Source organism: Melozone crissalis, unplaced genomic scaffold, assembly GCF_028551555.1.
Source record: "Melozone crissalis strain CALT ecotype California unplaced genomic scaffold, PUWL_Pcris_2 ptg000016l_1, whole genome shotgun sequence".
Lineage (NCBI taxonomy): Eukaryota > Metazoa > Chordata > Aves > Passeriformes > Passerellidae > Melozone > Melozone crissalis.
This window is the reverse complement of record NW_026535794.1, coordinates 33,278,121-33,411,163: the sequence shown is the minus strand read 5'-3', so window position 1 is coordinate 33,411,163 and position 133,043 is coordinate 33,278,121. Positions and strand designations below refer to the sequence as shown.

Below are 133,043 nucleotides of genomic sequence, written 5' to 3'. Positions count from 1 at the left end.
GTTAATGACTAGAAAAAAGGTGAAATCCAAAAGCATGACTTTTCATAGTGTGACTTCCAAATGAGTAGGATACTTACAAAGCTACAAAACTTATTAGTTGTATATCCAATTGAAATATAGTGATACAGAGGCTGCTTTGTTTATTTAGAGTCTTAACAATTCAAGTGTAACCACTCTAAAACCAGCTCGAGAAAGTTCCATTTGTTGCTGCCTGTACGATTGTAAATAATTGCTTCAGATAAAGATCTTCCTTTTGATAGATTTAGTCTTGTATTGGATTATGTAATGCTTTCCTTCTTTTGGTATAAAATATAGCATCAATTTCTAAAAGGAATGTGGTACACTATCCTCCTCCTGTTCACAGGGGAGAACAAAACTAGCTAATAGGTAATAATTAGATATTCTAGTCCGTCATATATCAAAGCGCATTGAAGTGTACATGTTTACATCTATAGTAAGCCTTGTCATTGGCCTTTATCCAAAACACACCCTGAAATCTCATCTAGGGCTAAAGGCAGCAGAAATCTGTTTTACTACATACAGGATGAGTTGCACCCTTTCAAGCTGATGTCCTGAAAACCAGGTTGTTCTGGGAGGTGAGCAGCCCAGAGCTAGCAGTAGGACATGCTAACCCTGGGAAGGAGTATGAAATCCTGCCCCTTCCCCGTGCTGCAATTGCTGAGTCAGGACTCCAGGTAGATGTCCCTCTGCTCATGATTTAGAGCTTGCATATGAGTACTTGCATGCTTTTCTCCAGGATTGTTCTTGTGATCTGAAATACAGTAAGTGTGATGGTCACATTTTGAATGATTGTTTTCAGCTTAGAGGTCAATGTCACAGGATGTGAAAGAAGTGGGTGGTGTTTGCTTCTGTAACACCATTCAGATCCACTTCCTCAGTTTCCAGAAAGCTGCAATAACCGACAAACTGAACCTGTGTTCAGGGAAGAAGATGCTCTATGCCTCTGTTGAAGCTGTCATTATGAAAAAGGAAAGCCAAAAAAAAATCAGCAAAAGAGGAACTAACTATAGCACGGTGTTCAAAGTACATACCTGGGAGCAGGGGAGGTGTGTTCTCTCCAGGTTATTTATGCATTTAATTAATTAATTTTAAACAGCCTTGGATAAAAATAAACCTGTCAGTGGAGATCAGAAGTCATTACTCTGCTGGTTTTACATCTCGTTAAAGCTGTTCAATGCAGCTTGCTTATGCAATGTGAGCCACTGCTTTTTTCCTTTCAGAATCACCCACTCTCCAGATCCATCTTCCCTTTCCTCTATGTGTTAAAGCATATTTTTGTGTGGAAGTCTGTGCTGTCCCTGCCTTACCCCACCACCAGTCTTCTGGTCATAAGCACTCAAATGAAAAGCTGTTAGCAGAAATACCAAGCTGTATTCTCACCCTTACAGTAACTCACAGAAATTGACTTTTGATGACCCCGTTCAGTTGTGAGTGTCTGGTGACAATTTCCTTTAAAGATACCTCATGGTTCTTAAGATATGGGACATTGCCTTTTATTGGTGTTTTTTAATTCTAAATTTTTAAGAGCTAACTAAAGCAGGTGGTTTTATGTGGCTTTTACCTGCACTATGCCTCAGGGGTTTTTTTAGTATGAGATACAGCATGATTATATGAGCATTCCCTGATGTCTAGTCCTTTCAGATAAAAAAGATGCACACACACTGCATTTTAAAAATGTCATGGTTGTCACCTATATGGCACCAGTACCCTCAATGATCTAGTGCTCTTACCCACCCAGATTTTGTTGCAGGAGTGTTCCTACATTGACTGTAACCAGCCTTTTCCTTGGAAGTGTGTCTCATATTTCTACTTCCACTGTTGATTTTTTTGGTTTGGAGAACAGAGAGGAAAGGAAATCAAACTTCTCCCTACCTTGCCATTTTTCCTATAAGAGTGGCATTTTATTTCCAGTTATTTAATCAGTTTATTTGCTATTGATCACAGGATCACTGAATCATTTCAGTTGAAAAAGGCCTCCAAGATCAAGTCCAACCTGTGACTGACCACCGCCTTGCCAGCTGGACCGTGGCACTAAGTGCAAACAATGTTCACTTGTTCTCAAACAGCTCCAGGAATGATGACCACCACCTCCCTGAGCAGTCCATTCCAATGCTTAACCCTTTCCATGTAGAAATTCATCCTGATGTTCAACCTGAAACTCCCCTGGAACAGCTTGAGGCTGTGTCCTCCTGTTGCAGGTTGTGTGGGAGAAGAGGCTGACCCTCTCTTGGCTACAACCTCCTTTCAGGCAGAGTAGAGAGTGGTAAGGTGAGAGTGATAAGGTCTCTACAGAGAATTGTAGAGAGTGATAAGATCTCTCCTGAGCTTTCTTTTCTACAGGTTGAACACTCCCAACCCCAGGTCCCTCAGATTTCCTTGCATGACTTGTTCTCCAGACCCTTCAATAGCTTTGTTGTCCTTCTCTGGACTTGCTCCAGCACCTCAAGGTTTTTTCCTGTAGTGAGGGGCCCAGAAGTAGACACAGGACTTGTGGTGCAGCTTCACCAGTGCCAAGTAGGGGGACAATCATTTATCTGAATATCAGATATTAGGTCTGTATTCCTTCCAGTGGTATTTTTACAGGAAAGGTACCACATTTTTCATTCCACAGATTTTTTGCCATAGTGAATAATTTGAGTTCTAATTCTCGTGTAGAAATTGTTGCTGGTTAGCTTGCCCTTCTGGTCTTACTTTTCTTCATTTCACATATTACTGTTACAATATATACTTTTCATGTCTGAACTGCATACAGCTTCTTGTACTTTATTATTCAAATGTAGTCTTTATTTATACATCTCTTAACTCTGCAGTGGACTCTAAAATGCACATCTCTAACTCTAATGTGGACTCTAAAGGTAAAGACTTTACTTGAAGAATCCTTCTACGTTGTTTCAATTTTTTTTTTTTTTTTGCTTTAAATTCACTGAAAGAGGTTCCGTTTCAACTGGATACCTAAGAAAATCCTTGCTTGTGATCCTCAGAAACACAAATAAGGATGGAAGTGCTGAGAAATGTCTTTAACTGGCTGCACTTGATCAGTTTCTTGCTTGCGCTCAATGAACAGGAGAGGGAGCCAATGTACAAAAAAGCTGCAGAGGTGTTGTATCATGCTCTTGAATGTAATTTTAAAAAAACTTCAGTTTGAAAGACAAATTTCATTTGTACACAAAGCAGTTTGAATGCAAGTGCTCAGCAAAAAACGCTGGAGGTGATTATCCAGCTGAATATAGTGATATGTCTGCAATAAGTCTGTGGAATTCTGAAGTCTTAAACCAATTCATGTTTTATATTTCATCAGGCATGCTCAAGTTTGAAATAATCTGTATTAAATTTCAGCTATTCAAATGGTAAAAGATTCAGCTAGGAAGCAAAATGTTTCTTTCTAACTTCTCAAAAGAATCTTAAATCAAAAGTGGCAATCTCTAATGTGTATTCTGGCTTTGTTCCTGCTCTGGAGCTCACTTTGATGTCATCAGTTGAAGTATTAAGCGTGAAATGGATATACAGGTAATATAGTTTCTCCACTAGCTGTTAGGCAGAAACATTGTGACTTTTGTTAGCAAAAAATGCACTTTTAAGTCTGTTTTTAATACTGCTGTATAGGTGGTGTTTGGTGATAGTCTCAAATTGCCCTGAAAACCATGATGTTTTACAATACATGTGTATCTAAATACTTGCATTGATTCTATATAAGATCCTAGGAAAACTAAGATTTCTAACATTTAGTTAGAATTTTACTTAGCAGAGATATTTCTTATGAGGATGTCAATGTTATTTTAACTATCAGCATGGATTTTCTGGCACATGCCTGATCATGAAGCCTTTGCAACTCTTCAAAAGACCATGCTGCCTTTTGTCCTGTCAGTTCATGGTCAATGTTTATGTTTCAAGTTAAGCTTGTTTTGCAGCGCCTAACTCTACCAGGAGCAGTCTGATCAGACATTAAAAATTTAGCTCATATATGTGTTTGCTGTCACTCTGAATTCTCAGAAAGATGACATCTCTCTCTGTACCAGCATCCAGTGACACATCAGAAAAAACTCCTCAAAGAGACATGCAATCAAAGACAGAGCTTTGCAGATAAAAGATACTTCCACATCAGAAAATCTATCAAAAACATAGGGTAGTCTTCTACAAATGAACTGGATCATAGGATGGAAATCAAGATGACACAAATGAAGCAAAGAAAGGGGAAGCAAAGTGGAAATTAAACAAGGTTAGTGCAGGGTGACATGTTATATGTTCAACAGGGACAAAGAATGCACCTGTAATTTTACCTATTGCAGAACAAAGAGAAAAGCAGTGGAAACCCAGAAGCAACAAAACCCAAACTTGTGTATCTTCAGTTGAAGTTTTAGAGGGAGTGGGTGTGTGTGTTCAGTGAGTATCTCTTTGGTTGGATGCATTTAATTTTGCTTCAGCTAATTGAAGTCATCCAGTTGAGGCCACCTGGCTCCAGCAGTCTGCACTTCACTTCCACTGGTTTTACTGATATATGTCCCACGTTAGCAAATCAGCCAGCTGAGAAATGGTGTGATGTTTACTCAGTGCACACATCAAATGATGTTTTGTGGGGCTGTCAGCTCTGATTCTTCAGAAACACCAAAGCCTAATGTCCCCACTCACACAATATGCTTGAGTTACACTGCAGTTGGTCACATAGCTTTAAATTTTGCTCCAGCTTCAGATCTTACCTGAAAAGTACAGGTCAGTAATCTTTAGTAGATGCAGTGAACATTTTGTAGATAAAAAGGTAACAAGATGGGCTCTAGCAGAGGAGAGAGTAGTCATACAGTAGAATCAGCATGAAAAAGAGCCTTTGTTCCTTAGCCAGAATATATAAAAGGTATTGATGGGGAGCTTGGCTTAAATTACATTTACATTGCTGATATATTTTATTTTAAATTTAAGGATGATAGTTCTCTGAGCTGCTCTGTGCCAATCCAGAATGCAGTTGAAAGTCAAGTCATCATGAAAGTCTCCAGAAGTGAAGATAAAAAGCCCAGTGAATCCACATCTACTGCAGTGCCATCTGTCTGGCTCTTTGCCTGTCTGGCTCTTTAACAGCAGTTTTCAGTTTCTAGGTAGTGCAGGCTGATGCTCTGACTGATCAGGTTAGCCAAATTTATATTTTTCTCTTAGAAAATGGTTTCCAATAAACTTTTTATATCATCTTAAGATTTCAAGTAAACTATTCCTTTGCTAAAGCAGTTGGTTTGATTTTTTCTCATACAATCAAATCAGTGCTGTGCATACAACTGGTGCTATTGCCAGGAAAGCAGGAGAGGGAAAGGTCCCCATGAAGGCTTCCCCTGCTGCCTGAGTGAGCTGGGATAATTCCCTGCCAGGGCTTCACATTCTGACCCAAGGACAGCACTGTCCCAAATTTTGCACCTGTGACATTTTGGTGTCTGGCAGCTGGAGGGTTTTTGCCACAGCTCTAGAAAGCCTTTCTGGGTGCCATGCCCTCTGCTACTGTGGCTAAAAGGGTGAGGGATGGAGGGAGAGATGGAAACTGTTGTCAGTCTCTGCACTGTGGTTGCAGTTTGGGATGGTGTGCCAAGAGATGCTTTTCCACCCAGATATATCTTAAATCTTGATCTTCCCACTGCCCATTACCAATGATGTCTGCTACCTCTCACATCCTCTCAGTGCAGCTTCTCTTCCTGCATGGCTGCAGCAGGAACTTCCAGTAACCAGGTCACAGACACTGGTTTGACTCCTTCAAAAAGGGGAGAAGTCTCCACTGGTCTTCCAGGTGTGGGGAATTTTCTTTTTACTGTGTTAAAATTTCCGAACATCCTTTCTTTCTCATTTTAGAGTTACAGATTTTGGTTCTTACTTTAAAGAAGAGCACAGGTTCTCAGGATCACTAAGAACAGAAATCTTTACATTTCTCCATGCCTTTGGAGCATTCCAGTCACTCATCTGCTTTAAATGAAAGTGTTGGGATCCTCACTTTCTGTAAGGTCTTCTAAGATTCGGGGAGTGTTTTTAATTTCTTTTTCCTGGGTGGATTGTTTGTTTCTTTGTTGTTTGCTTGTTCATTTGTTTTGCAAGAGCTACTAATAGGTTTTAATTAAGAGAGTCTTTGAAAGGCCCAGCCAGTCCCGTCCACATGGGAGAAGAATATAATACCATAAACAGGAAGGCTTTTCTTTTATTTTCCTATTTTTCTATGTGCTTGAATTTGACCCTGAGGGACTTCAAATACAGGGTAATTATTGAGTGAGTATTTCTTACTACTTCATCTGCACATATTCACTTTTTTGGTGCACATCCTGTGCTCAATTTCTCTTTTTTTATGGACCTAATGTGACACAAGAGCTTGTAACTTTACTGAAAGTAATAGTAAATATAAAGTGTACATTTTATGACAGCACTTGACATGAAAATGTTTCAGAGGCAGATTCCTTAACTTTCAGTAGAACAGGTGCTTACTTCTAAGCAAAAGCTTTATAGTGGCACAATGAGAATCTTTAACTTGGATTTTCATATAAAAACAAGCAAATATTAATGAAATTCTGAAATGTTTGATCCTCTGGTGACCCATCCTGTTTTCTTTTGCTGCTACAGCTATTACAGCTACATTTTTCCAGAGAATCAAGTATATGGTTGTAGTGACTGCTAAAACATTCAGCTAGAAAATGCTTTGTTTAAGCTGTTTTTAGGAGACATTCTACATAAACACAATAACTTGTTCATTTTTATTTTATTTTTATTTAATTGAAGGCCTTGGCTCTCTCTCACATGCATGGAGGGTAGAAGAGGAAAGAGGGGCTCATGAGCTCTGACTGCTGTATAGAGCTTTTTCCCATAGCTGTGGATGTAATCCATATGGGTGAGACTTTCTTTTTGTCCTGTGACTTGTTCATGCCTGCAGTTTCTTTCCAATCACAGAGAAGGAGACCTTCTCCTCCTTCATGAAGCCACCTTTTAAAGCAAGGCCTGTTATTTTGTTACCTAAGCCCATCTTTTCCAGTAAATATAGGTACATGCAGTCTTGAGTTTGCACAGTCTTGTGACTTTCTCTGTTTCTGTTGCAAGTTTTAAGTGGTGCAGGGGTTTTATTTTATAAATGGAAGAGTTTTCACTATTCTCAGGAGTGGTATCCACTTACAATTGTAAAATTATATGCTTTGAACTTTCTAGCTGTGGGAAAATATCCATTTGTCTAAATTTTGCAAGTAGGTGGAATTTTTCTGTCTTGCCAAGCTTTGAAGGAATTACATAGCACTATAAGCATTTTCTAAGTATTTAATAGACTTTGGTGAGTTCAGAAATGCTGGGGCATTTTTCTTGTGCTTTAATGCATATATGAGACTGGAAACCTGCCAATAAATAACTAATTCCAGAAAATGCAAGTGCCAGGAAGTCTACACAGCATGTATAAAGCATCCAGACATATGAACTTGACTTTCATTTCTTGTCAGTCTCAGGGAACCCAAGGTCTTAAAACATTGCAGGTGTTGACTATATATCAGTGTGGATGTATGTCCCATGTCTGCCTAAAATTTGGCTCCTACACCCAGACTTCATTGGATAGGATTTACTCTCCATATCTGCCTTGGTTTTATTTCCCTGCCACCATAACCAAAATTAAAACCTCAGATGGGGTAATTTCACATGTAAACACCACTTATTAAGGCATCTCAATAGGGTCTTGCAAGGCTAGTGTTCATGTATATTTATTTGTTTGTTTGTCTGTTTATAGGTTTGGGCTTCTGTCTTTCAGCTTTGATTGCTTCTGTGATTCTGTGTCTTTTACTGAATTGTTTTTCTGTACCTTAAAAGTCCGTGTCAGAAAGGCTTAGAGGCCAATAGTTGTATTTCTTGCTTAAATTCAGTGTTATGCAAGACATAGAGGGGGCAGCCCAATAATTACACAGAAGTGAATATTTTGCTGCTTTTGCATGGAGTGTCATATAGCAAGAAAATCTAATTTAATGACTGAAGCAAAAACTTTGGTTAAAAAGACTTCCTATATGTGGAATCCTGGATTTAGATCCTTTATATCCCTGGAGGGATCAACTCTTCATCCTTAATTTATTCAGCATTAAATAGTCCATTCAGGATGAGCTTGTCTACCATGAATGGATGCTGAACTTTCCACTATCCCCAGCCCAGATCCTTCTGAAAAAGTTGTGGTTTCTCCATTCTCTTTGAATGAAGTCTTGTTTTTGTTTTGCTCTACTGTTTGACTGCAGAACACACACACACACACACTATATATATATATTTGAGATAGTAGTCAATCTACTCATTGATTACTGTCTCAAATATACATATAGTGTGTGTGTGTGTGTTCTGTAGTCTCTTGCTGCTTCACAGTTTATAGAAGATAAAGATATAGATGATAATTTTTAGATAATAAGACATTTAATGTCTGCAGCATATAAATTATTTCACTAATGATTACATTAGTGCATCAGATTGGATGCAGTGATGGATTTTTTTTTTTTTTAAGTAATGATCCCTAGTAATTCAGAACTCACAAATAGGATGTGGGATAAAGATATGTAGCTCAGGACAATGTTTTCAGCAATCCTGTTTTTGCAGCTCCTTTCCTCCTATTCAGATGCATTTTCTTGATTTTTGTCTGAAGCTCAGGAGGAAAATAATCAGCTTTTGTGGGATTTAGGCATTACAGTGCATCTCTGTTTCTAAGCACTCAAGTAATAAAGGCTTTGTGAATTATCTCCAGCATACAATATTACTATCTTCCAAAACTGTCATTGCAGTAGAGTTTAATGGCTACTCTACAACTTAGAAGTAGCTATAAAAATAAAAAAGGATGGCACAACAGCTACAGACTGAAATGCAGAAAGCTCTAGTTCTCACTCCAAGAAAAATATCAAATGCATTAGCAGAACATGACTTCATTAGCAGCATTAAAAGTTTTCATTTACGGGAAGGCAAGCTCTACTTTGGCAAGTATTTCAGTGAATGACAACAGCGTCTTCAATATTTCAAATAAAATGCATTGACGGCTGGTTTAGGGCAGCAGGTCTAAAAGCATTTAAAATTACAGGAGAGTTCCTTAGTATAAAGAATTGTCACTGCACTAATTTTTTTCATTCTAAAAATACATTTTCTCGAGTGTTAGTGTATACTAATGTTCATAAGTAAGTAAAGGCACAGATGTGTCTCCTAGCTGATTATGTAACCCAGTATGTTCTAAAATATAGTTTTTGGGTGGGGGGGCGGGGGCTGGGGAAGTGTTTTGGTTTGGAGTTTTTTTGTTGGTTTGTGGGGTTTTGGATGGGGGGGTTGAGTTTTTTGGGTCACTGTAGAAAAGGAAACCTATTCTACATTTTGCTACTTTGTGACTTAAAGTTTTTCTTACAGTTGACTCAATTTTGGGACTCTGGAGAGTTGTATTTTTTCCTTCTGCTTCTCCTCCATCTTCACCTCTGTACATGAAACCTAAAAATGCTTATAATTCCTTCCTTCAGCTCTGGCAGGATTTGTTGATGATCTCTTGTTTCTGTGTAGCCTGCAGTGAGTCCTGCCCTAGGCTGCTGCCACTGCCGCTGCCATGCTGAGGTTTAGCTTTTGTGACACTATCCTTCTGGGAAGAGTAGGATAGATTTCTTGGATTGCTGCAAGCCACCTATCTGAATAAGAATCTACCACTCTGCAGTTCAAAGACTGGTATTGTTTCACTGAGCCAGCAAACCAATATTGATAATATTTCTTAGCTGTTTTGACAGTTATTTTCTTTCTCTTCAATCTCATGATTGTTAAAAAGATAGCTGCTATAATTTTGATTTAGGGCAGCATCATTCAATGTTTCAGAAAATCAAGATCAATTTTAATTAGGCTTTTTAAATTATCTTTTACTTACAAGAAAAGAAAATTAAAGTGGGTAGAGATGCTATTGTGTCTTTGAGGATTTCGTGTTTACACAGGTAAGGCTTGATTCTCTTCTGTTTTGTAGTGACACAAATGAGGCATAAATGTTAGGCACAATGTAAATGTAGACTGGTGCAAAGCAGGGGGGGAGGAGAAAGAATTTGGGCTTAAGATGGGCAAAACAGAGAATATTTAGATGCAGGTGGAGTGCATGATCTTCAAAGAAGAGAAGGCAAAGACAGAAAGTCCATGAATCTGAAGTGAACAGGAATCTGAACTCAAATCTTGCAGGGAAGTACAGGGGGTAGCTGGTTTGATGCCCCATCCCAGTCCTGCAGCAATTATTTGTTTCCAAATAGGCCTCTTCAGACAGCAAGATGTACAGATAAGACATTTGACAGACAGAAGGGGAACATACCCATATCATGCAAGCCTTCCCTGCAGCTCCAGGGGCTGGGACAGGAGAGGAAAGGCAGACACGCTGTTCCCATGTCCTGTTTGGTTCTACCTGGCTGCAGAGACCAAATGCACTTTGCCATACCCAAGAGTGCCCAGGGGGTTTCTGGAAAACAGGAGAACCTTGCCATACCTGAGAGTGCCCAGGGGGCTTCTGGAAAACAGGAGAACCTTGCCATATCTGAGAGTACGCAGGGGGTTTCTGGAAAACAGGAGAGCCTCTCAGCAGCTGCCATGGCTGAGGTGCTGCAGACCCACCAGGACCTGCCTTTGCTGGGACCAGGCCTGGGAGCAACTGGCATAAAGGAAATTCCTCTCCCAAGCAGTCAGAGGAGTCATGCAAGCCTCATTTGCTGTCACCTCATCTCAACAGAGCCACGAGCCTTTTCTGTAGTGGAGCTGGACACTCTTGCTGTCATATGAAAGGGGATAAAAAAATGAAGTTTTAAGAAATTTGAGAAGAAAGAAGGAAAGTAAGCAAAGTCAAGGTAAAATCAAGCCTGCTCCTCAGTGCATTACAGAGAGAAGGGTGGGGACAAGAAATCAACAAGTTCTGGAGGGAAGGCAGAGGGCACTATGCCAGTTAACAGTGGGAACTGGAAGTGCATGGAATATTCACTTGTTTGCTCACATCTAAATTTCTACTAATATTTTCAGGGAAAATGGCCATTAAGCAGCAACACACACAACACACAAAAGCTGCATTGTGGAAATGGTCACTACAGACCACCCTGTGGCACTAAAGAACTGCCTGAGCAATACAAGGAGCTGCTTCCTCTGGCCACCTACTGGCACTGGATGTTGTGCCTGTCCTGGCTCCCACTTACTAACAGGAGCTTTGGCATCCCTGACCCAGCTGCAATGTCACCAAAACAAGAAAAGTTCCCTCGAGTCACTGAAAAATTGACTACATAATTCTCATTTGGCAAGTGTGTGGAGAGGAAAGAACAACTCATGCAAGTGTTTTTGATGTGCTCCATATCCAGCATCTAGATGGAGAAATGCATGGGCACTTACATAAATGCATGAAAATTCAGTTGCAGGAAGGAGTAAGGGAAATGCGGAAGGGGCTGAGGAGATGGTGAAGAGGCTTTGTGGTAGGAAGAAAGCCCCCAGGGTTCCCATTCTTTGGGAAGAAGGGAACAAAATACTGTAGATAATCAAGGGAAAGGAAAGCTGGTGAAGTGCTCCCACAAAAATTAGGGAGGCAGTCATGATTACCTACATCAGGGAGACAGCGCTGAAGGGAGGACAGTCATAGGAAAAGCAGGCAGCTTTTAGAAGGAGCAAAGCAAACACCATTTAAAAGAATGAAAGAATTTCCATGGAAAGAGTGAGACATGAAGGAAACTACAGAAACCTTATCCAGACATAAAAGGATGGTGGTGGAGAAAAAGAAGGTAAGAATCGGAGCAGAATGAGGATGTTATTGACTCTGTTTTATTGAGTGCTTGGCCCATCAAGCATTCTGCCCTGTAAGTGACTAATAGCTTGCTTCCCTCCCTAGATTCTACATTCAATACAGCCTACACCATCCTCTTTTTGCTTCCTTCTGAAAAGCTGCCTGATCTTGCACTCATACAGCTGAAAGTCCATAAAAATTCAAAAAAAGTAATCTTACAGCAAAAAGCAATATTACAATAGCGAATCACTGTGCCTCCACAGGCAGCAGCTGCAGGAATGGGGTCTAATTTTCACTCTGATCAGCTCTTCAGCTGAGCATTTTCATATGCCTATGGTCTCATTCTGTGCAATAACTGAGAGGTAACAACTGAAAACTGTGGAGAAGCTTCATGTTATTAATTATTAGTTACTTCATTAGTAAGTAGAATATACATAACAGGAGTACATATGCACTGAAGCAATTATAAATTATTCAGTTGAAACCATACTTACCAAAATGCCTAGGAAAACTGTGTTCTATTTCATATGGTTTTAAACTTTGTATCTTATTTGTCCATAAAGATATGAATCCCCTAATTTCTTTAATTTGTTCTTATACAGAAGAAAAAGAACACCCATTATTCCCCTTTCTTTGGAGGAATTTCAGAGCATAGAATAGCACTGGTAGCACTAAATAGCTCATTTAGCTAACACTTATTTTCAAACTGATAAAATAATAGTAATTTGTGGAAGCATCTTTCATTGATGAAATTGATAATCCTGAAGTGTGATCTTCTGGTTAAAGTTGTTTTGGAAATAAAGAGTAGAGAAAAATACTACCCAAGTTCTGTTGGTGTTCCTTTTAATGATACTGGCCTACAGTTCAGTATTAAGCAAAATATTGATTATATGTAAATACATAGAAAGTTTCTATCCTCTGATAATAAATAAAAGTCTTGGACCATCTGAAGCATAGGTTTAATTTCAACTGAAAATGAAGTTTTAAAGTGGTTTTTGTGCCTGACAGACCAGGAACATTACTGAGTCTCTGACTAGAGTTTTTTCATTTCTGATCAGCTTCCTCTCTTCTTCTTAAATGTGTGCTTAGGAAATGGCCTGGTTAAAAGGATGTTTAGCAGTCAAGTAAAAGCTCCTTTAGGAAGCAACATTTCTGTACTCCCAGGTGGCAGCAGAAATGGGGGCTTCTGCAATTCTCTTCCATTCTAAGCCTGCTCATCTTTTCACTCTCAGAGGTAGGTGCACCTGTGCTGTACAATGCAGCACAGTGTACAGATTTCCAGGCTAATTTTTACAGAGCTATCATTGGCAGCAAAAAGAGAAGAGCTGCATTAGCAGAGCACTGCATCAGAGCCAAGTCCTCCAGCTGAGAAACAACCCTGGCTGCCTCCACTCGTTTAGCACTGAGCATCACAGGCAGGCACTGTGTGCAGGCATGGAAACACAGGCAGTGTTTCTGAGGGGGAGAGCACTGACCGCTTCCCCTAGTGATTCACCAGCTCAGCCTGCTTCTTAACAATCTGTGCTTGGAGTCCTGTGGCCTTCCAAAGGACCTGTTCAGTCATGGGTGACACACACAGGCCAAGAGACCTTTGCATCTTTGGCCCCCGACCAACTCTTCCAAGGGAGAAGAGGCAGCGGCTGCCTGGGAACATCGATCTGGCTATTGACTGCTTTCTCCCTCTCTCTAGCCTAAGCAGAGCAGGATCCCTCCTTTCTAAGGGAACCGGCTGTGAGAGGTCCTGAGGCAGCAGCATGCGTGAAGTGCCCCTGGGAATGCCTGGGGAGGCTCTGAAGTCATTACAGGCAGTGTTTCATCCAGCACCGGGAACAGTGCTATTGATTTTGCTCTGTTCTCTTGTCTTCAAGCTGAGTCAAGGTTCTGTTCTTCTGAAAGCTGCATCAGAAAAGTGTCAGCAGAGGATCTGCTGCACCTCCACATACTCTTCAGGGAGCTCAGGGGTTTAGCTAGGCCTGGTGTGGTAGGACAGTTTATCATCTTTCTGATTGATTGCTGGAAATCTGTTGTTATGCCAGGCTCTGTCTGTCCTGAGAAAGAAGGACTATCGTACCAAGTTTCATACCGAGTGAGTGCAATTCTATAAATCAGCTTTAGTGCTTGGCTTATTAGAACCAGAGGCAAATGAGAGGCTAAATGAGCAATGCTGGTATTTAACTATGCATGAGATATGATTCAAGCAGCACAAGGCTTGCTTGTTGGATGCACTGTCAGTGGACTCAGTAATGAAGCTCTTTACTGGGGAACACTCACTTTCCTTTAGCCAAATGACAAGAAATGCTTTTTGGCATCATATGACTGTGATACTGCAAAACTTGCAGTGCAGAAATAAACTCAAGCATCTAATTTAACACTGATCTGATGACTTGCTGATCACAGGCTGTTAGATTTATCTTTAGGTAAATTACCTTCCTCTGGACAACAGCAATTGATGTTTAGACATAGTGGTATAACGGGCAGTTCAAAAAGAAGAGTAATGTCTTCATCACCATGTCTCCTAAACTCATTGTCCAAAATACATGTAGCTCTACTTAACCTTCACCAATGTCCTCTGTGGGACTTACTGCAAGTGTTCCAGGCATTTACTGCTTAAAGAATGATCAAAAATATGAGATAAAAATGGTTGTGATTTATTCTTGAAGCTGTTTGTTGCAAGACGTGGACCCAGATTCAGCCCTCCTTTGGGCAGTTTTGTGCTGCACCCTGGGCAGAGTGCCCTTGAAAAGGGCAGAGCTAGCATTGTGTTTATGGACTACACTCCAAGGTGTACTAAGCAGCAAAGGTCAAATTCTGCTTGTTCTGTGAACTTTTTTTCAAAAGTCAGAAAAAGCTAAAGGCAAAAAAAGAAAAGTACTTAGTCTGTAAAGAATATGCTGTCTAAAACCTGTGTTGAGATCATGTTTGGGAAACAGTGCATTAACAAGAAATCAATGTAATTCCTCCAGTAAATCTGAAATCAGACCTTATTGTTGAGAAAAAAAAAAACCAAACAAACAAAAGAGGCAATAAACCATTCAAGCAATGTTTGCACTTTGGTACTGATGCCAGAAGTGCCAAGCTGTCACTCAGAGTCCAGCTTTACAAGCATAACTCTACCTTTTACCTTTTACTGAAGTGCTCTGTTACATAATAGCATTCTCTTTTTTTTTTTTTTTTTTTTTTTTTCTGAGATGAAATTTTGTCATCCTAGTTCTGCTAAGAAAAAGAAGGACTCATAGGAAACACCATTATGTCCACTGGCTTTATCTCATACCTGAAATTCATTTTTCTTCTGCCAGTCTGTCCTGTCTGCTTTCTCCTTCCTCCCATCCCATTCTCATTTGTCTTCTTCACCCTTCTCTGTCTCCTTGAGCAGGTATGACCAGACACCTCCATGACAGCTGGATTAGAAAGCTGTGCTTTAAAGAGGCTGAATGCTAATGCCAGCTCACCAGATTCCACAGGCTGTGGGTTTAACCTAGCTGCAAGGGTGCAAGGAGTGCTGCAGCAGCACAAGCCCCATCTGTATCTCCTGCATTTTCACATTGCTGTGTCTACATTATTTTGTTTATGCAGAAACACAGCTAATTTCTCAATGACTCTCTCTTGGTCAGTTCTTCTTTCCTAGACACTCTTTCCAGACATGCTTCAGCCACTGGGATGATCAGCTAAGGGCATCACTAAGGATTTCTGTCTCACTGATGTTAGACCAGACAAATTCACCTTGATACACAGCAAACAAAATTTCCTTTCCTTTCCTTTACACACACAGACATTAATACATGTATAGCCTCCTACCTCATGTTTCTCATCCCTTTGGTCTTGATTGTCACACCAGCAGGCTATATAGAATGATGGAATGAAGTCTCCATTCCCATATGATTACATTGGCCCAGTGACATCCCACCCCATGAAAAACAGACAAGAACCAGAGCAGCCCTCATAATCTGGAGTTTGTGGCTGAGGAACACCACTGTGCATTGGGACTGCCAGCAAATATTTTAATCCTCTGTCTGTAAAGAACCTGTACATCACTGTTTTGCCTGAATTGTCTCACTATCCATCTCAAGGACTGAGAGGACTGCAGTTGTTGAACTCAGCACTCCAAACTGTGTGTAACTGTTGCTATCATTCAGAGATATGAATATGCTAAATCTGCTCATTCACTTGGCCTCTTTTACCACCAAAGTTTGCCCAGCACTTTCCACACAAATATCTTTTACTTAGAAATCATTATATAGTTACATAAGAGCACTGATAGGACACTTTTGCATGTCTAATAGAGGAGGCCAGCACAGCTGATCTGCAGAGCCTGGGGCCTAATTCTTCAACATGAATGAAGCTGAGATGGAAATATCTTCCCACACTTCAGCTCATGCAGAAGTCAGAATGCAGAAAACCTTTGCAGTGACTGACAGCACAAGTAGACCATAGACAATCCCAAGCCGCAGGAAATGCATGCTACAAGATTAGGTAAGCATGTCAAAAGAGTCAAACACTGAGGCAATCTGTATGGTTTCTATCAGTGTCAGAGTTTTTGTTTTCCTCATTGGGAAATAAATGCTTTTGTATTTTCTTCAATGGAAGATTTTAAAACAAGAGTGAAGCAAGTGTGCACGTGTCAGGAATAATCCCCATGTTCTCCTTGCTGCCAGTGTCCTTGGAAGCTGAGATTGGATTGAGATTTTCCTCCCTTAATTATGTCAATTTTAATTTGCTGGCTGTTCATAAGAAGCTGCTTGCCTGGAACAGCTGCTGGGGCTGTGTAAAATTGACCTGAGCCATGTCCAGGGTCTAGCAGATGGATGCTGCTCTGCACAAGCTGACGCATTTGGTGCTGACATCCCATCCTATCTTGAAGCTGAATGCAGAAGGCTGAAAGCTGGATATGCCCTGGAGATCAGCATGTCCTGCCTTCCTCTGGCTTTATCTTCTTAGGCCTTGCAGAGATGGATTTGCAGGGGGAAGTCAGGAGGAATGTAATTCTCCTCATCTCTAAGTACTGCAGTGTGTTTTGTGTCAGATGGGGAAGTGCCCATGGCAGGGACTGCTTTCTCCCTCGAAGTGTCATCATGACTCTCTTACAACTAACCCTGAGTGGTGAAATACCTTTGGGAAACCCTAACTCCCTCCTTTCTTCCCTAAAGGACATGACAAACTTTCTTGAACTAAGGCAAACCTGCCCTGGCTGCTTCCTGCAGCTGAAACACAAGGTGATTCCTAGGGGGTAAGGGTGGTTTACCCTGGCATCAGTGTCTTGTGTGCTGCTGGCCCAGAGTGGCTACCTCTGGGCTTTTGCCTAGAAATTTTTATCTCATGGCAAGTCAGGTTAGTGTTTTGCCCTGGTTTTACCTGTTCTCTGAATTACATTATTCAGCCTCCAGTGCTCCCAATAGAGTCCTTGGCTGCAATTTTCCCAAGACTGGTTCTGTCCTGTCACTCTAAATGTTCATGTTTCAAATTAAGCTTGTGTTTCGTGGGGAAAATCAGCAACATCATGGTGAGTCAAGGAGAAGTATGAAGTCAGTTGACATGACTAGAAAAGGGAGAAACCTGCACATTGAGATTCTATTCTAGAAAATGCCTTTGAATCAATTCAGAGCACTCTTTCATCAAGGACTAAATCCCCAAGGACTGAGGGCCACTTTAGTCACATTAGGACCACTATAATCCTAAAGGAGGACAGCCATTTGGGGCTTAGTGCATGCTGATTTTCCACGGACAGATAAATTGGCTTAACTTGTTAAAGTGTGTTCCTTTGCTTACAAACCCAGATCTCCTTTGTTTTGCACTTGTGCCGTGTCCTACAGGAAAGGAGTGCTGCGTCACGCCCGCTGCCCCACGTGTGTACAATCCTCTTTCCTTCTCTAAGTCACTGACTCATCCCTTCCGGCAACTCCTGACTCTCTTTGCAGAGTTTTGTATGCTGCAAGCTATATAAGGAAACAAATTTTATTCAACTGCATTAGCAAGTAGCCTGGAGGAGTTTTTATTTTGGGAGGGGTGAGGGGGGCTCTGTACAGAAACCAATTTTCCCAAATCTCTAAACTTTCTGATAGACTTGACTCACATTCCTGAGTTGTCAGGACTACTTTGTGGTTGTATTTTACTTCTTCATTCACTGTGTTCTTTATTCAGAGCTGATATTTTTTCCAAAATTATTCAAATGATGCTACAATTACCATATTTCACATAAAAATAACAAGTCCATCTATTCTCTCACTGTAATTAGAGATAACATAATGCATTTGAAAATAAATAGCCCAGGCATGAGGTGGTTTTATGGAACAATGCAGAACAAGTGGGTGAACAGGAATGTGGAAATAAAGCCAGGATTTGAGTGGTAAAAATTGGCTCATCTCCATTAGCTTTCCAGAGCTACAATAGCTTGAACTCTTGCATTTGGCAATGAGTGGTAAAATTATAAAAATATGTAGTATCAGGAGAAACATGTCCTTTTAAGCTTTCTTTCAGTGAATTTCTGCTGGCAGCAGCACAGCTTCAGAACAAATGATCTAAAGTTAGATTTCTGTAGTTGCACTCTTGGCCATAACTCATGGAGTTACAGCAGAGATGCTGTGTAGAATGGGGGGGGGGGTGTCTCTGTTATAGTTGGAATGACTGATAATATAAGATCACTCCATATTGTAGTGAGCTGAATGACTAGGAAATACAACAGCACAGACCAACATTTTATGATTTGTAATTTTATGTCACTGAACAATGGAGAGTAAGGAACATTGAAAAATTTCTTTGATTTTCCCCTCTTCTTGCTAGCATAGCGGCTTCTTTTCCGCTGGAGGGCTGTTTTTGAACAAAAGACATAAAAGGCTATATACCTTTAATAAAAATCAGGATACAGGTTTCAAATCCAAGGTGCTCATGGATGTTGTATTCCCACCCTGCCAGTCATCCCTAAATTCATATCACGAGTCTCCTACACCACAGCTTCTGTTTATAGTTACTTACAGGCAGATTTCTGGTTTGTGTAGATTGGTTGGTCTCCCTTGGCATCTTTCAGGAGATCATAGCCAGTGCTCAAAAAAGAATGAAGCACCTAAAATCTGCTTCAGCCATCATTTTGTTAGCATTAGGAGGAGAAAAATCATATCTTTGTGGCCCAGCTTTCTGGTGCAGAATCTATGGATAGAAAAGTGCATTGAAATAAGACCTTATCTACTTGTTTGTTGCTGCTTAAGGAAGTCAGGTCATTAAATCCAGTTATTCATATCAATCTTTACTTGAGAATTTTGTCTGTTCTATTTTTTCTGTAAGTCAAAATATGACAGCTTAGAAACATCTGATCATAGCTGTGCTATATTTATTTGTTAGGAGTCTTGATAAGATGTGGCCTTTTGACTCTCCAAATATATTCTTTCACTCTTTTCAAATGCCTTAGCATAGCACATAAATACCATGAATTTGCAAAATATGGAGGATCAAAGGGAAGACTTACATCATACTCTGTCCTCCCTTATTTCTCAGGCTAATATAAAATGTCATATGCTTGTGTTATTGAACAGGAAACAAGTTGTTGCTTTTCTTAAAATTTAGGTTATGGTAAAAGGCTAAACTCCTACACACTTCCGTGGGAAATATCATATATATGAATAAACATCACTGCATTTTCCTCCTTCCTGATGCTAGCTGTAGGGTTTCTGATCTCTTCCAGCAATGAGATTGTGTTTGCTGTCCCATGCCTGGTAGGATGGCTGGGGTTGTGACCTGTATGTGGATTTCACAGTTTTTGGCTGTTTCACACTTACACTACTCCTATCCTGAAATTATCAAAAGTATTTGTGCAGAGCTCTAGTGAGCTGTTACATTGTTTTGTGTGGCTATCTCAGGTTCCCTACAATGACTGATCCAACACTCCTTTGTATTGCCACCCATCATGCTGAAGTAGACCACAGGAGTATTGGAGGGCCAAGATTTGGTCAGAATTATTAATACTGATAACAGTTGAGGTATCTGTGACCTTTTAGATGACATCTGCAGCTCTGGGAAGGCTGGGTAGGGAGAAGTCAGAATTGAGAACTTGCTCGGTGCCTCCCTTGTCAGACGATAGCTGCCAGGGCCTGCCATCATCACTTATGTGCAGACAGAAGGACATGAGTAATGCTTTGGATGTCACCCACACCTCCCTCGCTGCAGAGCAGTGCTCCTGCTGCTGCTGCAGAGCCACAATCACCCCCTGGAATGCAGGATGGCAGCAGGAATGCAGTCCCACTCTTATTTTACACCACTGGGCATAAATGACACTTTGGCCTTGGCTAGGAAGAAATACAGAGCTGATTCTGAGTTTTCTTCCCTAGATTTTTGGTAGTTTTTCCCTTACTTGGAGCAGCACACACCTCCTATCCTTCACCAGGTTCTCACTTCAGTAAGTTCCATTGAATAAGGATGCTAAGTGTGCACATTCTTCTTTGAGGGTTGTTTTTCTTAGAGAGAGAAAGAAAGAGCAAGTTGATTTGTATTTTTCACTGACACATCTTAAGGAAATAAAGTGTGTGTCAAAGAGGGGTGGCTGAGCAGCCATCTCTGAGATGTGAAGGTCTGACAGATGACTGGATGGAGCAGGAAAGAGGGAGCAGCAGGGGGAACTCAGATGAGATTTCTCTCTGATAGCAGCTGGTTAACCAGTGACTGAGGTCTTCATGTGCTCTTCATACCATGTGTTCATTTGTGCTCATTTGTGCTCAGCAGAAAGCCCAATTCTGTAAATTAGGGACATAAGTAGATCTTTGGATGCTATATAAATGGGACAAGGGACTGTAAGAGGAGTTTGAGGTGAGGAGAATTTAGGAGAGACAAAGACTGGGGACATGGTGATGGCAGTACTGCATGAAACGTGGTGAGGGATGGATTACTAACACATGTTAGGGCTCAGGACACACAACACATATTTGTAGCTTAGTAGACTTAGCTTGCTTTCCTGCTAGTGGAATAAGTTATTTCCCTCTTTAGTCCCAATTGCCATAGCTTTGTCATTGTATCAGCTCCCCATCAACAATGACTAGGAAGGCAGACACAAACTTCCACAGCAGCTTGAAATTCTTGTGTGGCAAAAAAAGAGTGTTTCCTAGCCAGGGAACATCTCCTGAATAACCACAGTTAGCAGATGGAAGAGCCACAGCTCTGAAGTGTGTGTGCGCTTGTGTCAGCACTGGTTCTCTCTTTTGGTGCAGCAATCTCTACAAATTAGAGGCAGAAGTCACTACAGAGCCAGCTCATGAAAGCAGAGCTTACCCAAAGTGTAGTGTTCAGCACCTTTTCCCACTCTTGGATTTCTGATGTGTTTAGTGTGGGTGTTCTGCAAACATGGATAGGACTTATCAAGCTGTGACCTTGAAAGAGCTGCTGCTGTGCAAGAAACCAGATTCTGCTGTACAATGCCTGTGGAAAAGTCACTAGCAGTCTACAACAGAGTAATCTGCCACTTCCTTGGTGACTGGAGTTTTTTCACCTGGCAGCATGCCTAGTTCAGAGTTAGTACCAAATAGAGACTGTGTCTTGATCTGTTACCTACTTCCAAGAATACCACTTGCAGTAGATCTTATCACTGTTCCCTTTGTCAAGGTCTGGTATCACCCTTTTGCAGTTCACTATTATGTTCTTATATGACTTGTGTTTTATGGAAGTCCTAAGGCAAAACACAACAGCAATAATATTTTTGTAAGCCTCCAAGGAAGTAGTGGGATACAAAAAAGTGAAAAGACTGAGGGTAATTACCCCAGATTTCCAGGATCTGAGTCACTCCTCACGTATGTGATTTGATGTAAAGCATTGGGGAATTTTGCAGGACCTGTTAAAAAAAGTATTGTGCCTTGTGAGGAAACCAATGGCCACTGGAAAGCCTGGTGTCAGAGAGTAAACCAGAGGCTTTGCATGGTATTTTTTTCACCAGGCTGAAAGATGCTGCAACAGTATTCTTTGTACACAGACAATGGGTCCAGTCTGCAAAAAAAAAAAGTCAAAAAGAGATCACAAGTTTACTCTGCAAAAAATAAGACAGCCAGCATTTTTTATTTTCCTAATCTAGGCCTGTGAAGATTTAGCAGTAAAAGTGAAATGGAAATTGCATGCCAAACTGATGACACCATCTTTTTCCTTCCAAGAGTCCTATCACAGTCAGAGTTCTCACTACTTTGTCTTGCTGCCCTTATTAGTAAGTTTCAGAAACTCTCTAAGAAGATAATTGTTTGCAGCTTTTATGATTGCATCACTGGAATGCTGTCAGAAGAAAATGCCTGCCCTGAGCAAGGTATTGAGCTGCCAAAGAATGTGGCTCTTTGTAATCAAGAAACTAGAGATCTCTGACTTTTCTCAGCTCTGCTTACAAGACTTGGTTGAAAACAATGAAAAAAACTGCTACATGTAGACATGGACAGCTTAACATGCCCTTAAAGCAAGTATCTGATCTTCAGAAAGTGTTGTCAAGACTTTGTTGTAGAGACAGAGGAGAGAAGAGAAGCAGATTGCTAATACAAGGCTAGTCCTTATTATCGAGATGGGCTTTAAACACAGGGAGACAGAGGATGTCATTGCAAATCTCCAGTGCTTCACTTCACGCCACAAAAAGGACTTGGGCTTAGTCACTCAAGAATATTCAGTTAGATGTGGGCAATTTCTTTGAAAAATAAATATTGCTATGACTCAGCTATACACCAGTCAATTTTATTGCATTGTAAATCAATTGTATTCCTGATAATTTAATTTTACTTGCACACATTTTAACAGTTTACAGACTTCTTAATATTGATGAGTTTCCATATTAGATTTTTTAAATTGCATCCAAAAAATGCCTTTCCATGCACACATACTTAAAATACCAGCTTTTTTTTTTTTTTTTAATCAGACCAGTGTCTACTTTTCATGCTGCATTACTTTGGTTCAGGTGCCTCCTTTCAAGGTTAAAAGTGTCAGTGTTCCTTTCCCACTGAGAGGTGTGCTTTGGAGTGCTTTTGTACCAGCTGAGAAATCTTTGGAGGAAAACAGTAATTATATGACAATGTTCTTTTTTTGTCTTTTGTATTACAATAGCAAAGAAATGCACAAAAGTCACAAGATCTGACATCATCACTAGCCCTGGAAATTCAGACTGCTTTAAATAAGGCAATGTCATGGACGAGACAGAGCAAATGACAACCCACCATTGATCCAGGAACTGAGCATTACTTAAAAACCAACAAGACTATAACTTTTACCCTTTTTAATTATTTCATCTACTCAGTCCTACTGATGGTGTTATGACCTCTAAGTCTCAACTTCACTTCCCAGCAGGATCATCACTATTCAACCAGCAAGGCCATCCCCTGGCATCCACCTACACACAGCACCAGGTCTCCAGGATCTTCCTCCACATTCAGGAACATCCCTCCAGCTCAGACCTCCACCTTTCTTTTTGCAGACCATCTTCTTTTTATTGAGACCACTTCTTATTGCGAACCTGTCATTTTATCACCAGCTCTTCTTTACAGAATTCAAGGACCCCATTTTCTCTGGTCTCAGTAGTCTGAAGCACAATGAATATGATCAGCCTTGTAAATGGTGAATCTGTCTCATGTCTCTTCATTAATTGTATGAATTCAGGATGTACCAGTTCTGTTTACTCCTGGTGTTACCAAAATTTGCTATTAGCCTGGACCAGTTGTAGTTAGTACCTGGTTTCCAGGCTGAGCTTGATGGTGGAGAAGTTCAGCTTTAGACATTCTCCCCCATTCACATACACCCAAATATCTCTCCCCTATAGGTTTTACAATTTAAGTCTTTTTTTCACCTAGGGCAGACAGGACAGAGACTTTCTACCTTCCTCACCCCGTGTTGGCTTGGACTAGGATTAAAGTTCTTGGGGCAAATGCTTGAGGACAAACAGACGCTGAAGAGTATTCTGGCTGGGAAAACACTGCTGAATCCTACCTGGGTTCTGCTGGAAGAAAGAGACTAGCTGGGAATAACTTGTACATTTCTATCATCTCTGGCAGTCTGTGAAGGTCATCCTCAGGTTGCCAAACCAGATTCAGCAGCACAATCCTGCAAAGTTAGTCAGCATAATCCTGCAAATTTAGTCATGAGGGAAGTGTTAGGATGAGTTAGACTAGACAATCCCAGAGTTAATAAAAACATTGGTAAAAGTTGACATCAGCACACACAAAGAGTAGGCAACTCTGCATTACAAGGCTTTTCAAACTAGCATAAACTCAGCGCAATAAGTCCTCGAGTGCATCCTCATGAGACCATGGCTGTATTGCCTCCAGATTCAACCCAGCTCACATGGAGCCTTTGGGGACAGACATCTCCACACTGAGCAGAGTTACCATGCCACCTAGTTAGTTCTCTCCCAGCTGACTAGGAGGAGACTGTCATTATTTTGGTTTTTATAAACTAAAGCCCACTTGCCTATATTTCATACAAGCTAAAAAAGACAAGAATTAATCTGCTGGATAGGATGATATTCTTTTACTGCAAATCTCCTCCATATTTGCAGTACTTCAAGGCAGATTTTATTAGAGACACTTCTGCCTTTTTCTTCTTCTGCATTTCCAGGAGCTAATTTCCATTTGCAAAGTTATTTCAGCTGGATCAGATAGCTAAGCTTCACTTCCTTTAAAATGGCTGAAAATTATTTAAGTCTGTTCATTGTGAAAAGAGGCCCCAGAGTGTTGGGCATTCACCACAGAAAACTATTTTTAGACTGTTTTCTTAAGGAAGCAGTGCCTGCTCAGCCAAGTTATTTGTTCACCCATCTATCAATTTAGCTCTAATAACTATGAACATCAGACTGATTTCAGGCAGGTTTGGCAAATTTGCAACATTCCTGCAAATTGTATTAAAACCCTGTAGTTAGGTAGGAAAAGCCTATTATTTCCTTCATGATGCAGGAAAAGGAGGCACACAGGCACTGATCTTTTGGGTGAGAGCAGGCTGACCTGTTCATCTTGTTACTGATTGACCAGGTGCTGAGCTTGAATTCAGCTGCAGCACATCTGGCCTCTTCCCTGCCTGGTAATTAGAAGACCTGGAGTGAGGTGAGAGTGAGGTGAAGCTATTGTAGGAGAGCTGAGGGACACGTAGGTGAACTTTGCAAGATGAAGGGAAATCCATGGCTATTGAATTGAGCTTCGTGAGAAGCATGTAGAGAAACAAATCTGTAAGACAGCAAACTTCTTTCATTCTGCTGCCCATTTCATACTGTCTTCTCTTTCCCTCTGAAGTTTCTTACTCTGAATTTTTTTCTTCCATTTACGTTCAGCAATCTCACCTGAGTGATTCAGATCTTTTCAGCTGCCGGTTTAAAGATGTCTGTCATTGCCACTGTGCCTACATTTGCTGAATAAAAAGACAGTCAGTCACCTTTCTGGGCAACTCCTTCCTGAGCTGCTTGAGCTTACAGAAGCTTGAGTAGCACATCCAATCTTTGCCAAACATTTTGTGCCACTTTCCTTCCTTTTATTTTTTGGGCAGTGGATACTGAATATACAACTCACATTGACACTAGGGACCTTTTATGGTGACAGTTATGATTTGTCATGCTGGATATGTCTGGATAATTTTCTTTTAGGTGGGAGATTTCAAGAATTGAAAGCATAGATATTTTTAGCAAAAAGGGCTTTTCACATTCGGCCTCAAATATGGAAGTGATAGGATGGCCACCTGAGGAAGTGAGAGGGGGGAAAAAAGGAAAAATCGTAGAAGAATTGTTTGGGTGTGCACTTAATTCATGTGTCAGTCTGGTGAAGGAACAAAAGAGAAAAGAGGGTGATGAAATGAGGAGTGGAAATGCAAAAAGCTACACAAAAAGCAATGTGGGATGTCTTTGAAAAATGCCTTTAAGTTTCAAGGGCTCTGATGCAGCCTGTTGTTAACCGGCAAAGTGAAGACCAAAGGAAGGCTGCATGGTATCATATTGTTTTGTCTATTACTTTTCATTTTCTTCTTAAAAATGTTAATACTTCACTCACTTCTTGACAATTGCTGAACACTCAGCAGATGTCTTCAATGAACTGACAGCATGCATTTGCATCCTGAGCACCACAAATTGATTTGACAGCTAAACTGGACAATTTAAACAAAAAATGGTTACAATCAAGACTACAGTCTATCTTCTTGTCAAAAGTCACCCTGGAAAACACTGCTTCATTTGATGCAAATATTCCATTCAGCCTCCGAGAAATACTTTGCTCAGAAGAAAAATAGAAGACAATTTAGTCTAACCCTCCAATTTTATTGTTCCTGCTCCTTCAGTGAGTAAGCTTGTAGTGGGAACCCTAACCTCCTGTCTAAAGCATTTTCTGAGAATCAAGCATTTCCTGACAGGAATCAAGGTTTTTTTGTGGGGGAATACCACTAACTAAACACACTGGATTGGCAGAGGCATTAAAGCACTGTATCTTCTTAGGAATAGTTTAATCACTGCCAAGGTCAGGGATTCATTATTTTCCTTTTTATTCTGCAAGGAAATGAAACAATTCAATCTGCACCCTCTGGCACAGCTTCTGCTGTGGTAGCCCTGTGGCATTCCCCCATGACATGGGGACTTCCCTTACAGGAAGGAAGGGGAACTGGTTCTCATGCATCTTTTCCACACTTTTTTGAATCTGGCCCTTGACATTTTTTGGGTCTTCTCTTGTTGAAACTCTTTGGCTAGTCAGTTCATATTTGCAAACAGTCTCGAGATGACTGCACACTGGCAGTTCTACTGGTGCTTTTTTAATGGTCTTCTTGCCACTTGTGCTCAGGGCTGTCCTTGGAGGTTGCAGTTCAACCAGAGCCCACTGCACACAAGTATGCTGCAACTTAAATTCCTTCCAACAAGCCTCACCTTGAACTTTCTTTCTTGGTGTCTGGATTTTGGCTGAGTCAGGGTTAATTTTCTTCCTAGTAGCTGGTGCAAGGCTGTGTTTTGGATTAAGGGTGAGCATAATGTTGACAAAACACTGGTGTTTAGTTGTTGCTAAGTAGTGCTTTCTCTAAACCAAGGACTTTGCAGTTTTCCATGCTTTGCCAGTGAGGAGGCACAAACAAGCTGTGAGGGAGCAGCACAGCCAGGGCAGCTGATCCAAAGTGACCAAAGGGATATTCCACACCACAGAACATCATCTTCAGTACATAAACTGGGGGGAGCTGGCTGGGAGATGCAATCTCTGGTCAGGGATGGGCTGGGCATCATTCAGTGGATGGTGAGTGACTGTAGTAGTGTGCATCACTGGGATTTTTTCCCTTGAGTTTTATTTCTCCCTCTCTCTTTGTTACCTCTCTTTTCATTACTATTATTAGTAGTAGTATTAGTATTATACTTGACTTTATTTCAATTATGAAACTGTTACTATTTCAAACCACAAGTTTCACCCCTTCTCAAGTCTCCTGCCTGTCCCACTGGGGTTGAGGAGAGTGAGAGGCAGTGTGGTACTTAGATTTCTTGCTAGGGTTAAACCATGACAGTTGGTATTTCATTTACAATTATATTGCTTCCAAACGTTTACAGTAGCTTTATTAGATCCATCTGGCATTCTTCATGATCCTCCCAAACTGTGCCAAACCCAAATAATCTGTATCAGAAACAAATTTTACTACCAGACCATTCATCCTGTCAGACTCTGAATAATGCACAGAACAGTGGCTCCACACAGGGTCCTTGGGGCCTCCTGCTATTAACCTTTCTCCACTTTAAGAGGCAGTAATTTACTCTAGCTCTTCATAGTCTCTCAGATAGTTTTTAACTCTTTATATGACTTTACCTTTCCCTCTGATTCTCAAGTTCCTTTACAACTTCCTGGAAAAAGACCTTATTGACAGTGTTTCAAGGCTCTCAATTAATTTCATCTCTTCATCCTTCACTAGCCAGTATTTTAATACTGAAATAATGTTTACATCTTAGAAAAGAAATGCTCTTCCTGACATTTGTAAGTGACTTGATTTTGGCTTATCAAAACCAGTGCATGGGAGGCATATTTGCTGTTTTTCTCCCCCTATTGTTATGACTGTTTGCTTCCAGTCTATAATAGTCCCCCAGCTGCCACAGAAATACACTTTAATTCTTTACCTCAACACTGATTAAAAGTCTATAACCTGTGTGATTCCTAAAATCAACACGAGTTCCATTTTAGAGAGTGAATATTGTGTTTTTTCATTTTCTCCTTGCAAAGTAAATGTTTGCCACAACATATTGTCTTAGCTTTTTGAGGTCAGTTAACCAGCCCATTTAATTCAAAGGGCATTTTTCATTTTGTGGGATGGATTTTTGAATTCAGATGCTTCTTATTTTAGTTCTTTCTAGACATTCTTATGTCACCTGCTCCCAGTTATGTAATATAATTTAATTCACCTTTTCAAAGATGTCTCCAGGAGTCTTTTGCCTATATTGCTGGTAAAAACCAAGAAACCCCTGAATTCCCTGCAGGCAGCTATTTCCTGCCCTTTGATTTTACTAATCACTGTGATAATCATAAAATCTTTAGGCTGGATAAGGCTTTTAAAATCAGCCATTAACCCAGCACTGCCAGTTTCACCTCTAAACCATGTCCCAAAGTGCCATATCTACATTTTTTTTGAAATACCTCCAGGAGTGGTGATTCCACCACACCCCTGGGCAGCCTGTTCCAATGCCTTACAACCCTTCTGGTGAAGAAATTTTTTCTAATGTCCTATCTAAACCTCCCCTGGTGCACTTTGAGGATGTTTCCTCTCATTCTATAGTTTGTTACTTTGGAGAAGGGGCTGACCCCTACCTGGCTACACCGTCCTTTCAGGCAGCTGTAGGGAGTGATAAGATCCCCTGGAGCCTCCTGTTCTCCAGATTAAACTCCCCCAGGTCCCTCAGACACTCCTCATAGGATTTTGCTCCAGCCCCTTCCCCAGCTCAGTTGCCCTTCTCTGGACACTCTCCAGCACCTCAATGTCTCTCTTGTAGAAAAAAGTCCAAAAGTGAGCATAGGCTTTGAGGTGTGATCTCACCAGTGCTGGGTACAGTGGGAAAATAAAATCACTGCCCTGGTCCTGCTGGCCACACCATTGCTGATCCAGGGCAGGATGCCACTGGTCTGGGCCACATGGGCACACACTGGCTCTTGTTCAGCTGCTGTCAAGGTACACTTGACACTTCCAGGTCTTTTTCCCCTAGGCATTTTCTGGCTACTCTGCCCCCAGCCTGCAGCACTGTCTGGGGCTGCTGTGACCCAAGTGCAGGACTCAGCACTTCACCCTGTTATGTCACAGCCTTGGCCTTGGCCCTTTGATCCAGCTTGTTCTGATCCCGCTGCAGAGACTTCCTAGCCTCCTGCAGGTCAAAACTCCCACCCAGCTTGGTGTTGTCTGCAAACTGACTGAGGGGGGAGCCCATGTCCTCACCCAGGTCATGGATAAATGTATGGAACAGGACTGGCCCCAACACTGAGCCCAGGGGGATGATGAGTGTGCATAAACAGGTCTGTGTCTCTGCCAAATGTTTTCCTTCTTCATTTATGAATGGAGGACTTGATGTTTTTAAAGATTGTAGTATACACTTCTTCTACCTCAGTTCCTTCAAATGTGTACAGACCAATCACCTCAACGTAAATATTCAGCAAATATTACTGAAATATTATTTCAGTAATATTTGCTGAACTTTTCAGCAGGTTTGTTTTTATTTGGTTTTGTTGTGGTTTTTTTTTTTTTAAATTCTATTTTAAGATAACAGTTTATTAAAATAAAAATCTTAACAGCTGGTGAATCTCTATCTATTTGTATTCAAAAATAAATTTTAGAGGTGGCTGACTTAAAAACCTTATACAGATACCTCTTTCCAACACCTCTTCTGGAGACAGAAAAGTGGAAAGGCAGCTGCACATCTCTGTCATGGCTGAGACTGAACTTGTGCTAAGGGACTGAGCAGCAACTGAGCTGGCTGAGATGACTGAAGAACTGGCTATACCTGGGCTGCAGCTGAGTAAACTTCCTTTCATACCTTTTGCTCATGACCTCTCTATTTGTATTTGCCCAAGGTGGACTGTGTGGGAGGTTTGCTTTTCCTCTATTTTACTTTGTCAGCCAGTTTGTCAAAGTGTGGCACTAGTGCCGTAAATGCTCTTGTTCTTCTCTTTCTCAGCAATCACCTTTGAGTTCAATTCTCATTGCTTTGTCATTGTCAAAACTTTCTTGACCACAGAGATCCATTCTCAGCAGTAAACCCTTAGAAGAACAGCATGGATGAAAGGATGGATGCATTGAGCAACAGCCTGTGTGGCCCATCTCAATTATCACAAGGCAATAGTGGGGGGGAGTACTTCTCTTCCCTGGATTCTCATCAATATCTTAAGATGCAAGGGGAAATCACAGCCACTCAACATTTTGATCCATTAGATGAGGCATCTGACACATTGAATTTACAGGATGATTTTTCCATTGATTTCAACAGCTCTAGATATTGTCTGATGCTGCTGTCTGGAATGGTAATGTTATTTCAAATAAAGCAGAAGATTTGATTTCTTGGATGTTCCTTCTCCCTGGAACCATTGTTGACCTCTGGCAAATAAAAAAAGAAAGTCTGCTTGGACTTATTGACTTGTTTTGTGTGCAGCCAGGGTTATGGTGTCTGGGAAGACATATTTTTCTTTCAAATAATGCCTACTAGGAGCAGTAAAAGTGGGAAGTAAGCTTACTAGTATGCATCTGAGCTGTTTTAAAACTCAGGCCATGGCACCAATGGCTGCAGTACAGAAAGAGGAGAGGCTGCTACTGTACCCCAGCAGAACTCAACCCACCTAGCTTAGTTTTTTTCCCTCAGCTACAGTAGCTTGGCAGTCAGACTGAACAGTTTTCCTGATGGAAATCTCTAAATGCAAATGAGCAGTTCATTCACAGCAGAAACAGGCATACTTTCTACAGTCATCTGGTGAAATTCTGACCCATGCACATGTGTCTAGCAGCTGTGACAGTGGATAGTTTTGCTACATTAAGTGTTGGTGAGGTGCAGGTCTGGGGGATTTTGCTTGTTGTAGCTGGGGCAGTGCTAATTTTCTTCACAGTAGCTAGACTTGGGCTGTCTTTTGAATTTGGGCTGAGCACAGTGGTGATAGAGGAGATAGTTTTTGTTATTGCTGAGCTGAGCTTGCACACAGCCACGGCCTTTTCTGCTTTTTATACTGTAATGGAGGTGAGGGGACTGGGGGTGCATGAGAGGTTGGGAGGAAACACAGACAGGTGACTCCAGCTGTCCAAAGGGATATTCCAGACCATGTGACAGCATGTATATAAAGTGGGGGGAAGAAGGAAGAAGAGGGGGACACTTGGAGTTTGTCTTCCCAAGCACGCGTCGGGCATGATGGGGCCCTGCTGAAGCTGGCTGAACACCTGTCTGCCTTGTGAAGCAGTGAATTCCTTGTTCTGCTTTGCTCGTGTGTGCAGCTTTTGCTTGCCTATTAAACTGTCTTTATCTCAACCCGTGAGCCTTCTGCCTTTTATCCTTCTGATTCTCTCCCTGATCTCACTGGTGGGGCAGTGAGGGAGTGACTGAGGGGTTAAACCACGATAGGGTGAGAGGTATCAACAGGCACAAACTGGGTGTAACTGTGCCCAGTCTGAGAGCCAGGAGACTGTCTGATCACTGGAGCAGGACGGCTCTGGAACAGCTCTTTGGTTGGAGGCCAGAAGCCTAAATCTCAAGTGAGTATGAGGAGAGTTGGTTCTCTGTTCTTCTGCTCTGATGCCAGCCAGGAATAACTGTTTGCTAAGTTTAATGTCTGTCAAGCTGGACTTGCACACATCGTCAAGGTCGTGCTTGTTACTGCCATTATTGACACTTGCTGAGTATCACGTGCACTCAAAGAAGTACTATCAATTTCAGGAGTTCACACAATGGAAAACATTGTTCATGCTGGCAGGAAATGTACCTTGTAGATCAAATTTACAAGGTTTGAGCAATATAATTTATCTTCCTTTGAAGCTAAATGCAAAGGTATCTGTCCCATGGTTTATCACTGGCCGGGGGTATAGGTACAAATCACAAGCGGGATGGGACTGCTGAGGAATGTGCCTTGAGCTGGTTTATTTTTCAGCATCAGTCTCATTACATGGTTATAACAATGGGAAGATGCCATCAGCTCACATCCCAGGCAGCAGATGAAGAACTTAATATTACAACTTACTTTATAAGTGTTTTGACCAATCACACAAAGCAAAAGCATATTGACAGTAGTTCTATCCAACCACTATAAGCACATGTACCCTTGGTTAAAACAATCCTTGCTTATTTCAAATACAATACCTACTTGTATGCCTTAAAACACAATGCATAGAACTCCATTATTGAGCTTCAAACTTCCTAATATCTTGCTAGATAAACTTTTCTGTAGCTTAGGGAGTTTTTCTACAGAAGTGTAAATACACAGACCATTGTTTCTACTTGTCCTTGCTTTTCTACTTTTTAAATAATTTTTCTGCTGAGCTATCTCATGGCTACTGCTTAGCTCTAATCACAGTTCTGCTGTCTCTGAGGCCTGCCTTTTGCAGCTTTCCCAAAACTCTCTGATTTTGTGGACTCCCACACCATGGTCTTCCAGATAATAACTGTGTCTTATCTTACCTTCTGTGTCTCAAAAGAATTAAATAACTTGACATCAGCACTTTTTGTGTACTAGTGTATCTGCATTTTTTTCCTCGTGTATATTCAAAGGAAAGGAACAGCAAAGCTAGTACTAATAAGAGAAACTGGGATCCTACTCTCAAAGCAGAAAGCATGACAGTCATCAAAGATTAAAGAATCTGTGTGCAGATCCTCTGAGAAAAGAACAGGGACCTAATCTCTGGATTTGAAGTGCTCCATGCTGTGTGCAATACTTGAAGGAGAAAGAAGAACACAAGAGGTATGCCTGGGCCTCACCCAGAGCCCAGAAAGTAAGGAGAAACAGACAATATTTGGTTGCAATAGACAATATATTAAGTCTTCCATCTGCATCTAGGTGAGACTCTAAAAAGCTGAAGGACCCATGGGCATGGAGTATTTTGCTAATCCTTTGTGCCCTACAGGAAGTTTCTGTCTCTCCTAGTTCAGACAGAACCCCTCAGCAGCAATCTGAATAACCAGGCCTGCATCAGCAGGGAGGGATAACCTGGCCTGCAGTGCACTGAATTCCAGAGTTGCCCAATGGCTTCATTGCCCTCTGCCAGCTGAACAGTGTCTGGCTGCCAGATTCTGCAGACCTGTATCACATCTCTGTAAACATGCTTTCTAAATATGGTAAACCTCCATGTACTCTGATGTTTTTTGCCTTAAGTAATAAAAAAAAAAAAATTAGGACTAATTTTTTTTTTCCTTCTGACTGCCTTTTAGATAAATACTAAAATCCCAGAACGCTGGGACAAATGAGTAATAGTCACCAATGAGGGGGAGGAGGACAAATGTTATAAAACAGCATCTGGTATGTATGAAACCAGCACAAGACTGAGAAATCCAGAATCTCCAATTGCCAGTTTGTTTAACTTCTCTTCTTAAGTACTACAAAAAAATCAGAATAACTTTCTCTTGAAAACCTTGGATTTTCCTCTCATTTCTGAGGCAGTATTAAGTTACTACTTGAAAAATGTCCTTGTCTGTGTAAAGAAGAAACTCAGTGATTCTTTATTGCCTGTTTCTCTAGAGGTCTTGATGTTAATTTTACTCATCCACCACACAGTGACCACTTGACATTCGAAATTGGCTCTCAAATGCAGTAAGCCCGGGAGCCAGACCAAATGCAAGTGAGCCCGCACAGTTTCCCTGCAGCTAAGTAAAACAGACAAATAAAACTCAAATCAACAGCGAGAAATGTACTTTTAATACTCATGATGAACATTACTATTTGGAATTCAGTGACTGCCAAGTCCACAGATCCTGCTGTGGCAGGTAATGCACAAAACCACCCACACTCAAAAGACGGGGTTCCTGGGAGTCTGCATTTTGGCTTTTGGGTCTTTTCTGAGCAATATATGTTGCCTGCCTTCTCTATTTCTTTGGTGTGCATTGGTGCCTTCTGGGACAGATCAGCAGTGTTGTGGAAAGAGGCTGTGAAGCCATGTTATGTTATCCTGCCATGTTATGTATGTCATGTTGTGTTGTGTATATCATGTCATGTTACACAGCTATACACTATGCATGGTCATTCCTGGCAGCCACAGTAAGTCTGTGCATCTTTTTAGTGTTTGCTGCCTGGCTCATCCTATCCAGATTTGTACATTTGTACAGGTCAAACTTCTTTTGACCATTTGGCACAGGAAATCTCTTCCTGAGAGCCCAGCTGGTGGATAGTAATTCCTTTTCAGTTTTTCATCTTCCCATTTTGACTTCCTTCTGCCCACCCACCTGCTTTGCCAACATGGAAAGACTACAAGCCTTCCTGCTCTCTCTCTGCCCTCATCTGAACAAGTAAAAAAAAAAAAATCAATATAGTAGTTTGTAAGAAGAAAAAGAGTAAAGGGTGTTGTGACAGCAGGTCTGCTTTCCCCCACAGCTGTAGAGCTTTTATCACCATACAAATGGTGAGGCACAGTCAAAATTTTTAAAAGTATTGCAAAAATTAATTAATTTTGCAACACATATGATATGCTTTTACCTCAGAGGTATCCAGAAGGACTCCCAAGGGAATCTGACAAGGCTAATTCTAGCTGGGAAGCCAGACAAGTCATGGAAGACCCAGTAACCATGGTCATGTAAAAAGAGGCCTGGGCAGCCCAGGGAGATAAGAATTTAGAAGTACCAGCAAGAAAGACACATGAAAGGTGGTGCCAAGAGCTTCCATAATACCAGCCAGTAAGTGCAACAGGACAACAGCCACGTTTGCCAAAGCACTGTCAGAGGGATAGAGGCTCCTCAGTGGTGACCAAGAATAACATAGAAGGGACTGGCATAAGGACAGAAATTACATCATGGGGAGGGCTGGTGGAAAGAAGAAAGCTCTCAAGGACAGATTTATTTTTGTGCATGAAGAAAGATGTTTCTGAATTTCGAGATAGATAACTCCTGTCCAGGACTGAAAATATATGTGCATAGTCATCAGAAGAGTTAGACAGATGAATGCAATAACTTTGCAATGTGCACAACTTGTGCTGCTCACATCTCAGCCACACAAATACTGATAAATATATCCATCTGCTGCAAATGTAGAAACTCTTTGCAAAACTTATTTGTCAGTTGTTCAGCTCAAACCGCAGGACAAAACTTGTGTCTCATAATGAGCCTTTCTCTTTGTGGTCCATATACATGGAATGGAAGCTGGCTCACTCACCAGACTAAGACTGCTTAAACATGAGACATCATTTCTTGTCTTTGACTTCAATAGGGATGCAATTATTATTTTTACCTAATAATTAAAGGAAAAAAATCAAGCTGGAAATCAAAAGACAATCCCTTTCATTGCACCACTGGAAACATTATTATGAACTGTCTTTACAAAACCACAGGAAAGAGCAAGCCGAAAGAACACACATTTTGGTAGAGTTTTAATTCAGACCATGTAATTTAATTCTGAATTACAATAGATCAAAGGGAAATTGAATTTAAAAAATACCTGTTGGATTATGCAGAATGGAGTTCCTCTTCTTAATAGCTCTGAAAAGATTACTGTGTCATGAGGCTCCATCAATCAGAAAACCCAAAGAGCAAGGATAAATCGAAGGTTAAGTGCATGTTGCTGAGGAACACCCTAACCACCTTCCTTTTATGATTATAAACCGGATGAGTTTGTGTTGATGGATCTATTAAGAACAAAAAAACAGCAATCTATATTCACACAGAGGCTTTCTGCCCATACATTTCCTCCAATGTGTACGACCACATTGTATCTTGCCATCTCAGATAATGAACTGCCACTATTTCTCTGTATGTTGCTTTTCTAACAGAAAGAACCTTGTTCTCAAAAGGCTGGTTATTACTTAATTTCAAAACTTTTCTTTAGCACAGGAAAACAGAGCACTCTGATATTTTTTCATTGTTTCTGTGTGACAGAAGGAAAGAACAAAAGGAAAGGAAACAAAGCCCTAAATCCATAAGAAGATCAAACTCCTTCCTGATGTAACTCCAGTGAAATAATGTAATACAGCCCATGGATGCACCCAGGACATATTTTTTACACAGGAACAATAGAAGTCCTAAATATTTCAGGAATCTCAAATAGGCCAACATCTACACAGCAGGACTCAAGATGAAGATTTTGGTCTGGAAGATAATTTTAGTTTTGCAGTTTGTGTCTTTTTTATTGCAGGGTCTAGAGTTTGTACATTTTCAGGTAGACACATGGTTACTTTCTAAATAAAGAGGTGGTCTGAGTTTGATTTCAGTGGAAATTGGAAGAGGCCACACATGCATAGGAAACATGCTGTTACCTAGCAAGGTGCATCATAGTGCATCCTAACATCATGGGAAAAATAGAAAGGTATATGATCAACATATTCCAGGTGTCTAATTTTTCCTTAACTGAATAGATGCTGCAGGCTGTTTGGTGCCTTTACTTCAAAAATTGTGCTCTTTAAAATGACAGGCACTGGTAATTTCGTCCGAAAACTGGGATTTATAAAATCAAACTTTTATAAAATCTGAAACCCAAGGAATTGCTAAATGTTATTGTTAAACTCTACTTGCTTGCAAACAGATATATACCCTCTGGCAATGCCTGAACTCCCATAGGAGTGACTTGGAGCTACAGTAAACAATACTATGAAAACTAAAATTACTTCTGTTGCTTTTCATTGAGTTTGATGCTAAAAAGTCGTTGCTTGAGCTTTCATTGTGTAGGCAGCATCTCCTTAAGCCACAGTCAGTCTGTACAGCTGCATTCATCAGCAGAGGCATCAGGAGCCCTCCCTGCTGTAGCATCACACAGGCCAGCTCTGAAAGCAGCTTTCAGGGTGTTAGGGTCACACTGCTGCTGATGGTTTGGGAAGCCTACTGTGGATGCTGTCCTTACTAAAAGTGATGTTCTGCAGCATCTCTCACGCCCTTACAAGACTTTGTTCAAGGTGCTATGTACTACTGCCCTGTTATGCTGCCAAAAGTTCCAATCTGTGAATACCATTCCTAACTTTCGGGATGTCACTTAGGCTTGCTCTTACAAATGCTTCTGCTCTTTTTTAATGCTGTATGAATGGTATTAATGAAGAAAAAGGTTTCTGTTTCACTCCAGTCGAGAAAAACACCAAATTCTGAATGGAATTGAGAAGCAGCTGATCAGTTTTGGGCATGTGAGTCTGAGTAAAGAAACCGGGGTGGTTCTTCCCGCCCCCCTCCATTTCCCCTAAGTGTGAATTAAATCGCACTTTGTAAGTAAAGACGGTAAAAATGGTGTGCCAGGTCACATCCCGTCTACCTCCTCGCAAGCAGTAACAATTTCTGAAAGATTTAGTGCACACATTAAGGGTTCATGGAAGCCGTCCAGCGCGCTTCCAACGGCTTGGATGTAATTAGTCATTCAAGATGTTTATTTTTAAATAAGGTACAGAGAAACACGATAATTTTAGGATGCCGGTTCAGGGAAGGAGTAGCGGGGGAAGGCGGGGAGGGGTGGTTCTCCCACAGAGGAGCCCTTCCCGAGGCGGATGGCGAGGTGGGGCGCGGGAAGCGCTCGCCGTGCGCGGGAAGTGATGCCCGCAGGCTGCCGTGGATGCGGCGATCCCCCGGCAAACCCTCTGCCTCGCACTTCGCCCCTGCGGCGCGGAGAGCGCTCCCTCGGGACCCGGCGGCTCCGGGAGCCATCGCTGCCGAGGCTCCCTCGGGTCGCTGCGGGATCAGCTCCGCGCCTGCCCTGCCCCGCCCCAGCCGCTTAGGGCGGGCTCGGGGGCTCAGCTGCGGCTTAGCCCGGGGCTCCTGTCCCCGGGGCTCCTGTCCCCGGGGCTCCCGTCCCCGCGTCCCCTCGGCTCCGCTCCCCACCTGTCCGCGGGCGCTGCCCCTGACGTCATGGAAACACCCCCTGCCCCCGCCCCGCCGCCCGGGAAGGCGGGCACGGCACCGGCAGCGGCCCCGGGCGGCGGCGGGGCGGGGGCAGCGCAGGCTCCTCCCGTTGGCCGGCGCGGCCGTCACTCGAGCGCGGCGGTCCCGCCGCCGGTCCCGCTCGTGGGTGTTCCCTGCCAGCCGAGCGAGCGCTCCGCCGGACCGGCTCTGTATGCTGGCTGTCGCTCCTGCCGGGCTCCTTCCTTCCTCGCTCCTGCCTGCGGGGCGCCGCTGCCCGGGGGCCATGGCGGGGGCGCCCGGCGGGCCGTAGGCGTGGGGCTCAGGTGGGTGTCCGCCGTAGGGATGAGATGCGATGGGACGGGACGGGCTGGCGGGGCGCAGCAGGAACGCTGCGGGGCGAGCCGGGGCTCCGCGGGACGGGGCGGGCCGGCAGCCGGCGAACTCGGCACACGGGAAAAGTGTCGCTTTGGCGCTCAGCAAGCGCCTTTCACGCCCGGCTGGCAGCGAGGGCGCCCGCGGCTGCCGGCCGGGGCGCGGGCGGGCGGGCGGACAGGCGGCGGCTGCTGCTGCCGGTGCCGCGCTCATCCCGCCAGCCTCCTCCCGCCGCCCGCGGGTCTCCGGCCGCGCCGTCACAGCCACACGAGGCTGTTCCGAGCGACAGCCAACTTAGACACCTCCCCTGCTCCGGGAGGTGCTGCTGAGGGGTTCATGTCTCTGCCGGGGCGCTCCATGCGGCACCAGCCGGAGCGAATTCCCGGTGAGCCGGGACGCACCGGGCAGCCGCTGCCCCGGGGATGGGCTGGAGCCGCTCTCCCCGCGGCTGCGGCTCCGGGACATCGCCCGGCAGCCGGCTGGCTGTAAAATCCCTGGAACTTCAGAAATCTTGGGCGTGTTTGCAAAGCCATCGATCTCTGCTCAATCTGTGGCTCTCTGTGCTCATGTAAAATAAAGAAGAAAACAAAGCCACCATTATTATCATTATTATTACTATTTCTTGTCTCTATCTTAAATAGGTTAATTAAATTCAGCTTGTTTCTAGGTTGATTTAATTTCCATTTGAGGACCAGTTAGACAATATGAGCTGCTATATACTCCATTATTTGAAAACTGTTTGGTGTACAGTACTTCACAGCTCAGTGACAGTGAAGTACTCTTCATTGAGCCTGTTTCGTTTTTACTAGGAGGATATCTAGGACAGCTAGGGAAATGGATATTTGATAAATGTGAGGTAATTTTCTGCCGTATGTTTTTCTCCTAGGCCGCTAATGATGGTAACCGTGTTTTTCTTTCTCTGTTTTCTTGAGAAGGCACAAAGGGAACAGTTGCTTCATGCCTTGACTTTCATCAATTAATCATAGAGTTCAGAGTGTTTCACTCATAGAGTTCAGAGTGTTTCACTATACTTAATTTCAACACAGCTTGTAAGTCCGGTTTGGGTATTTAAAGTGTGTGTTTTCATGGACATTTTCTGTAAAGCCCTGGGTAGCAACAACTTTAATTTCCATGAGCTTTGTTTTTTTTATTGTTTAAAATGGTTTTTAAAATATAGCTTTAAATAATGCTCCCCAGTCTGCACTCCCGATATATTCAAACTAGTTAACAGATTAATAGATTAAGTAGTTTCCCATTGTCCTGTCCTGTCCTGGCTCCTGTCCATTTTCAAAGCAACAGCATTCACAAGTCTTAATTCTCTTTCTCTTTCCTCTTATACTGCCTTCCCCACACATTGCATTAGGCCCACTTATGTCATCTCTTTTATGATTTTGTATGGTATCGGAGTTTGCATGCAGGAAAGGTGGGAGGGGACTTTTAGGTGTTGGAGATGTTCTTTGTGTGTGCACCGAAGAGTTGTGGTTGTGCTGAAATTATTGGTGTGTTCACCAAGGACAGGAAATGATGGTAAGGCTCTGCTGGAGTCTGCCTGTTGCAACACTCTGTGTGTGGCTAGCTCATTCACTGTTGCAAATGTAAGTATGCTGTATTTTATACAAAACCTTATTTGGGTTTTTAAGTAGATATGTGTACATTGTTGTAAAGAACTGGGTCTTGTTCAAACCACATCTATTATAAACAGATGCGTGTCAGCTTAATTCTCGCGTTTGTTGCATTCTCTAGATCTTGTTACATACTGAGGAGAAAATAGAGTCAAGCATGGCGTTTCCCGGACCTTATGGTTTCTAACTGTAAAGCTGAGTTTTCAGTTTCTACAAATGATGCTTTTAGCTACCAAATGAGAAAACTTTTCTATAGAAAAGTTAATTAATATCTAAAGTACTAATATGTTTTAGATTTAAATTGGATTTTCTGCAAAGTGCATTTCAAAACCATGCAGTGATGAACGAGGCAGCAGAATGAGTGTGTTACCATGCATGGGGCACTTTTCTATGTCAGAAGCAGTGTACTATCTGTGTCAGCATATTTTGATCTCATTAAATTTAATCTACTTTAGTGCAGGTAAGATTTGACCTACCGAATTAGCAAAGTCTTGCTGGTAAAAGGCTGTGGTATAGATACTGTGATGCATTGCTACTAAGGTAGCAAAGAAACTTCTAGGAGAATCTAATTGCTTTTTTTCTGTATCAAGTTTCAGATAATAGGATGCAGATACACTGAGATCTGACAAACAACTCTCTGGACCGGGACTAATATGTTTCCAAATTTACCCTGCTCTGCTCTTTGAGATGCTGGATTTGCATGTCTGTCTTCTGCATTAGTGATTATGTTCAAACATTATACTTTGGGGGGCAGACACTGTTTTTGGGCTCCTGCAGCTGTCGCTTGTGCAACGTGCTTTAATACTGTGCCTTGAAATGCATATTTGATTCCTTAAGATTGTCATTTATCTGAAGGACAAGGAGGTTTTGGGTATTGTAACATTCTGTCCTGTTGTGGGTGGATACGTGTCTTTATTCTACTAACACAAAATGTATCTCCTCCATGTTAATTTCTAATTACCTTAGAGGGAGGTTTTCTGTCTGCCTTCAAGGTTGAGTGATGTGGGTGTTGATGCTAATGACTATGATAGCCTAGGTGAAGCTGCAGGCGTGATAGCTAAGAAAAGCACAGCTCTGGGTCTGACCCTGGGAGGCAGGATATCTCTAACTCCTTCCTTAAATCTGTTTTAGCTTGTTACTCGTGCAGAGTTCTTGAAGATGCTTGTGGCTTTCACATAGGGTGTATGCTCAGAAATAGATTCTATTATATATGAAGTTATGACATGAATGAACAGCGTTGGGGTTTTGGAACTCTGTCAGCATGGAGCTCATGCACGTTGTTGCAAGTCACTTGAAACATTTAAAAATAAAGTTGAGGACTGCCTCAGCTGGGGAAGAAAACGGCAAACTTGAACAAATTCTTTCTGATTTTCTGTGTTCAGCTGTTGCAACTAAGATAATTTTTAAATGGTCAGAGCTGTTGTGGCTGCTGGGTTTGTTTGTTCAGGGAGTTTGGTTTTGTTTTGTTTTTGTCTAAATTACAAATTCAATGGCAAGTCTGGTACCTGCCTTGCTGCTAAAAGCAGTGAGGACTCTTGGAGTGCTAGCTGAAAGTGGGAAATGCACTTGGCCATTGCAGCTCAGCCTCCGCTGTCCTGCCTATCTGGTGTGCCTGACTCAGTGCAAGCTCCTTAGGGTACGAGTCACATGTTGGTGTGAGGCACTGAGCGCAGCAGGGCCTAATCCTATTGCAGTGTCTGGGCACTCCATGATGTTAACCACGAAAGTCAAGAAACAGAGTTGAGCTGCTTTCAATCTGGCAGGTGCTGAGCAGGTTTTGCAATGTCTGTTTGCTATTTGCTAATGATTCTCAGTCTTTGAATGCAGGCCATTCTAGACATGCCCCTTGAATTGTGGAAAATACGTACTGATAAGCAAGACTTGACAGGAATCCCTGTCATGTTCAACAGGAGGAACAAATAGAGAGAACTGACTTTCACTGACATCTAAGCCCTAAGCTTAGAGAGTACACTGAGAGCTGCTATGTGCATCTAGCTCTTAGAGATATCTCTAAACTAAATAATTGTACATCTGGCTGTGAGACAGACATCCTGACAAAAAGATAGTGGCTGTCTAATAGCATCTGGTAAGTCACAGCAGAAAGGCTGCAGATAGGATGTCTTATGTGTCTCTGTTGTTTGTCAATATTGTAACTGCTTAGACTGAATGTGAGAACTTGTCCTTTGAAGTCATTAAAAAGCGTACTAGACAAGCTCTGCATTCCTTGTGCAGCCATGAGTTGTGTGTATATATCTGTGGTTTTAGATTTGACATTTTAAAGTCCAGTTGTTAAACTACAAGTACCTGAACCAAACATTTCCTTTCTAGTCTTTAAGTTGTGGGGGTTTGATACATGAATCATATTTAGTTTGGCAAACACAGCTGCTGCCATGTCAACACTTAATTATTTCCTTCTGAACATTTTCTTTGGCAATTATATTAACAGGAGTGTGCAAACAAATCTCCCCTCCCTCTGCTTTCCGATGTAATGCATAGGCTGAGAATTAATGACATTTTTCTTTTGATTCATCCTTACATATTAGCAACTTTTTAATTGAATCTTCAACTCAGAATCTTCATATTCTGCCTCTATGCTAGTTGAACTTAATCCTGAAAAAAATCACAGCAAAACCATGGTAGTATGTGGTGCTACAGCTGTCATGCAGCAGTTGCATGTAAAAGACGGTAACAAGACAAAGCAGTAAAGGTGAGAAACTCATCCTTATTTGTGTTTCTGTGTTTACTGTAGTGGTATCTATTGAATTTCAGTAGTGACTTTCTATTATCATTAGGGGGAAAAAAAGTATTGGGCTTTCTGGCTATTCTGTGTATCTTCTGATGAATGTTTTCAGGGTAAAAATCTGAACTATTTCCCTTACTGAATGTAGTCATACTTTTCTCCCATCTTAGTTGCAGCCATTTTTTTTATTATTGCTAATGATGATACTGCAGAGTCTGTTATCACACTGTAATCTCCTATCTCTTGTGCCAGTCACTTAGGTCACTTTTAGGTCTCTTCTCTCTTATCTGGTGCCACTTACTCTTGCCATTCTGGAGGCTTTTCCTAGTCATAAAGTACACTTTTTTACTGCTCCAATTTTAGTCTGTTCCACTTTCATAGAGCTGTTGGTGAAAATGAATGAAGCTCCTGGTGTTCATGGTTCTGCTAAGGAGCAGCTGTGTGGATATACTCCATTTGCCTCCCATGTACACTCTGCCCAGAGAGTAGCTGAGACCCCTGGAGAGACAATTTCTGAACAGCCTGGCAATCAGGGAAAGAACCATGTGTGCTGGAGACTTTATCCTTCTCAGTGCACAAGCCCATCTGTGTCACTGTTAATTCTGCTTGTTACAGAAGGTCACGTCCTGCCCTTCAAGTTTTCATGTGAGCAGGGCAGGATGTAGGTCTCTGGTACTACTTTCTTCCATCTTGCCAGTCACACATGTTAAAAACATTTTGTTGCAACCTCTCCCTCTTCTCCAAGATAATTGCTTTGTCAGTGTGCCTAGAAAAATAGCCTTGAGGAGGGATGGAGTTACTTCATGCTCACAGTTGCTGAAGTGAAATATACAATTCTTATTTTAACAGGACTTTTTCCGTCCTGTCTGCAGTGACAACGTACGACTTTGAGACCAGTCTTGCTAAATGTGTCTGTCAAAAAGGTTCTGGTGCTACCTCAGGCTGTGAGGCATAACCCTGGCAGCTGCCCTGAATATGATGTGGAATGCATCCTGCTCATACTGGCAGCTGAGACTACTTTAACTGTAACTGTGCTGCCAGAAAAGAAGTTTGTTTAATAGTCTGATAAAATACAGTATTCTGAAGGAGGGTGAATGATTCTATCATTTTTCAATATTTCTTGCTTGTGACAAATATGAGTGCTGAGATGCCCTACAAAGCTTTGACAGCATAAAATCTGAATTCAGGTGCAATTTGTGATGGGAGGAAGGGAGGAAGTTTCACTATGAACGTGATTCAGTCACTGGCAGTCTCGTATACCTCAAAAAAGGAAACAGCAAGTGTCTGGTAATCTTCTGTGGTAGTGCTTGACTGATTTTAAAGAACAACGTGTAAATCATCAGCAGCAACAGCAGTCCTGAAGACAGGCAAGTGATTATGCTCTGTGTGTTTGGGGGCAGATGAAGTGAGCCCCAAAGGAAGTGGCTGCTGAGTTTCTGCTGGTTGCAGATGGCTGTGGTTAGGAGTTTGAGGTGGCTCTCTCAGGTTCACTCCCTGATGCCTTGCTGCTTGCCAGAGGAAGGCAGGCTGGCACTTGCTGAGAGATGCCTTTCCCAGTTTGGTAGCTGTGTGGGGTTTTCCCCCTTAATTGCATGTATCTGTGTCTGTGCAGCCATTTAGCTAGCAGGTCCATCGTTTTAGCAATGATTCATCACCTCCAAAGAAGGTAGGCCACCTAGAATGCATCAGGCTCTTTGGAGCTGACATCTTTGCTGAAAGATTGAAGGTATTTGCTTATTAAATAAGCAATATTGGAATAAAAAATAATAAAAAAGAAAAGGTGTTAAGACTATGCCTAAAAAGAAGGCTTCTCCCTAACTTTTTATTTTGCTAATGAGAGTAATTAACAGGACTCTGTGGTCTACCCTGGGAGCTTGTCAGAACTCCATCTTAGTTGCTGTTACTGTTAAGTAGGGTTAGCTGAATCATTCAGAACAGCCGTGTTCAGTTTCCTTAAAAGATAACATCCTGATAACAGCTTTGTCACTTCTTAAGATATGTGAGAGGACCAGAGACAGTGGGCATTGAAACAGGGGAGGTTCCATATGAACATCAGGAAGTTTTTCCTTCACTGGGAGGGTGAGTGAGCACTGGCACAGCTTACCCAGAGAAGATGGAGTCTCCCTCCTTGGAGATGCTCAAAAGTTTTCTGGATGTGATCCTGGATAACCCATTTCAGGTGATTCTGCTTGAGGGTGGGGGGATTGGACCAGATGCCCTCCAACTGAGGGGTTCTCTTCCACCTTGAACCATTCTGTGATAATTTTGCTAGGGTATTTTGAAGCTCAGTGTGGTTCAATTCTGCTTTTCAAAATCTTAGACAAACAAGTTAATTTTTAAAAGCCAGCCAGGGTCTTGGTCTTTTTTTCCAGTTTGGCTGTGCCTTAAAGTCAATAAGCAGCCTTGTGGTTGGGGTACAGGTCATCTCTTGTACAGCAGGGTGCATCCATTGTTGGAGTAGGCTTCCTGTGGAGGATTGGTAATATCTGTCTGAGACAATTTGAGTTTTAAAAAGAGCTAGAGCTACTGGGGTTTTCTAGTTGGCTTGATACTGAAGTCAAGTAACAGCATTTGTATATGAAGAGAGGAGAATCTCTGCTAGATCTTGCCTTGTTATGGAACTCTAACAACCCTGTTAGGAAAGAAGAGTTAATATTTCTTGTTTGCTTTCTGGTTAAGGTCAAACAATGGAAGGAAAAGAGTTTATGTGTTGGTCTGCAGGATTTTGTCATGTCTTGGCAAGAAAGATGCTTCTTTTTAATACGTGAATTCAGTAGATGTGCTCTTACTAGTGTCAACAAGTACTATTTAGTGAATAGAATGATGGACAACAAAGATGTGTCATGGACCCTCATTTGCCTACAGTTGTGGTATCTGTACCACTTCTAGGCTGAGAAAGCAGCCAGCTGGGTTTAGATTCCAGGAAAATTTCTGTGCCAAAAATATCGAGTCAAAGTATTATGATTGATTCTTGTCTTCCTTAACTGAATGGCACTGATATTGTTTTACTGAGTGACCTAAGTAGGAAGTTAACAATTCATAGTTCTTACGCTACTGCCACAGCTGCTGAAATTCAGGAAGTATAAAACAGATTCATTCTTTCCTGTTGTTTAAAAAGAAAAAAAAAAACCAAGGTATATCAGTGAGTTCACTTGCAGATTTCTTGCTCTCTTTCAAATCCACCAATTTCAACTGTAAGACATTAAACCAGAAGCACTCATAATTATAACTTTGTAAACCTTATAAAACTAAGGTTCACCTATTAAATATCTCCCAGTGCTTAGAGAGTGTCAAATTGTTGAGGAAGGAGAACTTGCTGGGGGAGGGAAGTGCTACTGTGGATAAAGTAAGTTCTTGCCTTTTAGCTGATAGCCAGATTGTTTTGTTGAAACAAGCTTTTCTAACATCCTATTTCTTAGAACAAGAATACAAATGCTTTGCTGAAATCATGTTTTTTCACTCACTGAATAAATATGGAACTTCAGATTCAGAGATAAGAGATTAGAATTTTCCACAGGATGGCTGAATCATAGCCTTCTCTCCACACATGGACACAATTTTACAGCTTATTTTCCTGTGTGTAATACTATATTGTACTTTACTACTTGAAGTTCAGCAGGATCAATGCTTGCACTTGAAAATCAACAGCAGAGCTATTGCCAGGATAGCACTTTCACAGATGACACTTGCTGTTTGTTCGCTTGTTTTTGAAAGAAGAAAAAGGAAGTAATGTCAGGCTTTGACAAAAGGGCATATTTTATAAGTGTGGTTTATAAATTTTTTTTCCTTTATTGCCAGAACACTTAAGTGCACAATATCACTTTCTTGTGCCATGTCACGTGTGTGCAATTGTTGGTGTACTGAAGATCCCTTACAGATAATATTACATTTTAAAAGATCAGGTTTCAAGTAATGGGACACCTTTGAGTATTTTTAAATGCATGCAAGTAATTGTTTTCACCAGAAAAGTTTTAATAATCTGCTTTTAGTCCTAGTTGATTACATTGATAAGCTGAGTAGGGAAAATGCAACTTCCCATTTATTTCTGGTTGTAGTATCAGCCACCTCTGTTTTTAAAGTGGATTTCTTAATCTCATAGTAATTTGGTGCTGGAACAGTGGCTGTACCTCAGTGACACCAAGTGACTGTTCTCACTTTGGGAGATAACAGCTTCCTTTTTGAAGAGGCTTGGGAATCTTGCTTTTGGGGCACATCTCAGCATTTGAAAATATTGGTGTTTTCCTAAGTGTGGATGCCATTTCAGTCCTGGCATTCCAGACATGGCAGGTCACATGGAACTACCTAACACTCCTTGTCAAGTGAGTTTGCATTATTTACTTTAATATGACTAGAATGTATGGTTAGCATAAACACACCCTTCTGTTCAGTGCAGGATGAGAGTTGTTTGCTCAGATTTAACTTGCAGTTCAGTCTCCAGAGCCCTTCTACAAAAGAATCATCTTTGCTTGCTGTTAAGTGAATTTTGTGTTCTAAGCTAAAAAGAAAAACAGTTTGTCTCTTGACCATTAGAAAGATGCAATGCCTTTCTCACCACGGCCTGTCTCCCAGCACTCACATCTTGCAGAACCAGAATTCTTCAGGGATTTTCTTTCTTAATATCATTACTCAACACTCTGCAAGTGCATTGCTTCTTGATCTGCCTTGTGATGGCTTACTTAAGAAGAGAGATGGTACAGGCTGTGCATTTGTTGTACAGTAATTTATTGATAAAATCATGTCTTATATTAGCCCAGCATAATGCACTTAAAACTGAGAGGAACAGTGGTACTCAGTAATGGAAGTAGGGATGAAGGGCAGGGAAACAGGATTTTCTATTTTTTCTTAAATATTAATGTCCAAAACTTAAATTCTTCTCTTTTGATTCTGATTTACCAACTTCTTTTTTATTTCCTTGTGGGTTTTTTTGGCCCTTGAAAATTATGAGGGTGTTTTGAGTAAACACAGCCAAGTCATCTTATGAAGCTGTTTTGCCCAGTCTTTGAATGCCACTGACACATTTGCATGCAAAAATGCTTTGTGAAATGTGGGAGGAGTGCAAAAAAATTGCAAGGCATAGATGGGTTAGATTTGTGCTGGGATTGACTTTGAAGAAGGGAATTATTCTATAATCTCCCACTTCCTCCTTGCATTGAGATTCTGAAGTGCTTGTTTCTCTGTGTCTGGGGAGTGTGGCTGTCTTTGGAAAGGCAAGGACATGCAAAGCATTGACATCAAATCAAGAAGAAAATATGCATAACTTTCATTGTCAGAATTTATGTCATTGAAGCCACCTATTACTGGTAGTCTAAACACAGATTATAAAACCTAAACATAGATTCTAAAACATACCATTTCTGTTATCTACCACTTAAAAAAATTATATTCCTTAAAAAATACCCATAAAGACACACAAAAACTTTGCACAGAAGAAATACATGTAAGTGAGTAAAGATGAAGTAATTTCTTTTTATTAATGGAAACCTAAGAGTATTAAGGCAAGGCCAGTTTTCAGCCCAGATTAAATCAGCGATAATAACATTGGCAAGTGATATATAAAGACTTCCTTGCTGAAGCTGGCTGTACTGGCACATAATACACCTGGAAGAGAGTTCCTGGATTCTTATGTTTAGTATTTGTTGCAGTCAATGCATTTGTATATTCCCTTTTGCAAAGTTCCCAAGCATCATCTTAAAGTAGTCAAAGCTTGTCTCATTAACAAATTATTTCAAAGCTTATGTGTTGGGACTAAAGCTTCATTCCAGGATTCTGGCTAAAAGTACTCACAACCAGCTTGTATGCCCAGTTGGATAAAACTGGTATTTTCTCTCGGTATTTATAGGAGCATTTCCACCCTTTGTAAAGTGGTTTTCTCTCTGTTTGTGTAGGGGTGACTCTCTTTTTCCCAGACAGTGAAGGAGACTTGCATTTAGATTTGAAGAGATGCAGGCAATCTTGTGATATGGCTGATTAGGTATGCTTATGGTACTCATTTCAGAACAATATTATGCTGTCAATCTTCCTTGCATAAACTTACATATATCTCACCTCTGTCTTAGGTGCTATTTTTAAATCTTCTGACCAGATTAGGTACTGGCAGTGTCTTTTTTTGATGTTTCCCTACACAGCTCTGAAGGAAATGCCTTGATTTATGTAATGGGTAGCTCTTTTCTCTTTTCATACCTTCATTAATTTGGTAGTGTTGATCAGACACGTATTCCATGCATGTGAGTGCCTTCCTCTCCTTGGTCACTTCCCAGAGTCTCAGCAGAACTTGTGCTTGGCTTACTCCTTGGACCCTGACTGTGAAAAACGCCAATCACTTGTTTTTAAAATTTTAAAATTTTAATAGTAATAAAATGGTTATAAAAATAGTAATACGATTAGAGTAATAATAATTTGGACAATTTGAATTGGGACAATATGAGACAACAGAAACAAAGAGTTACGGAAGTCTGGGTACATTTTTTTGGGTAGCATAAGCCTGAAAAAGGACACCTGTTAACAGAGGATTAACCCTTAAAAACAACAGCCTGTTGCATATTCATACATCTCATAGATGATGCATAAATTCCATTCAAACACAGGATTCTGTCTGGTCAGTGTCAGCTTCTTCCTCTTAATCCTGACGGCGTCGTCCTGGCTGTGTGAGTCTGGAAGAAGTTCGTTTCTCCTGATAAGGGAGCAATAAATTCTCTTTCTCTGAAAGATTTAGGTGTCCTGTGGCTGCTATCTCAGTGTGAGTCTTGCTTTAGGAAAAAAAATGCATCCTACATAGCATAGTTTCTATTTTAACATTTTGTTATAACCTAAAACTATATTTACCACACTACTTAAGAGAATTAATACAGCATTACTTTCTAACGCAACACATTTAATATTCATTTTAATATTTGCGAAAAGCCAATCATAAAATACGCATTTTTCACACTGACCTTGCCTCCAGGGCTGATAAACTGCATTCCCTGTCACTGCTTGTGTTCATGTGGCTCCTCTCACCTGGTGTCCTAGTTGTTCAGTGCATCAGATGTGCCTCTGTGCCTTTTGTCAGCAGCAACTTTTGGTAGACACCTCAATTCCCTTTTTAAATAAAACTAGCTCCCAGACAATTCTTGGCAACTTCTTCTGGTGATCCATGTCCAGCCTGATAATTTTTTATTGTCTGTGGCCAGTCAGTCACTTTGCAATTGTTCTACCAAATAAGATCCTTACTAACTTTTTTAGATTCAGCTATTGTCAAGTCCGGATGTGATCTAAGATTTCTCCTGTTTGTTTTTAACTGTTTGTAAAAAGTTACTCTGTTACTATGGACTGCATGGTACTGATTGTAGTAGGGCTGATGCCTTTTTACTTTTCTCCTCTCTGTTTCAACTCTAAAGACAGGTATTCTGTTTATTCTCGTGCCATCATCTCCAACTGTGGTTTTTTTTTGTGTGCTTTAGAAATACAGATTGTAGGTTTTAAATTATTTCATTGGCTCAATGTAAAGTAGACACAAAAGCTTGAGAATATATCAAAGTTTTATTTGCAACTCTATGCACAATCTGCCTTTTTTTTTTTTTTTTTCAGAAATCTGCAGTGGTTTCAACTGTTTTTCTTCACACATGCTCAAGAAGATCTTACTTTTAATTTCATGCTGGTTTTTGTAGTTTCCAGGTCTGTTTCATAGTAGACATCCTATATTTATTTCTTTACTAAGAAATTTTCACTTCCAGGTTACTACTTCACATAATTTCTATGAGGTATTGAAGAATTTAGTTTCTAATATCTTTTAAATGAAAATGTTTTTAAGCTGTAACTTTATTCCTGTACTTTAACATCTGAAGTGCAACTTCTTTAATCAACTTGTTCTCTGCCTTTTGGGAGCTGTGGTGAAGTGCTTATCTAGTTGGGGCTATTTCATCTTCCAAGTTATGTTCTGCATGCTGCATCCCATGAGGCGTTTCCAGATTTGTTTATGCACATTTAATGAAGCAGCAACTCAGAATTTTCAGTTTAGAGAGTCTGAACTCCTCAATCTACATGACTACTTTAAACTTCATGTGAGTCATAAGTTAATCTCTTCTAATGACCAACTCACTGGGATATTTTTCATTCTAATAAAATAAAGTCTGTAGCAATGCTGGTTTCTTTGAATCTACTGCAGACTCTGAGCAAGGCTGTCCTTTTTAAGTGTGCTTGGTTTTGGTTTGGTGGGGGTTTTTTTGGTTTTTTTTTTTTTTTACGCAGTTGTATTCTGTAAGTTCTCTTGCAATGGTGTGTTTGGGGTGTTTTTGTTTTTTTTTTAATCTATCACAATATTAAGTGGTGTATATTTGAACACCCCCTGCCTCTGTGGGCTTTTTTTGAATAGCATGTACATTTCATTATGTTTTAGCCACTAAGATGCTGTTGTCCCTATGATATTTAATCTTGTATTTAATTCAGGTGCATTAGTTTTGTAGAGGAGGCCTCTTTTTTTGTAACTACACAAATGCTTTAGAATGTTTTATCTTGCCATGCCTGTTTACCCGGGCAGACTGCTTGTCTGCCTGATCCCTGTTCTAATCTGTGCTAGGACTTTCAGCCCTTTATCAAGCCATCAGAGATAAGAGTCCTTCTTGGTCACATTCTCATTTTCCTTTACTTGTGCCTTGAGGTTGGATGTGAGGTTGTGTGGGTGCCCAACGACTCTCACTTCTCACTTTCATCTGTAATTCCCTCCCTGGGTGTGTCACCTTCATGGTCAGTGTCCTTGTGTCATAACTGAGAGTCCTTGAGCAGGAGAGTCCTGCTGAGTGACTCTGAAATACTGTCATGTTTCACCCATCTTTCTCTCTGCTCATTATTTTAATGCCTTTTTATCAAGTCACTTGAGATACAGCTGGATCAATTGTTTGAAGTCCTGCCATATAAATAATCTCTAGAGTCTGTCCCCCCTCCTTAAGTAACCTTGTACACCCAGATAGAATATAGCTTTGAATCAGCAGGGAAATACACAAAGAGCAAGAGAGGAGGGGAAAGCCAATCTATGTGAAACTGTTCACTTAAATGTGACTTTTTTATATTTTATAAACATAAAAAGTACCTCATGTTGCATTTAAGTGAGTATAAATAATTAACTGAAAATTATTATATGTCATTTTCTTTCAGTCACAAGTACAGTAGTGGCTGTTGCCCAGGTTTATTGCTATTGCTACAGCTAAGGCAAACTTGCAGGTCATCAGATGCAGAGGAAAACATCTGGTAAATAAATAGATTCCGGAATTTGTCGACATCTGGACTGGTCACATCTGTTTGATATTTTTTTTTTGATTTTTTTTTTTTTTTTTTTTTTTTTGTTCAAGAAAATGTCTCTGAATAAACTTACTGTGATTAGGTTGAAGCTTCTGCAGGATGGTATTTATTTATTCTGGTGGATGTCATATATTTACTCTGATGGGTCTTCTTGTTTTAACATAATTGCTTTTGAATTAATGCTTTCATGACAATTTTGTGAATATTTAGGCCGCAATTGTCCTGACCTGAAGCTGATAATGCCTTTTTTTTTTTTTGTGGCTTTTTTTATATCCATGTGACTCTTAGGAGGGGAAGGAGTTACACTGTACATGTTCCAATTTTGCAGAGGAGAGCAAAATCTCTTCAGTATTACGGATGATGAGAAAACAAATTACCTTTTTGTGGTATCTTTTCTCTCCTGCTAATCCCCAGATCCAGATTTAGAGGCACTGTGTGTCTGTGCACCGTCGCTGCGTGCTTCCTTTCCGCTCTGATGCTGCAGTTGCCTTGGCTGATCTCCTCTGTTCCTCCCTCCCTTCACTTGCGTGGGTTTGTCGCTTTTTTCTTCAAAGGCAGCATGTGGTGTGTCCCTGCTCTCTGCAGCTCACATGGTGGTTTCAGAGGTGGGGAGAGGCTGTTTGGTGCTCGGGACCTGTGCAGCCCTGGCTGTCAGGCTGCCTGCCCTGCCCCTGCCTGGGAGCGGAATGGCCCAGCTCGGACGGGCCCCATGGAGTTCTGGGGCACTGAGCTCTCATTCATGGCAGCTAACACAGAGCTGCTCTAGGACTATATTTATGTGTACAGGCATGATGTTTTGTACACTTGGGGATTTTTTAACTTTCATTTGTTCCAAATAGTCTGTTGTGATGGGCAGAGTTTTAAAATAAAAATATGTTCTGTAAGAGTAGCTAGATCTAGTATACAAAGTGCCACCAGTACTCATCCTTATTTTTGATGGTATTTATCCAAACCTTGATTTGTTACTTCAGAAGGAAGAATCTTAGTGGGAATGAGTGCCATGATTCTGTTGGTAAATGAAGTCAGTGCCTGCACTGACAGTAGGGAGCCTTTCTGTTCTGGGGCAGCTCAGCTAGCAGCAGAGCACACATTTCCCAGTGCAGAGCGGCAACATGTCAGGAGACTCGCTTTAAAACCTCTCCTAAACAGCAAACAGACATAGTTCCCTTAACCTGTTCTATTCAGCCTGGTCTGCACCTCACAAATGGTAGGTCAGAGGGCAGAAAATCAATGGCATTCTACCTTTGGTCTTGTTCAGTGTCGTAGATACTTCTTGGCAGCCCTCCAGGCAGTGTCTCTAAAGTGCTTGCACAGCTCTAACACAGCCAGTCCTGGAGTTTTACAGCTCAAGTGAAGGGCCAGGTAATGTGGCATTTGGTGATTCATATGGTCTGGTAAATACTTTATTTTCCATAAGTACCATTATTCTTCTTTTCCCCACTCAGTAAAGGAGAGAGGGATGGATGAAACCAGAGAGAAAATAGTAAGATAGTCAGATGACAGTTTGGGGGAGAGAACAAAGTTTGGAGTTCTGGCCTGAGGGAAAGTGGGAAGACTTGTCATTGCAGCAGTGGTTACTTTTAATTTAACTCCATGGATTGTAGAAAAACTGTGAGCACTTTAATTACATAATGACCTCTAAAATGAAGGTGAACAGAAATGCTGAATTCATAGAACACATTTCTAAGCTGTCAGCCAAATTTTCTGAGTGAAACCCGTTATCAGCACAGAGAGAGGAAAATGAAGCTTGCTGTATGGAACTTTTCGTTACATTTTTTGAGATCTTTATTGGGTATTAGAAGGCAGAGGAGAGAATTTGTCTCATGTCTTTATCAGAGTGCTGCAGTCTCAGCTGTTCCAGCAGATTCTCTCATGCAAGCTGTGCCAATCCAGTGGCTGCAGGGAAGGGGCAGGCTGTGGGCGAGTGTGTAGCCTTGCTCCTGTTCCTGCCCCATGGTGCCAGTGAGGTGGCACAGGAAGAAGTGTGTGGGCACCACAAAAGCTTGCTGGCAAAGACACATCTTTGACTGGAAGCACAGGGCAAGCCAGATTTACAGTCTGCTAATAAAGCAGCAAAATGGCTTAGTTTGAGAAGGTATGCATGCTTCCATCACCTGCTGTAAGTGGAAGCAGAGTGGTGGAACAGGGAAACATTTGGTCTCTGGAAAAGCAGGAGTTCTGAATGAGTGTTGGGGACTAATGTAATCATCCAAATGGTTTGCTTCCTGCCTCGCTGTGCTAACATGCCACTCTGCATGCCTGGCTGCTTTTTCTAACGAGAAGGTTTTTCCCTCCTTGAAAGACAGAAAAGCTGAGGGGGAGCTATTAAATTCTGAAAGCTATATTTAGCTGGGAGCAATTAAAGCTAGCACTGTATAATGACACTTGAGATTAGCTTATCCATCAGGCAAACAGTAAGATTTTAATGTTTGGTTTCAGTCAGACTTGGCATTACTGTTAACTTCTGCTTACATTCATGAAATTGCACATTTTAGAAGGTGTGTCTGGTGCAGGTTGTTCTGGAGAAGTTATTTGCTTGCTTACCGTTCCCACTTTGTTCCTACTTCCATTTTCAGTGTAAACCTTATAGTCCCATGTTGCTTTTGAAAGAGATAGTTCTGCTCTACCCTCCAGTCAGCAGATGCCTGGTTTGCTCTTTTCATCATCTTTATGCTTGCAGCATGTTGATGCAGTGAAATGACTCTGCAAACACTATGGCTAAAAATTTGGCTTTTTCCTTCTTCAGTTATTAATGGTATTAATTTTCTACTCTAATTCCTCTCTGTAGTGCTGTTGCTACTGGCTTTAGTAGAACATGCTGAGGGCATAAATGGCTAACTTTGAGAAGGGAGGGAACTGGCTGGTTCCTCCCCAAGAGCCCAGTTGTGCTTGATGCAGACTTACACCAAATTGCAGTCTATTGCCAGACTGAGTCTTTGTTACACTCCTGGTAGGCTCTTCTGGAAACAGTTAGAAATATTAGTCCTTCCTTAGGACTAATACAGTACAAACCAGCTTAATTAATTGCTGTAGATTTGTTAAAAGGTCACTTATTGCATGTTCATTCTTTTTTTTTTCTCTTGGGTACCAAATAATTAATTTTCTCCATTCTGCATTAAATGAACATCCCTCTGTGATGCTCACGTGATCTATGGCCATCCACTGCCAGATCTGTTTATTGCTCAGTTTGTTCTTCTATTCCAGTGCATCAGGCTCTAAAGTTTTTCTGGTTTAATGTTCTTGAGTATGTCTGTACAACTATGGGTTACTTTTTTGTTACACAGGCACAGAAAAAGTTAAAAATCAATCAACAGTGCATTAAGCTGACCTGGATTTCCCAGATGGTTTTAGAATTTGTGTACCTGTGTTGCAAAATATTCAGAAACAAAATCACAGGAGTGCTTCTTTATGCTCACTGCTCAGAAGAGATCTCTTGAGTGCAGTGGTTTGGGGACCAAGGGGGAACATGGAGCCTTTTTTGGACCAGCATCTGTTGGGGAAATTTCATTTTGGAAGGAGGAAAACTTGATGTCTATGCAAAAATGGGGAAGGACTGTGGAATGCCTTAGGCATCACTTGGCTTTATGGGGTGCCTAAGTGGTTGATACCTTGGCTTCCTGAGCTGCTGATGGCCTAAGGTGCCCAGTGAAGGGTGCTTGTAGGCTGCGTCTCCTTATATCTGTCACATCCTTTTAGGGTCCCTCTTACTTCAATATGATATGTCATATACTCCTAGTAACTAACATAGTTCTTTGTAACCTGTATCAGATAATTTTTTTCACTGTTTTTCTTAGTGTTCATGCAAACAGCACAGAGAATTCAAGGCACAAATTTTTCAGATCTAGCTTGTTGGGTTGGTTTTTTTTGAAGGCTTTTTGTAAGGTTATTCTGTTGCCTTAGCCATGAGAAGTTTTTAACATATGATTAGTTGGAAGTTTTGTATGTAGAACAGCTTAATTTTTGAGTTACTGGGAAAAATGCCAGCCATAGATTTGGGAAAGTCTGAGTAATAAAATCATAAAGCTGGTTCATCGCTCAAATATGTTGTTATTTCAGCTGCCTCTGCCCACTGCATGTTCCTACAGGCTAAAAATGTCAATAGGCTCTTATATTAATAGCTATTTTAAGACTCTAGTCTTAAAAAGCAGTACAATGAAAGAACCTTAGATTAATCAAAAATATCAAAGTTGACACATCAAGTGTTCTTTCTTACTCTAGTTTAAAAAACTTCCACCCTTAATACTTAGATGATTAAAAATACACAAGTTCATGTGTTGAATTATCCTAAAATTAAATCACAGATGTTTAAGCTACAAACCAGATGGGAACAGTGGCATTTTTAGGAATCTATATAGAAGAAGCAAGAAATTGAGTGTAAAATGTGAAATTAGGAGATATTAAATGTAGACAGATGATAGGAGAAGGCAAAAGTATAGCTCAACACTCTGAGTCGAAAATAGGGAAAAGAATTTCCTTTTTCCTTGGAAAAGATGCAAAGACTGTAAGAATAATATTAAATAAGGGCAGTAATGTCAATTCAAGAAATGCAGAAGAATTTAATTTCATTACTGAATTAAAGCTGTAGTCTATGACAGCATGTAGAAGTAATAGCTAAGAAAAAGTTAAATGGTAACGGTAACTGAAATTCAAAATTTTTATCACAAGTAATTTGAAGAATTCTCTTTTTCTCGATTTTGGAGAAAGATCAGGAAAGCCTCAGCCTCAGAGAAAGCTTAACAGTGTGCTCGTTTCTATAAACAGTATGTGGTAGTCAGACACTGGTTTGTCTGGGGCTGATTGATTGCAGACTTTTGGAAAATTTATCATCAAGCTGATATGGGAACTGACTCGGGGCAATAGAAATTCAAATCTAATAATTGTAATGAAGAACCATGCAGACCATGAAAATAAAGGCAGACTAAACCATTGTTCCTTTTTTAGCTGAAATGGAGCACGTTAAACTTTGTCATAATGTCTTTTTGGTAGTGTTCATGTTGTACAGAAAAGTCTTGCAGGCTGCTAAAACTGTAAAATTGGATGGTCCTCAGAAAAAGTGCATTTGACTAAACATCAAAGCCCTGTGTTAGTTGCTTCAAAGCAATGGCTGAATAATGTTACAAGTTTGTAAAGAGTAATACCCCGGCATCTATTTCTGTTCAGCATTCTTCTTTCTTGTTTTAGTGCTGACAAGGTGTTTGGGTGGGTTCCCCACAGCCTCAGTAGCGTTACACACTTGTGCAGAGTTCTGCATCTTTGGAGAAAGGAGGGTTTCTGTTACAAAATGCATTGCTCTCACACTGTATTAGTAGACTAAACACAACTTGCTTAATTGTATGCAAGAATGTGGGTAACCTGAATTTTTAATGCATATTTTTAAGGGAAAAAAAGTCACCTGTAGATGCTGTAATTTAGGGAAATGTTTTGGGAGGGGAGAATACACAAAAATCAAGGCAGAAAAATTTTCAGCTATTCATATATCCTGCTTGTTACTTCCCTTGTGCTTCTCAGGTATAAAACGACAATGTATGTCGACAATGATGTTTTATTTCTCATCTTATTTTTTTGGTTTGTTTTTCAGATCCAACGCAAGACTCATGTGAGCTTGCCACATCTTGCCCAATGGAATAGCTCATCCTTTCACTTCTGTGAGAGAAGAGATTTGGATTCTTCCTGGTGGCAGTGATCCTACCCACTCACTGTAAGTCAGCCATCCTTCTCTCACAGCTGTGCTGCCCTCCTTCTGGGAAAGAAGAGGTTAAATTGCTGTGGAGCCTTCCAGCCTAGAAAGAGCGTGATCAAAGAAGCTGTCTAAGAAGCTTCCTGGTATGAAGAATCACTCAGTCAATGGAGAATGAGAGGGGTCTGCAGTGTAGCTGAGAAGGGGCAGCAGTTCATCCCCTTTTGGGGTAAGACGTGGTGCTTAATTAGATGTCTACAAGAATAGAAGAAAGTAACAAAGAAATAGAATAGGTAAACCTGAAGTTGTGCTTATGTAACGTTTTATTCTGCTTAGACAAGGGTAATTGTTCAAAAATACCTCAAAGGTGTGTTACTTTTGAGGGAAATGGGGAAAAAATACCATTTGTTGGGTTGTACTGTGTTTGGGCTCCCTTCAGTCCAAGGCTTTGGGGTTTTCACTGATCACCCACTGAGTCAGGAAGGGGGACTCTCACCCACTGCAGCACTGGACTGTGTGGTTTGTGTCTCATTCTGAATGCTCTCTCTAGACTGCAGCCAAATATAGGACTTGGGTAAGGTTGAGATTATGTTATCAGTGACATTGAAAAACTTCTTGTACTGCTGGTGGGATTTTTTGCCTCAGTGTTCACTAATTGTGAGATTTAGCACTGGGAGAAAACTCTGTCCTGAGTCATAATTCCATGGCACTTGTGGCATTTTATCTTCTCTAATAGTATGTAAATGTAGTCACAATGCATTCTGAATACTTAACAATTTCTCTCTTGGTGTAGGAACATTGATAATGTATTTGAACTTTCTGGCTAGCTGTTTGGGCTGCATTTCAACTTTTAACATTTGAATTTGTTCATGTGTTTATAAATATATCTATTCTTGTCTTTTTAAACCTGTAGGGACTAGATTAGTATCTTAGAGCACATAAGCTGGTTAGGATGTTTTAGGCCTTATGTGCACGTAATTTACAAATTTTATTGCAGTTTTGGAAGGCTGGGTGTTCTGAACTTTGCAGTTCTTATAGTCCTGTGTATAAATTGATGTTTTTAAAGTCAGTCTTAATAGACTTACGTGGATCTCATACTTGTAGACCAGAATAGAGCACTGCTGTTTGCACTAATTTCTTACTGCATTTGAACCTTTGTTTATGTAGGCTTAATCACTGTTTAAACTTGGTGAATTTTTAGGCAGAATCTCTGTTTCTCTTGTGAGCATGTAAAAGGTATCACTGGCTCTGTGGTGCCCAGGAGGAACTTGGTTTCCTCTGGAAAGCTGGAGATGAGTCATGAGAACTGAAGTACGGAGCAGGCACAAGGACTGAATCTTTGCTGGATGTGACTGCTGTAAAGCACATTAAAAACCACATATGTTTACAGCTTCTCTAAATTAGAAGCTGTAAAGGTGTCAGTGGAGGAGAGCAAGGAGTGGAAAATACTTTCACTTGGTTGTTTCTGTTGGTAGGTTCTGCCATGCTGCTCCAATGGGAGGTGCCCAGTTGCATAGGTTCCTTTTACCTGTGAAGATAGTGGAGTTTATCAACACTATTATAAAACAGCTCACTGATAAAGTTGGGAAGTTTTATGTTTAAGTAGCAAGCCAAAGATTTTTTTATTGCCTAATGACTTTCAAAACATTTCTGGACGAGGCAGAAATGAACACAGACCTGCCCCACCCTAGTGTGCAACGTGTGGCAATTTTATTTACAGAGGGGGTTCCTGTGGAACAGATAGGCTTGTGAATTCACAGGGAGTCATGCAGGAAACCTGTGAAAAACTCTGATCAAGACCTTATCTGCTTGTCCTAATCTTTCCAGTGTTCCCCATTGAAAGCCAACTTGGATAGCAGGGTGGTAGATTTACAGGGATACAGAACTGACAGCATTTGAACAATTACAAAAAGGGAATTTCTCATTGCTCCTCTAACAGTGGCAGCAGAATACTGAAATGAGAATTAGGATTTACTTTAACTGTAACACTTCCATTTCCATATTGATGCAGTGCAATCCTGTTGGTGTATGTTCTTGGAATGCATTAATATTTTGTAACACCCTGTTTTTTGAGATTCATTGAATCTCACATTAACACATGGAATGATTTCACTAAATAGCTCTGTGTCTTCTGAAAAAGGAAAGAAACAGTAGCTGGTGCTCAAAGTGAATTCACCTTGAAGTGGCTATTTAAATTCATTTTTACAAGCTTGAAAATTGAATCTATGGCTGTTACAGAAGCAACTTCCATGTCACTGAGCCCTTAGAGGAATTCCTTACTGCTCTCCTGAATGTGGGAAAATATAGTGAAAGAATGATCCTCAGTCCACTTTTTTTTTTTTTAAAAAAAAGAAACTTCATGGAAAGCCTTGCGTATTCTGGTCTTTTTTGGTATTTTCTGTTAGTTTTGCCAACCTAAAATTCCAACCTGAGTTCTTTGGTATAAATATTATGTACCTCGACTATTTGGTTTTATCTCACTTGTGAAAGGTATTTAATTTTACTTTTTCAGCTGAATATCAGCAGCTCAATGCTGTCTGCTGCTCTTTACTAATAGTGTTATATGAAAACACTTCATATAGAACAAAATTCTGTGTTAAAATACATCATTTAGTACTTCCTCTGAAGGAAAAAGAGGCCAAATCTTAGCATGCATATGCTTGTAAATGCAAAAATAATATATGTACAACCGTAGTTTTTGTGTACAAGCTCAGAACTATAAATTTAAGCCACTTCTCTCAGATGTGTTTCTTTTGGAATTAGCCATGAATATTTGTACTATCTTGTCCAGTGAATAGTAGCATAGGTAAACCTCCTCCAAAAAAAATGTGAAGAAGGGAAGAAAAAGCCTGTTTGTTAACTTCTTGTCTCACTAGTGGCTATTGAAACAAATCAGTTTTGTTATTTTTTAAGACCAAAACAAACTGTTACAGCTGAGTATAATGGATTGCATCTGTGACTGGGAGAGGTGAATAAGCAGGTTACCTACCTTATGAAAGCATAATTTGTATATTTTACTTTTATTCACAGATACTTTGGTATAAAACAGAAAACACCTGTTTAGACAGAGGAACTGTTTGAAGCAAGCAGACTGCTGATTTTATACAATCTCAGAATAAAGTCATTTTTAAAGACTTGTTTCAGTAGAAAATAAGTTTGAAATTACAAAAAGGTGAATGAAATATACATCACAAGACAGCAGGATATTATTTATCATTTAAATGCATCTTTTAGGGCAAATTGTTGCTTGTGCCAAATGTGTCAAGCTGATGTTTGGCTCGAGGTGGTGTGACAAGCTTGGTGGTGCCAAGGTGACAGACCATTCTCCCTGGATTAAGGGCAGACTATGCCACACACATCCAAATTCAGGTCTTTTTAATAGTTACTGCTTCCTACTTTGGCAGAGACCATGAACTTTAAGTGCTTGGAGTAGCTAATTAGCATAGCCAAAAGTAACTTAGGAGATCATGAGTCTTTTCTCCTGTTATGGAAACTTTCGATTCCTTAAGCTTAAATGCAGAGAAAAGTAGCAACTGCTGTGTGTCTGGTTGTTCCAGAGACAATCAGCTGGGTCACCCTTCCCATTTTAGCAGTGGGAACAAGTTGCCTTCTTACTGACATTACAGTGAGCATTTTATGAAGTGAGATTCTGCATTTTGCTTACAGAAAGTGATACAGATAGTCCATATTCCTACACCAGTGAAAATGTTTGCATCACACCCTCACTGAGCAGAAGCATGCACTTTTCATGAACTCAATCCTCTGATGTACAGAATTTTTTGCTTGGGAAAGCCAAAAGAGCTTGCATCTTCTTTTAAGAGTAGCTCTAAGAGACCACCTCTGTCTTTTAGTATATGCTTGAATGGTCTTTCAGTATATGCTTGAATGTGTGCTTCTGCCAGGCTTATCTTTTTTTAAAAAGATGGGTTAGATTTTTCCTGTCTTTGCTTATGTGGACTCTGGTAATTTATTTGTCCACCACCTGAAGAATATAATAAAGAAATAATAATAAAGAAATAATAGAAATAAAGCCACAGATACATCAGAAGGCAGATTTGTCATGTTTCAAAGGTGGCCTTTGAAATTAATTATGATCAACAGCTGTATAGCTATATAGCTTCAGGGCTCTTGTGTGCAAGAGAAATGCAGGAGGGTGGAAGAGAAGGTTCCAGTGCTTGGTGGGCTCCTCTAGTGTGGTAATGAGGATGTGAGACTGAATCCCCAATGCTGCCATGTGTAACAGTGAATGAGGGATGGATTTGGCCTCTAGTCACTGCTGTTTATTCACTGATTCCTAGTTTATATGCCTTATACTCACATTTGCTTCAGGGAAAAGGTCATATTCTTGTTTAGTTCATAAGGCAGGTTCTCATAGCACCAGGTACTTGAAGACAAAATGAAAATGAAATTGTTACCTTAGGTTGGAAAAGGCTTCCTGCTAAGCAGAAAAATATTATGATTATTGAAGTAGTCACTTCTCAAGGAGAAATAAAGATTAAAGACTGAGTAAAATGTTAACAGTATAATTTTTTTGAGCTACGTGTATAAAGCTGAGTATCTTTTTCAGTTTCAATCAGTGGACTTCTGTTACACTAATATGTTTTAATCTTATTTTATCCTTGTGTGCTTGCCCAAGAATGTAATGTCGTAGATTTTTTTGTTGCACTTCCTATCAAACCATATGAGAGGGATGAAAAATGGACAAACCTGTTCAAGTATAAGTATCAATAGTGATGAATAAACAGAGATGTTTTTATGCAATGTAAAATCTGCAGTATTTAATGAGTTTCTTTAACTTACCCAACTTTATGCATCTCACAAAATGTCTGCTGTGGAGACATGTGCATAGCAAGAACTTTTCAGAATAGAAGTACATTCTCACATCAGCTTATGTTTCAAGAACATTAACATTCTGAGAGAAATCCAGGAAAGGTGTTACCTGATAGGGAGTAAAACACACTGTCTGGTAACTTGCAGACACAATAGTGAGCATCAGAGTAAGGATGAAAATAAATTGGTGATAAAATAAAATTATGAAAAAGCTTTAAGAAGTGCAGCAGCATGTTTTACTGTGCCTTTCACTGCTTTTACATTCAGAAAAGTCCAGGTGACTTCTCTGTCTTCAGATCTGGAGGAGACCTTGGCTCTGCTGCTGTATTTTTGAAGGTTGGCAAGTTATTAAAGAAAGGAAAAGTTTTTGATCAAAGACCAGATTTCATATGATGCTTTACCTTGAAAAGTAGCAAAAATTTTCCTTTTTTTTTCCCCTTAAGTTCTGCCCGTGGTGTGTTTGTCCCCTGGAGTTTTTTACTTCCAGTGCTTAAATATCTGAACAATTTGATGACTGTCCACAGGTGTGCTTGAACGTATTTCAAGATATATTTTATTTTAAACAGCAGGAATTATGCTTTCAGAAAAATCAAAGAAATTCAAGTTATTATTCTGCTATAGAAGTCTAATAATAAAGGATTAATTAATCAAAATGTTGACACTAATCTTTCTGTAGCACAGCATTTGTTTGGAACTTCTAACAAGCTGTCAAATGATCCAAAAGGAAATAATTTTAATTATTGGGGGAACTTACATTAGCTAAAAGGCAGAAACTCTCAGCTGCTTGAATGGTCCAGAGGCAGCAATACTCACTGTGGTGACAGTGAAAAAGCTGTGTGTTTCTGGCTGAGGGACACCAATGGAATTTGGTGTTGGTGATGACAAGAAGGACTGAAAATGGCCCTGTCCCTTTGTGTGTGATTTTTTCTTTTAATACCAGTTTTTATTGGGCAACAACTCTGTTTCTAAAGATTTCAGCTGTTAATGTTGTTTCTAACACATTGTAATGAAACCTGCTTGCTTTTTTTTTTTTTTTTGCCAGCACTGGACAAAAGTAACAGATGATAAGCAAAGTAAAATGTACCCTAAGAAAAGCTTAGTTTATAGTTTTACTCTTAATACCATTCAGCATCTGGCCAGCAGCTTTTGAGGGAAAACCTTTTTTTCAGGAGAAATAGGAAAAGCATTCATTGTTTAGTTCAAGCTTTGGGACTCTGAAGGAAATTGGATTTTCCACTCTATGGAGTGAGACAGGCTGTAAAATCTAGAACTTAAAATTTCAATGGATTTTGATTTGTCATGAGGGTAGTATAAAATAAACATTTTCTATGCCTGCAATTGGCTGTTTGTTTTATCTTACACAAATTATAGTTTGTACTTCACCTTTAACATTTTTACATGTGGTTTATGTTTTGAGCTAGAATTGTTGTTTTTTTGTTTGCTGGGTTGCCTTTTTTTTCCTCTTTTTGTTGTTTTGTGGGGTTTTTTTGGTTCCATATAGCTATTGAGGAAATCTAAAAGAAGGCACTAATTAAGAGGTGGTGCTGGCTAAGCGACAGCTGTTAAAGACATGATTCAGCATCTCCTGCTGCAACTAGCTTCCCCTGCAAGTTGTGAAGTCTCAATCTATTATTTCTTTGCAAAATCCTTGGTGAAGTGCAGGTAGCCAGGGTGCAGGGGCTGCCACAATGGCTGTGTGGTGGGTTGGCAGCACCTAAGCCACCCTGTCACTCCCCTCGGCTGGATGGGACAGAGAAAATGGAGTGGAAGGCTCATGGGTCAAGGTAAGGACACACAGAGATCACTCAGCAATTGCTGACATGGGCAAAACTGAGGGAAAATAATGTAATTGAATGCCTGTCAAATATGGGGTCATGAGAAATAAACCCAAATCTTAAAACACCTTCTCTTCACCCCTTCCTTCTTTCTGGGCTCAACCTCCAAATCTGCTTCCTTCCTCCCAGCGAGCAGGGAGTGGGGAATGAGGGCTGGAGTCCCATCATCACACGTTGTCTCTGCTGCTCTTTTCTCCTCAGGGGAAGGGCTCCTGACTCTCTTGCCCTGCTCCAGGATGGGGTCCCTCCCATGGGAGACACTCCTCCAGGAGTTCCTCCTTTCCATGCACTGCCACTCCAGCGTGCAGAGTCACAGAACTTGTGCTGTACTTCTGAAATGGGATTGTGGCTTTAGGCTGGAGGCCCTTTTAGCAGTACCTTGTAAGAAATGAGGAACCACTAATGCCATCTTTGCCTGGGTGGCTGGCTCTGTGTGGGATGCTCCAGCTGTGCTCTACAGGCTATTCACTGCAGACTTGGACTCAGTGATCCTTGTGGGTCCCTTCCAACTCTCAGAGTATTCTGTGATTCAGTTGTCACTTGTGGGAAGATGAATTCATGGGTTTTTTTCACTTACATAACCATGCATCACATTTCATTTAACTTATAGCCCAGAAATGTGACTGTAATGCACTCGATATGATGTGTCTATTTAAAACACAAAGGCATTGTCATAGAGAAAATAAATATGCATAGTAAGACTTGATTAAAAAGGGATCATAAGCACTTGAACAAGGTGCTAGTATCACTTCAGATGCATCTATAGAAAACATGAGTATCTATATGCAATATACCAAAATATCACTATACCTATACTCTGCATAGGTATTGGAAATGAAACAGTTTTATGATCACCAAGAATTATGGGGTTTACCATGGAAAGTGCAGCAGAAGTTCTCAGCCTGATGGATGGAACCGAGCTGGTGAAGGTGTATTTGGTGGAGAGGAAGGCTGCAGACCCCCTGAATGCCCACCTAGGCAGATGGCAGGCTGACTGACCTGGGTACAGGGCCAGCTGAGAAGGCCCAGCCATGCAGGTGCTGAGGGAAATGTCCAGATCTGAGTCTCTGCAGTGAGTCAGAGCTCAGGGGCTTCTGCCTTTGCTTCCACTTGTGCTGCCATCAGTCTGGTGTAATCTAATAGGCAGTGACCTTTAATTGCCTTTTGGCCTTGTGGCATCAAGCTGCTACTGCCACAAATGACAATTAGGAAAATTCCTCTCATTAGACAGCAGTGAACAAGGGTTAACATGATAGGAAGATGTATTTTCCTTTATAAAGAATATTCTATTGCTATCTCAAAAGCATCCATATGACTGCATGTGTTTGAATTTCAGAGTGTTCTGAAATGATTGTGAAAACTGGCATTGTTGCTACTTATTTATTTAAGTTAGCAGTTGCAAAGAAGTTCTGGTTCAGGATGTTAAAAGGAAGATCAAATGGAAGACTGTTCTGTGGTTTTGGATAAATTGTGGCAACTCAGTTTGGATTGTTTGCTTTCACCTGATTTATTTAATTTGCTACCTGTGAAATACAAATACCCTGTTTCTGTCCATGGGCACATGAAGGCTCATTTATGTTGTTGGAATAATGTCTCTCTGTTTGCTCAGCTGAAGAAAAATCAGGCCTGCAGCATCCCTGAAAGTGGTTCTGAATCTAAAAAACAGTGGTTGCTTATGTGCAAAATGTTAATTGTCACTCTGCTCTCTTCAGACATAACTAATGTGTGACTTAATTTAGATATGTTAACTGAGAATCGTTATGTTCACAGGGGAAGTAACACATTTGTCACATGTATTTACTTTCTCATGCTTAATGCATGACATCCAACTTGACAATTCCTGCACTTGTTGGTGAGTTTAAGCTCCTTAGATTTACTGTGTAAGGTGGTTAAGCTGCTGGTTTTAACTTCCAAATGCCTAATGCTTTTTCCATGTCCTCACCTAGCTCCAGAAAAGTATCCCTGGCATGGGCAATGGGGCAGGGAGGAAGACAGAGAGAAATTGAGCTGTTCAGACTGCTAAAAGGAAATGTGAACTCTGAGCAATTCGTGAAGTCCCCAGGCAAAATTAATATAAAGTCAGATTCCTGTGCACAAGGCAGCAGCATTTATTGGAAGCTTTAATTATTTTAAAGCACTGTATGCTGGATTTGTATGAACAATCTGTAAGAACAAATAACAGACTTGTCAAAATTAGTTGCTGAATGCCATGGGGAGTAGAAGCAAATTTACATTCCAATTTTGGGAATAATACTGAAATTTTGACTGGATTGGCAGTTGGTAATAGGTCAAAATTTGTGTTTCTGGGAATGCTATCATTTATGTGAAAGAAAAATATGAAGTGTGAAAGCTTTTACTGCAGATTTGGGTCTAAATGAACTTCACCTTAGGGTGGCTGTTTTAGGAAGCATGAAGATGCAATCAGCTTTCACTGGATGCTGTTCAGAGCCTGGCATGTGGCTACCATTTGTCCCATTTTCAAAATCCTTTTATAAAAACCTAATGTGTTAAAAGGAGAAAAACATAAGGAGAGAGATTGGAGCATTCTTCTCAGAGTAATTCAGTAACTTTTTTGTACTTGACACAAATATAAATTATTTACATTTTTATATATGCAGTTCAAAAATAAACTGTTGTGTGGCTCTAGTAGTATTTTAATTCAATTGGCCAAAATGACCATTTGGAATCAGCATCAGGTCCCCAGGAAATGTTTTGTGTTGTACTGTATTTTCTTTCACCTCTTAAAAGTGTGATGCCCATTCAGCTTGGTAAGCATTCTATTCCCGAAATCATCTCTTGTGATGCTGGAGGGTAGCAGGAGATCCTGCTTGTTTTGTAACTGTTTTTTATAGTTTAATAGTGACTTGGAGCAGTCATCACCCTCACTGTGATCTGCCTAACTGGTATTGTAAAATCACTCTAGAGAACAATTTTTTGCTCTCTCACCCTGGGAGCCATATGGGAAGAGTTCCAACAGCACCTCTTTTATTATTCCCACTGTTAGAGTGAGTGTCCTCCTCTGGAAGAGGATTATAATGAGGGATCTCATGGGGCTGGTGAGCAGTCAGGTGAGTCAACAGGTTAGAGAAGAGCCTGAAATAGGAGCTGGGGCACTGCCAGCTCCCGTGGCCACCTTGTTTGTTTGCAGCTAGAACAGACAGTGGGTTGATTTTCTTATTTTTTGAGTACTGAAGAGAGGACTGTCAAACTTCACATGCTGATAATGTAGCTTCTCCAAATGTCATACTTCCAGCTGCCATTGGCCATTCCCAGATTTATTTTTCATGGGATGTTGCATGTAAATCCTTGTTATTTTGGTGCAACAACACTAAAGATTTTTGGCTTTTTGGACATATTTTATTATGTGATCTCAAAAATAGTATAGCATGTTAGGAGAAATAATTGGGTGCATTTTTGTATGGAAATCTTAGGGGCTTTTTACTTAAGTTACCATTCACGCTAAGTATTTTCACATTTCTCCTCCAGCTCCTCCTTTTCTACATACATTTAAATTTTTTACCTTTTCACAATTAAACATGTAGAACAAAAGAATGAAAGTCAGTTCAATGGTTCTTGTTTAACTGCCTGTATTGCACGGGTGTATTTTTTTCTACAAGGCAGTGTGAGTTATGACAATGCTTTAATGTCTCTAAATGTCATGTTTTCCAGTCAAGGCTGGATGAAAACTTTGTGCATAGAGTTTCAATATTGAACAGCCTTTGAGAAGACAATTTTATGTCAGAAGTCAAATTTTATGTCCTAAGCTTTGTAAAGGTGTTTTCCTCCTTTATGCATTCTATATTTTATATTATTAGAAGTATGTTCTTGAATAAGTATCTCAAAGCTTTAATGCTAAAAGTATTACTTGGTGGCAAAATGGTAAAAAACATATTCAATAAAAGATTAATATTAGTAAAAGTTAAGGAAAAAAAATGTAGGTCAGCATGGGTGAAGTAGGCGTGAGTGCCATCTGTTAGGAAAATAGCTTGCAGTATTATGTTTCCTGCAACTTCATATGTTGATGTTTTAGTAATTTTAGACATTTTTATTAAAAACCCCGAACCTTTTAATGTCTTCTTCTAAGAAATTGCTTTGTTCTACTTTCCTTTTCAGAAATTCATCAAGAGAGTTACACGAAATAAGACTTGTTAAGTATTGTCAGAACTCACTTTATGCGCTGTCCATAATTAACCACAGCTTTGATTTGTTTTTGTTTTGCAAGTCCTGATGGTCTAGCAAAGCCAGTGCCATATGTCAGCAGCTTAAAAACTAACACAAAACTGATGGAGGATTGGAAGGAGAGTAGAGAGAGAAAAGGGAGTGACTGGTGGAACTCTTTTAATATTTAGCTGTTTAAGGGGAATCTACATCTCTTGTGAAAACTTATGTTTGTTTATTTCTGGTTTTATAGCCTATAATTAAAATCCAGCTTGCTGGTTGCTGTTCAAGTACAACCAACCTCAAGAATTCTATGAAGCAACAAAAATGTTGGACTGTACACATTACAAAACTCTTAATGTTGTTGTCTGCTATCTCTATGGCCTGCTTGCAGTGACTGGAGCTGAACTAAAAAATTATTTACTAGAATTGTTACTACTTAGAAATAAAAAATCTAGATAGTTTATTTGTACCACTCTTTCACTGAGCTCAAATAAATTTCTGTGTAAATTATTCATTCTCTCATGTTGCTGAGGCATCCTAATTAAAACCTTCCATCTTTTAAACCTCTAAAAATACTTGAGAATCAGAGCATAGCTAAAGCTTTTTTTAATCATGGGATGTTTAATTTGTATTTAATTAAATTCAAATAGATAGTTGCTAGCTTGCATGAACCAGAATCTAAATGTAAAACTGGAGGCAGAACTGTCTGGATCAATTGAAAATAACACTACTTCCATTTTCCAGCGGGTGATGACCATCCCAAAGCAAAGTGTGTGAACTACTTGCTGTGACAAAAATCTTGCTTTACTGAAGTGGAGCAGGGAGGGCTCCTGTGATTTTTTTAGTTTTGTATTTGTTTATTTTTTGTCAGGGAAACTACTGATCTCCAGGAAAGGACCGTAACAAATTGCTTGGGAGCAAGAATTTCTTTAATTACTTTGGCAGATTTGAAAGTTAATATGATTTTGAGCTCTAACCCATCAATGGAGGCACTCTGAGCTGCTACTGAGACCCACAAAAGTTCTCAGCAGCTTTGTGTTAACTCTGAGCTCTACTGCTGGAGGCAGGCCATATTTTTACATTGGGACGTCATGTTGTAGTGGACTTGTATAAACATACTTAGTGCATTAAAACTCTTTGGATCTTCCTTGTTCTGGGCTGTCTGTAATGGTTACATTACTACTATTTTCTGGCTAATCGCTGAACTTGCTTTTAGATTTTTTATCCTTGTAGCTAGTCAGAGGCAGGGCAAGATCCGACATGAAGTCGCTCACTCCGAGATGGACCTTCTGATCTTCCCAAATACAGATTTGCAATTTCTGCAACTTCATGTTTAGTTTCTTCCCTTTTTGAGGGCAGAAGTTCTCTTACCAGCTCTATCCAAGTTGAGCCTTTGTGGTAACCCTAGTTGGATTTGTCTTCCCCTCCTGTATTTCAGAAATTGAGGACATGGTGATGGGATTGCATCATTTGAGGTGGGGAGAGGATCCCCTGTTTGGTTCTTTGCTGTTCAAGAGCTGCCCTGTTAACCAGTCAGAGACCCTCACTTCTGCCCTGCATCTTTTTTTGTCTGACCCAGCTGTTGTGGTTGATACTTTCCCATTTCTTATTAATTAGGCAAAGCATTGCATGGAGTCATTCAGATTTATAACCTGCATTCCCACATTTTGCATCTCTCTGCTTCTTGGTCTCTTTCAGTTCATCTTTTCCCTATGCCACGAAGATAATGTTGCAGAAAACTTGATCCATGGAACCACTTTCCTGGTTCCCATTGTCAAGGTGTTCATTACCAGCATAAATATGAATGGATTTAAGAGCAGATGTGATGCAGAATCTTCCAAGAGTGTGGTTCTGGAATCTGTGACTCATGGTTCCTGTCACCTGCATACATGTATGTGGGTCATGTGTTTCCAGGGAAAAAGACAGCTGCAGGCATCCTCCTGTCTGTCCTGGAGGAGCTCCTGCTAAAGCTGCTAAAGATTTAATTTGTATTTAAAATGAACACATTTCTCTGGGAGATGTAGATTAGATATTCAGAAGAATTTCTATTAGGGTGGTGAGGCACTGGCACAGGCTGCCCTGAGAAACTGTGTGTGTTCCAACCCTGGCAGTGTTCTGTGCCAGGTTGGATGAAGCTCTGAGCAACCTGGTCTAGAGGAAGATGTCCCTGCCCATGGCAGGGGAGTTGGAACTGGGTGATCTTTAAGGTCCCTTCACGCCTAAGCCATTTGATTCTGTGGTTCTATGTATACTTTTTTCCTTCATCCAGGCTTTTGGTTTGTTTCTTTTTTTTAACTGAAAATTTGGAATTAGCAAACTCCTACCTTTTGGCATTAATAATAAAATTACTTAATACTTGTAGTACTAATTGTTCTCAGGATACTTTATATGTTATTATTTCCCACAATGCGTTTCTAAAGTGTTGATATTTGTTTGTACATTGTGTGTTTAGAAACACAGCATTAAGAAATTAGTGGCCTCTCACCTAAGGTGGTGTTAGTGTTAAACACTGATCTACTGACAACTACCTGCCATTGTTCAGGACACCACACACCTCTTTTGTGGTTTCCAGCTCTCTTAATATGAAAGACCTTCTGGAAAAAAAAAAAATCTACATAATATTTAAAAGAAAGCTGCAGTGCTACATATATAAATGCTAATGATGTAAAGTAACTAAAAATGGCGTCCTGGAGTGGACTTAAGAGACAGAAGCCTCTAAAGTTATGTTAAGTTGATCAAGAAGAAATACAAGATTTTTATAGCTCGTCATCATTGCACTTTATAAAATGTGTAAACAAATTTCCATGCATCCTAGGAAGAACTGAATCTTGTTACCTCAGTTATTAAAGTTAATAAGATTTAAGTTTTGAAATAATAGGCTTGCTTACAAAGGAAAAATATGAAACATTCTCAAAGGAAGTGCTGGTTTCTTTGTACCTTTTTTCTTTCAGCAATTAGTGATATACAGGGCAAATGACAATTCCCATGTGTCATAGAAAAACAGGTTTCTTAGTGGGGGCTTAAAATTTTTGTTAGGCTCATTTGGTGGTTTTTTGTTTGATGTTTTTCATGGTTTAGTTTGGCTTTTTTTATTTAGAAAGTAGATGATGCCAAAGTATGAAAGGTAAAAGAGCACATCAAAGAGGACAAAACAGGATCCTGCTTTGTTGGATCCTGCCACTCTTTAATGAACATGTCTCGCTCTCCTGCATGAGATAAAGGATAAGTAGTGTGTTTGCTGGTCATTGCACCCTCATGATATTTTCCTTCAGACTTTGGTGAGGATCATGCCTGGGCCACCAAAACTCTTTAGTATTTTTATTTGCCATTCTACTTGAAACCAGAGGTGACTGGGTTTGTGTTTCTTTCTCCATAGTTAAAACCAATAAATGTCAGCTGGTTTAATAAAATAAATTGTTTAATGTTGGCCTTGATGGATTTATGGATCTCACAGCATTATGCCATTCATGAGGTCACAAAGAGCCAGTCTGATTCAAAGTTACACTGATGCCTTCAATGATTTGACAGAAAAGTGGTGTCTTTTGCTTGATGTGCAGACAGTTCTGTCTTAAGATCTTGATCTACTACATGCTGGCAGACTGACAGATGTTTCCAGAGCTAACATTGTGCATATCAAAACTGAATCCAGGACAACGAACAGTGTGTATTTCACTAACACTTTAGCAATAGTGACTGCAGTTTTGAAAAGGAATAAGCCTCAGGGCACAGTGAAATATCTTTGTTTCAGTGAACAAAGCAAAGCTTTAAGTAGTAAGAGCAGAAAAATGAAAGACAACCAAGCTCCTTCCAAATGTTTCCCACTCAGGGATGTTATCCCTAAGAGATGGGCCTTTCCAAGGTTTTTAGTACAGGCTGTGAAGTGATACCATGTGCCTGTTCTTTTCCTTACTGAAGATGATAATAAGCTTCTCTCTCTCTTTTTTATTGCATGATCATCTTTTGTGAGGTTTCTCTAGCTGAGCAGCAGTTCAGTGCAAACAGCCCAGCTCCCGGTGTGTAGTTTGAGCAGAGCGAGGACTGCACCCTGTTAGTCCTGTGGTGTGCAGCGCACCTGATCCCAGCCCAGGGTTTGATCCCAGCTCAGGAGCTGCTGTTTTGTGCTCCACCCTCTTGGCAGGGAGGCTGTGGACGCCTCTTTCAGTGGGTCACAAGTTGTTTCTGGTGTCCCCCAGCTTTTGGCTGGTTGGAGAGGTGTTGAGCCCTGCCAAGGACGGGACGGGGCGCATGTGGCTCCCTCGGTCCTGCTGCTGAGGCCTGAGCTCAGGTAGGCCCTTGGCAGGCCTCCTCCTGAAAGGGATGGGGAGAGAAAAAGAATTTTAATAATTTAGGACCTGCCTGTGGGCTAGGTTAGACTTGTTAGTTCTGATTCTCAACTGTGATTGAAAGTTGGGTGGAAAAGGTAGTAAGACAGCTGACTAATTACTGTAAAAATACTGCTATTACTGTGTGTATTTTCTGTGTCACTTGTCATCAAGACTTTTAACATGTCTATCTAGTTTATATACCCAGTAAGTTTGGGGTTTTGGTACAAGTGCAATCTATCACAGATCTCCTGGGGAGATGGAAACAGTGTCAAGAGTATGCATTTAAAATGAATCATGTCATGTGCAATATTATAGTCAGTTTCTCTGGCGGATTTGAGGAAAAGGTGGTATTTTTATATGTACTCATATTTCAGGATGCTGAATGACCCATTTCTAAATTTAAATAAGATTTTTATAATGTAAGGATTGAATTATCTTTGAATTATCTTTGCTATCTATAATGCAAGGATTGACTTATTAGTGAAACAGCAAATATTTGCTTTGCTGCCAGAAGGTCTAATTGGATTGACATTGAAGCATGTTCTTTGATGTCTTGGGATGTTCTACTGGTTTGTTTTTGGGGTTTTGTTTTGTGGTTTGTTTTCTATTTCTGTGGTTTTGGAGTTTTTTTGCTTTCTGTTCACTGAAACATACAGGATTTTCTTTCATCAAGTGAGAAACATTATACATGATAAGCAATCTCTCCTTAAATGCAGTATGTTTGTTGTTTGTCCAGCTTTTCCCCTTTCCCTCTCTGTCTGTCTCTCTTGATTAGACAATTAGGAGAGTTTTCTTTGAACTAAATTTTCCTCTTTTAGGTCAGTGACACAGCGTGATTAAATTACTACAAAAGCCTCCTTAAGGAGTCAGGCTAGAAGGAACTGCTTCTTTGCGTCACAGACTGCTTCCAAGTAGCATTTTTCCATGGCTGATGAAAACATCTGCTCAAGAGAAGTTGTGATTTGGGTGATCACTTATCTGATGGAAGGCAGTTCTGAAATGCTTCCTGTTATTGTTAGTCTCCCTAAGCTGTTTGAACCTTTGCTTTCAAAGATAGGTTTAATAACCTATCAATAAGAGTTCTTTTAAACTGCTTTGTGTTTGTCTCTGCAAGTTTTCTTTAGTAAAGAGAATAGCCTGTAACAGAACAGGATTCATGTGCTTTGACCTTCAGTAGTGTGAATCTTACAGTAATTGAGGAACAGCAAATACCTGCCTTGGAAAGACACCTCCCATCGTTGTACATGGTGTATCTGTAGCCTATAAATAATTCTTTCCTATCTTGAGCCAGATAAGGTACTGGGATAGATTAAAGCTGGCAAACTGAACTATAACTGAGAGAGACATGAAAGCGATACTAGGAGAAGACTATTGCTTTGTTTATCCAGGCAGATGTGAGTGAATGTAATTTAATAATAGCTGCAGAGCAAAGGTTTCAGCACAAAGTCTTTGTTAATTCTGTGAAAAGTCACTCAGCATTGCTTGCAACTCTGATTTGGATTGCTCAGTTCCATGCCTGCTGTATCCACCTGACTCTCATCAGGCTTTATGTTGTTAACTATTCTTCTATCCAAAAAACCTTAATTGACTACAGAATGAGATGTACACTTCCGAGTCTTGCTTCTCAAAGTCTCTAGTGTTCCTTCACTGCTGAATCAGCTTTGAAGCAGCTGTTAAGGCTTTACTTTTCCTCCAGAACCATGGCAAAAATAATTGCATAATGTTGAGGGGTTTTTTACTGCAGTTTTACATAATTTTTTTCTGATTTTCCCTTCTCTTCTTTTGTGAGATGTGGAAAATCTTTGATTTTGCTGTAAGCTTATTGTTTTCAGAGTTGTGAGAGATGACATGAACTGCAAGGCTGCTTTGAACCTGTGCAATTTTAAAGGTTTGAGGACAACCTGGGATGGTACTTTTTTAAAAAAAAGAATTGTATTCCTGTTTTACATATTATCATATGTTTACATTATCTTTAATTGTTATAGAATGATAAGGCTCTTAGTAGCACATGATAAGTAGAAGTAAGTGCTGTTTATCATCTTATGGTGTAGTAGCTCTAACCAATATTTGATGCTCATGTATTTTTAATTCTTCAAAATGCACCTGGTGAGGTCATTTGCAGAGGCACTCTTGGCCTACTTCTGCAGCTGTTGGCTTTATAGAAAAGAATTAGGGCAATACTTAGCACTTGTGAAAATTACTGTCCTAAATTTATTTGGATTTGCCTCAGCCTCACACCTTTGAGTTGTCTTTGTTGAATAGACAAAAGTGGCCTTGTGTGCTCCAGAGAAATGTGGGAACAAATACAGTTCTGAGGCCACCCTGTGGCATGGAAAGAAGTAAATTTTAATGAATCTGGAGCAATTGTATCATGATGACCTTAAAAATCAGTTTTAGTTGCAATCTTCTCTTCATTAGCATAACACTGCATTTTATGCTCGCTTTAATGTTGTAATTGCTTTTATACCTGGTGACCTTAATTTCCACAGGTATTGCAAAATATCATTTGCCCTAGAGAGGCCCAGTCACCACTGCTGTAAGCCAGTCAAGTTGGGATGCAGGATCAGTGTTTTCTCACTTTCCCAGAAGAATAAGTGAGTTATTGTTCAAGGGCAGTCACAGTTTTCTTTTTTCTCTTCTAAACTTGAAGAAAATTTTTAAAAAGGAGCACAAAATTGTTGCTGGAATACATAGCAGTTTTTGCAGAGGAGTTGGGGCCGTGATAGTTATTCACATACACTTTTTCATGCTCAAATCTGGAAGTCTCAAGGTAATAAGTTAAATTATTACCTTGGGAAACACCAATAGAATAAAGCACTTTGGAGAGAGGACATATTTTTCACTCCTGAATTCTTCAGGGCTGGTAAGAAAAGCCTTTCATCCAGCTCATGCAGTAACTCATTTGAAGGAATAAAGGAAAATGCAAAACCCCCACTTTAGAAGTAGACTGACAAAATACTTCAGGTATGCTCTGCTGGATTTACCTCACCTGTCACCTGCTCCTTGTTCAAGCACCTCTTGTTGGGTAGTGAGTCATTTTCAGCTCATTTGAATTCTGGAAACCTGCCCATCACACTCTTTTTGATTCCAAAAGGACAAATGACATTGCTGTAGGAGATCTTAAGAACTTTCTTAGTGTCTCTGACGTCAATGTTAGCAAGTGGAGCAGTGCAGTGAAGCTTCATCCTTGTAGTCAATCACTTAGGAAGAAGACCTAACATCAGCCCCTGCATAAGACTCCTCAGCACTAGCTCTAGTCTGGTGTTGTGCTTTGAGCACTGGATGCAATCCTGGAGCACATTTAATCCAAAAGGGATTTGGCTTCCATGTTCCAAGACTGCCCTGCAGTGCAGACCTTGTTATTACAGGAGATTTGCAGAGGAAGCCCCCTTTGCTCTGTCCTAAAACATTAGTGTAGCCAAACCTTGAGTTCATTTAGACTCCACACCAGAAACATGATGATAGAAAGATTCCTATGATTATGTGGCTTTTCTCTGTGTTGAAGTCCAAGAGACCTCTAGGGGGTTTTTTGGGTTATTTGACACTTCTAGGACATCACAACTATTGTGCTGTGTGTTTGAACAAGCAAAGGACATTGTATATTTTAAATTTAGTGTGTCCTGGAGATATACCCGGTGCTTTTTGCTGCAAAAGTTTCCACTGCTTTTTGCTGCAAATTAGAGCCTGTTTCTTGCCATGAACTCTGCCAATCACTGCCAAAATGCCAGATAGTCACCAGTGAAAGCTGACGTGTTCATTCTGAACAAGACCAGTGAAGAGAACAGGGATTTATCTGAGCAAAGTGTGTTTGCTCAGAAGCAGAACACTTGCTGCCTGGTTTCAAGGGGGTATCTGAACAATGTTTGCAGGAAGAGTATTTCTGTTCTTGTAAATACAGATGTTACCATTAAACTGTCTTGCTGAATGCATCTTGCAAGTAAGGAAGAAAGTTATCCTTTATATTTACTCCATAGTAAAAAACCTGAGATGCTTCTATTCTAACCTGCTTTGAAAACAAAATGGAAATAAATCTAAACCTGTTAAAATTATTTGTTCTTAATGAAATGCCACATAAAATTATCTTCCGGATGGAAAGTGACCATGCCTTCTCCAAAAGGCACTGCTCCTAATCTCAGTCATAACTTCAGTCTCAAGTCCCTGTGTTGGGCCCAAATCACAGAGGCCTTGCTTGCCATTGCTGTTCTGGGGTTTATTTTGGCTTTCACTGTGCTCACTGTCTGATGGTTCCTGGAATGTTTACCAAGCTGACTCATCTTCACTCCTGGAAGACCCCCAGGAGCGTTGATTTCTCACCTCACTTGTGGAGGTTGGCGCTGTAGAACAGATTTGTTCTGGAGGTTACAGAGTATTTTTAACTAGGTAAAGTAAATGCCATGAGGGGAGATTGTGTTTCAGGTGAAAAGAGGGCATGTTGATTGAAATGTTACAGCAAACTATATTGCCAGAAAGCCCTGTAGGTTGGAAAAGGTTTATGTGCAGAAGATGGATGCTTCAGACTGCAGCTGCAGGGAGAGAGGTTTTCTGCTGCAGAGTGCTGTCTTCATCTTGAATATAGCACCTGGTTTTAATTTTGTGTTCTGGATGGTTTTCCTTGTCTGTGGCTTTTGATGTATTTTTGTTTTGTTTTTAAGGAAAATGAATTCTTAAGATGCACAAAATATTTTACTAGGGATCTGACATTACTGCTTCTCTCAGAATAGAATTTAAGGCTTTTCAAGGAAAAAATGAATGGCAAACTTCAATAATCAGTAATCCCAGCTCAGGACTGTTGTGACAGTGCAAGTGAGGGAATTGTGAAGTAGTACCTCCCTGTTTCAGCAATGAAATCTCTCTGTGGAAACTTCCTTACCTTTATCACTGGTTGTTCTTGGACTCGTCCTAATTGTGAATTCTTTGTCTGAGGCAATAAAATTTGAAGTGTTACACAATTTATATTGCCACCTTAAGTTTTGGAAAGCATCACTCTTTTGTAGTGTGCTGTTTGTTTGTGTTTTGGGTTTTTGGGTTTTTTTAAAAAGTATTCAGTTACCATGACAGCCTTTACCCATGCTGGAGCTCCGTTACTGGGAGCTCCTGGCATGGCTTGTATTTGCATGTGCTGCGGGGAGCACTGTTATTAAACAGACTGCTAATTATTCTTCCAGTCACTTGCTGAGACAACTGATGTGACAGTAGATAGAGCTTTCTGATTCCAGGTAAAAGTGCCCATGCACAGCTCTAGGCAGCTAAGTTTTCATGCTCACTACTTTTAGGAATTACTCTTTTATGTAGAGGGGTTTTTCCTTATAACATGAATCCATGCTTAGTTGTTTGAATTATGAAGGAACAGAGAAAAAGAGACATTTATTTAATTACACCATCATTTTTGGTGGCATTTTATTGGATATTTGCCTCTTACTTTGGATCTATTTTGGGCCATTTCATATAGATATTTATGACTTTGTTTGTGAGTTTTTATTAATTTTAAAAATTAATTTAAATCTGTAAAAAGGTGCTTGGTACTGTGCTTTGTCCTCTAAATAAATAGCAACAATTAAAATGTTTTTAGGATTCAAAATTTATATAATTCGTTTTTGAGACTTTCAAATTTATCTTAAAGTGGTTGTTCAATTTATTTCTTATAAAATACAGTTATGTGCTCAGCTTGTGTTAACCAAAGGCTTTATTATGATTCATGCTAGAATGTGGCAGCAAGAGACAGCATCTGATAATCTGTTGTGGTTTTTTTCTTTTCCCTTTTAGGAGTTTCCGTGGGGTACAGATCATGCCACTGGACTGCATTTGGATAAAGGATGAGTTTGGTGTTTCATTGAGGAGTCTTCCAACACATTTTCCAAATTACCTTTTAATGGTGTTCTAAGTGAGCTTATGTGACACAAACAGAATTGGATCATGAGTGAAGAAAAAAACTTTGGTGCATCCCAGAAGATGTTGTCTCCTTCAAGAAGTACCAGCAGCTGCTCCTCCAAGCAGGGAAGTCGACAGGTACTTTTTCACCAAGCTGAAAGCATTGCTAAGATTGGCTCTTACTTTTTTTCTTAGATATCTGCAAATCTCTCAAACCTTGTTTTCCTGTTGCTTGCTTGTTTTATTTCGTCACTTCTTTGCTTTCCTCTCTCTCTCTTCTTTTTTTTTTTTTTGTTGGTAGCAGCATCTTGTTTTGAGTCAAATGCATTAAACACACATTACTGAATAGCAGGCATGTGTAAAACTGGGATGCTTACAGTGAATTTTGATTTCTATCTTATTGTATGTATGGTGTCTTTATAGTGAAATAGAGCTGCTGCAGCATCTTGGTCTCAGTGGTTTGATCCTGAAATACCAAATCTTTTCTCTTAGACACTATTTTTGTGGTAGAAAATTGTGTAACTGCTCTGTTTATTTCAAGTTTCCAAGGAAAGGTGTGCATGGATGTGTGAAAGATAATTCACTTTTCATGAACCTGACACAGGGCTTCTTTGAATGCCCATTTGTGCTGGTTTTTGCTGTAGAGCTGCAGATAGCAAAATGAGCATTTGTGTAACACGATGCTTCTGCGTGCCACATGTGAAGGTTGCTTTGTTTCCTGCTAAGAAGTTGCTTCTGTTTTCTAAACCTCTCAGTTTCAAAAGACCTGTCTACAAGTGTTTGCACCTGACAGGTGAGGCTGCTGAAGATGGCTTTGTTTGTGGGCAAGAAATGCTGACCTGCAGCTGCACTGAGAATTAAAATTAAATGTGCTCAATCCATGTTTGCAAAGTCATGAGCAAAGTGCTCAGCATAAACTTTTATCTGTACAAGTGCTGGCTTAGTGGAGCTCTTGGAAGCTGCCTCAGGCAGATATTTTAATTGGAATTGAGCATCCCAATCCCCCAAAAGCTTTGGAGCCCTCAGCTGTGTTTTGAAACAGCAGCTGCTCTTCTAGGACTTCTGGCCCTGCTCATGCAGTTGGCAAGGCAGACAAATGTCTGAACAATTTATGACTTTTGAAGTGCTGCACTTGTGAGAAATGCTGTGCATTTCTGAAATACTGAACAATAAGATCCTTGCTCGCAGGATGTCTTTTTTGTTTTCCTGCAATACTATTTTTTATATCCTCCATATGAGATTACCTTTGAAAGTATAATTTAAAAGATTTGGTATTGTCTGTTCAACAGTTCGTGTCTATCAAGTGTTATCATTTACTATTTAAATGATAGGATTTACATGAGTATGACTAAATCCACTGGTGTGTAGTACAGCCAATATAAGGAACCATAATAATGCCATTTATTTGCCCTTTCCATCTGTATATTAGTTTAAATGACAATACTTTAGGTGTTCCATTAAGACAACAACAACCATCTAAAGTTGTATGAAATGGTTAAGAATCCTCTAATCAAAAAAGGACCACATGTACAATAACCTTCAGGAGCTTTTGTTCATTTGTTTGGATTTGTTTTGGTGTTTGTTTCAAAATCCTGGTAGAATAGTGGGATGTAACACTGTTACTGATACTTTTTTATTAATAGTATCCTGCAAGTTTAAATGATGTTGCCAGGTGCTGTGCAGGTTAGGGAGTGACATGCAATGATTTTGATATTCTTTTCTTCATATTCTAGCTCCATGGAGGGCTTCTTATTCCTTCTTCAAACACTGGCATCCCTTGTGCTCATGGCTTGTGGGTTAGTGACAGATCTTCCTGAGGGGTGCTTTTCTCTGTGCTGCTGCTCTGATGCAGTACTTCTTTGAATCTGATTAAGTAGAAAGAAGGTCTGACCATTGGGAGGGGAAGAAGAGTTGGAGCAGGGTGAAATTTGCCCAAAAACTAGCAGGATCTGAATTTTGAGCCTCTTTGGATTTCCTGCATGCAGACTTTATTGCTAGTGTATGCCAGAACCAAATAGGTGACCTGAGGCTGGGATGTGGAAACACAGTAGTGCCAGGCTGCTGTGTCTGCTAAAGTTTAGTTCCAAGTTGGAGGGCTGTTTGTGGGATTCCTGTGATGCAGAAAATGAGCCACTGTGCTAGAAAGGAGTTGACTTAAGCAGGGCTGCAGGACTTTGAGGTATCCACTTCTTCCTTTGCTACATTTGGTGCCCATTTCCAGCCTGATTTGGTACACTGCTGTGTGAACTGAACAGGTGAACACTTAATCCTCTTCCAATAAATTCACCTTCACTTTGAAGCCCCGTGGAAAGTTGGAGGCTACTTCCACTTCCCACCTCTTTGCTTTTCTGTTCCCCTCTCCTTCAGTTAGGGAAAGGGATCTCTTCCACAGAGACACAACTCAAATTCAGTTTTGTGAGGAAAGAAAACTGGTGTTGACCTTTCTTAAATTTAAATTGACCTGTGATCAAAAGAAGGTATGTTGTTCTAGTTATTTTTAAATCTAATATGTTAACTAACTTTTAAAATATATCCACCAGGGAAAAGCTTTGTGACAGGAGAACTGTTTTAAAAAACCTCCTGTTCCATAAAAGAAAATTAAATCATTTCTGCCAATTTTATGAACCGTAACAAATGCCTAAGTTGCAGCTGATGCCAACCCTTATCCTCCACAAAGTAGGTTTCTATTTTTGGCAGTTTAAAATATTTGGTACAACTGACTGCATTTTGCACTGAAAGAGAGTGTGGCACTGTCATCTGTTTCCTTCAGGGAGCTGCAACTGCAAGCATCAGCCTGAGAGCCATTCAGAATCATTACTTCATACTTTCCCCTGAAATAATTTGCCTTAAGGAGCAGTGTGGTGCAGAATGTTGCAGAAAATGAGAAGGCTTTCATTATATTAAACAAAGAAAATGAATACATTTACCTAATAATGTACTTATCTCTGAAGACCAAAGTCTGTGGGTTTTTTCCTCAGCCATAGACTGAGTATGCACCAAGGAATGTGTACAGGGGAACTTTTCAGTGCCTATCTGAACTGAGCATCTCTAGACCTGAGAAAAGCAAAGATTTTGTTCCTCCCTTAGCCTCAAGTGAAATTCCTTCCTGGGCAGCAAATACAGTGTTGATAATTTTGTGTAGATTTGGGCCCAGATAATGATGCAAAAATCTTTTGTAGCATCATAATCTTAAAACACAACCAATCTAGACAGGAGACTTATGCTGGAATTGTTAATGCCATTCATCTGGCAGTTTTGGGGGGTTTTTTTGGGGGGGTGTCATTTTTTTTTTCAAGTTAGTGCCCTGTTTTGGGCTATCTCTTTCAGTTCCCTATTGTGGGGTAAGAATAAGCAAAAGGGAGTATAATCTGAATGCTTTCAGGAAATCCTTTGTCTCCAGTTTGCTCCTCTGCCATTTCAGAGGGATGAGTAGAGATGATAATTGACCAGCCTGATTCACTTGCCTTCATTTTAGAGAGTAAGCAGTTTTCTTTCACTTCTGCAGCTGCTCCAGGAATAGCCAGCTGATGCTTTTTCCTCATTCAGTGAGGTGTCAAATCTCTCACAAAACAAAAAACCTGGTTAAGATCTGTAGGGTCTGGTGGAAAACCAAAACCAGTCACAGAAACAGTGTTTTTGAAAAATAGGAGAGTTTGTTCAGGTGGGAAAGGTTGGATTCATCTGGAAGGATGTATATGGAAGAGGACCAGATTCTTTCAATGCATCATGCCACCTTGCATGTATCCAGCAGGTCCCCAAACTGTTAATTCTGTGAGATTTTAAGAGGATCCATTTCTAATTCAGCTCAGCCACCTTTATGTACAGCTGACAATTGAAGTGTGAGGTTCCCAGGGTAGAGAGATGAGTAGCAGACTTGCCTTCTACCTGAGATTTGGCAGGATGTCAAGCCTGCTTGAGGGGAAGCAGTGCTTCCACTTCAGATTTTCTTCCCATTTTCACACTTTTTATTTGAGAAGGCACACTCTAGGATACATTGCTCACCTGGAGAACTGTGATAAAGATTACTTTCCTGCAGGGATGTGAGACACCTTGTGTCTGGACTACAGGAGACGTCCAGGCAAAATCGGAGTTTTGATGCAGGGAACGTTGTATTCTGTACTAAAAAGAACTAAAGAACATTGTATTCTGATCAGAACTATTAACACTGTGTTTATTCCAGATGAGTGTAATTGACTGAGCTATTTCTCAGCTTATTCTTTTCACCTCACACATCCAGTATCATGGGTCTGTCTCATTTCAGGAGTCCCTTTCTTTCTAAGCTTATCCTTACAGAAAGATGAGGCTCCGTGGTGACTTATTGAAGCCTTTTTGAGTACTTCATGGAGCAAATAAAGACAGAGAAGGGTTTTTTACATAGTGATAGGACAGAGGGGATTGGTCTTAAGCTGAAAGAAGAGAGATTTAGATTAGCTGTTAGGATATTTTTTACTGTGAAAGTTGAGACCACTGAAGGCTGCTCAGAGAAGTTGTGGATGTCCCAGCCCTGGAAGTGTTCAGTGCCAGGTTGGATGGGGCTCTGAGCAATCTGGTTTAGAGGAAGGTGTCCCTGCCCATGGCAGGGGGGTGTTGGAACTAGCTGATCTTGTAAGGTCCCTTCCAAACCAAGATGATCTATGATACTGTAAATCTTCCTTGACTGAGATGAAATTTCTGCTTGTCTCCTTCAATCAATGATGTATTCTGTTTATGCTTAACCAAACTGTGGAAACTTGATCCCAAAACTGGAGAAAGTTCTTTGGTTAGGTACAACACTAGAATATTGAAAAAGATCCACTGTTCACTACTACCAGATTCATTCTCAGTGGAAAAATTACATGCTTGGGTACTGCAGTTTAATATATTTTAGCATGACAAGAGAAATAGCTTGCTTGGTATTTGGGCAAAGCACCTTTAAGTTCTTCTGGATACTTTCAAGAAGAAAGAAACAAAACCATGAACACAACATTTTTCTTAATCTCACAGCTGTAGCTGTTAGTTCTTAACTAGAATTATATGACAAAATGTGTCCCCTCATAAAAACTTTGGTTAGGACAACTGCACTTTTGACTTGTGTTGAGGTAGTACAACATCACTGGATGGTCTGTAGGGTGTTGGTTGGCAGGAGCTGCCCAGCCCCACATTCCCACTGCTTGTGGCTCATTGTGTGGTGAGTGTTGGCAGGCTAAACTGCAAGCAGGAAAGCAGAGCAGCTTACCAGTTTGGTCTGTTAAATGAGGCACAAGGAAAACAACAGAAATATCAGAGTGCCACCAACAGTGTGGTGGAATTATTAGATGCTCTTTCAAAATTGACTTGCTTTTAATGCCTTATTACATAAGTAATGAGCATATTACCTGATGTAATTTTTTCTGAGTTTATAGAGATTAATTTTAAGGATTCTGAAAATGTGTAAATGAGGAGAGCTAGCACATTTGCTGATTTTTTTTTTTGTAATTTTTTTTCATTTTTCTTTTTAAGTTTTTTTTTTTTAAGCCAGCCAAGGTCTTTTTGGGAATAATTCACTATGTATCTTACAGGGAGCACCATGAGTGCTTACCTATCTAGAATAGTTCTCTTCTCCCTAATGTGCTTCATACTAGTCCTTTTCTCTTATTATGCTCTATGTATTAAAGTATTCTTTATCTTTTTCAAATATAAGGGGATGGTACTAGCACACACCATTTCCTGTCAGTTATTTATAATGCTACATCTGCCAAGTCCTGGCAATAAATAATTCATGAGATCTCTCATCAGAAACCTTGAAACTCATGTTACATTGTCATTTGTAGTTGTTCCATAAATAAAAGCTATAAAAATACTGTGAGATTTAGACTCTTCTGGTTTGTTGCTGTAGGGTCTTTCATTTAAGAGTTCCTGGTGGCAAAAAGAGCGATTCGCTTTTAATTAGTTTTATCTGATGAAGGGTGACTTCTGTTTTTCTTGTAGTTTCCATTTATGTCATATTCCTCACAGTACTTCCCTGGCTTTTTATATTGTTTTTAGTTTAGTTTGATTTATTTTATTATTTTTACTTTAGGAAGGCTGCATTTTACAGCAATTTGCAAGTGCAAAACCTTGAGTTACTGAGTATGGAGAAAAGATCTTCAATTTTAGTGTCATATTTTTTGCTTCATAACCTACAAAACTTATCCTTTTAACAGAGGGTATTTTCGATCTCTGATGGCAAAAGGTTTTTTGCTAAATTGTGCCTATGCTATGGTTATGCACTGTGTGTATGCAAGGAAAGATACATATAAAATTCAATGAAGGATGATGTCATAAAAATTGTGTTTTGTTTAGTGGCATTGTTTCTATCAAAATTAAAAAGTATCTTATCTCTGCTGATGCATAACAAAGTGTCAAGATGGAACCTTGGTTATATTTCAACGTCAATTGGGTTTTGTCTTTTTTTCTTATAGCCTTCTTCTTCTTGAATCTCTCTTAAAAATTCAGTTATTTGGAAGAAATAACATCTACATTTGGATTTTCTGTTTAAGCAGGACAGCTGGGAAATTGTGGAAGGACTCCGGGGAGCAATGAATTGTACCCAGGAGCCACAGAAGCAGGAGGGCTGCTTGCTGAAAAAGAGGAAATGGCCTCTGAAAGGCTGGCACAAGGTAGGAAAATGTGCATCTGAAAGCTTGAGTGGGACTTATTTGGTGTGGTTTTCTGACAAAAAGGTTACATAAAAGCAGAGAAAGTGTTCTCCAGAGAAATGGAAGCAGAGAGGATGTGTTTGTGCTATTTTTCTGATTGAGGCTTTTTCTTTTTGTGTATGTTTTGTTTGGTTTTAATTCTCTGCATTTCTGTTACAGAGATACTTCTTTTTGGACAGAGGGATTTTGAAGTATTCTAAATGCCGAGCTGATGTAAGTGATCTGAAACCCTTTAAGGCCATTATAAAGTAACAAGGATCCAAAATAACAAAAATTCCCTACTGTTGGTAATGACAAACAGAGTTTTCAGTAGCTCTAAACAGTAGGTTGAGAGGGGAAGAAATGCTGATTTCAGAAGGTAATATTTATCCTTTTGCTTTCATCTGGAGTGATTGTGGTTTTACTTTTTACTTTTTTGCAGATAGAGAGAGGAAAACTTCATGGCTGTATTGATGTTGGACTTTCTGTCATGTCTGTAAAGAAATCAACAAAATGTATAGATTTGGATACAGAGGAGCAGATATACCACCTTAAGGTAGGTCTTTAAGATTGTAATAACCTTGCTCCCGAACTACTGCCATTAGCTCTGTAGCTAGGAGCACTTTTTTTTTATAGCAAGAGGTTTCTCAATTGCACTATTAACTTTTTAGTCTCATCAGATTAGTTTGCACTTAATAATGGGAGAGGTCTTATTATACTATTTTAGAGCCCAGAATCAGTAACCCTGTTCTGAACAGAGACTTTGAAGATGCCTCATGTTTGGCAGTGCTTTTTTCATTTCTTGCACAATTTTTTTTATTTTCAGTATCTTCATCCTTGTCTTATCTATAAGACGTGTTTTCTGTGGTCAAGTATGAGGATTTATACTTGCAGAATAAATTGTTTTGAAATACATCAAGAAAATCAAATTTCTGTTTGTAATTAATGAAACACTGACCTAGCTTTAACTATGGCAGTTAAGAAATGATAAATGCAAGGGGCTTTATTCAAATTTTAAGGGTTTTTTTAATCTGTAAGTTGCTCTAGTATTGTGTTCTATATTGGAAGGCATAATTACTAACTGTAGTTTCTTTTTCCCTTGACTTTATCTTGTGATTGATTTTCTGTCATGCCTAAGCTCATAGAGTTTGCATTTTGGTAGGAGCATCCATAGAAAAAACTTTCCTGATACTTTGCCAGTAAAGGTCAGCCAGGCTAGCTGTCTGATGAGCACAAAATTCCATCATTTCTTTGTTAGTTATTTCGAATGTGAATGTCATCCACCCTGAAATTTTGTGCAGGTGAAGTCTCAGGAGCTGTTTGATGAGTGGGTAGCAAAGCTTCGCCACCACAGGATGTACCGCCAGAACGAGATCTCCATGTTCCCTCACGACGCCAACAACATTTTCTTCCCCGTGTCTACTACCACGGACTCTGTCCCAGGTTTCTGTGACTCTGCACCAGGTAGAAAGGTAATCGTTTTTATTTATAAATAATGAGCTTCCATAAGGAAGTAAATTAGTCTAATTTGTGTTCATGAAATAAAAAGTGTCATGGAAGTTGTTGGTGGCACTTCAGTTACGTTGTAAAATGTCAAGAGGAAAATTTATTATTTATTGATTTACACCTGAGCAGTTTCCTTTATGATGTTTTTAAATTTTTAGTAGTTTTTCACTATTTTAATCCAGTAAATTGTACTTTCACAGTGAATTTCAAAACTGTATATTGAGTTAGAATCCTCATAATTTTTGGGACATGTATCAGTATTTGTATCTGATATGTCCTGGTGGTTATTAGTCACAGAAGAGCACTCAGCTAGGTATTTTTTTTCCCTTTAGCATTTTGCTGTGTGTTCTTTAGCTTATAAACCCTCTCCCCTTTTACATGAATGCAGCTGACCACTTAACTAAGGAGTACGTAGGAATTATACAAGTCACTATTATACAAGAAATTATATGTACAAGGAGTATATATTATACATATGTTGTATTATTTATATATTTATATTATCTAAAATATAATATTTATATATAATTGTATACATTTATATTTATATATTTATATTATATAAATTTATATAAGATATTATGTATTTAATATATTATACATACAATGAATAATACAGGAAGACCACTGTTTATATTTTAACTGAGGCAGAAGCTTCACTCAGACCAATCCAAGGGCTGGGCTGTGGGTGGATATGGGGTCTGGATGGGTCCAGTCAACTTGGCTCTTTTGGCAAAGTCTGTGTCAGATTTTCGGCTGTTTAGATGGTCTGGGAAGGCCCGAGGTGGCCTTGGGCCGCCCGCGCTCCAAAGGACGAGAAGGGACTTCAGATCTTTTCTCGGTCTCGGTGTTTATTAAATGCTTATCTAAAAGATTTTCTCTTGGCCTGACAGAGTTCTGCTCAGCAGTCAGCCATGGGCACACGCTGAGAGCTCTTGGGGCGGTCATCTATCTTTATACTTGGAGTTACGTATACAATATTTATCATTTTTCTCCAATACCTTTCACCCTTATTAACCAGTGCACTTTAGTAAGGTCCAATCCCAAAGTGCCAACATCACCACAGAAGATGGAGGCCTAGAGGAAGAAGAAGAAGGAGAAGGGCACGGCCCAATTCCTCCATCTTACCTCTCTAGACCCCCCTGTACAGAAATCTTAAACCCTTTATCTCACACTCCAATTAACTTATCCCTTCACCATTCACCCCAGTGAAATCCTCCCGTCCTCATACTGATGTCATCTCCCATGTGGGATCAAAGTCCAGCCACCAGACATTTCTGGCAACATTCCAGGACTCCCGAGCCCCCCAGGGGTGGTCTTGTTCACCCTGCACCCCAATTCTGAGAGGCTGAGATCCCACAAGTCTGTGAATTACTTTCACAAATGGCCTGACAAATGCTCAGTCCAACCCATAAATGACCTCTTTGCAGTTTCATGGAAGATGCTGTGTGTTCTGTGCCTGAACACAGCCTCCGTGCCTGGAGCTGTCTGTACGTGCGCTGGCTGACCTTCACCCAAAGCAACTCTTCTGCTGCAGTGTAGAATCACTGGTTGCTTTTGAGAATCCAAAAAAAACCCCAAATGGTTCTGTGTTACTACAACTGAGATGTAGTAACTGTTTCTGTCAGCTCCAGAATGACTCCTAAGCAGCAGTGCCCTTCTTGTTCTCCTTCTACCCAAGGCTTGCTTTTCCCTGGTGGAATTACTTTATGATCTGAGCAGGCTTGTTCTCCAATACCCACAGTTCCTCACCTTATCCTGTGAGTGAGAATGAGTTGTAGCAAACACAGACGTGTGTCTGAGCAGCTTTTTGCTCGTGGTGGAGCAGGAGGGGTCAATGTGAGTGGGCAGCTGAAGGAGCAATAACTCACCCTGCGGTAACCAGGCTGCTCTGCAGAGAATTGTCTGCAGCACCTCGTGTGCCAGCAGCAGCTCCAGGGCTCTGACAGCCTGCTCTCCTGACAGCCTGCTCTCCTGAGGCACTGCCTGCCAGGGAAGGGCAAGTCTCCCGTGGACATTCAGTTATTTTCTCCTGAAAGACAGCAGGGATAGAAGCAGGGGAGAATATCAAGGGCAGAAGTGGAACATAGCAAAGTCCGTGGTATATTTATGCTGGTGCCCTCAAAAAAAAAAAAAAAAAAAAAAACCAAACCCAAAAACCCACACCAAAGAAACCTATGTGATCAGCATATCTAAAATCTATTGCTTACTGTCAGGAAACTAACCATTTCTTCTTTGGCATGAAAGGCTTTAATTCAGACTATTAATCCAGATTTGCACTGCAAAGAAGCCCTACTTATTTTCATGTGAAAAATAGAAGGGGATAGTTCTTAAGCTGCAGTTAATCACCTTAGCTGTGCTCAAGCTAAATGGAAGTCTGCCAATTTACACCAGCCTTAGCTTGGTGTTAGTTGATATCACTCCAGCAGTTAGGTTATTTTGAGAAATATATATCAAGTGAAATTTGAGTTGCATTTTATTTGCTTTTAGCAGCACCTGATTGGTTTCCACATTTTTTAATTGTTGTTGAGAGACAGGTGTAGTTATCTACACATGTTTATGTGGAATTCCTGGATTCTAAAGCTTAACTGTGCTGATCCAAAGCAAAACTATGAAAACTGGAGCTACACAAGCTCTCTCTTGTCTGCTTCTTCATAATCCCTACTTCCTTCTTTCCTCATGCTCACCTCACTTATGTTTTTGAGTTCTGGAAAAACTGGTTAGGTGAGGCCAATTAATGAAGAGATAAACATGAAATTGGTTCACAAAATGCCAATATAATTGCCCATCATTAAATTCAGTTTACTTGTGCTTTTAAAGATGCTGAGATTATTTGGATATATATATGTATATGTGTATGTATATGTCTAAATATATGACTAAAGCCGGGACAGCTATATGTAGGAGTAAGCCAGCTAAGCTGCATTGATTAATTTAAAAACAAGTGTGCTCACTGATGCTTACTGCTATTGCATACTGACAAAATACCAAATGACATTACATGGATGGTGCATTTTATTTTATTCTGAAACTCACGTTGGTGGTTATGCTGTAAACTTAAAAAGGACAACTAAGGAAGGTGCAGCTGAGTGAGATGTAGATGAAGTTTCTTATTAATAGATTTAAAATTACTACTATTGGATTTCTGATATAAGGTGAGCAGCAGGTTGTAACAAAGTTTGTAAATTGCATGCTTCAGAGAAGAGCCAAACAATTTAGTCAGCTTTATTCATGACCATAAGTAATGTGGCTGTGTAAAGGCACTAGGATGAAACAGTTTAAAACTGATTATTAACAAGATGTTGACAAAGCATGTGATTTGTGCATCTTCTCACCTGGGTTTTGTTGAAAATGAAAGGTTTAGTAAGATGTACAAATAATTAGGTATTTGAATGGCTGTTATTTGTAGTTAGGTTAGAGAAGAAAACAGCATTATAGGCTGCATTCAACTGGTAATAGTACGGGTAAAAATTTCTTGCCATTGGAAGCTATATAATTATACTCCTCAGTTAGCTCTTATGCAGAATTTCCATCACCTCTTGAAGCATCTGATGATGGGCACAGCTGAAATTGAACTAAGTGTGGAAATGTTTACTGAGGTGTTGTCAAAGGGTAGTCTTTACCCAGATAAGGTGTATGGCCATCCCTGTATCAAGGACTGTTGAGCTGAAGTCTTTCAAGCTTGTGTCAAATTTTAAATGACATCTAGCGTCAAAATTTTAAATGATATCTTGTTTTTACACTGAAAAATAGCATTAACAAATGTGCGTGTTACATCTTAGCTACTTTTGGCGCTTCTTTGGGAAGTGTGGAGGAGGAACAGAATGTCTGAATTTGGTCCTCTTCAGATATAGTACTTTAATTATTTTACACAATCAATAGGTTGGAAGAGACCTTCAAGATCATTGGGTCCAACCCATGCCCCAACACTTCAACTAAACCATGGCACCAATGCCACATCCAGTCTTTTTTTAAACACATGGTGACTCCCCCCACTCCCTGGGCAGACCATTCCAGTACTTGATCTCTCTTTTAGTAAAAAACTTTTTCCTAATAACCAACCTATATTTCCCTTGGCGCAACTTAAGACTATGTTGAGTTGACTTAACTTTTGCATAACTTTGCCCTTCCTCAAAATTTAGTTTTCAGCAAATTTTCATGGTTCCTTGAGTTTTTCTGCTGTTTGTGGACAGCAGTTACATTAGTTATCATGCCATTGTGCTCAATGACTGTATACCTAGTCCAGATCATACACTTCTTCCCCCTCCATGTAATTGATGCCTTCAGTCCTTGTCCATGATCATGGTTCTCAACTGCTGGTTGTCAGAATTTGTGCATAAAACATTAAAATATTGTGTGTTAATACTTCACTCGTTCTTCTTTGGAACAGGCAGGCAGCTTGACCAAACAGAATTCAACATCAACTGGAGGTAATTTGTCATTTTCTTTTTCGAGTAATGAGTCAAGGATTTCATCTTGGCTACAGTCTTCTGAAGACATGGAAAAATGCTCAAGAGGTAATTATATTTTAAGAAAATTGAAAGTAGCCTAATATTTTCCCTAGTTTTCCCTTAACAATGAGAGTATTATACACTAAGTAGTCATTGCTGTTAGAATTTTCTCTGAAGCTGGAGGAAGGAAAGATGTGGTTGTCGATTAAGTGGTTACTCACTTTTTTTTCCAAAAGAACTGGTAATTTTGGAAGTGGGGGTATCAATTGTGGGCAGCTCTTCAAGAAGCTAAGAGCATTTCAGTACATTTTCTTTTATATAGGAACATCATGTTCAGTAGTAAGATTTGAACATCCAAAACCTAGTAACTTAAAAAGCACTAAGTCTTTGTACTTCAAAGTCACCTTCTGCTTTCATGCTTTACTAAGAGCAGGAAGATCTTTCTCATGTTGGCAATGTCTATGTGATATTTGTTTTTTAAATTTCTACCTACCAGTGAGCTTCATCTCTAATGCAGAGGAGCCTCACCTCTAGGTCTGAATGTACAATTCAGTGTTGATGCCTGTGGCATTGTTACCCTCACCATGAGGAGCTCTGACAAATCTCAAACTGCAGAAATTACCACATTATTCTCATTTTTCTGCATGCAGCTAGGAGAAGATATCATAATCATTATACACACCACACAGATGCATTTCAATATTTTGAATTTAAACTTGACTATAGGATACAATGATTTTATCCAGCAGTCTAATGCTTTTAGTCAATGAATAACTTAAGCTAGCTGCAATTAAAATAGGATTAACCTCCAAAGAAAGAAAATTGTCAGTGTGTCTGTTACTTTAGGGCAACTGAAAACATTCTCTTGTTCCAAACAGACCTCTCCAACTGTCACACATATTTACTGGAAATGAACCAGCTGTTACAGAGCATGGATGTTCTTCACAGGACATATTCAGCGCCTGCTATAAATGCTATGCAGGTTTGTTGTTTAAAAACAAAAGCAAAAACTAATTTCCCTTTCAATTCCAAAAAATAACCCCAAATCCTTAAGAATTGAGGTGTTTCTTAGCGTTATTGGATTTATGGCAGTCTCTATTGCTTTTGTCCTGTGTGTTGTTAAAAGGTTGGACCTTTTGAAAGCCCAAAGAAGGAAAAGAGAACACACAGGAGGTGGCGATCCAGAGTTGTTGGGAAAGAGGCTAAAGGAATGTTACAGGTAACTTCAGTCCCTTCAGAGCCCACCTTCCCCCAAACCTTAGTTACTGATCACTTCTTGGCATGACCACTTAAGGAAATATGAATCCTTTTTAATAGAGTCCTGTGTTAGCTCATTTTAAGTGGTAATATCTCAGACAAAACACAAATGTGATGTCATTGATATCTGCAATAGACTATCTGTCCTGTTACCTTCAGACACTGGTTGTGTTTTTTACCCATCGTCAGTCTTCTCTAATTTGTTGGGGTTTTTTGGTTTTTTTCAAGAGTACAGATTTTTGCAAATTCCCTAGATAGTTTTGTGCACATTTGCACCCAGAAGATATCTGATTAGATACTTATAAGGGGGGGAAATAACCTAGCACATGTAACAGCTCTCAATGGGCTTGTTTTTTTGAGTTTGGCAATCTCCCATTATGGCACCTTGGGCGAAGTTATATGTCTGGTTTCATTTGCCAGGTGTCATCCATTCAAAGTTTCAATTGATAATTGACAGTAATTTTTTTATTTTTGGTGTCTCCAACATGGAATCCAAGTGGGTACAATAAAACAAGATTTTCTTTTGTTTATAAAAACATCACAAATTGCTATCCTACTTACAGGTGCCTTCAGTATTTTCTGCCCCTATGAGACTGCATGCTTCCAATCCAAACTTATCTACAATAGATTTTGTAGAGGAGAAAAATTACTCTGATGGCTCTGAAACATCATCAGAATTTACTAAAATGCAAGAGGACTTATTTCACGTTGCACATAAAGGTAAATGAAACTGTCTTTTATAAATGGTTTTATATCATCCCAGTTTAGATAATGATATGACTTCTGAGAATGCTTCCAGTTTATTGTTTAGAGAACACCCTTCCTTTAATTTCCTTGAGGAATTGCAAGTGTTGAGATCTTGAGTAGTTTGAAAAAGGTGGCTTAATTCCCACTTTTTACAGTTTTTATTTAATAGAAAACTACCTCTTGTTTTATGTGCTGAAAGCCTAAATTGTTTTATTTGTTGCCAAAAGGTAAATTACCTAAAATCAGCTGCTAGAAATACATACAGCAGACTTTACTCTCTTGTGCTTGCACGCATATTTGTGCATATGGGCACATTTATGTTTCTATATTCTGTGTGCTTCACTGTGGTTCAGAGTCAACATTTGTTGGTGATGCAAGGGTTGCTATGGTAGTAACCTATTTTTAGTGAATACAGGAGAGTAAATCATGCAAAGCAGCCAGAGGGGGAGCTTGACTAGAAATATTTCTTCCCTCAAAATCATTTTTCATTTAGCAATGCTTTGTTCCATCACCCTCGCAGCAGAAACATTTTTATTGTTTAAGTGATCTTGGTGAGGGAGGCACTTAAATTTATAGCTGAAAGGCTTTTGGGAGAATTGGCTTTGTCCCCTTTGGCACAGATAATGGTTGATGGTATCAATAAGCATTCTTTGCTTGCTGCTCCCCTTTGGTGCTGATGTATCTTGATTCTGTTATGTAAGGAATGTATGCAAGTAGTAAACTTCATAAAGCCAATTACAGTCAAAACTGACGTATGTTTTCCTGAAGAAGAGAAGAAGTGAGGGTGGGATGCAGTGGGAAAAGCTGCTGTTAAGCAGAGCAAAGAAATCACCTACTCAAAATCATCTTACTGGAATTGCCCATGACAGAAATTTTGGTTAGATTGATCCACACATTTGAAGGGACAATTAACTTTGTTGTAATGACTGCAGAATCATTTTGCTAAGAGGATAATGAGGATAAAGAATTTTTCTCTGAAGTTACTTCATAGCACCCCTGTTCCAAGAAAAAGTAGTGGAGAAACCTCTTGTGTCACTTTTTTGATACAAATTGCATAAAATGTAACACTAGTCATTTAGTAGGCAGAAATTCTTGAAAAGTAAAGTTACTATACAAAATATGAAATGCCCTTGAAGGTCACTGAAGATTCTGGTCATGTTATCTATATATAAAAGAAAGCCTAACAGAATAGATCACAGTGGACATATTTCCTTCCCCACCCTATGATACTGTTAAAGATTTATTTGGATAGTATAAGAATAGCTTTGGTAATGGTTTGCAGTATTGGAATATACCTTCAGAATAATTTTTCAGAAAACCAAACTGGGTCACATAACTTACTCAGTGAAATGATGAAGATTCAGGTTAACTCAGAGTGGATGATTAGGAGACAGAAGTATTAGGAATTTCTTGTTTGCCCTTCTCATGCGTCCATGCTCAGGTTTTCTATCATTTTTATTTCCCTGTAAATGGATTCATTTTTGCATTGGCAAGTCTCATGGCTGTATTACAGGGCTTGATTAGGTCCTCAGAAGTCCTCTAATGCTCCAGTCAGATGAGTGTTGAAAACCTACACCGACAAGTACTGCTCAAATAAATTTTTATTCCCTGTGGTTAAAGAGAAGATGCAATGTCGTAGTGGTGAAAAAAATTCTAAAAGTGCATTTTCCCTATAAACCTCCCTGTAGTGATGTTAAAATTGCATGATCTGTTGTCTGATTTAAATGTATTGGGCTGGTGATAGTGCCTCAGGAAGGAGCAGAAGTAGCAGCACAGCATGCACATCATTCAGGATCTGACCCTTTGAGTCACTAAATCATCTAACAAGCTGAAATTTCTCTATCACAGAAAAAGATAACAAAACATAATACCACAGTTGACTTGCTTGTGGGGAAACTACTAACCCTATAGCTGTTGCACAATATGTGTTAGAACTGCCTTTTTTTTTCCCTATTTGATTTTTTTTTCCTTTTGTCTCTTCTTCTTCCCCCCACTGAAATTTATAGAGGAATATGGAATAGAGTCATGACCATCTGAAGATTCAAGCTAATTGGGAAACAAAAGCAAGTGAAGAGCAGATGTGGTTAGTTAGCTTTGTTGCCATCTGTCACAAAGAATCAGAGTAATTTTGGCTGTGGCTAATATAGTCAACACAGTAGCCTTCACCATAAACATGTCTCCTACAAAAAATCTGCCCTATAGCCTTGATTAATATTACTTGGTTTTAGTAACCCACTCTGGATCTCTCGACCTAAATTCTTGCTTCTGTCACCATAAATGATGCTTTATTGGAGTTTTATGTACTTGGTGTGTATACAATTGGCTGCTATTGTTTTTAACTGTCCCTTTCTATGAAATGCTTCTAGTTTACTTCACCTTGAGGTCAGCTTTCAGCACCATATCTACAGAGAGAGAAAAGCTGAAGCAGATGCTGGAGTACGATGCATCCTCATCTCCATCTGCACAAATAGTGGGCTTGAAGAATGCCTTAACATCTGTAAGTGACATGCTGAAGCTCACCAAGCTTCATTGTCATCAGATACTACTTTTAAATTTTAGAGTAGTTAATTTCTGTTTCTTTAGTGTCAGCTGTGTGCTAAAATTTGCAGAATTTAATCATAGTAAGTTATTCTATATCACATTTTTCAGAGACTTTGCTAAATGTTAAAGGTATTGTCAAATCATTGGAGTTTGATAGATGGGTTGATTTAGGTATGTAGTCTAATTATATAATTTGAGATGGAGAATCAGAGGGCTGCTCTGTGACTATGAGTCTGCTTTCTTTCTGAACATGCTACTACTCACTTCTGATGGGCTGCAGGTTTCCTTTTCCTTTTCTTTACCTAAACAGCACTCAAATATTCTGTATATGACTTGGCATAAAACAAAGATGAGAGTGGCTGAATGCACTCAGCTGTCCCTTCTAATGCGCTAGAGCTTCACCGAGACACTGCAAAGCAAATTCAAGTACAACTTGCTATATTGACTTCCAGCCTCAATTATCTCTCACTCCTCTAAAAGCAGCAATGGAGCTATTAGGGCAGAGTTCTAAATGACCAAAGATTGTGCTCTTTAAAAAGGTAGGGGTCTGGTTGGTGTGCTTTATGTTTGGTAGAGATTGGTAGAGATCAGAACTTTTCAGTTTGGTCATGCTTAAAAATGACAACCAGACTGATCTGATTCCAGGGCAATGAGGGCAATCATTACCAGGGTCTTGAAATTTCAGAGTTTATTACAAACACCACATCAGGGGCAGGGAAGACTCTCTGGCACTGATCAGTGTGATGTAGATTCTTTCTAGAATTATTTCAGTATGAAAACTTCCCTTTGCTTTACAAAAGCTGCATGTGATCACAGTTTTTAAGAGTATGACATGCCTCTTTGCCTGGACATCACAGAGGCTGTGATGTCTCCACAGTGTTTAGAGAAAGTTGAAGTTGTGTAACAACTCATTCACTTGCACTTCTTTTGTTTTTGGCTTTCATATTTTCCACTTATGATATTTGAATAGGTGACTTTTATTTTTTCAGTGTTACTTGTTTACCATTTTGTATCAGAAAACCACTTTTAAAATTGCTGAACTTAGTGAACACTCAGCTTAGCATGAATTATTTTGTTTTCTGGGCAGTGAAATGTGGTTGTCCATCTTCATCCTGTACATGTCTAAAAAACAATTCTGTTAAGTTTTATCTGATGCTTGATCAGTCTTGTAGCCCATCCAGAAGTCATCTGTGAACCTTGGCTGTTTCAGCAGGGTAATCACCTATGAGGGCTCTTTTTAATCTGCAGATCTGTAAAGTCTGTTTTGCTTCCATCAGCCTGGCAGTGGAAGAAAAATGAGCAGCTTTAAAGTGAATAAACCACCCAAAACTAGCACATCTGCCTCTGCGTCCCCTCATTAAGATTGTAGCCTTGACCTACACACATTCTAAGAAAAGGAAATACAGAATGGGAAAAAATACAATGTTTCTGGTTTGGGGGGGGGGAGGAAGTAGCCAGCAGAAAGAAGAAAACATTTTGTAGCAAATAATGAAAATGGAAAGTTGTCATTACAGGAGAGCTATTTTGCACTTGCCTGATGAGGATTTAACACAGTGCTGGGCATTTGACACAGTAGGGATATATAAACCTTTATGGCAAATTCAGACCACATATAGCTAAAGCCAGAAATAAGTTTTCTCCCCTCCATCATCACATTGAGCTTTCCGGCTTTCCTGCACCCAAGATAATTTCCAACACATATTACTGCCAGGAGCAGAAGCATTTGTGGGATAAAGTGGATGTGTAAACAGCAGGGTTCTCCACATCCTGCTATTGATTCAGATCACTAAAATGGGATTTAAGTCTTCAATACTGTCCCAAAATTAATAATACAGTCTTTTATTTTAGAGACATTTTCATTGCAGAGTTAGGCTCTCTTCCTACAAGTGTACTCTAATTGACATCTGTCTATCAGATGCACCCAGAATAAGTAAATAGCATGTAACAAACATGAGTCTGCAGTAGAGGCTTTTTATTCTGACTATTGCCATTATAATCTGATAGGACACGAGTTGTACCTGTTACCTGTGTGAATTTATGTCTTGTTTATCTGTCATTGAAAGGCAAAGGAAACTACCAATATGGGAAAATCAAATGGTTTTGGATGTGGCAAGAAATAACATTGAGTGAGGCTATGTTGGAGATAGGAGTGAAGGAAAGGAGGTGTAAAGAAAAATATCCCTGCCATCTTTGACTTTTTTTCTCCACTGATGTCTCTGTTTCCTCACACTAGAAAAAACAGTTTTAATTTGACAGATAAGGAGTAAGGTTTGAAGCATTTATAATAAAGGATTTGCTGAACCAGTAAAAAAAGGATGTGGTGGTGTTTTATATTACACTTTAAATAGTCTTTGCCCCTTTCTATACAATAAAGCCCCATTTGAGTTAGTTGAGAGAACTTTATATCCCCAATATTTTTGTTAAATGTTCCAGGCAATAGCACAAAACACAGATCTTAAAGACCGGTTACGCAGAATACATGCCGAATCTAAGATCATTGATTCAGCATCTAATGCAAAATCAAGCCCAGATTTGGTGAAGGTGGGTATGGATTTCCTCTTTCAGTGATGTCCTGTTCCTCCAGCCCCTACACCTAGACAGTGCTGCATAGCTGCCTCTTGTCTGTTCTCTGTGTGTCCCCGTGGTGTGGTGTGTTAGCAAAGCCAGTCTGCTTTCCTGGCTGTGAGTCATCTCTGGTGATGCATTGTGTGGTGTTTGGTTTCAAAGACTTGCCTTGTGAGCAGGTTTCCTGAGCACATCTTCCATTGCTTTCTGCTGCTGGTTCCTGGTGTTCTCCCTCGCCTGCTTCTCATTCAGCATGTACAGAGCTGCCACCTGTCACCCTCTGCCACTGTTTCTCTTGCCCTTTTAATCCTTTGTTAAGTTATGTAGATCTTCTGTCACCCATCCAAGGGCTGTTAGTCCAGAATGTTGGCTACCAGTGTGGATCATGTAAGGTTTAGAACGATTTTCAGACATTTCCATTAAAGGATCAGAGTTAATGGGACCTAAAAGAGCCCTTTCAGCCATTTAGTTGTCTTTGTGTGAAGCCAGGGACTCTTCTACATCCAGTTAGCTGGTTTGAGATTCCACTGATGTTCAGACAGTTTTTTGGCTCGCTGCAGAATGCATGTGAAAATGGTGTAATTATAGGTCATAAGATGTGGGTGTTAATGGTGTTAGTGAGGGAAGCCAGAACTGTGTTATTTCTGATGGATTTTCCTAAATGTTAACTCATACAGGAACCTCTGCTGTACTTGTAGTATAAATCTTTCATTAGAACTTGAGTGCATGTAGTGCTGGGGCTTTTACATAACTAATTATTTCCTTTTATTTTTAAGGACAGTTTAGTCATTCCAGAACAGATTCCATCTGTTCGCTTCTGGTTCAGTTCTGGTGTAGTGGAGCTGTGTTTTGGTCATATTTAGCTGTTCAGTTTTGGGTTTTTCCTTAGGTAGTTGATCATTCTGATGCCTTTTGCTTTAAAACCCACAAGAATTTGAATAGCCCTTACACTGCTATCCAGAAAAGCATTAATGCGTTGTTACTTCGTTTCAGGAGTTATTTTCTTTTTCAGTGGAGGTCCTTGCAATGACAATGGGTTATTTTTAAATCTTGTGCTATGTGCTATACACACACAAAGAGACACACATGACAAAAATAGCTTTCAGAAGGTCCTTTGGAGGTTGCATTCACAAATTCCCTCTGGCGTGGCTTGGGCTGGAACTTGAGGATGAAATCACTTATACTGGAGAAGCTTCATTTTAAGACTGTGTGAGGACTGTGATACAGTAGTGCTGCTTTGAGGAAGACAGGGCCACTGCACAAAACTTGTCACTAAATGATACATTGGGTGCTGTGATCCACCTGTGAAAATTGAAGCAGTATAAAATAGCATCTCAAGCCTTTGCATAATGGAAAACTTTTGTTTGTCTATTGGGTAACTCAACTGTAGTTCATCATGCCGAAGTGGGAATATGGAACAAGAAAAACTGAAGCTCATGTGTTAGATATATAAACCTGATGCTCTTTTATGAGTCTTTCCTGCTTGCTTTCCTTCTCAGATTCAAAATAGTATTGGAAATAATCCCAGTAGCAATGCTTATGTGTGTAAGGCTGTTTTTTTTTTTTCACTTGTAGGCTAGTATAACTGCCTTCCTCCAGGAGGAACAATGTTGAGGTTCTCTTTTATCCCTGTGTAAAAGGAGGGATTTTTCAAGTATTTTTTATAGCAGTTTGTTTTGTTTCCATGTCACCATTATCAGTGTGTACCAAATAACATTCCATACCACAGCACAGCCTACCAACAGAAAAGCTTTGAAAGAAGGTTTGTCAGCTCGATTCTGGGCTTGTCAGGTTGTTCATTATGTTGTTCTGAAAATAAAATACTACAATTCCTGCAAAATTATGATGTGGAAGTCATGGTTATAAGCTAGTAAAGCACCCCATGCAGAAAATCTTGAGAGCAGCTAATACACTCATTTGGGCCAGCATAGCTCATTCCCTTTGCGTTGGTGGAGTTATCAGGGAAAACAGTAGCACACAAACTTCTCTACAGAACGACAGGTCTCACTGGTCACCCCACCTTTGCCAGGCCACCTACTGGAGCTCCGCTTACACCAATGATCCGCAGTGCTCCCATGGGAGGGGCTGTCAGGATCTCTGTGCCAGTCAAATGTGCCTCCAGCAGCAGAAGCAATTCCGGTTACGTGGCTTTAATAATCTGTTGGTTTTGGGTAACGTGGAGATACCTCAGGTGTGGATATGAAGGAGCGATTTCCAAAGCACAGCATAGAAAATTAGAGAATAAAAAGAGCTAGGAAAACATACTATTATAAACAAGCAACTTTACCCCTCTGAGTTTTGTAGACTATTCTATGGCAGGCTTTGCATTGAGTACGGCTTGAGCAGGAAAAGATTAATTAATTTGCTAAGATCAGGAAGGAATGTGAATCTAGGGTGTAATATAAAGAGATGGGACTTTTGTTCTTTTGTGGGCTTTTTGATGATATATCTGGTTAAACTGGATATATCTGGTTAAATAATTCAAATAGCAACGCATTTTTATATACAGCACCGTAGGTGATTTACTCAATATGCATTGCTTTCTTTTCCTTCTTTTTCCTTCTCTTTGGTCTGTTTTACTTTGGTTTTAAATCCCACTTTGAAACACATGCTATCTTTCACATAAATTGAAGAGGAGCATGTGCAATCTTCTCCCAGTGTTTTACAGCCCTTCAGGTTAGGAGACTGTGGAATTGCATGCATCAGTGTTGTTTGTGCTACTTCCCTGCTCAAAACTTTTTTCCTTTTAAACAGGAAAATTCAAGAGAGGAAGGCAGAGGTCTGGTTCACCAGGTGTCCAATGAAAGCAGACTGTCTATTGCTGACTCTCTCACAGAATTCTTTGATGCACAGGAAGTCCTGCTGTCTGCTAGTTCTTCAGAAAATGAGGTCTGAGCAAGGAGATTGACATCATTCAGATGTATTTTCTTATCTGCTTATTGACTGGCAATCTTTCTGAGCACTAACTGTACACCAGAAGACTGCCAGAAAATTTAAATTTTCAAAACTTTTAGAAATTAATAAGTCATTTGTATATATTTGTTGTCATTGTCTCTTCACTGTAAAGGGTAGCAAGTATTATGAAGAAGTCTTACATACACAGTGAGGGAGATGGCAATTAAGGAGTTAGTATGCAGATACTGCAGACATTGTAGGCTGCCTTGAGTCCATTATACAGGTGCCCAGGGAACTTGTATTTTTGCACCACAAAAATACTTGTTCATACCTGTCCTTGTGGTACCTGTAGATGCCTTGAAGCCGATGTCAGGCATATTGAAATTTATTAGATCTTTGTTTCCTCTCTTGAGTTCCATAAAAACCTTGAGTTTTGATATGAGGAAAACCTTCTTGGTAGTGAAGCCAAGGAGAGGAAGCATGTCTACACTCAAGTTAAAATTTCAATTATAGCAATCTCTCCCAAACTCTAAACAGAGTGGAGCAAGGACTCCACTCTGAGAACATCATAGGACTTCGTAGTACTTTTCTATAGCATTGAAATACAGCTTGGACAGTTCAATTATATTAAAACAGTAATTGCAGCTGAAAGTAATAATGTCCACGTGCATTCGGGATTATTTTAATGAGTGATGTATCTTGCTTTTTTCCCCACCCCACACTCAGGTATCAGATGATGACTCATATGTAAGTGATATCAGTGATAATGCCTCAGAAGATAACCTAAGCAATGACATGGAGAATGAAAGACAAACTTTAGGTAAGTTCAGTGAGGTATTTATGCCATGTTTTGAGAATTTTGTTTCTGCTTGTTTTGGATATTTTTTTCTTCTCTTACTAGATAATTTGATATTATGGGTTTTGAGATGTAAAAAGTCTGTGTTTTTTCTCATATAGACTGAGATTGGTTTGGAACAGCAGATTCCAGCTAATCTGCCTATCTGGGCACTGTTGATTAAGCAGGATGGTGGTTCTGTATCAGCAGGGAAACACCTCTTTCCTTGGCTGCTTTGAGTGACTCCCACTCTCTCTCAGTTTCTCATGGCCACAGGATTTTTTCAAAGTAGTAAGGACCAGCTGCTTTCATTTTTTCAAAAAAGTTATTTTTCCTTGTCACACTGTTTTTTCAGTCTGCAATTTAGCAACTGCATTCAGAAGTCCTGTTGTTTTAGAAGAACTCAGTGTTTAAAGGAACACTGGCAGCTCTGGTGCATGACCATAAGAATTTCTCTCTTGCTTGTATTACTCATGATAGTCTCAAGTAATACAAGCAAGAAAGGTACAAGCATAAGTACTTGACAATACCTATGCTTATATTTCCTCCTAATGGAAAGAGACTCAAAAAAAGGAGAAGAATTGGTCATTACAACCTACTTGGCTTTGTGCCTTCAACTCATTTCAGCTAACCACAATGTTCTTTCCAGTCTAACAATATATTTTTATTTTCAAAAATGCTGAACAGTGATTTCTCACTAGCAGCTGTTTCCTGATCATCTCCAAGAACCAGCAGATTCCTAATAACTTGGGTAGTTTGATATGTATTCTGTAACTGGTCAAAAAATCAAAATGAAGAAATTTCAAATTTTTCCTTTAAAATAGGAAAAAATACAAAAGAATTTATCTCATGATCTGGACCTTAGAAAGCTGTATTAATGTGGCAGTTCGTCTTTTTCTAGCAAAGGCTGTCACTGAAGCTCTTCAGTATAAGAAGCACCTCTGCATGCTTCTGGTACCTGCTATTTCTGTGCTTTGGGCAGCCTGCCACTGCCAATAATAGAAAACTGGATGTCGTTTTTCTACAGGGCTTTAGCTGCATCATAAATTGTGAGATTATGACAAAATCCTCTGGACACTGTAATGCAGAAGGTCAGATCAGATGTTGATAATGGTGCAGTTTGGCCTCAGAAGTCATTGACTCCCACTGGAGGTCAGATGTCTAAACCTCCTTTGGCATTCATGCTGTCTGTCACAGCTCCTACAAACCAGAACTGCCTGGGCCTTTCTGTGATGGAGACTAGGCAAACTTCACTGCTTAGAAAATTTGTTATCTGAATACTGAAGTTCTTGCTCCACTCTGTTTTTTCAGCAGCTTACCTCAATTAATGGACTGGTCCAGAATACGTAAATGAGCCAATTGGTATCCTGTTTTTAATCAGAAGCTGTGAAAAGACATAGCCAAATCCCATTTCTGGGAGCTCTTTTAAACAAGGATAAGTTTTTAGCATTTACCTCATTCCTGAGGTATCTAAGGGAACATCCTTCTTTTTGGCCTCTTCTGATATGAAATAAATTCTTCCAATAGGGAAGTATAGAAGTGAGCTCCTTAACTCTCAACAGTATAATTGTTTCAGGTAGGTTTTTGGACCCATAGTGCCCATGCCATTTTTTAAGCAAAAAGAAAGATAGAGGCAAGGAGCTGCAAATGGTTCACCTGACCTTGTTAGAGTAACTCAGTCATGTGAGGTATTAGGAACTGGAGTTTGCCAGTGGTAAGAAAGATGGAAACTCCTTCCTCAAAACTCTGATGCTACTGATTACCCTTTAAATGTTCCACGTGAGGCAGGGGCTGGGAGGCATGGCAGGCATGGAGAAGTTTGTCCTTGTGGTCAGCTGTCCCTGCTGTAAGCACTGCTGATACCCTGCTTATGTCAGTGGCAGAGAAGAGGAAGTACTGGTTAAGTGCATTTAAGGGCAGGGATTCTCCAGGCATGTGTAGCTCAGAAGGAGATGTGCAGCCCAGTGCGGGTTTAATTCCTTCAAGACAGAGCTGTGTGAGGAAAGCCAGAAAAGGACAGGGCTTGACAGACTGAGGCTATGCCTGGGTGTCTCCAAATAGTAACTGATCCTAAGGCAGGAGCTCCCTAGGTGCTCCTGGGGATGTGGAAAGATAAAATATGTTCTTGTAGCGGCAAACACACTCTGAAACAAAAGTGATGTACAGCTAAGCAATATAATCACTTCAGACTAGTGCCTGTTGTGGAAGCTTGTAGCTCTATTTGGATTTTGCTACAAATCCTATCATGGCACACTTGGAGCTATTTATCCTGCTCTGACTGCTTTGATATAGGAACACAGAGTTCAGATATTCATGTCAAGGACTCTTGACTTGAGTCCTTTTTTTTTTAATCTTCAACAAACCCATAGCTCTACAGTTGCTTCAGCTTTTGCATCCTTACAACACATCAGTTCTCCATCAATATATGGGGGGTATATCTCAAAGTAACATCGCTAAGTTTAAATGCTATGGGGAGCAATGTGGAAAAGCCTGAATGTAAATTCATGGTACAGGAAATTTTCCTGGTAGGAGTATGCAAAGAAGTAGGAAGAGATCAGTAGGAGTAGTTATTATCCTTGCATCTGTAAGTTACATCTTGCCTTCTGAGAAGTGTCAACTTAATTGAAGCTCTGTCAAGGAAGGAGGTTTTATATCCCCTAAACAGATAGGAATCCATCTCCGTTACAAATAAAATGGTTATAATATTTACTCTTTCAAATGCAGTGGAAAGTCTGAGCCTTTTTTTGCAGACTTTAAGGGAAAAGAAGGTCATTTTTATGCATCTCTTGTACTTGGCATTTTGCTTCCGCTAATGCACATAAAATGTGATTCTTAATTTTGTCATTTTTATAACAGGCTATCTTCAACCACAAGTGAAATACTTAAATGATTCGTGGGTGGAAGGAAGTTTTGACAGAAGGAAAGATGGTTGCATTTTAATGTATGTTTGCAGAGGGGGATGAAACTAAGAAAATGTGAATTTAATTGTTCTGCCACTTCCTTCCTTTTCAGATTGTATTTCTGAAAGCGGAATCGGATGCAATTCTAAACGGAGAACGTGTTTACCAGCTCCATGCCCTAACACCAGTAACATCAGCCTGTGGAATATCCTGAGGAATAACATAGGGAAGGATCTCTCCAAGGTGGCCATGCCTGTAGAGTTGAATGAGCCCCTGAACACACTGCAGCGCCTCTGTGAGGAGCTGGAGTACAGCGAGCTCCTGGATACAGCGGCGCACACGCCAAACCCCTTCGAGCGCATGGTAAACTCCTGATTGCAAACTCTCAGGAGCACTCACAGAGTGAGAATTAACATAAAAGCAGTACTGAAGAAGTGAAGATGTTCTAGTCCGTTGTTTTGTTTCTCTCAGCTGAGAGGCAAACTCTCCAAATGTCTGTACATACTCACACAGCCACTATTTTTGACTATGCTGTTCCATTTCTGTTGCTTTTTCAGAAAGTCTCTCTCTCCTCAAGTACCTTGCTGTACTGCAAGTTTAAACAAGAAAGGAGCTTAGTTCTGTTTTGCAGCTCTTGCTCTCTAATATTAAAAATTACAACAAAAAGAGAGGGTGGGATTGAACTTAGTTCCCTCTCAAAGATGAAAGCTACAATAGATCTTTTTCAAGGGTGTCTGATGTGGTAACACATTTCTTCATAGAGATGCTGGATCTTCCAGCCTACATGACTGTGACATCTTTATATTACTAAATGAGCTCCATTGTTTTTGTTAACTGGTTTTCTGAAGCTTTTGTGTTTATCCAAAATGTTCAAGATCTCAAAATCAGGCTGTATGCCGTATGTTGGGTACAATAATGATGTCATCCCCTTCCAGTGCAGAACCCTGAATTCTGCATTTGGCAAAACAACAAGAGAGAAATGCATTTGTTGCTCTGCTTCCAGGTGTACAAGAGCTACTTAATATGCAAGCCCATAAATAAAGGATTAGAAGCTCCCTAAATTCTCTTAAATGAGAGATAGAGATTTTCCCACAAACTGAATTAAGCCTTTTCAACTGAATGTATCTTATCTCAAAATGACGTTATTAATGAGAGTAGGTAATCATGTTGAAATACTACTTGAAAAGTCTCTTTCCTCATTCTGATACTTTCAAGGGTTACAATTTAGTTCACAGGGTGTGGTCATTCACTGGGGGTTTGAGTCCGTAGCATTTTGTGTTCTCTTGAGAACATATGCTAAAAGGAAAAGGGAATGAGCAGTAGTTGTTCAAAAGGGAGGGAAAAGAAGCCTTTTCCCTCCTCCCCACGCCCAAGTATCTGGAAATTATTACCTCAGACTGGTGTATTCTTTGCCTTTGAGAAACTCCTCAAGCAAAATTTAGTGCTAGCTGTTGCATAGTAACTGCAATAGTTCACAAAAGAGCATATCCTCAGTGGATTTGTTTTCTGAAACTGTGAAAAGAGAGTATCTACACTTTCACAAGATGAGGAAAAGGGAATGAAAAGAGGAAAAAAAGTATTACAAAGAGGACTTGAATCAAACAACTGTGAATTCTAATTTCTCATGTTATGCTTGAGTTGACAGCAGAAATTTGGAAGGGCTACCTGTGTGTCAGTCATGATCAACAGTTTCATGATTAGGTAATAGCACCCAGTAGATAAAAAGCAATTTAAGTCAAACAGCATTAGAAATAGCAAAGCTGGTGAAAAATCATCCAATACTTCCTGTGCCATGTTTATGAAAAGAATAGTTGGTACTTTTATTAGTCACAGATGTAACTATAAAAACCAGTTATTATACTAAATTTAACAGTGACTTTAAGGTTACTACTTTGAACTGTGTTGCAGAATGCTAAACTGTTTCAAACACTTTTCAGTTGATGAAATTTGCAGTATCTGACCCTAGACATTCTATCCCTGACCTATTGAATGACTCTGAAAATTGAATAATCCTCTAATGTGTGAACTAGGGCTTAGCTTGCAGGAGGCATGCATGTCCGTAGCCTGCAAATGAAGGGGAAAATACAGAATCAGGATAAAGCTTGCTTTTATTTGTTTTGTGTCTGTTGTAAATTAATTAACCTAAGTCCCAAAAATATACTTCCCAGGTGTACATAGCTGCCTTTGCAGTCTCTGCCTATGCATCCAGTTACTACCGAGCTGGAAGTAAGCCATTTAATCCTGTGCTTGGAGAAACCTATGAATGTATCCGTGAAGATAAGGGTTTCCAGTTCTTTGCAGAACAGGTATTGTATGCTGCAACCCTTAGAATTGCTACTTGATACACTGCTGAATTCTAAATGTGTGGCTGGAATTCTCCAGAATTACTGGCAAAATACAAGATTACTCTACATTACCTGAGCCCAGCAAACCCCAAGGGCCTTTGCTGAATTATAAACAAAGGGAAATGTTTTTTGAGGAAAGTCTGCTAAATTTGGTGTGGAACATCACAACCAGCAGCTGACACTGGAGGAGCACAGGCTGGCAGGCTGCCTGCTCCAGTAACAAGAGAACTTGGTTAAGTAGAGTGCAATTCCCCATGCTGAAATCTGATCACAACTGCAACAAAAGTTTACATTCTTGTCATTTTCTTTTGTGTGTGATCATTAAAGGTACTGTATCTTCAGCTGCTTAATGCCTTCTTTTATAACAAATGCATCCCTTGTGCAAGTCAATCAACCACAAGTATTTCCAATGGCACCATGACTCTTTGTGCTTCCTGTCCAAATACTTAGTAGGCTAAGCCTCGAGAAATTTGCTACCACAGCTGAGTAGGTGAAGGATTTATACAGCACATCATGGTCTGAGTGTTTATGAAGATAATTACCCAGTAGTAGAATAATTATTAAGTATGAGTGAAAAATACTAAATTTAAACCAGCCAAGCTACCAAAATTACTAAACTTGAAGCATATGTTAAAAAGATAAAACTCAAATACCTGGTGGCTGGTAGCAAAGTAAGAATGACTGAAAGCTGTCTCATTCTGTCTAGACATAAAAAAAAAATACAAAAAGTGCAAGCGGGCAAAGGTGTGCAACCTAGAAATTTGATCAGAGAAAGACTTCTCAGAGGCTTCCTTTAGGAAATGAAAAGTGCTTTTTACTGCCTGTGAAGCACTTTGCACATTATGTTTTAGAATCGACAGAAAAGAATGTTATGTGATCTTTCCTTAGTCTCAGGAAATGTCACAGGCAAGAGTAAAAATGAGGGGGGAAAAAAACCAAATTAACCAAATGAGGGGGGAAAAAAAACCATTAACCAAATGAGGGGGGAAAAAAAACCAACAGAAAATAATACAGTCAAAGCAAGAATCAAATTTAAAGTTCATGTATCTAGTTCATCACTGTGCTACTTCAGTACTAAAGTGATGTGTATGGAGCACTGCAAGTACCAACACAGCATCAAATTTGAATAATAAAGTGCACTGAGTTTAATGTTATACTGAATTAAAGGAAGATATTTTCACTTGAATATTGGGTAAACCAGTACAAAGGCTAGTTTTTATAAAGAAGAATTTTACTACTTGAGCAGGCTTGTGCTATGTAAAACTGTTGTTCTAATATGAGAAATAAGTGAGGTGAGCTTAGAGTAGTAAAGTTACTGTAACAATATGGGGTGGAGAAATATTAGGAACAGAGGGCAGTATGGGAGAAAGAAATTAATACAGCTTGCAAGCATTAAATATTTCACTTTACATCAGCAATGGTGGCTTATTGCTTGCACTAGCATTTTGGGGCTTACTCCAGATACCTTGTTAGTGCAGGCAGAATGTAATTAATGGCATAGACTGACAGAAGATACAAAAGTAACAAATATTCTGTTTTGTCACTAGAGGGAGTTTAGAATAACTCCTGTTCCATGACCTTACTCTGGAATTATAACAGTTTAAGAGAGCTAAGTTTAACCCATGTATTACAGTGACATCTGGGGTTAATCTGGGTACAGTATGTAAGAGAGAGTGTGTTGCTCTTGCTGAATTAGGCCATAGCTAAAAGTAATTAGTACTCCTTTTTTTTTTTTTAAACCAAGTAGAGGATGTTCAATAAATAACTGGATGCCTGTGGGAAAAAATGCTTAGTAAGAGATTTGTGAAATGAGTAATAAAAAAAAGTAAAAGTTGACTTAACTTTTTTGAGTTGATTTTTCATAGTGAAAAATAGCAGTCTGACTTGAAAATAAAGTTGCCCAAGGCACAGCAGGCATTGCACATCTTAAGAGCTGGTCCTGGTCAGTTGTTAGTTGTGTTCACTCAGAAGGGAGAATTCAGGTTGAGGAGGAGTGGCTGCTCCTCCTTTCACTTTGTGCTTTTTTTATTTACTGTTGCATTTTAATAGTCTGAATTGTTTATTTGCTCACAGTCCCTGCTTTGCTAGTTTGGTGGTTGCCCTAATTTCGGCACGTGCTGTTGCCCAAAGCTGATGAAATGCAGTGCATGTGGTTAGAGTTTCACCTAGAAACACCTGGGGTGTCACTGCGGCACTGGTGGGGATTGCTGGATGGAATTTCCTGGCTTCATTTCTTCACCCCTGACCCCTTGGAGATGCTGATCACCATCTGCTCCCTCATACTCAGGGTTTTGTGGTTATTCACTGTACAGAAGCTTTTGGCTCTTTGTTGTGTTTTTGGTTTTTTGAAAATTTTTGTCTGTGCAGTCAAAGTGTGGTTTTTGTTAATCTCTTAAGAGGTCCTAAGGGTAAATTTAATTGTTACCTTAGAGACAATGTACAAAGTATATTGCTAGGTTTTCACTGGAACAAAATCTCAGGCCTTTCAAAATAATTGTTTGCCATTTCTTTCAAGGTTTCTTGGGTCTGAGAGCCTTTATTAATCTCACTGCCTCCCCCTTCAGGACACAACTGCAAAGTGAAAACTAATGTTCAAATTGTAAATGCCATATGGGAATGAAGGAGAAAACAAAACAAAAGAAGCCAAACCAAAAGGACTGTTCAAGTGTTCATATGTTAATCTTTTTTTCCCCTCTCTTTTCATGTCTTGCTCTTAGGTCAGTCACCACCCACCTATTTCTGCATGCCATGCTGAATCTGTGAATTTTGCTTTTTGGCAAGGTAACTCTTCAGTCTGTCATTTACTTTTACAATGTTCATAATGTTTTAATTGTATGTCTGATACAAAGTATCCAGAAGTTAGGAAAATTTTAAATTCCTTGCTTAAATTTGTATTAGAATGGTTTTATGAAATCTTAGCCTATCCTTACTTGCATGCTTCTTACTTGGATCCTCTGCTATTATAAAAATTCTCAAGAGATTTTGCTTTGTTTGGATTTTTTTCATGTAACATTAATTGATTATTATTTTCATGTACAAATATCTGTTCTTCTTTAAAATCAGGTTTGTTTGGCGTGTTGGGGAGGGATGTTGTTTTTTAGTAAAAAAGAATTGCATGTCAAGCTATTTATAAAACAAACAAGCCTGAAGACAGCATGAAAACACTACAAGTTAAATCCTGAACCTTGGCAAATCTTGTAAACCTGTTCTGAAAGCAATTTTCAGAAATGAGCATAACAGCAAGGGTAAATACATTTACCTTCTCTTTCTCTGCTGGCATTATTACAGTATGTAAGATTTTGTGCTATTTGACTACTGTTTTTTTTCAAAACAGTAGTTTTGTTTGCTGTGTACTGTAGTGAAGGTATCAGCCAGTAACAGCACCTGTGTGATTAGATTATTTTGGAGTGCACACAAAACATAACCATGCCTTTTAACTCACTTAAAATCCTTCACCCAGGGGTTTGTCAAATCACAATGTGGCCATATTGTCATCTTTTTTTTTCCTGATTGGCTCTGCTGACTTGATTATAGTTATCACAGATGGAGCCATACTGAACAGATATTGGAACCCATTAGTCTGGGCTTTATTATTCTGTGTAATTCTTTGCTTTGTAAACAAATACAGAGACACAAGAATCCTTTTGTTCATAGCCCAAAAGCTAAGATGACCAAAAATTTATTCAGTAACTTGAACACTGTTTAAATAAGATCAGATAGCACCCTGTCTTAATAAAGATAGATGAGACTGATTTGTTTAACAGATTTTGACAACTCTTATCATTCAAATATTTTAACACTTCCATTTAGAGAATGAAGTTCTTCTAATGAGAGATGAGAATCTGATTACTGTTAAAGTCTGAGATTTGGTCCTGATGGGCATAGGACATTCAGTCAGGGTGCAGCAGGATTGGGGATTTTTGTTTGCTTTGTTTTTAAATATGGCTGGCTGAGCTTATGGGAGGGCTAGACAGTGATTTTTTTTTCCATTGTAAAGGCAATTTTAAAATGCTTTGACCTCTTGTAATGAGGCTATGTTAACTTACATGGAAAGATTAACACCAATTTAATCATAAAGGCAGCTTGTCAGTGAGTTCAGTTCTTTCTGTGTGCAAAGACCTTTTCACTTACTGTGTCGCCTTCTCAGCTCAAAAGGAGACAGCAACATTGCCAGGGTAGTGCTGTCATCCCACCAGGCACTGACCTTAGTTCATGTGTTCCATCACCAAGGAATCTCCTGATCACATCTTGTGAACTGAAGACTAGGCTCTCACAGGCACCAATAGTTTGGAAATAGCTTTCCATGACTTAGGAAGCTGGCACTGCTTTTGCAGAGGAGTGTCAACACATGAGCAGTGGAAATGAAGGAAGTTTCAGCTATTCCAGCATCTGTGCATGAATTAGTGTGAGCACAGCTTTGAAATAACACTTTGCTTTTTCTCTTCTGTCCTAAAATTCTTGTGTGATCAAGTTGTACCCTGGCTCCCAAGATGTTTCCCACATGCTGATCTCTGTGGGACAGCTTTGCCATTTATGAGAGCATAGAATTTGGCACAATCTGGTGATGCATTTTAACTGTTAAATTTGGTAGGGTGTACCTTTGCCCTTTCTCTTCCATCCCACTGCTGAAGAGAGAAAGCCAGGACAGAATTTGCCTCAACAGCATCACACTGGAAGTAGCTTTGGAGCACTTGTGCAGTGTAGGAATCACAAGAGAATCACTGTCACTGAAGATGCTGACCCAGCACCAGACTTCAAAGCCAAAAACTCAAAAGGTCCTTTTCTCACATGATAAGAAAAGTAATTTCTTTGTGTGCAGAATTCTGCCCTGTATCCCATTCTGGTCTTGGCAGCCCAGTGTGGCTCATTCCTCACTTGCACATACATACTCGGGGGATACCTGAGTAATTTCTTAGCTGTGGTTTGAGCATCCATCTCACAACCAGTGTAAGAATTTCCCCCAGAATTACACAGGAAATGGTGTTTTGTTTTCCTTCTGTTAGAACTAGCATCTTTTTGAGACTAGAGTTTAAGTCTTGCCTCTTTTTTGGGTTGGGCAGGGAATGGAGTTCCTAGAGTCTAAAACAGGAATGGTACTATTCCTCTGAGCTCTGAAGTTACTGTGAAAGTCACTGCCTGGTTATCTAGCCCAGTTTAACTATACACACATTTTGCCATGCTTCTCTCTGTTTCTTTCTTTTTCAGGTGCTTTTGCTCAATAAATTTGGCTAAACTTGCATTGAGTTTTCTTATATTTTTTATATTTTTGAAGAAAAGGCATGAGGCTTGGACTCCTCTTTCTGTGATTCAAACAAGATTTCAAAAGACCAGTTAAACTTACAGAGGGAGTTGGACTAAAACCCTCCGCCATTTTATGCCATTTGAAACCTTCTTTAGCCTCTTGACTGTGAATTTTCTTGTTAAATTTTTGTATTTGAAATTCTGCTTTTGTCTTTGAAAATGTCTGCATGAATGCAACTGAACTGCAGACAAGTATATGCTGCCTATGGTTTATTCAAATTCCTTTATTTTGCAAAAATTTTTGAGAGGACTGTTAAACATCTGTTACTTTGCTATTTAAATAACCAGTATTATGATGAAAATCAAAAAAAGCAAACAGCAACAACACCGAACCCACCATCATGTATTTGAAGGTCCCACAACATTCTTTGAATGCTTCTGTTGAACTTTGTCATTTTGAGTTTCTTGAAAATAAAGTAGAAGCCAGAAACAGCATGATTCACCCACCTGTGACTAAACCTGTCTTTTTTTTACTTCTTGTTCCAGATGTCAGATGGAAAAACAAATTCTGGGGGAAGTCCATGGAGATTGTTCCAGTTGGCACAACACACGTAACTCTTCCAGCGTAAGTGCCGCCACTGGGCTCTGCTGTTCCTGCACAGGCATTGGTGCTTGCACACACTGCAGCCACGTTCATTCAGAGGACAGCCAGCTCTGCTCTGCCCTTTGGAAGGACTGGGGCCTTTGAATTCATTTAAAGAGAAAAGGGGAGGAAGAAAGACCCCACCGAACCAAAACCAGAAGCATAAATCAGAAGCACTGACTCTTTCAAAAGTTATGAAACACGAACAATGAAAAAAAACCCTTTACTTTTGTGTACCTTGAAAAAAGAAAATACCTTTTCATACTTCATTTTTGAAGGAATGAAAAGGTATTTTCATACTTCAGTTGAATTTCAACTTTAATGCATTTTAAACTCACAGGGAAAAACTGTAGGGTAAAGGAAGCTATGAATTCTTTTGGTCGAGTATGGGCTTGGGGGAAGAGGTGGTGGTGTTCCTGTCTTTTTTAACTATATTTGTAGGGACCCTGACACCATGGGGTGTTCTGGGCTGTAGGCAAGGCAGACAACCATCATCACTGCAGAAATAATGACTGTAAGTGATAAGTAGAACCACTTACATATCTGGTGTCCGTTATCCAAGGAGGCAGCCACTGTAGTGAAGTGTTGAGTATAATTGGTTTGTTTCCTTTTGTTTTTTTAAATAAAAATCTGTAGTGTTTCAATGCTGGCTTGTCAGAGTGCCCATTATTGATGAGCAATTAAAATCCCTTAAAATTTGGCCTATATCCATCATGTTTGCAGAACCAGAGGTCTAAAGGTTGAGTATTGTTCCAATTAAATCTGTTTTCCAGTGAGAAAGTACAAAATTAATTAATCTGCCATCCTGCCATCTGAAAAAAAAAAAACAAAAACAACAAAGAATTCAAGTACCTAGCACTCATCAAATCAAGCATGTCTTTTTTTTTTTTCAAGTGGATAAAGTTGTAGTCTAGTAAGATAGTATCCAAAAGGTGATGTATAAACCATGTTATGTTCATAGCACCTGCCCTAAGCTTTGAAATGAAATGATGTGAATGAGTGCTCAGAGCCAAAATAATTAATATATTAGGGCCTATGATGGGCTGATGAACTGGGAAGCAATCTGATTCATGTGTGATCTCCATGTGTTGATTTGTATCCCTGTTTATTTGATACAGAATTGGGTACAAAAAAGGTGCCCAGGCTATGGGGAAAATTAAGCATTAGTATTAAGGTTCATTTTGAAACTAATAGATGGTTTTAGCATTTATGATAACATGTGTAGGTAAGGGCAGAAAAACAAGTTACTGTGGGATAAATTGGCTGCATATCTGCAAGTCTGTACAAACTGTCCTTGTGTGTGCCCTTAGAAAGCAGCAAGTGATTAAGGGGAGGAAGGGAAAGATTCCAGTAACTTCAAAAGGAAGTGTGTGAGGCACTTGCTCTGGGGAAAGTGGTGCTTTGTAAGTTTATATTTTACCTTACCTGTGGTGAGTTGGCCATCCATACCCAGAAGAAATTGTAGAATGTATGTCTTCATGAGACTTTCCTTTCCTTGATGCTTTATAAAGCTGTTTTATAAGAGCATCTACTTCTTTCATAAAAGGTGAAATGTTGCATTCACTATTGGTACTTGTTTATTTCTCCCTGTCTGCTGTTTCCCAGTGTGCAACTGCATCTTGAAGTGCCTGGTGAGAACTTTGGCTCTTGCCTAAAGCACACATGTTAGGCTCAGCCTTGAGGGCTTGAGCCAAGCTTATTTTTGAGCCAAGTACATGTTCTGGTGGCCCATGTCCTTGTGTTCTCCATTGTCACTGTGTTACAAGCTTGGATGGGCATCTCAGACTATAGTAGATACCAGAATGATTACTTCTGGAAACTTAAAACTGGTTAGAAGGACAAGTAGATAGAGAGAAAACTGAATTCAAGACCAAAGTATCTAGCAGAAGTGAAAAGGATTTTCTGGGAGGTGGGATTGTTGCCATAGGGTTTGTTTTTTAGAAGGCTTGGAACAAGATGAAGCAGTCTAGTAAAAAAAAAGTTTATTTGGTTTCTCTAATCAAGTTGCCTGCAAATGTTTTTCCTCAAGCTTGAGCTCACTTGAACATGGCATGACAATTTTCTTGTGTGTATTTTTCCTTACAGTTTTAAAGACCATTTTGCATGGAACAAGGTGACATCCTGCATCCATAACATCTTGAGTGGGCAAAGATGGATTGAACACTATGGAGAGATCATCATAAAAAATCTAAATGATGACACGTGCCACTGCAAGCTGACTTTCATAAAGGTAACCACAGCAGTGCTGGCTCTGCCTTTTCTAACAGGCACAGCAGTGGGAGGATGCTCCCTGCTGAAGCTCAGCACTTCTGCTTACAAGCTGTAATTACCTGTGATTCCTTGAAAACTGTAACTTTGAAGGAACTGCCACTCACTAGACACAAAAGAGAAGCAACAGCTTTCTTGAGTGATTCCACTGGAAACGGAGGAATTATGGGGAAAGGAATATCATGGAAAACCTACTCTGGGTTTGATGAGAGACAAAGGCACAAGGTGGCTACTGACATTGGTTACCACATGCCTCCTACTGGCCCACTGGCACATGCTGTGCTTGCAGCCATTCAGCAGCTGTAGGACCAGTGCTTAAGCAGGGTGTTTCTCCTGATGCTCTTTTCTAGCCCTTTTCAGGTTCTCAGAGGAGTTTGAGTAAGAGGTTGGGGTGTTACTCAAAGCTTTTGCTTCAGTACAAGTACAGTATATGACTTCTTCAGGAATTGTCCTTATAACTGAAATGAAATTCAGTTTTTGGCAATAGATTACTTTGTAGTAAATGAAAATCAATGAAAATGTAAAGAAATGCCAAAATTTCTAATCTGAGAAATACTTTTATAAATCATCCTAAGAGACTTACCTTAACCTGCATTTTGTGTATCTGATTGATGGAGAAAGGCTCTGCTGGACATAAAACAGACCATACAAATACAAGGGATACAGTACTTCAGTGTACCTATGCACATGGCATGCTCCCCAGCAACTTTGGGGTTTTTTAATTTGTTTTCCTGAATACTTTGTGCTTTCTAAGAAGCATTAGGATAATTTTTTTTTCCCAAATACTTACTTGAAAGTACTTTCATGTATTTTCAGAGCTACTCTGGATGCCTAAAGTTCGAATATTTAAGGCTGAGAGCCTGCAAATCTCACACCTTTGATATTGTAAAGTGTTTAAAGTGGAGATTAACGTATGAATTCCTTCTCTTCCTCTTCTGCAAATTTGGGAGAGATGTAGATAACCAAGTCAGGACTCAGGGTCAACTGTCCTTGGGCAAAATTCAGGGTCAGCTGCACTTTACCTCATACTGCCCCTAAAAAAAAGCAAACAAAATAAATACAGTTTTCAACACCAGTATTTTAAGAAGCTAACATACTAATAGGTTTGTATTTTAATGGTAGTAACAGCAGTTGTTTGCACTTGACATTGTATGCACACCTAAATGAACAACTATCATTGCTCTACAGCCTGGTGCTGCTGGCATGGCAAAATGGGCTGCACTTGAGCTCCTATGTACCTTCTTTCTCCTTGTTCCTTTTCATTCTAGGCAAAGTATTGGAGTCCAAATGCACATGAGATTGAAGGCAGTGTCATGGATAAATCTGGGAAAGTTGTGCATCGACTCTTTGGGAAGTGGCATGAAAGTTTGTACTGTGGGACAACTTCATCTTCAAACTGCATATGGAGAGCAAGTTAGTGATCAGAATTGCTCATGTACACAAACTGGGATCTTCAGTATAAGCTTACTGTTTTCATATCTTTATTATGCTCCAATTTCTTGTTATTTTTCTGTAGGACATTAGATTTTTGTCAAGCATTTAAAACTTACATCAGAAGAATAGATAATTTAAATGATATGAGAACTTAATCCCATGGCTTCCTGAATTTTCTCCATTCTCCCTCATTTTCATATTTGGGCATGAAGTGAGTATTGAGGACTCTAGCAGGAAGGGGAAAAAAAGGAACAAACTCCTACTGTTTGTGCAGAGAAGTGTTGTTTATTTCATGTGTTGAACACTGGAGGATAGCCCACAAAGCTCAATTCTGTAATGACAGTGATAGCTGAATTTCTCCCAAGCTTGTGGGGTTTTGTCTACTGTGTTTTGAAAAAAACATTATGATAATAGCATGGCCTTCATCACAGTTGTGCTGTGATTCAGCTGAGAGAACAGAAATCTGTCTTGTAGCAGTGCAATTATCAAGGGGGATGTTCTCTTTTGTCACATTATTAAAAACCTCTTGTTCCCCCAGAATTGACACTGTGGATCAGGCATAAACAAATGACTGGTGGGAGCTTGAAATTTTCTTTCTCAATATAATAGCATTTAATTTAAATTCTGAATGTACTTTTTTCTTCTGTAGATCCAATGCCTAAAGATTATGAACAGTGGTATGGATTTACACAATTTGCACTGGAGTTAAATGAACTGGACCCACAAACTAGGTCATTACTCCCATCCACTGACACACGTTTTAGGCCAGACCAAAGGTAAGAACCTTCAACTCCGAAATATTTTCCTAAAATAGTTCTTAATCTTTTGTACACTCACTTTACCCTGAACTCAGACTATTTTCTGTGGATAACTGCAGTGTGTTTCTATTTTTACATTAATGTGCATCTGAAACAGACATTGTAATCACTTATTGAGAAATGGTCTAGTTATTATGGAAGTGTGTCCTAAAATTGCCTCTTGGATGCTTCTAGATAACTGTCTTTCCAAGGATGTTAAAACCTCAGTACTTCAGGTACTGGATATTGAGCATACAATATTTGAGTAACCGAAAACTGAGACACTAGAAACTCCTTTCTGCAGTGAAATTTTAGCTTTTGCAAATTTCCAAGTAGAAGAATCTAATTTAACTGTGACTCTGAGCTTGCTACAAGAGTTAGTTTTCCTGAAGTGTTTTTTCATAGTGCAGTTGTCTGCAGAGGTAGCTGTTTACCTTTCAAACACTGTGAAATACCTGCTGGAAAGATTAGATTCTTCTGGGGGCAGGAGACCAATTGTTTATATCACTGCTGCTGCAGGTTTCTGGAAGAAGGGAATATTGAAGGAGCTGAAATGCAAAAGCAGAGGATCGAGCAGCTACAGCGAGAGCGACGGAAGGTGCTAGAAGAAAACAATCTAGAGCATCAGCCTAGATTTTTCAGGTACTAGATAATAATTAGCATATACTGTCATTTATTGAAACGCTTATTATAGATCTGATTCTGAATTTCCATGTGAGAGGCTCCAGTGTTTTCCAGGGCTCCCCCATATACTTTGGGTTTGTACTTTGGTAATGTAGAATACTCCCGACTTGGTTAAAACTCACAGTTATGTATTAGTTTTCTATTAGTACATCCCTGAATTTTATTTTTTTTTTTGCATTGATGGCAATTGGTCTACATTTGAATTTGCCTGAGTGAATGTAGCACCTTTGATTCTTTGAAGCAAACTGGAGTAGCTGGATTTAGCTCAATTACCTCTGCTGAATTCAGTGGGATTGCCTGGTGTGGAAATGTGCAGAGTTGGAGCCTTTCACTTCCAGGGCTATTTTTGAACATGCTTCCCCTATTTTAGGGGGAGAGAATTATTGTTCTGAGGGCATTTTATCTCTTCCTGTTGTAAATCAGTTAAACAGGAGACTTGAGGCATCAAAAGACAAAAAGGAATGCTGGTGAGGATGTGGTCTTTTGCCCCCTAGTTTCTCTGTCCTCCTGCAGTGAAAGAGTTGGAGCCAAGATAAATGTTGTATGGGCCTATTAGCAGATCTAGGATCCTATTTTTTCTGGATATATCTATACTGTACTTCTGAGGAACACTGGAATGGTTTAAATAGGTGCAAAAGGGAATGGCTTACACTACTACATCTGACAAGCTGGTGAGATAACTCATCACATGCCAATCACACCTACTAAAGGGAAGCAGGATAAAGGCAAAGTCTAATACTTTGTGATTGTATATTCACAATGAGAATTGTGAATAAGAATGAGGATTTGAATCCTTACAATGAGGATTTGAAAGCTGAGATTTATCCTGTAGAATTAAATGGTGGAATAAAGAATTTAATTATTATATAGCAAAAGTATTAGAGCAGATAGGAGTTAATGCATTTGGCTCTTTAATAGTGATGTTCTCTGGTGAACATGAGATTGAGATGCCTCTCCTTGGCCCACTGCAGACACACCAAGCTGTACTGCCTTGTTTGCAGGCTGCAATGAGCTGCACTGCTCCTGGTTTGTGGGCTGGATTTGGTATCTGTGCATGGTGCTACACTGCATTACACAGCATATAGATGGAAAAAATAAGCTTACATTTGTTTAATCTTTGATAGGAAATCCAGCGATGACTCCTGGGTGAGCAATGGAACCTACATGGACCTTAGGAAAGAACCTGGTTTTTCCAAACTGGACAATCCTGTCCTCTGGTGAAAGAGGAGCTAAGTGAAGACATTCTGTGCTGTATTCTTGGATCTGATTTAAAAGACATATATAAAATATAACTATATATCTATATATACACACACACATACAGAATGTGTGTGGTGTATGCATATGTGCAAATCTCCAGAATCATGCTTAATTTAGAATCTGGTAATTCATTTGTTTCCTTTACTCAACTATTGCAGTGATTGTTTGAATGTATAAATATCCTAACTTCCTTTTATAAAATATTTAATAAATAGTGCTGAATGTTAACAGATGGAAAAGAGAGGAGCTTTTACACTACTTTTTCAATGTGTAATAATGTTAGTTCTGAGTTAAATTATGCCTTACTGAATTGCATTGGAGACAGTAGCATCAGCATCTCCTAGCTGTGCTGAGGAAGAGTGCAAGCCTTAGTAACTCAAATTGTAGGTAGGCTTCCACAGTGCAATGAGTAGTTCAGCCGTCTCTGGGCTGGTATAAATTGCTAAAACAGATTATCAGCTGGTGCTGGAATCTAACTGTGATCTTTTGCTGTCTGCAGGAAAGATTTAAGTAAGCTTTTGTTTCTATTAACTTCCTTCTGAGCTTTGTGGAAGAGGTAGTTCTGAGCTTACGTCGGTGGTTCTACTGCCTTATACATAAACTGTACCTGGTTAAATGTAGTGCTAGAAAGTCAGGAATCGCCAAAATTTTCCACTGGGAAAAATTTTCACTTCAAATTTATAGCCCCCAACAGGGCAAAAAGAGGAGATCATTTGTAAATACTGCTTGAGCACTGACTAGATGAAGAAGCTCTCTCTTTTTCCAGTAAGTGAAATCTTATACAAAGCACGAAATCCTGTGCTTCCATAGCTTCATTTGTTTTTATTCACTTAAAAATTGCAGCAGTAAGACTTTTTAAAAAGTAAGCAAACTGATTATTTTAAGCTAGAAATTTTTTCCTAGTATTTTGATATTTTCTACCTCTTAAGAAATAACGTATTTAAAATCTTATATTTAAAAAATTACCATCTGCCTTATGGAGAAGTGTTTGGAGTCTTTGATCTTCCTCTGTTTTTTTGTTAAGTTCAGATAGATATTTAAACGTCTTGCACTAAATCAATTGCATCCCTTTCCTGTAATTTTATATGTATGGTTCAATATGTGAAGCTACTAAACCATAGGTCAGAAATTTAACAGGAAGCAAATGTAGCAGAAGCCTCACTTTTGAATGAAGATTATAGAGATGGGTAGTATTGTTGGTTTTTTTTCATCAAATCACAATGCCACAGTCATTAACAGACTAATTTAAAAGATAGATCAGTCACACATATCTGCAACCCAAGCCTGATCCATGGTTCTTCAAATCTGCTCCGTGTGTCTGCAACTCTCTGGCAGCAATGCAGTTTTCTATATGATAGACCTGCATTCTGTCATCACACCCTTTTCTTTTCTTTACATGCCACTCTAAAGACACAAAACAAACCCAAATGCTGGGTTTGTTAAATTGGCTTATGGCTGGAACAACTGGATATGGTATGGATAAAGTAGACTCCTAGGAGGACAGACTAATAGCTTAGAAAAGCTTGCACTTTACTGCAATTGTGCTGCATTGTTCTAGAGAAAATCTATTAAAAATGGATCTTTGTATTATATGTATCATGAAGGAAATACTATGAAGGCTTTAAATTTTAAGCAAAATCTGTGGTGTCAGATTAGATGTATATTTGTACTTTGGTTTCTATTACCTTGAAGCCTCATTGTCTCAGAGGCAGATGAGTGCTTTTTCACCATTTTTCATTTTGCCCAGGATCTGCCTCACCATCATTTCCATAATTTATTACCAAAGAAGTTAGCATAATTATATCTAATTAATATGTCTTCGAAAAACTTGACTACCATGCCAGCAGCTTTAAACAAGGCAAGGTTCACACTTATATGAAGACAAAATCTGGGCTTTGATTCCAAAGGAAGTCTCAAACTTTGGGGGCTGTTTGGCTTTTCAAGAAAAATGAGGTTCTCTTCATGCCTTGTTCCCTTCCTGTCTTTTATCCTTGTATTAACTGTCAAAACCTGGCACAGAAATGAGTTGATAATTGCAATTATCCTTGCTGTTGGTAATTACAATTTATACTAAAATTAAGATTCATTTAAAAACAAAAGAGGGTAGAGGAAATAAAAGCTTTTAAGAAAAGGAGCAAAATTTGTGGAGGCTGCATTAAGCTTGCTCATTGTCATATTTGGCAGCTACTGTGATACTGCCTGATCTGATTGCTGGGTTTGTGTGTTCTGTGTGTGCAGGGGATTCCCCCACACAGGTATGAAACAAAACAAGTCTCATATGGGGTATTTGAGTCAGGATTTTTGAGAAATCAGACTGGCAGTGCCAAGTCTGATTTCTCTAACACTCCAAACTCTCTGAAATACAGACATGGGGTGAATGACAAGAAGCATTGGGCTGAGCAGTGCCTTATATAAAAATTTCTTCATCAAAATTTCTGTATCAAGAAAGTAAACTCCAGAGTTTTAGCACTGTCTCCGTAAAAATGCCTGAGAATAATCCAGGGTGTTTCTTAAATGCATGAAGCAAAATCGTTGAACAAGTAATTGCTCCTTTTGTAAATCTGTAATACACACCTCCAAACACAATGTAACCAGTTGTGAATGATCCTCTGACCCCACATTTCCAACTGCAGTATAGTTTTCCCTGCTTACTTTTGTATGAAACAATTGGGTTTAGTTGTTAAACTTCTGTTATCTGTATATTAAGAAGTGGAAGAAATTTGTCTTGATGTTAGTTCTGTGTATTTCTGCATGTAAATATATTCAACATTCACAAAGTTAATATATTCTATAAAGTTACTCTTGGTAAAATCTGAAATTTTGGTAATTTTCTTCCCCAAAACTTCAGCTGTGTTAATGGGTACAAAATTTATATTAGCTTTCTGCAGTATAACGAAGACAACTGTTATTCTTAATAACTGACACTGAGGGACGTTTTACCCACTATTTCTACCCTGAATGGTAAAAAAAAAAGAATGCATCAGGCAACTTAACTGCTTCCTTTCATACACAGATGTTATCCCCAAGGTGTGTGGCTCTATGGACCAGTCTTAAAATTTCCTGATGACCCTTGCCTGCTGTTGTAGCTGTCTTATTTCATGACTTTACAAACACTGCTTAATATGAATTTGGAGGCCAGTTTGAGAAGCACTCGTGCAGCTCTGCCTTTCTGTGTGTGTCTCTTCATAAAGTAAAACCCTCACTATAAACTTCCATCAAGGTGATGGAGCAGCTTAGGCCTTTGGGTGTTGAACCCCTGTGTGATTATTCAAGTTTTAAAGCATAGAAAGAAAAAGAAATCCAGGGAAATATTATACATAGGAACTGAAACCCGCAGCTCTCCTTTCAGATTTGCAGGCTTGATGCTTAGTTTCTGATTTTGTGTAAATTTTGGATTACCAAACAGCATCACTTGTTCAGGAGGCAACTCTGGGTGGTCTAAAGTGCCCTTTAGACAAAGTGGATCTAGAATGCACCATTAATCACTGCATTCCTTTCTGGATCTCTGTTCTCTGAGATATGCTTGATGTGATAGTTTTCCAGCACTGGAAAACTTTTTAGACACTTTTTGAAATATAGATCCAGCGGTCTGTACTTAGATTCTTTATGCAGAGCTTGGAAAGTTAGATGACTGGAAGGAATGCAAAAACCAGCCCAAATTTTGATACAGAAACATCCTGGAGATCTGTTCTTACACCAACCAGTTTTCTTTGAAAGACGGGAAACAGGATTGCTGCTTTCTTTTAAAATCTGGCCCCTGAAGGACATAATGGTTGCAAACACATTCACCTGTACTGCCTGGCAGCTTAGTGTTGAGTCCAGATCATGGTACAGAAAGAACACCAACTCATGGGACCAGAAATTAGGGCCCAACCAGGGACAGCTTTCACATTGCACAATGGTCCAGTGCTGGTCTCAAAACAAACAACGCCCCCAAAAACCCCAGCCTAACAAAGACTTCACCCCTTTCCATGCCCCCTCCCCCTCCTTTACCTCAGCTGTTTACAGTCCTGCTCAGGTTTTCTTTGTGGTCCCTTATTCAGTGTCCCATTTTTCTCTTAAATAAAATAACCTGATGAATAGGAAAACAGCCCATAGCAACAAATGATAAATCATACCTAGAGGCTGTAGTTAAATTTTTTTCCCCATAAATTCCTTCTGTATCTTTTCTTTGACTGTGAATATGACTTTCTTACTCTCTGGAGTCAGACCTGGTAAGGGTAGTGTGCTATCAAAATATGAAGCTATATCTGGTCAGCAGATCCTAATTACAAATGTCCTTGCATCTGCTTTTGTGTAAATCTCTTGTGTTGTCTCTCCAAATGACCAGCTTGGCGGAGCAGGAAACTTTCAGCAGATCCTGCTTTGTTCAGTATGGCTTCTTTTTTGTGTACAATTCATGCAGAGGGGGCAAGCTGAAGAGGAGTGCAAAACTTGGCCCATGGTGCATTTTAATAGCGAGAAGGATGACATCCAACTCGTCCACATATCTGAATACATCTTGCAAGGGCTAGAATGAGATGGTGCTATTCAAATGAGTGACAATAAAATTACAGGGTTTTTTTGGTTGAGTGTGTTTTCATTCCTGAATTATTCCTACAATAAATAAAATTCACAGTGTTCAATAACTCATCCTTTCTATTTTCTAGCTACTGGTGGGTGCAACTTACTCCAGCAGCTGTGGGCATATAAGAAACTGCACATTATCTGGCTTACCTTTTGAAACTTAGTACATGCTGTAACCTACCACCACATGTATTACTGTACTGCTCAGTTCTTAGCTACTGCTCTTGCTGCAGCTTTTTGAAAGCAATAAGAGAAATTTTCCGCGTAAGTAGTTGCCATATGTTCAAGAATTATTTTAAATGGTTCATTTTTTTAAAATATAAATTGTGGATTTGGTGTTTTAATGTGTAAAACAAAACTGAATTAAAGCTTATGAGAATGTTTGGGATGCTGATCCACAAGAGGTGATGATGTCCATCACCTCCACACATTGGAGATGATTGGCATCCCTGAGAATCTGATCTTTGTGTTAACAGTATTTTCCTAGTTCAGTATTGGAAAACCATCTCACATGTATGAGGTATTACATAAACAAAGCTGCTAAATGCTGAATTTGTTGTTTGTCTTGATAGGACATTAGTGATTTCAGAATGAGGAAAGGTATCTTATGTATTAGAATTATTGCTGACTTTCAGATATTTGAGAAGTCTCTCTGTAGTCAGGACCATCCCTGTTTTCTGCTTCACTCCAAATATTTGTAATAACATTGGAGTACCTTGATGCACAACTTGATTTATTATTTTTGTCTCTGTAAGCAATTTAGTTGGATGTTAATAAATCATATTTGCAAAAGGTGACAGAGCACCCTGACTTTTTCCCAGGGGTTGTAAGCATCTTTCTTAAAAGGTTGTTAGTGGCAGCTGAAACAAATCTCACTGCTGTAGTGATCTGTGCTTCTTACACTTTGTAAAATGGCAAGTAGGAAAGAGCTTCCATCTGCTAGAACCCTTATTTATCACTCTAACAATCTGTCTGGAAGTTGTGCAATGTTCCAGTTGTACTGCTCTGCACAGCTCTGCTGCACAGCCAATGTGCCAGACACTGGGGCAGGAAAGGGGGTAAGCTGATGGAATCCATTTACAGCTGGAAGTTTATTCTTAAAAGCAGTTTTTAGCATACAGATGTCCAGCATAAATATTATGCTTTATTATGAGTGCAGAAACCACAAACTAAATGTTTTCCATAAAACAACTTTTAAAAACAAGGAAACATGGTATTTACTGGGTAAAATAAATAACTGGAAAGAAAGGATAGAAATGTGGTGGTTTTCCCCTTAGAGATGGTGATTCAGGACAGCTCTGCCAATCAGACCTCAGTGATGTCTCACAGTCCCACCATAGTGTATAAAATGCAATATGGATGGACTAGGATGAGAGTACAGTGAGTGTAACTCCTGACCAACGTGAAATTCCTGACTGCAGTTCTGCAGCACTTTGCAGCCTCAGTGTCTGCAAAGATTTGGTGGGAGGGAGCATGGAGCATTCAGAAAGAGCTGGGAAAACTGGATCTATGGATTTGTTGCCATGCCAAATATCCTCAACTGTGGTACATGGCAGAAACAGGATAGAGGCCAAAAGCAAAACAGTCTTTACAGTGGGCCAGAATCAGCTCCTGGATTTTTGAAATCCAGCCATTTGGTTCTATTGGGTTAAGAACTTTGGAACTTTCTCATCATGTCAGGAGGAATTACTTCATTGCTGATTTATTTCGTAGAGATCTGATACTCTGATACTGATACTGTTTAATTGGTATCTAAAATAACTAGCATTTAGTTCAAGTTGCTGGGAAAGTTCTGGTTTATAGAAGCAGTAGTATTTTTTTCATTATAAAAGGGAGAGGAAAATTGCAAGGGATGCTCATTATTGGTGCCCTATGCATAAGCACCCAGGGCAGCAGGAATTTCTCTTGCAGAGTGAATTTCTCATGACTGCCCCAAAAGTTAATACCACACCAAGTACCCACAGTGTGGTCAGTGCTCCCCAGACAAAACAGGCTGTTCTCCTGTACAGAAGTGCAAGATAAATTTGGCATGTGTAGAACTTGCATCCAATTTGTGTTTAAGAGCAGCTGTCTTTTCATTTACAGTAATCTCTATTTTAAAGTAATTTTGCTTACTGCAAAATGATTCAGACCTTCATAGGGTGAGGAAAAACACTGACAGCTGAGCAAAGCTTGCTCTACATAGTAACCAACACATCTTGGCTTTTTGTTGTTGTTTTTTTATGGTCTGTAAATTCTATATTATCTATAGAATATATAATTATATGTTCCTTATATTGCTTTCCTGTTGCAAATGTTGCTGTCTGTGCTTGGTTTAATGATTTTTAATTTAGACCTCTCTGTTTTATGCATAAGAATTTGTGGGGTTACTGTTTTTAAATGGGGTTAAAAGCTGGCCAGAATCGAAATTCTGATGTATACTTAGGAATTTGTATCTTTGCTTACTCTGTACCAAGGGAAATATTTGAAATTACTTTGTGCAAACTCTCATTTGAGGTAAATCAACATTGCTCTACTGAGCTGAATGTAGCTGAGGCTTGAGTTAACAGAGAATTTGTCTCTGTGGGCTCACTGATGTAAGTTTTTACAGGCTCTTGAACCAGTAATAAATTCCTGGAACACAAGATGTTGTGTATTAACATCCACTGTTTCTGACTGTAATTTCAGGCTCCAGGAATTATTGTCTTCCTCTAAATATTAGGGTACTACTTATCCTTGAGGATTTTATGTGCTGATGTTTCACATGCTATTCTAGTAAAACCAGCTGTTAAAATTCAAAAGTACTTTTTTTTTTTTTGCTTGCTTAACATTGTTTGTCTTTATTAAAACTTCTTGATAAAAATTGTTTTCCAAAATTACAAATTCCTTACTTTTCAGCTTGTGTCAAAAAAAAAAAAGAAATAAAGGCTGCAGTAAGGCAACTTTGAATTACTGCCATACATGCCTTGAAAAATCCTCTCCTCCTTTGGTTTTTATGAGGATGTGTCTGCAATGCCTAGATTGCTGCCTAAGGCAAGGAAGATTATGTAGATTTATCAATAGATGAGAACCTGTCTAATAGTTGAAAGAGATTTACAGTTTTGTTTACTGCAAGGTTTGTTATAATTTTGGCAATTGACAGACTGAAGATGGAGTGAAGTCAAGAGGTCATCCTACTTGTATTCATTGTTTGCTACTTGCACTTCGGTCAATGAAGCAAACCCTGTAAAGGCAACTGGAGCTATATAGGTTTTTTGGATGGAAAAATCAATTTTTCTTACAAGGTTTAAAAATAGTGCACCAAATTATGAAGTTCTTTGGTGGGGAAAATCTTTTACTAAGGACTTTGCCTAAGAGAGGCACTGCAAATAGGTCAGTTAGGGTAAGCTTCACTTTTCTGATTTTTCTAGTTACTAAAGAATGGTGAGCCTAGTCCTTCCTTAACATGTCTTCTTTCATTCTTGAGACAGACTAAAGCTTCAGTTAAAGGTGATGCAGGGTAGAGTACTCCACGATATTATATTCTCATCACCTGTGAATATCAGGAACTGAAAAAGAGCATAAAAAGAGCATGTGCCACATCACAGGGAAAATAAAAAAGCCCTAGTAGGAGCTCCATTGTACTTTATGTAGGTGCAAAGCTTCCTAAAGCTGGTGCTCATGTGAATGCTTTGGTAGCAACATGAGTTGGTTGTTTGACATGGTGGGAGAAAGGAATAAGAGGAAAGTGTATATGCTGAAATACAATCCTCAGTATTGAAGTGTGCAGTCATGAGGTCCTAGGAAAAAGGAGTAACTGCAGTTCATGCTTTCCCAGTACCAGCTGCTCATTGTTTCCTTTCCTGACAATGCTCCCTCTCAGGACACAGCTGGTCTTCCTTCTCTTTTGGAAACTGTATTGCTCACAGTATGGTATGTTGGCATTGTGAGGCTGGACAGTAACTGTGGGAGAACCAAATAAGCCCCATCTCAAGCTGACAGCAACTGGTTCTGCAGGAGAAGCACAATCCCATCTCCCAGCTGCAAAGAGCTGTCTCTGGCAATAAGAAAGCCATCCACCCAAGGGAACTTGCATCATCTGTTACAGATGCCATTCACCCAAATCACTGCACCATCCAGATAAACAAGGGCAGTAAAAGCAGCAAGGACACCAGTTTTAGTCCTGTGATGAAGCAAATAAACTTCATTTTTAACTGTCAGAGAAGAGGCCAGCACTTCATTTCATACATGAGGTTCTCTTCCAGCACAGTGAAGACCTGGTCTGCATGTGGAACTGCAATGTAACAAATAGTGTCAACAACCTGGAGTTGTGTGACTCTGTCCCGAGCTGCCATCAGTATAAATCTGCAAGACAATAATTGCTCTTTAGTTCCCACTCTGTTCAGAAGGACACCTGCAGCCTTTTCACAGAATCAGTCAGGTTGGAAGAGACCACATTTGATCGTCTGGTCCAACCTCCCTGCTCAAGCAGCGTCATCCTAGAGCACATGGCACAGGATTGCACCCAGACAGTTCTTGAGTGTCTGCAGCAAGAGACACTCCACATCCCCTCTGGGCAGCTTGTTCCAGTGTGGGGTCACTCACACAGTAAAGAAGTTCTTCCTCATGTTCAGGTGGAATTTCCTGTGCAGCAGTCTCTGCCCATCACCTCTTGTCCTATTGCTCAGCACCCCTGAGAACAGCCTGGCTCCATCCTCTCTGCACCCTCCCTTCAGACACTGACAGACATTGGTGAGGCATCAGACATCAGTCGTCTCTTCCAGAGGCTGAAGAGACCCAGCTCCCACAGATTTCCTTGAAACAGAGATGCTCCAGTCCCTTAATGATCTTTACTGGACCTGCTCCAGGAGCTCCATCTCTCTCTTGCACTGAGAAGCCCAGATTGGGACACACTGCTTTTATATCTACCAATCTGTTTTGACCCAAAGCACCCTCTTTATGGTACCTGCTGTCCTTTAGGGCAACACTGTTGCATAATATAAAAAGAGCTCCCATGGAATTACCAGCCCACACACTTTTTAGCTGCTTGCCAGCCCTTGCTCCTTGTTTCAAAAAGAGCTGTGTTCCTTTTTCATCCTGTTCTCTTTTATGCAGAAAACCCAGGTATGTTCTTACCCACTGTTCTTACCACTGCCTGTAGGACATTGAAAAACAAACACTTCACATGCTGAAATTAGGGGGAGCAATAGCAAGCTGAAAAATGAAGTGACTAAGAAGAAATATGAGGCCTTCTTCTTGGTACCCAATGGGGCTGTCACTCCAGTGGGAAATGGGATAGGATTTTAACTTCTGTCCTCCTCTGAGTGTGTGTTTCTAGAGCAGAAGATGCAGACAGCTCCTGGCAGCTCCTGCTGCAGAGCCCCTGGGAAGCTGCAGGAGTCCTGACTCACTTGCAGGAGCAAAGCAGCCTCACCACTCCTCAGGACCCTCTGTAGCCACTGACTTCTTTGCTGTTTGTGGTCTTCTCCTCAAGCTATCTGCCACTTTTATTGGGCCATGGCTTGCTTCAAAGACTGATAAACAAAATCCTCAATTTCTATCTTTGTGGGCACTTAAAACTACTTTTAATTTTTTGTTGTTGTTGTTCTGGAGAAACCCCCTTCACATTGTCCTGGAACAGGAATTTCTGCTATTGCTCCTGCAAGAGAGAATGAGCTGACAACAGGTAATCAGAAGGGGGATTATGGAGTTGCTAAACAACTAGAAAAGAAAACAAAAAAGACCCAAAAAACCAAAAGGGAGAGAGAAAATTTGTTTTAAATCACAATAAAGCTATTGCTACAAATGTAGTACATAACATGCATCTGGCATTACTCAATGAAATATTAATGTTAGCTTCTGAACATTTTGCAAGGTTTGACTATGGCCATGCTCCAGTTCTGCAGCAGCACAACACGAACACCATCCAGCTGGTGGCAATATGTGGGCAATCACATATTGCCCATTCTTCAGAAAATTCTGCCCAAATCATTTGCTCCCACTAGTGGATAATGAGGTTTCTTGAGGATGCTTGTGCATACACACTCAGAGGATGCAAAAGGAATTGCAAGAAGCATAACATATCTGGAGAGCTGATCAAAAGAAATTTAGAGCCAGTTTTTCTCTCTACAGGCAGCTTCAGCCATGGGCTCTTTCCCAGGGATCTTTTAACTCCTGTTGCTTTGCCAATTTTGTCCTAAATCTTCTATGTGTTCTTTAGATATGCTTTCCTTAGTATTCCAGTAACTTTAAAGTTGTCTATAAATAGCAAAATCACTAGGAACTGCCCCAATATTAGGGTGACATTTTTACTGATTTGAAAATTTAACAGTAGAATAATTATGAGTGGAAGTGCAATTTATTAAAACAAATTATATTATGTAAGCATTCACAATCAGTTACCTAGCTGCCCATAGTAGTAGGCACTGTCCAACTCTGAATGGTGCCCTGTGCTGCTGCACAGTTAGATTTCAGAGCAGTGCCAGAAACCCTGACAGAGTGCTTACAGTCTGAAAAGTGTACATGTGCACAGATGAAGGACTTCATTTTTTGGAGGCATGGTGGCAGGTATTTTCTGTTTGCAATGTTTTATTGAAAAAAAAAATTCTAGTAATTTTTATTTAAATACAGTTTGTCATTTTGACTTTGTCACTCCTGTTCCAACTGGCCAAGAATTAAACATGTAGAAAAGAAAAAAAAATTAAGAAGCTTGAGGAAGAAGCTAAATTTTATATTTTATTACTGATACATTTTCTAGGCTTTTGAAGTTTAATGTTGAAGTTTAGTGTAGTCTAATACTTTTAAAATAACTGTTTATATAGGATACACATGAAAGTTGTTTGGGGCTCCTACACAATAGTTTGAAAGCCATTCTTTTTGGCTAATTTATGAGCAAGTTTTACTACTAAATAGCTTGAACAATACAGCAGCCAGATGGTATTTGATAAAACATGGATGAAACCAGATGGTTTCTAATAAATTATTATGGTAGGCTTTTGAGATGTGTAAGAAATGTTATCTATTCCTAAGTCTTCATTTATCACTGTTGTAAAAGAAATAAAGTTCTGTGTCTGCCATCTAATCTACAATTTAAAGTTAGAAGCAACAAGTTTATACAAATTCATGCAAATTTTTCTCCATAATATTATTGGAGACATCACAGAATCATTGCATGGTTGGACAGAGTGACAGAGGGGAGCCCTGTGCCACAACCTGTGCACTACAGAAAGGAGGTGTGGCATTACTTCCCCCCATGCCAACATGAGTGCTGAAGGCAGAGCTCTGACTGAGCTACAGCAAACAGGTTGTACTGAACACATCTGTCTCCTGCATCTCACCATGGCACTCTCCAGTGGTCCTTCCAAGGGACTGGAAGGTCCAGAAGTGAACTCTGTTTTCCTCATATTGGTCTGTAAAGGTAGCAGAGTTGAACCTGGCAATACAAGATAGCCTCTCAAGAGTGGCCAAACTCATCTCACAGCAAAATCTTCAGATGGGTAAAGATGTCACCCTCCCATCATCAAGAGCAGAATGCACAGAAGCTCACAGGAACGGGCAGGGGAGCACAGCAGAACGGTTCTCTGGCTGTTCTGAACTCACACAGCCCCTCCTGGCTCACTGCACCCTCCCACCCATCTCCCCTTCTCAGGACACCATCCCTTGCTAAGCCTGTCACTTGCTGCTGGCACGGTGGCAGGGCTGTGACAGCCGTAACAGCAGGAGAGGGAGAAAGCTGTTGTGTGCAACAGGAAATGTTTCAGAGGACACAATGAGAGAGGCAAAAAGTGCAGAGCATCCCAGCAAAACAGGACATGAATTTCAATGTGGAAGAAAAATGAGGCTGGTTAGTTGATTTGAAAGAAATGCAGAAACAAATAAAAACTGTTGCTCAGATCTTTTATTCTTACAAAAGGAAGTGGAGGAAAAAAAAGAAATTAATTCTTTTGCTGGTGATTTGGCTTATGTTGCTGGACACCTTTTAAAAGATTTGCTACCCCAAATATCCTTCTCTTGTAAATAGAAGCCCAAAATAGCTTCACACTTTCTTCCTACTTCCTCCACTGAAGTCAGATGAGCCTTCTCCAGCCAACATGAGGATTTTATAAAGGCCTAGCATGCAGCAGCAGAGAGCTCTGGATGACCTCTGGACACCTCAATATACAGGCACAATTTTAGTGAGTGCTTTCTAGCCAGGCTGGATGCAGCCTGAAACAACACATTGATGGCTACAAGGTATTATTGGCCATTAGTACTGCTGTTCATGCTGTGAAAGCATTTTTTTAAAGTTTTTAAGATAGAGTTAATTCAAAAAAGCCACTTAAGAAGTTCTCCCTTGCAACTAAATTTGGACTGACATCATAATGTCAATGGTTGAAAAAAATAAGGCCAGATTATGCCATCATACAAAACCAAATTAATACCAAATGCATATAGTGCAAAAACCTTTTCTGTTTCTGGCAGGAATAACCATTCTGCAATGCTGACATCTTGTGGTGGCATGCTCAGTGATTTTTTCAGTGTCATACCTGAGGAATTTCACACAGCCATACTCAAAAAGCATACAGCTATTTTGCTGGGGTCTTTTTTCCCTTTCAGATTACTATCTTTTGTGTTATTACTCATTTATGTGCATTACTCATTTTTAAAGTTGTGGCTGTGAAACGACTTGTCTCACTTCACTTATTTAAGAGGTAGCCAGAACTTGCCCCATACCAAGAGCAGTTTGTTCCAGAGGGAAATGTTTCTGGTTTTCTCCCCTCTCCTCCTTCTCCAAGATGATGTTCACAGGCAGGAGCAATGCAGAAGGATCTTCTAAGATAGCAGTGATGCATTTGATGCTTCAGCTCAGGAGATGGAGTCTGTGGCTGACAGACCACGCTGAGATTGTGTATTCCTCTGACTCAACATTCTCCCTGCTGGCATCCTAGCTGGTCATGGAGTAACCACGGGCTGGGAATTTTGACTGTGCAGTGCACCTGAACAGCATTTCCACAAAGACTGAATGCTCAAGGTGGGTGTTCAGTCCTAAATGTCTCTCATTTGCAAGCCAGTTTCTGTGACAAGACTTTGAAGCCTCAAAGTTAATTGCTGCATAGCCCCAAAACTGTTTGCTAACAACCTGTGTTTCTGTTTCTTCTAGTCAATGAGACACATCTGAAAATTACCCTATATCAGCTGGTGCCATTCAGAT

The 133,043-nt window shown here is 39.8% G+C and overlaps 1 protein-coding gene across 4 annotated transcripts; it reads left to right on the top strand.

The window, feature by feature from the left end:
• Positions 1-37,764: 37,764 nt before the first annotated feature.
• OSBPL3 (oxysterol binding protein like 3) lies at positions 37,765-120,584 on the top strand. 4 transcript variants are annotated; one of them, XM_054273982.1, is made up of 24 exons: positions 37,765-37,945; positions 57,208-57,327; positions 78,221-78,463; positions 84,826-84,942; positions 85,141-85,194; positions 85,403-85,516; positions 86,262-86,432; positions 90,857-90,983; positions 91,796-91,899; positions 92,044-92,136; positions 92,738-92,894; positions 95,288-95,418; positions 97,896-98,003; positions 100,782-100,916; positions 101,649-101,742; positions 104,770-105,020; positions 106,826-106,963; positions 109,720-109,783; positions 112,790-112,868; positions 114,972-115,116; positions 116,423-116,567; positions 117,238-117,364; positions 117,905-118,027; positions 119,194-120,584. In XM_054273982.1, the coding sequence occupies exons 3-24, from the start codon at positions 78,371-78,373 to the stop codon at positions 119,288-119,290; spliced, it is 2,667 nt and encodes an 888-aa protein (XP_054129957.1). In that variant the 5' UTR covers positions 37,765-37,945; positions 57,208-57,327; positions 78,221-78,370; the 3' UTR covers positions 119,291-120,584. The 4 variants fall into 4 exon arrangements, with proteins under 4 accessions (XP_054129957.1, XP_054129955.1, XP_054129959.1 ...); XM_054273980.1 differs by having other exon boundaries at positions 84,823-84,942; XM_054273984.1 differs by lacking the exon at positions 97,896-98,003.
• The last annotated feature ends 12,459 nt before the right edge of the window (positions 120,585-133,043 follow it).

Coding starts and splice junctions, on each gene's coding strand:
- OSBPL3 (XM_054273980.1), top strand. CDS start 78,371: ATGAGTGAAGAAAAAAACTTTGGTGCATCCCAGAAGATGTTGTCTCCT. Junction 92,895..95,287: donor ATTTCACGTTGCACATAAAG/GTAAATGAAACT, acceptor AAATGCTTCTAG/TTTACTTCACCTTGAGGTCA. Junction 95,419..97,895: donor TGAAGAATGCCTTAACATCT/GTAAGTGACATG, acceptor TAAATGTTCCAG/GCAATAGCACAAAACACAGA.